This window comes from Mixophyes fleayi, chromosome 6, assembly GCF_038048845.1.
Source record: "Mixophyes fleayi isolate aMixFle1 chromosome 6, aMixFle1.hap1, whole genome shotgun sequence".
Classification (NCBI taxonomy): domain Eukaryota; kingdom Metazoa; phylum Chordata; class Amphibia; order Anura; family Limnodynastidae; genus Mixophyes; species Mixophyes fleayi.
The window spans coordinates 174,720,497-174,833,971 of record NC_134407.1 but is presented as its reverse complement, the minus strand read 5'-3'; the positions used below and the strand labels follow the sequence as shown (position 1 = coordinate 174,833,971).

The window sequence follows — 113,475 nt, the reverse complement described above, 5'->3', positions numbered from 1 at the left end:
CAGCAATGACAATTGGCAATGGAGCTCTCTTGAATGTCACTGGAGACTTTGAAGAACACTGCTACCCCTCCTTCTTTCTACCTATGACGTTGCCCAACTGTTCTAGACTGCCAAGAATAGTGCTACCCCTTCTGTGTCCCTCTGTGAAATGGCGCTGGATCGTCGCGGAGGGCGGTACTTATAGAATCCAAAACTCGCGAGATCCGACGACGTAACAATGACATTTTGCCTCGTTTTCAATTCCGAGGGCGCGTGAAAGCTCAGCTCTGTTCTCTGATCTGCTAAGTTTGGGTGTGTTCGGTTCTTGGGGAATCGAGCCTGAGCATCTCTAGCCTGGATACCCCAGTTCAGTAGTAGAAGATGGGCCAAGCGTGCATGATGGCGTAAGTCACATCATGGCCACGCCTCCGATAAGCAATGCTGCATTTCAAGTCTTTGCGCAGCAGGGGGTGCAATTTGCAGCAAATAGTCTCATCACAGCCTAGTGCCCCCCCGTTTCGCAATAAAATCTGGTGAAGTCTGGGAGGGTGTCCTACTCTTCCGAGAGAACTCCCCAAAATTCTAGAGACTCCTGGACATTCCGGGAGAGTGGACAAGTATAACAGCTGAATTCTTGTGTATGTGTAAAATATATCTCTTGCTTCAATGTTAGCAGCCCAGTATTCACTGAGTGGTGCCACTGGCTCTTAGTGAATTGACATTGGTTCAGCGCACAGAATGGCTGCCTCCACTACCTGTACTGTGCATACTGTATAGCACTGCTTCTCTAAAAAGTTTACTCTTCTTGCCTGTAGCACAGATGTTAGTGTAAGAATATATGTGTAATATACCCCCCCTGGGAATGAAGCTACTGATTAGCTCAGCCTAGCATTCTGCCTCTGTGTTTACTTTGATTGGTGGTGAGAGAGCTTCAGTCGTTGTGCCCACATAACTAGCTCCTCTGAGAGTTGTAGGCAGACTCTGGGTGTGTAGTAACACTCTAGTGAGATCTGGCAAGAGACCGACATTTCTCCTTTTGAATGAGCTGAGCTAGACAAGCAAACAGACAGGAGATCTGCTCGAGATGAGTTACATATCCACTTTGAGGATCCAGCTGGGGAAACCCCTCCTGAATGGCCGAGGTGGGGTAGACCCCAATGGTTCAGAGAGTGACTGCAGAGTGCTACAGCGCAAGGGTATGTATAGTGCACAGTTTGTCACACAGTTAGATGAGGCAGTTTTTGTTGTAGTGAACAGTCTGAGATGGAACTGAAGGTTTTATTGTTTGTTTTGTTTTCTGTAAACAACTGAAATATGCTGTGGTGTTTACAGCTAACTATATCCAACCATTCACTTAATCCTTTACCTATTGTGCACCATTCAATGCAATAATCCACCTGTAAGAGAGGGCAGGGTGTAATGCTTTTCTGTAGTGAGAGGGAGAGGCCACTGTTTGAGTGCTGCCTTATAAGTGATTGCTGATGTTTATAGTCAGTGGTGATATTTAGAGGGGGACATACAGGATTAATAACACAGTAGCAGTTTACAAAAATACTTAGGAGTGGAGAGTAATACTATATGAAGAGATCTGGATCCATTATAGTGCAGACATTTACCCTGACTTGTATCAGAATTGCCTACATTTGAAATTGTTTTCTGGAAGTGCTTCATTGTTGGATAGATGCATCTAAGCAAATCGTGATAGACCTTGTTATTATAACATATAAGGCTATAAGAAACTACTGAGAATCCTGTGACCATTTAAAAGCATGATGTCTTTATAACGAAAAGTAACATTATAATAGGTTTTAATTTGTAAGTTGCTTGTATGAAGTGATTGTCATAGATGTGTTTTTCTACTGATGGTTCTAAATTTCATCACGGAATATGAATTATGTGACCCAAGCGAATGTCACTAATTGCCAGATATGTTTATATTTTTACGGGGTGGTTTTTCACTATTTACCAAATATGAGGCTCTGTTGTGCAGCCTATTTTGCATATATTAATGTAATTTGTGTATCGTAATGTCTATGTTCTTGGTTTTTATGATTCATAAATCTCCATGTATGAGAATTGCATTCAGTGTCCAAAGTTAGTGGTACTGTACTTTATAGTCAATATTGAAAATGGGGATATTTTTGGGGACCAATTTTTAAAATCTGCCCCTATCTCTAAAAATTAGTGACAGTTGGCAACAATGTTTATAATCCATCAATGTACTTGTTCAGAGCAGAATATCTATAATATAAATGTCTAGTGGCGTGTGTTAGTCTGTCTGTGTGTGAAAAAAAAAAAAACCAAGCTGCAGCGCCACCTGCTGGGCAGAGTTATACACTGACCTATATATTTCTTGAAGGAGACGTGACAGTTGGGAGTGGTTGGTGGTTGCCGGGGGTGACAGTGGGGAGTTTTTAACACCTTAAGTAGCTTGATTTGACTAGAATGCATGAGTATCATGCACGGGTTAACTGACCTACTAAATTCTTAGTGTGTGTGGAAAAAACCCCCTCAAAAAGGGCTGAAATTTGGTATACTGACATTATTGACGAGTTGAGGGGTCAAACTCATTTTCGTGAGGTAATTTTACCTCATGAACACACATGTGTACAGTGGCGGATCCAGGGGAGTGCGATCGGGGCAATTGCCCCCCCCCCCCCCCCTAGCAGGGGTTTGCTGCCGACGGCTGCACAGTATGTGCAGGTCCGTTTGGCAGTGACAGTGTGCTGCCCGGCTGCTCTGATTGTGTTTTAAACACAATCAGAGCAGCCGGGCAGCACACTGTCCCTGCCGAGCGGACCTGCACATACTGTGCAGCGTCAGAAGTCGGAAAGGGGGCGGGGCCTGCCCTAACCTCCCCCCGGGGAACAAAAATTTTCTAGATCCGCTCCTGCATGTGTAGCGGCGTGTGTTAGTGTGTGTGTGTCTGTGGAAAAAACAATTTTCTCAGAAAGGGCTCATCCGAATGACCTGAAATTTGGTATACTAACATTATTTGACAAAAAAATGCATGAGTATCGTGCACGGGTTAATTTGTTAAACATACTTTCCTACATTGTCAACCTCCCCTCCAGGAGAGGTGACTCAGTTCCATCACCGTGACGCCTCCTCTGCTGTGCAATCGCATGATTTGCAGAATCGGGTGGCGGGGATAAGATGGTACAATTTGCGCCATCAAGCCCGCCTTCTCCCACTTCTATAGTTTAATAGGGATGCCTGCTCTCCTGGGACATTTCAGGAATGTAGGCAACTATGCTATTCGCAGGAATATGCTTACCAGGCTGCAAGTGTTGAGGGAGCAGCAATATAAGGGGAATGAATTTAAAAATGCTAATGGGGTATTGGAAGGTTTTTATACATAAAACTTGGAAATTGTACTTTATTTTTTTTGCATAAAGTGTTACTGTTTCGTTGTTTTGTAAAGGGTTGTGAGGGATGCCATTTCAGCTGTCTCGGGCAGCAAAATGACTAGTCACACCCCCTACTTATTCTATAAATACATCCGCAGTCTTATCCAATACTCCAGTAAGCTTGTGACCACAGAGGTTTTTTGTTTTTAGTTTTACATTAACTAGAATACCTGTTTAGTGAGAAATAAAGTCCTAAGCCATTGGTAGATGTCACACAGTAATGCAGAAAATGTATCCATGAGTTTATGGACGTATTTATCAAACAGTGAAAAGTCCTGTTGCCAGGTAAACAGGTGCTTTAGTCAGTGAGAGGCATTTTATCAATTTGTCCTACACATCAAGGAGGTACCACCTGCTCTCACACTGATTTCCTAAGTAGCGATAGTGTCTCCATGCCTATTTATAAGGATCAGGGTGATATATGTAACGCCAATAAAAAGAAAGGACCAAACTTCCAGCTTGCTTTCCTTCCTTCCCCACTTTATTGATGTTATTTGTGGCTTGCTGGTAGCACCTCCGATTAGTCAGATGTGGGGTAATCCGTTACCCTACAATGAAATAATAGATTGGTGAGCAAGCCGTCCTTTTATAATATATACCAGTGCAGCATCATTTCAATAGAGATAGAGATATATATATATATTTTCTATATCGCACCTATACTTGTTCTGTCATTGTCGTCTCAGGATGGAGATAAAAGACAATCATTTTAAAAAATGTTTTATAAATTGAATAAAGCATTTTTCAATGTTTTTAAAGGATTTTTTTTTTTTTTTTTTAATCTTCTGCAATATTTTTTTTTCCTTATTTGAGAATTCTTAAGCTGCCCCAGCGATATTTTATTGATCGATTGTGGCAATAAGTGTGTTTATGTTTTTTTGGGGATTTATTTTATCTTGGCGATCATAAATCATCCTTCTAGTTGCATTTTGAGAAATAGAGGCCTTAATGGGGGTTTTAGAGACCATGTTAAGTGAAATGCTTCTACTATTGCAATCTAATTTGTGTTTTATATAGAGCATATTTACCACTACAGAAAATCTGTAGTTAATGATCTACATCTTGTTTAAGAATTTGCTTTGCAGAGGTGAACAGAAAGTTCAAGGTATAACCACATTGGCGACAAAAAGGTTCATATCTATTCTGTGCCAGCTGCAGTGGCTGCATGCAATGCAACAGTTAATTAAATATACTATAGTAAATGATCTTATCCAGGGCATGGCTGATCGTGTTGTAAGGTAGGCTACATGGCTGAGTGCATTCTGTACCTGATATGTGACCGAACGCTTGTGTACAGCTAGATACAGATGTGAAAAGCCGTAAAGAATTGTTAGGTGTTCCACAGTAATGCAGTAAATGTATCAAGCACTTTATGGGCATATTTACCAAACATTGAAAAGTCCTTTTGCCAGTGAAAACCAGGTGTTTTAGTCAGCAATAGAGCTTTTTATCAATTCACCCCTCCCTCCCTCCTTTCCCCCCACATGCAGAACATCATTGAACAGGAGATACCTCCCAGCTTCCTGACCCGCAGGACAGAGCCCTCGAATCCCTACTGTCCTGCCAAAATCTCTGGGAGGTTAGCACAGGAGCTGCAGAGCATATATCATTGAATATATTTCTGAGGGGAGCGGGGAAGTTGACCCCACATCCACAATCCTCATGCATCCCCTTGGATGGAGCCTCCCTCTGTTGTGTGGTTAAGATCCCTCCAGGCCTTTGGTAGTGAGGATTTGAATTTTGTAATTTAACTAGCAGTACAACATATTCTAATCAGTATGTTTGGTCTAGGGCGACTCCAGGCACAGATAAACCCCATGCACTTCTCTATGTACTGCTGCTATCTATGTGCCACCATGATTTGTGTTCTCTAACATAATCATATATTGTAAGAGATGATCAGGAGATAACGATTTATTACCAAAAAGGTGACAACAATAAACATTAGTGCTACAATTCAAAAACTGCCAAAAAGGAGGGAACAGTTTGTGTGTCATGAATGTGAATGCTTTTAGATGTACTATCTGCACCCATTCTTTAAACTATAAAACTAACTTCAAACTAGGAACAGTTATCAGTGTAACATATAAACATCTGATCACGTCTTCCCACTCCAGAATCCAAGACTTCTCCCGAGCTGCTCCCCTCCACTGGAACGACCTCCCTCGCTCCATCCGTCTCTCACCCAGTCTGTGCTCCTTCAAACGGGCACTCAAAACTCACCTGTTCCTCAAAGCCTACCAACAATCCACTTAACCCTTACCTTGTTGCCTTCGCAAACATCCTTCTCTCGTTCTCCCCTCTCTCAACCAGCCCCGCCCTTCTCTCCCTTACTTTAATGGCTCCCTCCTGTACCTGTTTGTCCACCCTCCCTTAGGATGTGAGCTCGTATGAGCAGGGCCCCTCTCCCCTCCTGTCTCCATACCTGTTCTTCTACTCCATCTTCGCTCATATGTCTGCCCGGAGTTCTGAAGTATTGGTACTTTGTGTTTATTGCTGTGTACTATGTCACCCTGTATGGTCTCCTGTTTGTATTATGTACGGCGCTGCGGAAACCTTGTGGCGCCTGACAAATAAATGATAATAATAATAATAAAGAACTACAATAGAATTCAATTGAAACGCTCAACTCCTAGGATATATTCCTTTATATTCTCCGCTATGTATAGATGTCTTAAATGGGGAGCTCATTGATATGATTTCCAAAAGCCGGTATAGACTTATTTGTGTAAAGCTCTTGTGACATCAGGGTGTACCAGTCACTTTCCTCATGGGACTTTCCCTTGTAGTAAACCTGATCTATTCGACTTGGGGCCCACTGTTAACGGAAATGATCTGTCTGAGCTTGGATAAGCTTCTCCTACTCGTGGGTGCTGTTATATGCTGATGTGGGTGTCAAAGACAATCAGCCAGAGTGTTACACTCGGACCGGGGGTAGTACACACAGACAGGGTTGTTTTTTTATTTTACCTTTTCAGTTCATGACGGAGTATATACAGTAGGATTATAGTAATTGTAGTTTACTTTTCAGTGTAATAAAATTGTCAAATTAATTTCAGTATATTTCTCTAATAGACTAGACTTCTCGCATCATGACTACTAATCCAATCTAAAGCTCCCCCCCCCCCCCCCCACCCGGCAACATTACCGGATAACGTAATACTTGCTTTCTCTAAAGTATGGATAATGAGAGAACTAAATAATGCTAGGTATTTTTTGCTGCCCATGTAATTACTTATCACTGATCCTCCAGCCATTTAGGCTGCCCTTTTTATCTCAAGTAAGATAATGGTCTGGTCTAACCTGCGTTCCAGGGAGGAAATATCAATGCTTACATAGGCTACCATATTGTGTAATCCTTTTCACCTTCATAGTGAGCCATTTCATCCATGAGGACATTATCTACTTCTGTTTTTACCAACATATTTTCTGAAACATATTTTTTTTGTGCCTCAATCAGCGATGAGCATTTATTTGTGAGTTACACCTCGTACAAAAGAGAAATGCATGGTTTTGTTCCTTTTAATCCCCCTTGTAAATATATTTCAATATACTGTTTATCTTAATAAACAAATAAAACAAACTCAGTGAACCTTTTTATGAAGGAAGTCCTGTTGAAGTGTAAGAGCAGAACATGGACATCTTCAAAGGAATTCAAAGTATAGGATGGAAACTGTTGTCCTCGCGTAACGTGTTGTGCAAGAGCCATTGTTCCCAAAAATATGCAAAAACAAACGAACTCTGTCTTTAAAGAGCACTAAACCTGAAGTATGAGCAAATTTCTGGAATGTATGGGAAGATCTGTGCGACCAAGGGTGTAACTACTATAGATGTAGCTGCTATGGAGGGCCCACAGCTTGGGGCCCCACCATAGTACCATTGTGGGGTAAAAGATGGGGAGTGGGGGACCCTTCCAAAGTTTTGTTATAGGACCTACAAGTGAAGTGTGTGTATATGTGTGATATATCATTACATTATACCATCCATATTACTGTAAAGTTGTAATTCTAAGGGGGGGTATTTTCCAGACTTCATATCTGTATTCATATTAAGGGATACTGTTGTTGCCTCTTAGCTGATATCAGAGAACAATAGCCTGCACTTAGCTGCATATGGAAATAGAATGTTAAAGCTAAGGTATGACAACTCTTAGACCACATACCAACAGTTGTTGCAGTTACATATTTTTTTTTTTTAAATGCTAGTAAAGTTGCATTGCACACATTTGTTACTGACATTTAGGAGCTTACTGTAGGCTTCCCCAAAGCGTTTTATCCACAGTAAATGCAACAAATAGAACATCGTGCATTCCACAAACCAAATTGCTACTACCACTCTAGCTAACACTAGTAGCTGTGACCCCCAGGACGTTGGAAGTTCCAGCTTTTTTAAAAAAATAAAATAATTTTTTTGTGTGGTTGTTGAACTGACCACTGATTGTATTGGGGGGGGTACGTGTTTGTGTGTTTATACACCATTCTACAGATCATTATGTGCTGAGGCCCCAAAACCGTTTCATAACTATGTAAGTGAAAATTTATATTGCTTAACTATTGGTATTACTATTTAAGACCTTTTTAAAGCGCTGTAGAGTATTCTGGCACTACATATATAATTTACCGAATAAGAAATTAAAGGGTCTATTTTACAAGTGCTGAAGAGCCACAATGCCGGACTAAACGCTGGCAAAGTCTCTAATCACTTTTTAAAACTTATAAAAGGGTTAACGCTGGAGAAATCATGGATTAACATGGTATTAACATAATTACTGACACCGCTGTCACATAGAAGTCTATGGGAACATTAGCATTAAGTAATTTTATTAAGCTGTGAAAAGCGACCTCTCACAATGGGGTTACAGGTCATTTTCAATGGGATCCAACGGAAGCTTCTCTGGATTTGCTGGATTCCTCCCTGGGGGGAGGGGTCATTATGCATTAAGCACTTTCCCCATTTGCTGGCAGTTTTAGGCTGCCGGTGAACAGGAAAGCGTTTGGGGGGGGGCTCACAGAGCATCCCCGACATAGTAAATTGCAGCATTGCTGCCTTATGTATTGCTGCAGTGGGCATTGGTACATGTGGAGGTGTACTGCACTGGGGTAATAAATGAACCCCTTCCTTTTGACCAATATTTGTCTTTTGTTGCAATTATGTTGTCACAGCTGTAATTTGTTCATTTATAGAGAAGTCGAAGAGCAATATGGTTTTACCTGATGAATTGGACAAGAACTGGGAGTGCAGCGCCGTGAATACTCCAGAGGAACCTAAAAAAGGTAATGTGGTGTCTGAAGGAATGTGAGCCCTGTCAGGGATGTGTGGTCTTCATTGCTACCCCAACTATCCAAAGCAACCAGTACACCCAATTTATTCTGAAATCTTAGACACATTAGCCCTATTTTATTTCACCATTTGTATCTAATATAAATGAGATAAAGGAAGTTCAGGTGAGATCTATGGTGAAGGACGGTTATTATTACCAGCTGCTGACTGCTGTGACCTTTCTACAGAGACCACGTTCATCTTTCATGTCTCCACCTTCTATTGTCTCTCCTCGTCCTGGCCGTACCACACCACCGGTAGCTGCACAATGCCGGTCACCAATAGCTGATTTTATATTGGTGGTTGATGCCTCTGCCTTACAGTGGCCGCACACACTTCCCCGACACCAACAGCTACAATATTTTTTCCAGTACCTTATGCATTAATTGGTCCCCGTTACTCTTGTTGGCTCGTTTGGTCAGGACCAACTTTACCTTCTGTTTCATGTAATGCTATTTTTATTTGTATCCTGTATATATTAATGTACATCACTATGTAATATGTTGATACTTTACCAATTAAAGAATAACATATAAAAATATATTATTGTTACAGGGTTTTATGTAGCTTCTATAAACTAATAAGTCTACTTGTAGATTTACCTCTTATTAGAGTGCTCCACCTCTCATTATCCCATCTCAGAGCCTTCCTTTCAGTCTCTTTTAAAGTCTCCAACATACATTGGCCTAGTGGTAGTATATTTGTACAACAACATTGGACATAGTATGGTGTCCTGGAGGCTTGTTCGGTCCAGAATATACACAAACATGACACTAGGCAAAGGAGAGGCCATCACAAAATGACTAATTTGTCTCGGTTATACAGACATCTTGCATATATCTAAGATATGTCCCCATTTTTAGTACACCTAAATAAATAAAATAGGAGTTTAGCCTGCCATTCGCAGAAGCAAGTCCTGGCAAGAAATGAAATGTCCATTAATTCACTTTTATACTTTTTTTTTTTTTTTCCCCCCAGTTGATCTTTTGTTCTCAGTTTAGTTTACATGTAAAACAAATGTTACAAATTAATGTATAAAGCAGTTGGTGTTTGGAGTGAGTACCTGTAAGACTTACAGGGGTTTTCCACTTTTAGGACCTGAACACAAGGGCGTTGAAAATAAACACCTGTTACACAACAATACTTTGTACTTTGGTTCTCTATCAGAATGAGCAAAGTGTGTTCTCACAGCCACCATGCAGCATAGTGGGCCAGGTATCTAGCCTTACTCATCAATACTGCAGGCAAAATTGATGCAACTTGCATGTACACAGGGGTTTAAAGGGGGTTTAGCTGGCTTAGCAATACGCATTGTATCAACCTATTTTCTAAATGGGACTCACTATTTTAAAGTAGTGTAAAAGTTTTGCTGGTTCTATATTACAGGAATGTTTGTCAAAGTGAGAGAAATTTACTGAACCCCGGCCCTCTGCCTCTCCATCGTACTGTTACTTCGGTGGGGACCCCTGTCCTGACATCGCTCATTGTGCCCTTTACAACAGAACCACAGAGAGAGATGTTGACACTGCCTTGACATTTAAACAGACCCCTGACTGGATGGCGATGTAGTCACTGACACTGATGTTTGCTCTAATTTCATATGGCAAAACAAAAACTATGGCAGCCTGTAAAAGTTGATTTTTATTAAACAAAGTGTATATACTTATAAATTATATTTGCATTAAAAAGCATTATCAAATTCTGAAATATAATTCATAACAGCCACCAATTAGCCATTCATGGTATAAAATGTGAAGCACATAAGAAAACAATCCTCTGATGAAACGTAATGTGACACGCGAAACGCACATGATTGTGACTGAGAAGCCAAACAAACTGTCTGTTTTTCATGCCCCTGGCTAGCACTGTCTCAGAAGAGAGCTATGTTTGTAATTTGTGTGTGTGTATGTACACTTCTATTTTGTATTGTGTAATACATTGATGGGCATTATGTTGCATCGGTGGGCCCATGGTGCAGTAATAACTCCATACTTGCCAACTTTGGCAGTATGATCACTGGGAGGTGGCTCCGTCATGAGGGTGTCGCCAAGCGGATCGCATTGTTAGGCCTGGCCCCTGTCAATTTCCAAATGTTGGCCTATCACAGCAAGGGGAGGGGCCAGGATGATGTGCTTAGCCCTGCTTCACCCACTTCACTAACGAAGAGGCAGGATGCGGGAGGTTGCCCAAAATTCAGGAGACTCCCGTACATTCCGAGAGAGTAGGCAACTATGGTATAAATCTACTTTACTGCCTCCTGGTTTTTCCTTTGAGATTCTCTCATCCTACAAATAACTGCAGGTGGATTTCAGTAAGGATGAAACTTGCAGTGAGGTTTTGTTTCTGGGATAGAAAATCTGCACAGAAACGCACCGGTTGTATACACTTGTTGTCATTTCCTTTCTCCAGTGAACACAGAACTTTACATAAGTTAACCTCTATTGCTGATCATTAAGTTACAGGTATCAAAGGTGGCGATTTAATGGTCTGTGACGTCCACCAACTAATTGGGAAGGGGAAACCAATAAAGGGTTTTACTACTTTAACTCCTACAAGTAAAGAGTGAATATAAACCGAAATACATTGAATGGAATTAATGCACCGAGCTTTCAAATAAGCAGTGTCCGTGTCCTGCCAAGCTGTCGCCACCTACTAATGTGGTGGGAAGCAACAAGCTATATTATGTCCAAACTTGTCTTCTGGGCGTGCTTGTCCATGGAACACATTAATATGCTACTCACGATCTTTAACACCTCTGGGCCTAACATGGTTTCCTCAATTACCTTGTGCAGGTCCAATAAAGCACCAGCTTGCATGTTGCAGCAGTTCAATTTGCAAACTCCTCCAGCACTGGCTATTAATTATATGAATAATGCACAGGCTGTATGACTGTCCATACTGACATTCTGTCAGAATCTGTATGATACATTAATATATAGTGGATTACTCCTGTTCAATTACAAGTTGCATATGAACCCCATGTTATGTATTTCCCAACACCAGTCTAAATTATTTTGATTTGTGTTCTAATGCCTAAATTACTGTTACCATGATGTGAGATGGAGCGACTTCTTCCTCCTCTCTGATATCATGTAATGAATAGAATAGACCACATAACCCATAGGTGCTCAAAATCAGTCTTCAAGAGCTACCAACAGGTCATGTTTTCAGGATTTCTGTCTGCAGAAACAGGTGTGATAATCACTGATCCAGCCAAATAGATGAACTCCTCTGTGCATGGTTAAAGATATCCTGAAAACATGGACTGTAGGTAGCTCTTGAGGACTGAGTTTGGGCACCTCTGACATAACCTGAACTTCCATTCTACTTGACTTTCCTATATGGAAGATTGTTTGTAATCAAGACTTGGCGTTTGGCACTAAAGGCCTAGCTGAGAACAATGTAAAGCAATAGCTTTACAGTCTCCTTAATTACACAGCAAGTACTCTGAAAGCTTTCAAGGTTTCTGTCTGCAGCAGTGTTGGCTGTAGTAGCTCTGTATTAGTTGTCAGAATTAAAGCTGAGGGAAACCCAAATATTGTCAGCTGTTTTGAACCATACCAAGTTAATGGTCAAGTAATAATCACACCAAGTAAATATGAATAAGTTTTTAAGCATTCATATAGCAGTGGGAGGAAGGGGAGAACTTTCACCAATATGCAGTAGTGGTCTATATCTATATCCACCCTTATTAAGTAGTTCAATGTTAAAATACTTGAAAAAGGTCAGGTTTACTAATGTGAAAATGGGGAAATATATGACCATTATAAAATCCCAAATTTCCTCTTCATTTTGTATTTGTTTTTCTGAATCTATCCTGGCTTTCTCTCCATCTTTCAGGCATGGGTATAGAAATGAGTGACTACAGGAGTAGACCTACAGTTAATTAATTTGTAAAATGTGTATCTCTATTGCAATCTCAGTGTATTTTTATGCAACTAATTGCATGCAAAAGTGTCATCTCTACAGCGATAATTACTTGGTTTTGTAGCCACGTTTCTAATTTGTGGCAGGAATACATATAGGATGGGACCGTGTTACCATTAGTTTTGGATGCACAAGTGGTGATTACTAGGGGAACTGGGCGTAACTCCAACAACAGGACTGTTTTGTACAATTGTCAGTGAGACAAGACTTTTTGCGGAAAAATCGAACTACTAAAATACGTCTGGTTTTATTTCACACCGGTGCCATAAAATCACTGTCATATTCTCTTGATGGTTCATATTTAGTCTCCTTTGTGTCTTGAGGGTGACAGAATCCACAACCTTTACCTGTGTCGTTAGAGATGTTCTCTGCCTAACCTCACCTTTCTTCTTCAGTGACAGATGTGAAGATGACCTCAGGGGGGGTGACCCCTAGCCTCAGTGTGGTGAAAACCTGTGAACGATACCTGACTCTCACCTTTGAACTCTGCCCCCAGAATGAAGGCGAAATATGTGTACGCAGAGTGAAGTCCCCAGTGCCCATTGTCACTACTGTACCCTCTGGTGAGAGTAAAAATGTCTATAAATTAACGTTCTTGATTTGGGTTGCCATAAATGACAAATGGGAAACAAATAAATAAGTTTTGCAGTGGCAAAAAACAGGGCTACTCTAAGAACTTTAACTGGATCATTTCAGTTTTGCTATGTTGTTGTGCACAGGTTGTCAGACGCTCTATGAAGTGCCGATTGCTCATCACAATCATGGAGACCTGTTATTTCTGTTTCTATAATGACCGAACTGCTTATGTGACCAGTCCTCTAGTTGCATATGATGTGACTGTTTAGCACATCTCTCCCTTTCTTTATTCCCTTTCCCCAGTGAACAGTTTTCTTCCCTCAGGGCAAATATGTAAAAAAAAAAAAAATATTTCAATGCTGTAAAGAAGTTCCAGGATTTTACTTCTGCTTTCTCCTCAGCAAACAGGAGGCAAGTTAAGGCCGGTCCACTCCCTGCCCTCCTGGAATCACTTCCCCCTGACAGCGGCTCCCAAGAGACAGCTAGGACTAAGACCCAGCCGGCCAAAGGTACCTTTTATTTCTTTCTTCCTCTAGTCTGAAGCCATTTATGTTATTAAATATTTAATTACTTTTATCATTTCTTTGGCACAACAAAATAATCATCCAAGAAGTGGGTGAACTGCTGTTCAATGTGCTGCCAATGCCCCTATTTGCCACGCTGTGTTGGCTTATACGCTGTATGTGCCATAGATGCTGCTGGCATGCAGCTTGTGACTCAGTAAATGGTAACCTCACCAATTATATGACAGAGAGTGTTTTAGAAGGAGTGCCAATAACAGGTGCCAAATATATAAATTCATTGGCACAACAACTAACACAGGTATGTTTTGTATGTCTGTGCACCAGGCTAAACACTAGTGTATAAGAAATCTAGATATATATTTTTTTTAATACATTGTATGACTGGGTTATACTAGTCAATGTCTGACAGTTTATGAAGTATACAGAGTGATTTTATCTCATGCTGGCCCTAAATCATGTGGAAGTGACAGGTTTCCTATTTGTTCTGCTAGTTTGGGAGAACAGAGAGGGAAAGAGAGCATCCACCACGGCACTGGAGTCCCCTCATAAGAAGAGCAGCGTCAGTCATTCAAGGGCTGTGTCCTTCCACTCTGATTCCACCGGTAACAGTTCAGCTCAAGGTGAGACCACGCTGCACCTCCACATACAGGTAGTGGTAGGGGGAGGAAAAGTTGTATAGAGTGATGGGAGTTATAGGGAGGGAGAGGGGGCTGGGGGGGGGGGTTTATAGGGAGCAGGTACATGGGTTATAGGAGGACATAGAAGGAATGGTCGCACTGAAAGGATAATGGGAAGATTTGCTTTGTATGGTTTGAAGTTTTAGAGGTGAATTGTACAGTTTAGAAAGAGCATTTGGATTCTATGGGGTAAATGTATCAAGCTGCGGGTGGAGATGTTGCCTATAGAAACCAATCAGATTAACTGTCACTTTGTAGAATGCACTAAATCAATAACTAGAATCTGATTGGTTGCTATAGGCAACATCTCCATTTTTTTTTTTAAAACTCACAGCTTGGTACATTTACCCCAGATGTTGTATTGGACATATAAACACAATGGGGCTCTAATAGAATTGGACGCATTATCTCCCCGAACTAAAACAGGAAAAGAGGATTGGGTGAAAAATCATCTATTTATATAGCGCCACTAATTCCACAGCGCTGTACAGAGAACTAACTCGCATCAGTACCTGCCCCATTGGATAGTCTAACCCTAGTCTGTGTATGTTAGAGGATTTAATTTGATAGCGGGCAATTAACCTACTAGTATGTTTTTGGAGTGTGGGAGGAAACTGGGCGTGTATGTGCATAGCTCAGACAGAGGCTTCTCATGAGCCGTTCAGTTGTACAACACTAGTGTATACGCAAGGTGTATGTCAGGAGTAACCAGTGTGTATTCTTATGGCCCATGGTAGTGTAGGAAATCGCATAGAGATTTGGCTTCACAGTGTTGGTAGTAAATGCGAGGTTGCATACCCTATTTGTACATAATATATTACTGTAATGAAATGTCATAAGAGAGAATAGTGTCTGGACAGTGTTGTTATAAGTAAATATTAAATTAAATACAAACATCTGCATACTCTTTAAAAATAAATTGGGAATCAGTTTTTCCTTCCAGTGGTTAAGTTATGTGAACAGACTACCACATTCATATAATACAACAGCCACACTGTGTGTCTTAACCCTTTCCACTAGTACTTGATTCAATCTACCAATCCGAAGCGGCTAGCTCGTGTTCATTATCGGTATGTGTCGATGTACCCATACAACACACACCCCCCGACAGGTGTATGTGTGTTGTATGTACAAGTCTACCTCAGTCACAATTGCAAGAACACGCCCTCCCTGTGCTTGGCCTATGCTTCCAGCCCATGCCCTCCCGCGTCCTGACCCTCCAAGCGTCAGGAGTGGTCAGTGTAAGATCTGGCAACACTGCATACAGATGTCTGCATGTGCTTTCTTCTGTGCGCACACACAGTACGTGAAAACACAGATAAACTATACATGAGCCCCAATGTGTGTATTAGAACGGATTACAGGCATACAGTGTGGGAATAGCATCTCAATACCTATCAATAATAAACATTTATTCTCCCTGGGGCTGTAAGTAAATCATCCATGTGGGTTGTGTGTGTAATGTGTTTTCATTTAATTACAGAATATTTATTTTCATGGGAGGTAATTACATTTTCCAAAATGTCCCACCCCAGTAAAGAACAATAAACACTTCTCATATAGTAATCCAGCTACATAATAATAATAATCCCTGCCTTGTAGCAGTGTGAGCAGTTTATAGAGTGTACAATTTTGCAATAGAAACGCAATTGCCTGGATAGTCTCCATAATTTTACTTTTGTGGACTTTGTCAGAAACAGGGGCTGGCTGGCAGACTTTAGCCCAGGGGGCAATCACACAACACTGGCCCCTAAGTAGTGGTCCAATGATGTAACATGGTTATCATTTTAGACAAATTTTATACAATACACAGGCAATACTGTGTGCAGTACTGTTAGGTGCACGTAGTTCTGCCTTCAGGAGCAGTACAGTGTGAAGCAGGACATATCTACCAACTGTCCAAATCCTGACTAAGCGAGACAGTCACCCAAATTCGGGACTGCTTCAACAGATTCAGGACAGTTGGCAGACTTTCCTGCTCTCTCCTACCTGTTCTTGTCACTTTCACCACTTATGGCTGCTGGTGTCTTTAGATCAGTTGCTGCTTGTTTGGATCCTGGATCCTGAAATGTTGGAGGCCCTATGTGGGAAAAAAAATGGGTACAATTCCAACCAGCCCCAGTACATCAGTAGCACACAAGTTTTATAATTAGGCTTTCCTCCACCCCCCAGCATTAAAATAATAATATTCACATTTGCTAAATAAATCTATTTCCCTCCAATCAGCCCTGACAATAAATATAATAGTATTCCCATCTAATAAATAAACCTTTTTCAATCCCTCCAAACAGCCCCAGCAATAAATAAGAATAGCATTTACGTTTATTATAACCATTTCCTATAACTATCACTGGCATTAAATCATATTCACAATTTAATAAATAGCCCCCCTCCCCAAAATCAGTCCCATATTCAATTAATAGCCCCAAACCACCTCAGCATGAAATTAAAGGTTCTGCCACCCCACCTTAAATTAATAGGCCCCAATATTAAATTAAATAGCCGAACCAATAAATTAAATTGCCCCACCATCACCCCACAAATAAAATAGCACCCATTAAATAACTAGCCCCCACCTGCACTCCACCATTAGAGCCTACCTCCCACACTATATTAAGACCCTTCTTCCCTCACATATTGTATTAACATACTGCACCCCCCCCCCCCTGCACACCTACTCACTATATATGCTGCCCACAGACTCACTATATTTTATATACTGCCAACGCACGTACACACATACACAAAATCAACACCTCCATCTGCGGCAGTTCACACATTGGACGGCACCTGTCGCATGGTGCGCGTCCCATGTGACAAGCCACACTGAGGCAGGGGAGAAGGGGTCGCGACCAATAATGAAAGGTGGCTGGTCCCGGAGGAGGGGCCAGCCACCAAGTAATAGAGACTTGGGCCGGTTCATGCACCGGCCCAAAGTAGTAATTATCTATCCGGCTCGGGGGCATGTGCCCCCGGCCCAGTCCGCCCCTGGCTCAGAAATGTGATGTGTAAATTGGCTGATTTAGTGCATAGGAGCAAAACTAGTGATGTCACTAAGATAGCGGAGAGTCGGATTTTGCTTTGAATGAGACCCTGTGGGAGGAGCTCCAGTTGTCTGTAGTGTGGAGGGAAGCGTAATACGTTGTCTGTAACAGAGCTTCAGTGGAAAGTAGGGTTAATCCCGAGCAACGTCTTCCACCTTTTAGGGTCCATATTTGAAAAGAGGTTTAGATGCCCTTTAAATATGAAAATGAGCCCATATCAGACAGTTGGCTAGATATTCCTCTATTAGAGTACATCTGTCTACCTTTTTATAGTTCTTGCCGTTTCGGAAGGTCCACTATAGACCCCTCTATACCATTGGGGTTTTGTTGTAGTAAGTTGAAACTACTGATATCGGGAAGACGACACAACTGTGGAGGATGGGAACAGACAAGACTGCGTGTTCCTGGGCCCCCCCATACGATCCAGTTCAAAAAATGTATTTGGTTAGATACTGTACACTCGTGAGTGTATCTAGCCAACCGTTTGATATAGGATAGGGGTTGTATTTGCATACTTAACCCTTAAAACTCCACAAAGGTGGACTTGTTCTTTTCAAAGTAGCTGAGCTCACTGCATTTTTTTGTTTGCAATAACATGGGATTTACTACTGCAATGTTACCGTAAGTTTACTGGGCTACTAGACTGAAGGAAAATAAATGTTTAAAACAATGCTGTAGATGTTGAGTAAAACCAGGCTAAGAGGTGGTTGACAAGTTATGACTTTATATATTGGCTAGTACACATGGGTATGGAGAAGTGGGAGGCTACTCAATATCTGTGGATGGTACACAAAGATGTTTTTTTGGGTGGTTTGTGCATGTTCTATAACCAGACGCTAGTTAGAATGGAACTAGTAATAGTGACCTGATCATTGTTTAGTATGAATTCATTATTTAACTCAAATATGTGATGGTAGTCAGGTTAGTAGATGTCTGGTCTTTGTATTTTGTTTTCATGTATTAAGTCATGTTATTTCTCGTTGCTGTCTGTCTATTGTATAATGCTGTAAATGTCATCTACGTTGGTAAGTGTGGGATTCTCCCTCCTCCAGCTTATTGGGAACAGAGATACAATGTATTTTTTTCCACTGAGGCACCTCCCATACATTTTAGCTAAGTACCTTTTGGCTGTGAAATCGCATAGCAGTTGTCTTGTATTAAATGCTTAAGGTGGCAGTTGAGTCCACTTAGTGATGGTGATTTTATAGAGAAATATTAACATATATTTTACAAAACAGACAAACCACTAAACAACCTTTTATGACTGTATATTGGTGAAATTTAATTTGGACTTAACGGGTTAAAATTCTAATCTTCCTCCACCTGCTGCAAACAAAATATTTGTTCTAAATGGCATTTCCACCTTCAGATTATTTTAATTTATCATGTTGCGTAAGCCCTGCTGCAACTTTTACTAAATACATTGCTTTCTTTATTGCTTTCATTTATGTTTTTCAGCATTTTTCTTTAGATCTGCTGTGCCCTCTACATTGTATACAACTGTATGGCCATAACCATGTTCATAAAATGATTCTACATAAGCTGCTGATACCTTATCTAATACTCCCGTGTTGCCTGGTCCCTACACAGTCTCTCTTCTGACATGGAATTGTCCACTGAACGCTTGATCACTTGTCCCTCTGTCACAGGGGATTGTTGATTATTCATCAACCGACCTGTTGCTCTGTAGTTGGACTGGTTCTCAAAAGAAACAGATATGTAAATGACCGAGGTAGAAGTCAAAATCATACATCAGACACAATATTTCCAATCTACCGTCCGGATCAATGTCTAAATTCTTGCCTTTGAATTCAGCCAGTCTGCCACTATCGAGAGCAGGGTCGGACTGGCCCGCCGGGGGACCGGGCTATCCACCGGTAGGCCCCGACCCTGAATCGCTTCCCTAGTCGTTGGTGGGGGGGGGAGCGAGAGACTTTAACAGTTTGCTGATCTTGGCGAGTTGGTGGGTACCTTCTGGGAGGCAGTAATACTGCACCCTGATGTTGTCCCAGTTGATCCAGTTCTATGGCGTTTAGGTTGAGGACCTTTAAGAAAGTGGCAACGTGTTTTTGAAGCTTTGTGGAAGACTGTATGTGGGGATGTTTGGCCCCACACTCTTGGGGAAATGCAGTTGGAGCCTCTGAGTGTCACAAGGCAGCTGGTCTGGCAAACGTAGGCATTTCATTTATCCACTCCACATTCTTATCGCTTCTCTGTGAGAAGTTCCATTGCACCTTGCATGGCTGGTGTCAGCAGGATGGGGACTTTTCGCCCTAATTTTCCCCGGATTTCAATACAAGTGAACTGCCGGCAGAGCTTTCACTCAACCGCTGAAAGTGCTTGGGCCACATCAGGGTGGAGATCGGAAGTAGCTCTTGAGGAGAAAGTAGTCAGTAACATCTTGGAAACTTCCCCTAACCTTCTTCGATTGAAAAAGATCACCTGTGCCAAGGTGACTTTTGCAAGCAGTGCCCAGCGTAGGCTCTGTGGATAGACTGCTTCTCATCGAGGTACAAGTGCATCTTTTTCATATCTTCCATGAAAGACAAGAGTTGAGGCATGTTCCACTTGGACGCCTTAACGGTTTTCAAGGCAGCCGATGAGATCAATTTGTTCAATCTTGCCTAATAGATCTTTCTGAAGTTGCATGTGTTCTCAACTGCAGCAGTGCAGCCCTCCATCATGGCTCGGCACTCCACAATGCTCTTTTGCAAGCTGTGCCCAACCTTGAGTGCCAGCGAGGGTGTCTTAAATGTACCTGTCTCCTTGTCATAGCCAGCTACCAGCTTCACAGTTTCTCGTACATGCAGAAAGTATGATGGGATAGTAAAGTCTTCCATCCTCTCAAAAAGAGTAGCTCTTCTGGCCTGTAGCAGTAGCCTGCCCATTTTTCTAAGCTTCTGACAAATGTATTCGTGCCTGCCAATATCTGAACTGACCCAGTTGAAGGAATGCTGCCCCATCTGCATGATGCATCAGTCATTTTTGACTGCGAGTAAGATTTCATACAGGGTCATGTTGCCCAAGAGCTTCCAAATGCTACCACTAATGTCAGGTGGAACATGCTGAGCAAAGGCACACAGTGACTGTACGAGTGCTCGGGGCTTTTCATGGCCCGGGCTACTTCAGTGTCGTTGTGGTGAACATGCTGCATATGCAGGGCTATATTTGAGAGGGATACAGTACAGACAGTACTGCTTTTTGTTATACACACTGGAGCCATCACTGTTTCTGGATATCATTTGGACAGACACAACGCCATCTTTTTGGCCTTCTTTGTTTAAAACACAGCTGCCAGCAGGTTGAGAATGGTCGTGCATACAACATATCTCTGGGTGTCTGCACTTTGCTCCACTGCCACCTCCGACGTGTCAGGGGCATATTCATCTTTACTGCTCTCCAGGCTGTAGTCGGAGCAGCCAGTGGGCTCTGTCATGCTCCACTGACCCCACTTCACTTTCAGCAGCAGACGAATGCAACCATGTCTTATCCCAGTTGGGTGTAAAAAGGCCAGGAAAGCTTCAGTCTCCTTCTCTTCCTGCTCGTAGTGGGACATATGTATGGATGGTCAACTGACTTTTAGCATTCGCGTGCACACACACTCTCCCCTCTACACCAGGCACATGCACACTTTAGCCCCGACAGGAGTGACTCTTGGGGATATGCCAACTTTTTATGCCAAGCATATCGGCAAGGTTCTCCTGCATTGATTAGCCTTGGTAGGCTGTGTGGGGACCTCATTTTTTGTCCCCACTACGACAAAGGTCTCCACAGTGTTGGAGTGTTAACAGGTCAGTGTACACCTACACACACCTACACACACCTACACACACCTACACCTTGGCAACTCCACCCTCAACATCTTCAACCTATTCTCTCCTCACACTCACTCCACTGGATGGCACCTCGACTCCTCACTGATAATCACATTCCCCCATAGGAGGCCCCTACTTATGGAATACCATTCCATGCTCAATTCCTCCCTCCGCCAGCATCCAAAGTTTTCTACTCACACCAGTCTCCCACCTAATTCCACTCTTTGGCACAGCCTTCCTCTGCCCACATACTCTCTCCGTGTTGCGCCCCTCTACATTTGGTTGTATTCTGTTACGAGAGCCCTCTCTCCCCCTGCATTCTTATCTCACCCCACCTGTGTCCTTGTATGATGCCTCTTGCATGTTCTGCATGGCACTGCAGAATTTTGTGGCACAACAATAATAAAACGACCTTTGATATTCTAGTTGTTGCTGAATCACAACTGAGGACTTTGTATCCTTTTGATTTTATAGTGTAGTAGCAGAGATATGTATTAATTGACCAGTGTTCACGCTGCCTGAAGGGAACATAAGTCTCCTGCTCCCTACGCTGTATGTAGTACTGACCCCTCCAAAGAGGAGGTGAGTTATGTCATTTATCTGTGGTTGGCCTAACTAGAGAACATGAAAGCTATTTGGTTTCTATGGTGACATTGAAATTGTGTACTTAAATGGAATGTTAGTGAAGTAGGTGTTCTTCTCAATATGCTGCTGTTAATGTTAGGTTGGTAATGATTTGAATGGAGTATCTACCGTGAAATACAAAATAAACAGGGTAGTGACTGACTCCGTTTTTTCAGGTTTGTCTCAAAAAGGGGAAAACATGAAGTTGGATTTTACACTCATTTGTTTTTTGTTTACTGAAATATGTAAGTACGAGATTTACAGACATAACTTATTCCAATACAATGACCTAGATGTATATGTATATTCTCTCGGTGAACGTGCTTCCCATGGTGTTGGAATAATTTATAACTGGACTTTGACTACAAGGGAAATGTAACCCACTGCTGATTTGCATTTGTCTGACTACTCCCATACAACTTATATGGGCTTGAACAAACCAATATGTATAGACTCCAGTGCAGCGAGTGACCAAGTAAAGCATTAGTGAACATTTGAAATAATCTCTGACATGACCGTTCTACAAGATGCATTCCGTAAGAGCACAAGGTAGGCCAAAGTGATCAGCTATCTTAAGCTAATTTAAAACCTTGAAACGATATATAGCTTCAATTAGCCTGAGCTATATATTTGGAAAGAGTGTGGCTTCATCTGTGTATTTAAAATAAGCCATGGTTCAGTATAATGTTTTGATGGCACCTGGGGCGCTGAATTAGGGGTGAGGAAGCACAATAATATCCATTATATGATGATCCCAATTGTAAAGCGCTAAATAAATGTTGATGATATAATACACACGTAACAATAAATAGGGTAATGTACCGCCTACTATAAATGATAGGGATATTAGAAGTCACCATATAAAAGGAGGAGACTGTAGTCAAACTGCTTTTATACAGGTCACTATTCTCTGAAGAGGCTTCAGATATCTGTAATACTTTAATGTGATGGGTGTATTGTTCAATATAATACGCACATTTTTTCCTAACATACGCTGAAGTAATGCCATCAGGACTAAATTTATAATCAACACTTACATTTTATATACATTATTTAGAGTAGTGTATACATTATATTAGCATTTGTTGTGTGATAAATACAAGTTTCATTAGGAACACTTGCGTATTATAAGAAATAATGACCCCCTACAGTAAGTTACAGCTATTACAAGTCACCTCCTGATTTCTGTGAGCTGTATAAATATTATATGGTCACATAACTATTTACTGACCTCTAATATCACTGTAATATACAATAGGGAGTGCATTATCTCATATATACAGATATCATTTGAGAGTATATTACCTGTAGTTTTATTTCACGGTTTATTCTAGAACCAGTTTCACCGAAGAGGAAACCTCACAGATCTGGTAAGTTGTTGCTTTCTATTGTCATAATTTTAGAACCTAATTGATCAATTTGGAGAACTTTATTGAAGGGAAGAGGAAAACATTGCCCAGTACAGGGTCAACCTCTGTCAATGTTCTCTTAGGCTTGTTTGAATGAAAATGGGTTTAAAATGACTAACATTTCCCCTTATCTAATCTGAGTTGATCTAAAAGTTACTATGGATTAGCCAGTGACATTTAGCAGCAGACTTTGTCAGCCTGGCAGTAATATGTACCTGCTTCTACTTTGCAATCACTTTGGCCCGAACAGCTAGATTAATTTGGTCCAATGATCTGTCCACTTTAAACCGTTTATGTAATTATATGATCTGGCAAAATGATTGGATCATCACACAGTGGTTTTAAGGCATACGTGCCAACTTTTTTAAGTTGGTGTCCGGGAGCTCTCTGTAGCAGGTGGGCGTGCGGGGAGCGGTGCGCCGAAATCGCGTCATTTTGGCCCCGGGAATCGCGCGTTTGTGATCTAATTCTGCCCGCTTCACTAGGAAGTGGGGCACTTCCTAGTGAAGTGGGCAGAATTCGGGAGATTGCCACACTCGCCCGGGAGACTCTCGCAAAATGCGGGAGTCTCCCGGACATTCCGGGAGAGTTGGCAAGTATGTTTTAAGGAATCAAGCACAGTAGGTTTCAAAGTTTCTGAGCTCCGAAAGTCTAATGCAGGTTCCCACTACAGATCAGTTGGGCTAAATTTCTTCTGATTTTAATTTTGTTCTCATCTCTTTATACTAGAGCTCCTGGATAATGTTAGTATTATCCAGTGTAGCATTGGGGAAAAAATGAACTGGAAAATTAAGTGGAATATACAATTGTATTGAATATTTATATCTTTGTGTTTAAAAAAAAAAAAAAAGTTTGCCCATCTTTTATGAAGGGGACAGTCTGAGAATCCTGGATGGAGCGTCTAATGTGGAAGTGAAGAGAGGGGAGCAGGCAGAGCTACGCTGTGCAATCCAGGGGAAGCCGCCACTGGCTGCATCATGGGTGCGGAACAAGAAACCGGTAACCAAGCTGGATATGTGTCCGAATGTATATTTCATGTTTAGAATACCCTCAACTGTCCAATTATTGTTGAGTCAATTCTATTTTTTTAAGCATGCGCGGGTGGTCTATGATTGAGGCACTTTAGTCAAATATTCAGGTCCCTACATAATGTGTGCCCCCCCCCCCCCACTCCTGTATACAGGGGACAGGGGTGCTTTATTGTTCGGGCTAACGCCCCTTTTGCCTATGTTTTAACGTATAGCTGGCTATCTACTAAAGTGTGTGTTTCTATTTTAGTCCACTGTACACATTGGTGAAAAGTGTTACAAGGGAAATGACACCGGGCGGGTTGTTTAATCTGCTTTCCTCCATCATATACACACAGGACATTGGTTGTAGTTAGATTAGGACATAAGTTTCTACTTCTCTTATAACACTGTATGTTGCATTTGAGGTTGTTGAAGGCCCTCGAGTATCTGTACGGACCTCAGATACTGAGAGCTGCTTGCTGGTGCGACAAGTGTGTGAGGAAGACGGCGGCAGTTACACTCTGTGTGTGCACAACCAGGACGGGAGCGTACAGCATCACACCAGACTGGCTGTTGTGGGTAAGTCAGCTTGGTAGAGGGTGACTTGTGGGACAGTCTACCAACATTTGAGGTCTTTTATAAAAATTGTTCTATGGGTAAATGTAGATAAAGAAAAACAAAAATAGGTGTTGTTGCTCAATATAATATATCGGACAGTTTTTTGTTTTATTTTCTTATTTTCACGGCCTACAAATCTATCCAGAGAGCATCTTGGTGACGTAGCCGATAGCAGCAAGTACAAAACGACTGTCTTAGATTATAAATACGTGTCTTTAAAGCACAGAAGAAAACCAGAGAAGAGATAATGTGTTTAGCAATCTTTGCAGGAAGGGGAGAACAAACCAGTTAACCAAGGTTATCTGATGGAGGAAACTTTGCTTTTTGTAATTTGCTCTATTCTTGACTTGCCTCAGGCCTAGGAGAACATGGTTGCAAAGAAATTGCTTTTTGTTGTTGTTGTTTACCTTGCAGAGCTTTAAGTTTCCATTCCTAGTTAAATTCCTTGTCCACCAACCTTTTATTGTGCAATATATGGTTACATGATCAAACACCTCTAGGAAAATACAGCCTGCGGGAGAGAGTGGATGTGTGATTTACAATCTGTCTGTGACAGCTGACAGTGCAAAGCAACTGTTTTTCAATGGCTGCATTGTATTGACATCTAAGTATCTGGCTATGATAAGTTGCTTTGATGCGTGTCAGATTGATCGTATATCACCTCCTCCACAAATGCCTTCAGGCTGTTTATGCTTTATTACATCACTATTGTAGAATGGATAGCGCATATATTTATATGCGTAAATCTACTGTTAAACGTTTGTGAAGTCTACCTGTGGCCTACTTACAAAGGAGGGAGCCATTTGAAATCAGTATTAAGCTATTAAATGGCCAGTGACTGTCTGTCATGCCATTTGTACATGGTGGATCTATCTACTAGTCCAGTGATGACTAACCTGTGACACTCCAGGTGTTGTGAAACTACAAGCCCCAGCATGCTTTGCCAGCTATCAGCTAGTTATCTACTGGCAAAGCATGCTGGGGCTTGTAGTTTCACAACACCTGGAGTGTCACAGGTTAGCCATCACTGTACTAATCTCATGAATTAAAATATATATATATATATATATATATATATATATATATATATATATATATATATATATATACAGCTCGCTAGCTCTGCCTGTATGTGTATAAAATATATATAATTGTGCATGGTTTTCTGTTCTTTCTTTTGGATTGAGTGTAAAAAACACATCTCTTTATTGCCATGCAGACCACCCGTCTCCACCCTCAGGAAAGCCGCTTATCTCGGCCTTGCAGCCATCTTCCCTCACACTCTCTTGGTCGGGGCCCTGTTATGATGGTGGCAGTGCTGTTCTGAGTTACAGGGTAGAAGCCAAGCAGGTCGGACAAGACAGTTGGAGACTGCTGACCAATACATGTGTTAACACCTCGTATCACGTGAGTGAAGGACTGTTGCCAGCACAACGTTACCAATTCCGTGTACGAGCCTGTAATGCTTATGGAATGAGCGAGGCTGGAGAGGAGTCTGACGTTGTTGCCATGTCTTCTGGAGGTGAGCTATCCTTTATTGGCGCACTACACTGTCAGCACCTGTTGTATTTAACCTCAGGGATGCCTATGTGTAAACAGCTTTGACGTAGACGGGGCCAGAAGCCACCAGTCAGAGTTTTGGAATGTTCAGACATCTGGTCAGTAACACATTTTATTAAATAGTCAATAAGATTATTTACAAAGGTTTGCTAAAATATTTGACAGGAAGATGTTACCTGAAGACAACATATACTTGACAGAGTTTGGGTGCTAATCCTACTGAAGGAGCTATACGTACTGCCAGTAACCTGGTTATTGTTAGTGCTAATTTTTCACAAATAATTGTTTATGGGCCCTGCCTCGGATTTGACACTATCAGTTGTCGATTGAAACTGGTGGATACAGTCCTGACTGCCAACATGGCCAGGTATATGGGGAAGAGGTTTTTTGGGGGGGAAAGATTTCACTTCTTATCCTGTGTGGGTGATCTAGAAATTCCAAAAGTTGTTTCAGGATCATTGAAATTTGAAGGCTTTTGGCCAATTTAAACTGTACTGATTTGTTTTGCTCCTTTATTTTCTTTTTATTGAGGGTTGTTAGGAGGGAGTGCATAGAAAGTAAGGGGAAGCGGCACATGGTATGAATATAATGTTACATACATAGAAATATTTGGTAATATATGCTGGAGACATCCTGTTGACCTGGAGACGAGTAGAGCCTTCTGATGGCAGCATTTTATTTAGAGAAAAGTCTTAGTTTTGGTCTTTGAGAGTACCACTAACTACTAGAGGAGGACATAAGTCAGGGTCTGAGCATATCTACTATATAAATGCCTAGTGGCGTGTGTAAAAAAACAAAACCAAAACAAGCTGCAGCGCCACCTGCTGGGCAGAGTTATACACTGACCTATATATTTCTTGAAGGAGAAGTGACAGTTGGGAGTGGTTGGTGGTTGCCGGGGGTGACAGTGGGGAGTTTTTAACACCTTAAGTAGTTTGATGAAGGATGTGGCGATAAAGATGAAGGATGAGGTGATGGAGAAAAATGATGAGGTGGTGACATGTGGACAAAACCACGTTAAAAAAGGGCACTTGCGTCGGGAAGTAACGCTCTTCCCCTGAAGAGGCCTGGGCTAGACCCAAATGCATGACAAGAACCTTTTTAACACCTTAAGTAGCTTGATTTGACCAGAATGCATGAGTATCATGCACGGGTTAACTTGTTTTAAATATATAGGGTAAGTGGGTCCCAGTGGATTTTCAAAGTCATGCAAGTAGTGTTCTAGTTTTTCATCTGGATGCAGCCTACAATTGATTTGGAACCTTGAAGCCAATGTTTGGGGATGTTATGGAACAAGCAATTGAAGGACCCAGAGGAATGTTAGTTCCCATAAATTTTGATAGTGTAAATACAAATTGCCACATAGGCTGTGCCGCTGGGTAGGTCCAGAAAATATAATGTAAGTCTGCCCCAACCCCCCCCCCCCCCCCCCCCATTGTTTCCAGCACAAGGGGGAGGCCTGTGGGAAAATATTATGCAGTCCAACTGGTTTCAGAAGGAGTAGTTTAGATAAGCCCTCAATTTGGTTCATACAAGGAGATATGTTATAAAATCCAGTGCTTTTTTGAGAGATCTAAATGAAACAACCATTGAAAAATTGCCTAAAAAGTGTTTGCAGGGGTCATGTCGAATGACAGAGAAAGTTTGTCACCTACAGTAAATATACCAGATGAAACCACCCTTTTAATAAAGACATTTAATATTAAGTTTTTGGGAGATCATAGTAAATGTTTTAGTTTAAATCCCCGAAGAGTTTCTTATTTCATCTGTATGCAGCATGTAGGCACCTGGTGTTGCAAAGTGTATAAAATGCATAGTCCTTCCCTGGGGCAGCCAGTTGCCATGTTGCAGCACTAATAATCTGACAAATTGGTTTATTTAATTGTTTAGCGATGCCAGGTATGGGGCAAATCCACCTGATTTGAAATGAGCCAACTCGCAAGCAATACCTCCAAAGAACAGAATGTTATAAACTCCACACAGATAGGGCCCTGGTTGGAATCCAACCCATGACCCCTGTGCTGTGCGGTATCCATGCTAACTACTGCTGCCCATAGAGAATAGAAGGATGGAGAAAGAGTAACTCCTGAAAGGGACCATGTCCCACCTGACATACTGTAGGCTACTTATTTTATCCTAGCACATTGATATTTTCTTTGGATTCTGTCTGATTGGTGAAGCCATCATCAGTTGAGAGATTCCCATCTGAAGACTTCTTGAGAGTAGAGATGCTCAGGCTTGGTTTTCTGAAAACCGAGCCCATCCGAACTTAGGGGATCTGAGTAGGCTTGCGAGCCGGCTCTGCACTTTCTTGTGTCCTCGGATGTGAATCGAGGCAAAACGTCATTGTTGCATTGTCGGATCTCGCAAGTTTTGGATTCCATAAGTACCTCCATCCCCAGGAGATCCAGTGCCAGTGCTCACACAGAAACAGGGGTAGCAATGTTCTTGTCACTTAACAAAAATTTATTAGAAATGACTGGAAATTAATGTTGTTGAGGTTAATAATGATGTAGGAACACAAGAGTCAAATTATGTGATTTTAGCAAAAAAAAATAGGAAACCGAAACACGCGAGGGCGGTTTTGCCATAACCAAAACACGAAGTTAATCCAGACCCAAAACACGGGGGTCAGTGAACATCTCTAGTTGAGAGTAACTGAATGGAGTACTGACAGAGGTGTGATATTGATAGCAGTGTGTTTCCATTTTATAGTTATAATACATGTGCAGTCACTGCTCTATACACCGGAAGTAAATCTAAATAGGAATAGTTAAGGGAACCAAAAATTCCATGTGCAGTTGAATGTAACTTTTTTCTTACTGACCATTGAAATATAGAATATGCATGTGTCATAGGTAAGTGATTCTACTTACCCCAATGTAACAGTTTACAATTTAATGTAGTCATTTTGCTAATTCACATTGTTCAATATTGTTGTGAATTCAAACTTAGTGTTTTAAATGAAACAACGGAGTGTAAACTAAATTATCAACTTATCTTTTAGGAAGTACAGTCATTGTACTAAGCTTTTCTTGTTCCTGTTCTGCAAGAACATTTTCAGTGAAGTGGTTCCGTTCAACACTGAACTTGAATGAATTTAACCCTCTAGTGTCTGCTAAATGAGGACCAATATCAATGATTTCAGCTATTGTAGCGGCTGCTCTAAGTTACTGCGCTACTACCCATCTAGACTAGCTGCGAATATAAGAGCAGTTGTTTCTTGCCTATATTCACCATTAGGGCATTACTAGATGGTTTATGCCCATATAATTGTGTTATGTGATGCAAACTTTTATCTGATGAGATGATCTTGTGGGAGGCAGTGACCTGTCCATAATTAGGGCTGCATGTGACAGGAGTCTTGTCTTGGTGTGAAGCAGGAAGACAGAGTAGTGATATTGGGCCCCTGTCACTGATACAGGAATATTGTGGCATCAAATGCTCCTCTGTATGAAATGAGTTGTGTACATCCAACTTGCTGCAGGATAGTATCCGCATAAAGTGTAGCAAGTCTGGAAATTGAAAGGAGAGGACAGGCTGCCCTTTGTTTCAACACACTTACCACACACTTTTCTGTCACCATAAAATTGTAGTTCTTGATAGAAGTGTTGGTGAACGTTGCAGTCCAGTAGGGAGCAGATGAGCTGCTAAAGAGGTAGAAAAAGTATACACCCGGGCCAAGCTCAGACATTTAAAATGCTGTAAGATTCTGACCTAAAAAGCTTACAATCTAATGGCTGACACTTGTGGTGATTGTCTCCTGGCTTTCTTTCACCCACAGATGTCGAGTCTGAATATGAAGAGCCCATTGAATACACAAAGGTCTCAATTAACAGCACTGACTCCGTGGACGACCTGTACGTTAAGCTGGAGAAGCTCGGAATGTAAGGTTTGATGGGGGATGGAAATGCGGGGACTGATCTTCACTTTGTTATCCATCTCTGATACCCTGTGTCCATAATGAAAAGAGGGGAAGCTAATTATCCTGGAACACTGCTGCCAGGCTTCCTGACATGCAAAATTTAGACTAGTCTTTGCAAGTGACATTGTTTGGTTATTACCTGTATAATGGAATTAATATTGGTATTTTACTAACAAGTAAAATATCTTAAAGAGAACAAGGTCTATTTTTAAATAGAATCCTTTATTAAAAACGCAAGAAAGTGTGTTTGAGCTATTACATTGGATACATTGTCTTACATTGGTGTGACAAACTTCACATGTGTTGCTGCTGTTTCCTTATAGCGCATAAATAGGGATGATGATGATACTGGTGACTAAATAGCTGTGGCTCAAATCAGTTGTGCAGCACCATCTAGTGGCCAGAAGTCAAATGGTAAAATACTACCATTATCAAGCCGAACATTACTACAGCTAGTTTTAGTCTTCTCTTCCCTGTATCCTGTTTCAGAAATATCAGAGTTAAAGAGAACACTTACAATGCACTATCCTCGTCAGCTAACCAGTCATTTTTATACACTACTTTCTGTGAATTTATGGAGTCGCAACTTGCAAAGGTGTGTGTGTGTGTGTATATATGTGTGTGTGTGTGCGGATCCGACGGGATCCGAGCACTGTTCGGGTATTTCCGGCGGCGAAATGAATCCAAAACGAGGCTATGACATCCAAGTCTCGCGTCGGATCTCGCAAGACTCGGATGTCATAAATTCCCCGCTTGCGGCCGCCATCTTCATTCTGGCTGAGATCAGGGAAAAGGGAGGTTGTAGTGTAGTGGTGCTCCTGTGTCCCGTGTCCTGCTTAATCCAGTGGTTAGTTAGTTTCTCCTGTGCTCTGTCCTGTTGATCAGTCCAGTGGTGCTTTTGTCCTGTGCTCTGTGCTGCTGAGCAGGGCCGTCTTTCCCATAGGGCACAATGGGCAGGTGCCCGGGGGCCCTGCAGCCCAGGGGGGCCCGTCGGAGGAAGCCAAAAAAAAAAAACCTTCCACCCACGGGCCCATATATATATAATCATTTTTATTTTTTTTTATATATAGGGGCCCCGGTGCACTGCTGTGCCCGGGGGCCCAAGATGGTCTTAAGAGGGCCCTGCTGCTGAGTCCAGTGGTGCTTTAGCCAGTGCTCTGTCCTGCTGAGTCCAGTGGTGCTTTGTTCTGCGAAGTCCATAGTTATTTTAAAATTAATAAAAAATCATAAAAAAAAATAAAAAAAAATTATAGAAAACTAATTAAAAAAAGAAAAAAAAAATTATACAAAAAAATATAAAAAAATTATTTAAAAAGTATAAAAAAAATCTAGTGCAATATATTCTTGCAGTCCAGAAATATTAGTACTGCAATACCTACGTTCACTGTTCTTGCAGTCCATAAATATTAGTACCAGAGATTTAACTATAATGGAGTACAAAAATTTGGAGGATAAAGTAGGGATAGATCAAGACCCACTTTCTCCTAATGCTGAAGCTGCTGCCACTAGTCATGACATAGACGATGAAATGCCATCAACGTCGTCTCCCAAGGCCGATGCCCAATCTCCTAGTAGAGGGCATGTAAAATCCAAAAAGCCAAAGTTCACTAAAATTAGCAAAAAAAGAAAATTCAAATAATCTGAGGAGAAACGTAAACTTGCCAATATGCCATTTACGACACTGAGTGGCAAGGAACGGCTTAGGCCCTGGCCCGTGTTCCTGACTAGTGGTTCAGCTTCACCCAAGGATCTAAGCCCTCCTCCCCCCCCCCCCCCCTCAAAAAAAAATTGAATCATGCCGTCAGCAACAACACAGCAAACAACTCTGCCTTCTAAAGAGATGTGATCACAAATCCCCAAGGCGAGTCCAAGGGTGTTGGTGTTGCGAAGCCTGACCTTCCCATCACTGTACAGGAAGAGATGGCTCCTTCCACCTTTTGCAGCACGCCCTCTGCATATGCTGGAAGGATCACCCACAGTCCAGTTACAGATTTGGCTAATGAAGGTGTGAATGTTGTACACTGGGAGGAGGATATTGATGTAGCTGGCGCTGAGGAGGAACTTGACGAGGAGGATGCTGATGTGGTTATCTTAAATGAGGCACCAGGGGGGGAAACAGTTGTTGTCCATGGAATGAAAAAGCCCATCGTCATGCCTGGGCAGAAGACCAAAAAATCCACTCCTTCAGTCTGGAGTTATTTCTATCCCAATCCGGACAACAAATGTATGGCCATATGTACCTTATGTAAAGCTCAAATAAGCAGGGGTAAGGATCTTGGCCACCTAGGGACATCCTCCCTTATACGTCACCTGAAGAACCTTCATAATTCGGTGTTTAGTTCAGGACCTGTGGCTAGGACCGTCAGCAGTCCAGGGACACCTAAATCCCTTGGTCCTGTTGTATACACACCAGCAACACCCTCCTCGTCAACTTCCTCCACGATCTCCATCAGAGATAGTCATGCCGGTGACATGGCCTGCAGGACTGAGTCCTCTTTAATCTGGGATTCTTCCGGAGGATCCTGCAGCGGTACGCCTACTACAACCGCTGCTGGTAAATCGGTCATCTTCCCAGAGGGGAAGTCGTAAGAACGCTACGTCTTTCACCAAACAGTCCAACAGTTGTTTGCCATGAGCACGAAGTATGACAGTAGTCATCCTATGGCAAAGCGGATAACTATGGCCGTAACAGCTATGTTGGTGTTAGATGTGCGTCCGGTGTCCGCCATCAGTGGAGTGGGATTTAGACAGTTGATGGAGGTATTGTGTCCCCGGTACCAAATCCCGTCGAGATTCCACTTCACTAGGCAGTCCAGAAATATTAGTACCAGAGATTAAACTACGTTCACTGTTCCTGATTTGGTTTGTTAAAGTGCGAATGTCCTATTTCAACAACATCAGGGTGGGTGGGAGGGCCCAAGGACAATTCCATCTTGCACCTCTAGCAAACTGCCATCCTGTCTGCCACTGCAGTGCCACTCCTAGATGGGCCACGTGTTTGTGCCGCCCACTTGTGTCGCTTAACTTAGACATCCAGCTACCTCGGTGCAACCTTTTGGACTAAAAACAATATTGTGAGGTGTTCAGAATAGACTGGAAATTAGTGGAAATAATTGTTATTGAGGTTAATAATAGTGTAGCAGTGAAAAAAAAATAAAAAAAAATATGTATTTTAGCACTTTTTATGCTTTTTTTTTTTTAAAAAAAAAAAAATCAGAACCCAAAATCAGAACCAAAACCTTTCGTGGGGTGTTTTGGTGTTTAGGGTTTTGGGTTCTTATATATATATATTATATATTAGTACCCCAATGCATGATGAATTTAAACTAAAAATTTCCTTACTTTAAATGTATCAATACACCATTTATCAACAATCATGCTGGTGAAATCTCCATTTCCTTCTTTGTTAGGAACCTGTGTTTGTAAATCCCATACATTCTAGAATTCTATTTATTCTGAAATACTATATTGCCTGTTGTGTCCTTTGCTAAGAAAATAAACCGTATAGGCATTGGTCATAGTTGAAAGTTGCGATATGGAAAATAGATGTGAATGCAATTCAATACATTTATAATCAAAGCAATAGGCGAAATAGCGGTATGACATACCACTGTAGACCAGCGCAATTCCACCACTGTATATAGGAACATTGTCTTTTGAGGTATGTTGCCTTAAATAAAGAATGCAAAGCACTGACCCCTTTAAAAAAATAAATAAAAAAAGTCTGCCTGAAAATGGCCAGTAATCCTAAAATTACAAACCAACAGTGTCAATGATTAAAAGACCGTGCTACCTTGTACCTGTTAGTAAAGTAAATGTCCGGTGGAGGGTAGAGGGATAAAAAATACATTTCTGGCCAAAGAAAAACTTCTGTAATACTTTTAATTCTTTTTCATATGTGACGGATCCTTCTTCCGTCCCTCTGCAGAAACTCGCCCGCCATTTTATTCTTATAGCATTTCCTCTTCAGGACTGTGTAGTTATATCTTGCTCCTGTGTCTGTTTCAGGGGGAAGTTTGGCCAAGTGTACAAGCTGCAGGAGAAGGCCAGTGGAAAGATCCTGGCTGGGAAGTTCTCTAAGGTGCGGAAACAGATGGATGTGGCAAATGCTCGAGCAGAGGTGGAGTTGATGAACAAACTCCATCATCCCCGGCTTGTGCACTGTGTGGCTGCTTTCCAGGAACCTGGTTGGGTGATTCTAATTCTGGAGTAGTGAGTTGTTTCTCCTATACACTCAATCTATATCCACATGGACTCCTCCACATCAGTCTTCCTTCATCTTCGTGGATTTTTCATCTCCTTCATTTCCTCTAACTCTGATCCAGTCTCCTCTATCCCAACTGTTATTTATTTTAACCCGGTTCCCTTCTAAGTATTGCAGGTGGAGAGCTGTTTGAACGGATTGTGGCAGATGATTTTGAGCACACAGAGATTACGAGTGTCCAATACATTTCCCAAATTCTTTCTGGGGTGGGATATATGCACCAACAGAGCATTGTTCACCTGGACCTCAAACCTGAAAATATTGTCTGCATCAATAAAGTCAGCACGAAGGTCAAAATCATTGACTTTGGTCTGGCCAGGAAACTGGGTGAGCTGTGGATATTTAGGGACATATTTTGGCATATATGGAAACGATAGAGGAATATTTTCTGTATCCATTGAATATCTTCACATAAGAGAGTTGTTGGTAGTTCTGTAGTGTATGCACTAAAGAGTTTAGTTTAGACAGCGTTAGAGGTAATTGTAAACTGATGTTCATGAACAGGAGTAGGCAGATAATTCTGGGAACTGGTTCATCAGCAGCCATGGTAGGATTAGAGTGAGTCTAGAAATAATACACACAAACTAGAAAAAGCGTGATGGATCTAATGGTAATCCCTGTCCTTTTTGTCTTCTGTTTTGCTTTTAGAACCCGGTGTGCCGGTGAAGGTGTTACATGGCACGGCTGAGTTTGTCGCTCCTGAGGTCATTGCGTTTGAACCAGTTGGGTTCACCACCGACATGTGGAGTTTAGGAGTTATTTGCTACATTCTGTATGTTAATTTAGTTATCCTAAAATACATCTGTTACCTGTGTTCTCAACTCTCCTCCCAGTCCCTGTGTCTTATCTTTAATCACTGCACACTTTCATTTCATTTTGCCTAACTTCCTTCACTTTTTCTTTTTCTATTATTAATATTCCCCAAGCTCATTCATATGCATTCCAGAATGTTACCCAATTAAAATGTATGTGAAATGCTCAACTTAGAGGAACATATGATGAGGTAGAAAAGCAATATAAGCTATATGTTATTGGTGATGGCTAGGCAAGTGTAAGTGATGAGCCGATCAAGATGAGTGTGTATAAAAACTGAATGAAAGTTACCCACAAGCTGTGGTGCACCATTAACATTGACCCTTAGAGTAATGTCACGTGGGTATTTAAAACACCGGCTTTACGCACAAATTTAAATAGTCAATGCAGTCTCCTAGTGATGGAGACTATGAAGCAGCAATCTGAGTGTATAAAGGGTAGAACCAGAGTCCTTAATTACTATATGTCGGTGTTTTAGCAATTACTGCGCCTTGTGTTTTATTCTTGTTTTTTTGTTTTTTGGTGGATGTAGTGGTTTTTGTGTGTGCTTTTGGGGTTTCCTTTTTTTTTTTTTTCCTTTGTTTACCACTTCACTGAGTGCCTGAAAGCAGAGCTGGATTAAAACTAGGGCTAAAGGGGCTACAGCCCAGGGGCCTCGGGCAGCTGGGGGGCCCGCTGGCATTCATCAGATCGGGGGCGTCCCTGCTCTGTGCTCCGACTGTCACCTGTTCAAGGAGAATGGCAGGCAGTTAACAGCAAATGTTATGCTGTTAGCTGCCTGCTGTCACTGTAGTACTTACGTGGCACGCAGTAATCTCCTTACTGAGGAGATCTCGTGAGTGTGAGACTGAGTCATAGCCTCACTCTCACGAGATCTCCTCTATAAGGAGATTACAGTGCACCGCGGAAGCACTAAAGGGAGTGGAACGGAAGGAGGTAAGCTCACAAGGGGGGGGGGGGCTCACGGGAGGGGGGCTAAACGGGGGGCCCTCACAGTACTCTTAGCCCGAGGGCCTCCCTTCCCTTAATCTGGCCCTGCCTGAAAGTCATCTAATAACCCCCCAAATACTTCCTAGTGTTATCTTTGCTGCTTCACTATACTGTTTAGAATTCCTTTTATTTGTATCTGCTCTTTTTTTTTTTTTCTCCCTCTCACCACCAACTTTCTCTGCAGGTTAAGTGGAGATTCCCCCTTCCAAGGTGACAATGACACGGAGACCCTGCAGAATATCACCTCTGCATGCTGGGAGTTTGATGAGGAGACAGACGCTGTCCTGTCGGACTCTGCCAAGGACTTCATAAGACGGCTGCTGCAGAAGAACATGAGGTAGGGAACTTGGTCCTACGATGAGGAAAGCCCGACCTAATAATGGTTAAAGAATACAGAGTAAAATTCCCTGGTGCTCCACCACAGTATGAATAATATATCTGGAGATGTAATAGCAATTTTATATAGTTTTATATTGCAAAATAAAAATAAAAACACTTATTTTTATTTTGCATTATAAAACTATATAAAATTGCTATTACATCTCTAGATATATTATTTATACTGTGGTGGAGCGCCAGGGAATTTTACTCTGTATTCTTTATCTTTGAATGGTAGAGAAACCATTTAGATCCCTCCAGGCAGCACCCCATCTACACAGTACTAATCACAATTTCAGATAGACAGCGCTTGGTATTTGTCCAATAATAATGGTTAAAGGAACACTATGCTTGAGATCAGCCAATAATTTAGGAACCACTAATTTACACGTTAAAAATCCCAAGAAAACCTCCTACACTATAGCAGCAACAGCAGCTGCTAAGGTGTATCGGCCAACCTTGGTATGGGTAATAGTAATCAACCAAAAAGAAGAATGATGCTGATATGTTTACTGTAGCTCTAAAAAGTAATTGGTATAACTCAGGACCTTTAAAAGTTTGTGGAGAACCTAATCATAATTAAATGTAAAATATATATTTAATTATTACAAAATCTGGATAAACTCTTTGAAATATATTAATCTATTAAATACAGAGAGGAGCATATAAATTATATTTTATTTTTCAACTATCTGAAGACCTAGCTGCATATATCAATATAGTAATGAATACAATGTTCATTCATAGCAGTTCATGAAGACCGTCTGGCTGTAATATAGGTATGGAAATACTTTGGTATATTTGGCAAATAAAGATCACCCAAGATGTTAAAATATGTAATGAAAATGGTGATCTCTCAAATGGCCGCTTGCGTGTCACCAGTTGGGAACACACAGTTCCCAAATAACAAATAGTGACAAAATGTCTCAATGATTCCTCCAATCTGTTGTCAAATTTATAATTTGACATTCATTTTGCTGCTCCCAAACCCTGCTACTTGAACTGGCTATTCCCTTTGCCTCCTTTTAGCCCCCCCTTTAACCAGAATGGTAAATATTGGATTTAGCCAGGCTAATTTAAAGGGACAAAGGAGGTTATTGGAATTAAATATGTCGAGCAGGAGGACTACACTTGAATTAAATTCATTACAAGCTACGCACAATATTCACAATGGGGCATTTCTCCCTTTCTCTAGGTCTCGTCTTACTGCTGGCCAGGCTCTAGATCACCTCTGGATCAAGGACAAAGGCATTTCCAGCAAAAAGACCTTGTCTAAGGAACGCATGAAAAAGTTCCTGGCAAGGCAGAAGTGGCAGGTGTGAATTTCTCCTCATTGCTAACCTAAATAGCACAAGTAATGCTATGATACAGCACGGTGGCTAAGTGATTAGCACTTCTGCCTTAATTGGTTGCTATCAAATTGACCCTAGTCTGTGTGTGTGAATGTTAGGGAATTTAGACTGTAAGCTCCAATGGGGCAGGGACTGATGTGAGTGAGTTCTCTGTACAGCGCTGCGGAATCAGTGGCGCTATATAAATAAATGGTGATTATGATATGATAGGAACAGTCATAACAAAAAGGATTTCCATTGCATTAGTACACAGATTCCCAGCATGGGACTAGTGTTCTTATATATTTAATTTAATTGGCTAAACTTTATTCACATCCCTATTCCATTATTCTTGGTTGTGTGTACACTGACTATAAGTGATGTTAGCCCCCACTTGGACTAAAAATACACTTTTATTTCTAAACCACTATTATACCACTTATGTTCTCATGGAAACTTGTTATTAGTTTCATTAGCCTATCCTTTTTACAGATGATTAACAATTCTCTGGCTAATTAAACATAGGGTTTCCAAATCTACCTAATAAGCGTTTAACTTGCTAATAGCTTTATCAACATTATGAGCACATAGTGTGCTAAAGTATTTCTTTTGCCACACCTTGAAGTACAACAGGGACCAATAGGATGACACGATAACGAGTGATGTGCGCGATGACTCCGCACCTGCACAAGCTACCTCCAATCACAAACTGTGAGCTTGTCATTAAGGGCCGCCTCCAGTAATGGTGCAAGTGTTTATTGCTGCATCGACACAGATTACCCCTACAAGGTGGAGGGGGAAAGGCGGCTCTTGCCATTAATGGCATCTCCTGCTTGGGGATAAACAGATGATCTCCCTCACCGCCTTTTGCCTGCTGTAAATTCAGGACTGTCCAGTACCTATCGGGACTGTTGGAGGTTATGCCACGTGTAGGGGCACAGCAGAAACTGGGTAATGAGCGCAGACGCAAGGGTCACATTGCCACGTTATTAAAAGTAAACATAATTAAGGTATATTGGATCTACACTGTGGAGGGAGAGTCTGTATAGTCACATGAAGTCTGGAACTACTGCCGTTATAGGGCCTCTAAACCATAAAATATAAGTATACCTTGAGCGAACTTGAATGATGTAGCATTGTATGCATGTTTGTTCTGCAGCTAATTGTAAGCTATTACTCTGCATATTTAAGCTAAAATGGCTGATAACGATCTCCTTTATTGGTATTGGATAGTACTCTGCATTTACTGGAACTCAAAAAAGCTTTAATAAGTGTATTAAAAATCTATATTGTGGAGCCTTTTTTATTGCTTTAAATCTAAATATGAGGGAAGGTACCATGACTATTGATGAGACGATCAGTGGATTACTGCTGAAAGTGGAGCCACGCCCCACAAGTGGATTTACCACCCCATGATCCTTTCTTTATCATTCAAAAACCTGAATCACTATGTATTAAGTTCAGTGATGCCGCTGTGTTTTTACTGGGCTCCAAGCAGTGGCATAAATATTTCTCTAAGTCTGTAGAATACATGTAAGGAAGGGCGTGTCTACTAACACTGATCTCTCCTACAGAAAACGGGTAAAGCAGTCCTGGCACTGAAGAGGATGGCAATGCTCAGTAACAAGTCTGATACCAACTCTGCATCATCAACCACAGAGGGTGCGATATTAATCATGTGCAAGAACGTTTTCTGGCATCATATCTAGAACAGAAGGATGAACTGAGTCATCTGCTATATTGTACTCTCGAGCCTCATTCTGCCTAACGGTCATAACCATGGCACGCTACGCATAACACAATTTAGAGCTCCAACACATATGTCTGTTCATTTCCATATCCTAGCTTTCTACTTCTCCATGTAGTCTATAATCTTCTGCTTTGTTTTCGTCTCACTTCTTCTGATTTTATATAGTGTGTGTTCTAGCACTATATATTACTTTTGTCCCTTTCACTATTTCTTCTTTTTTTTTTTTTTTAAACCTTGTTCTCATTTTTAGCTGAATATGATTAGGTTTGTGATTATTATTCAACTATTGCATGTTTTGTGTGTAACCAGTTTTGAAGTGAGTTTGTAATAACCTGTAGTTAATCAGAGCATTATAACTGTAGCAGACGCAGAGTATTTCAGCTTTTGATATAGCACACAGATTTTGTATCTCTGGTGTGTTGCCAGGTTATTAAAAGTACTGAACCCACCAGCAAGCTTACCACATTTGCAACTGCTACTATCATGCAAATGGTTTATTAAGGATGGTAACGCCTCATCCGCATTAGTGTTTGCTGCTGTAGGTCGGATACTCGGCAGGAGCTGGTCATACCTCATCGAGAAGAGGGTTTCCTAGGGCAACATGCAAGACAGTCATGTGACACTGCCAAGTCCCTGGCCACTTGCAATAAATACTACACTGCAGCCAGAAGAAGTGTGTTTCTGTTTTGGGCATACTTGTTGGGAGTTGCTCAACAGTCTAAGTAGATCAAATAACTATAATCCATTAAAAAAATATGATAAACCTTAATGAAAGACCCAAGTCGCTGGGCTTGAGATTTGGGATCTGTGCACCTTGTGACAGGGCCTTGCCATGTCACTATGTGCCTCAGCTATTTGCTTGCTATATCTTGAAAATAGTGTTCTGTGGTTGATCGTGTAAAACTCTGTTAAAGTTAAATACGTCAAGATAAGGGCACCATTTTCTAAAAAGAAAACTACTTTGACATTACGTTTTCAAGCCGCTAGACACAGGCTACTTTGCTTCTCAATTGCTGTTACTGTCCTTTTTTTTCAGAGGGCTGTGAAAGTAAAGAAGTGTTTAGCTTCCTGCAGGAGCAGCTTCAGAGACCTCCTACCTTTTCTTCCACTCTACAGGACCAGACGGAAGTCGTAGGCAGCTCTGCTCGGTTCCATTGCCACATTGAAGGTCAGGAGCTACTTGTGACTTCCGTAAACATCTTAAAGGTGGCTGAATGCCTAACAATGTTTCCAGGGAATAAAGAGGGACATTTAGGATTAGTATAAACTGTCCTTCCTCTACCCTCTGTGTTAACCCATAGGCTCAGACCTTCTCACTACTGTTATATATAAATTAAAGGTGTAGTCCACTTACCTGGGAACAGGCTCCTAGGACATCTACTTGTTGCTCGAGAATCTGTGCCGGGATGTGCAATTTCTAAGGGAGATTTTAGCTCTGGATCATTTTATGAGATAGAATCAAACTACTGTGGATGGTGTGGAACATGATTGGAAGGCTGTGGTATCTGTCCAGTCTAACAAGTCATTTGTGACTGCATTCTGGCCATAGAAGCTTAAATCCTGGGATGCCACGGGTTTCCAACTCTGAGGTCACTCCTCTCCTGCCTACAGAATAGTATGGGGGAAAAGGTGATCTCCCATAACTAGAATAATCTTGGGGTGTTTGCCCTTAGGATCCGCTCCTTTCATGGTCAGGCACCAACTCATCCTTTCAGGCTCCCTGGCTCTACTGACTGCAATTCTCCAGGAGCTGCCTGGAGAATAGAGCAAATGGGATATTGCCACAATATATATTCTATGATTTGTAGGGAAGAAGTTAGGCCACTGGGTGGGTGGAAAGATTTATTTTGTGCATGTGTTGTTTTTTTTAAAGGCTAAGTGACTTTATCTGGTGGTTTAAATTTCTCTGTTTCGTTCTCCGTCCTGCAGTCCACTAGCAAAGCATTTTACATAATGGACATATTTTCAAGTACAAAAAAGTACACAAAAGGCTAAAGATAGTTGACAACTATGAGACTGGAAAATTAAAGCAGAGATAAGATCAGAAAATAAACACTTAGATGTGTCGCTTTTTCCAAAAATCACCTATCTACATCAGTTTCCAAAGCAAGTAGTAGATGATTAACCATAGTATCCATACGGAACACAATAATAATTTCCTACTTTTCCCTTTTCTGTTTTTCATCTATACAAAATCTCTCACTGACCACTTTGCCTTTCCTCTCCATTTGTCGCTAATCAACCCCATCTCTCACTACCTGCCTGGACACATCTCCCTCCTTAATCTCTTTGTAATTTTCTTTCCATCAGGTTTCCCAGATCCTGAAGTCCTATGGTTTTACTCTGGTTCCCCGATCCAAGAGTCCAAGCGATTCCAGATTGAGTATGAGGATTCGGGCAGCTGCACCCTTGTTATATCTGATGTTTCTCTTAATGATGCTGGTGTGTACACATGCCAGGCCCTGAATGCTCATGGAGAAGAAGAAAGTGCAGCCAAATTAACTGTCCACTCCCTACACGCAGAGCGACAAACAAGAGCAGGAAATGGGAAGTCTGCCTGACGTGATGGGCTGATCTCACAATCTAGATCAAATATTCTATTCATGTGTGTATCAAGCACTCTTAGAAACTGGAGAATTTAACTGAGTGTAAAGGCAAAGGTGTGCACGGATAGAATGCATTTATTGGTACACAGCAAATTAAACTCCGGGCATTACATTTAATGTGCAATGCACGCAAATGTTACCTATTGTGCAACACTATATGTATAAGCTGCTCACCTAGAAGTATAGAAGTGGATTCAATCTGTCTTTATTCTCTTCAGACTGTCTTACTTATTGTACAGATAACTTTTCACTTCCATGAGAATCTTGGTGAACTAAAGTTCTTATGGAAGTGTGATTTGTATTTGCTCCAAATGGAACAGCCACAATGAACAGAGAAGGTTCCAAGCAATCAATTACAAATATTTCACAAAACTACAATTTTAAGTATATTGATCTTAAGTTCAACAAACTACTTCATAATGTGTTTCATTTAATATGACCTAAACATATTGTTTGTTCTACTATGACTACATTGTAGCAACAATGTGCCAAATATCCTTGTTATATAATAGCATATGAACTGACTGATCAAACTTTCAGTTCATGTGCTCTGGTTTACATTATCTCAACCTATGGCAGTACCAAAAGACATGTTTTATATACATTAATTTTGCTTTATCCATTTAATTCTTGGTAACGGCAAAAGTTGTCCTCTTAAACGTCCGTCAAATGATAGTCTAAATAGGCAAAAGAAAAGATGTTACTATTTGCAGGAAGATGTCACAAATGATAATCTTGTCTTCAAGTATTGTGCCGTGCGGTGGACATCATCAGAATGCATTGGCTACACTGTCTGTCGACGTTACCATTAGGGGGGCAGACTTTCTAGAAATAGGTGCTGCCCAGCATATTTAATTTCAGCATGATTATACTTAAGAAAAATGTAGTTAAGGAATAATGGTCTGTTTTGTAGTATCCATTTTGCATTCCATATTCTTCATACTTCTGGTATAAATATATTGTACTTACTGTGCTCTGGTAGCAGGGGATTAATACTTTTTGTACTACTGAGTTTTTATAGCATTTAAATGTTTTTCTATCATTTAAGCTTTATAAAAGTGATAAACTATGGACAATAAAATAAACAGTTATAAAATGGTAACACTTTTTTGTTTTCTGTATCCTTTGAGCAATTTAAATGGTAAATGTGGAAAGTTAGACCACATCTTAAATATGAGGAACGGATTAGTGTAAGAACCACCTAAGAGAACTCACAATATTTTGGAGGCAGGCAAATTCATTCATAAAAGAAATGGAGTAATTACACTGTACAGAGAGAGAGGAGAACTAGGTTTATTTTGACTTTGGGAGGGAAAAGGTGCCTTAGAGGTGGCTTAATTAATTTGTGTAAATATATTTAAGGGAAAGGCAAAGATTTGTCAAACTCTCCATATCAAGGATCATACAGGGGACAAAAGATCAATCAGTTGTAAGTGGAAGGAAGGTTTCACTATCTGCATAGGATGGGGTATGTTGTAAGGGTGGTTAAGCTCTGGAAGGCAAATTAACTGATAGAATTTTAAAAACGGACTGGATGCCTTACTTAAAAAAAAAACAAAAAAAAAAACAAACAAACATGTATATTTCATTAATAAAGTAGAATCTGGTGTGATCAATGGAATTGATCAGATTGCCTTACTGGGCTTAGGAAACACCTGTGGACCTTACAAACTATGTAACCTCATGAGTTCCGTTATGATAAGACTCGAAGGTCACATGCAGCCAGTGTTGGAGTGCGGCATGATTGGCTCGCCAGATAATTGGTTCCTGTGCTGATTGAAAAAAATTTGCGGGGAAGCCTATTTAACAAGGATTGTGGCTTTACAAGTACCACCACAATTCTCTCTGTTCTCTCAGGATTGTTTGGTTTAGGGAAAACAGCGCTGCTCTGGAATGCATAAATGTATAGATAAAGTTTCCAATATGGGAATGCAGGGGATGAATTCCAGAAATTTCCCCAAAGAAACACAGATTTAACAAAATAATCCCATGACACACATATGTAACTAACATAATATGTAAATGAATGAATCCTAAATGAATATGCAAGTTCAACCAGGTCTACTGAGTTCTTTAATAACGTATTGGATTGCAATGGAAACTCCCAGTCTCCAGCTGGCTAATAAAAACATTGAAATGGGTATTTAAATAAAATATCTTGCATGAAATACACAAAAAAAAATTCAAATAATCTTTGTAGAGATTTATATAGTTCTCAAGGCAATTTGGTTGCAAGAAATCTCCCTTCTGCTTCCTCGCTTAAAAGAAATGGATAGGGAAAGTCAGTGGTGCATGCAGGGGGGTTTCTGGGTCTCCAGAAACCCCTCCCCTACGCTAAAGAAGTGCCGCTGTACTATCCAGTAGCCGCGGCTCTGTCAAAGAAGCGTCCGTGGCGGTGCTGTAGCGCCGCGGCTGCTGGATAGTACAGAGCTGCCGAAACTGAGAGCAGCTTTTGCCTTTTTTTTTTCAGGGGCGCTGCGTGCGCCCCTGAAAGCCTATATTAAGGTCCAACAAATTGCATGCAAACAAAAAATGTTGAAGTACTCACGCTGTAAACAACTTCTCAATACTCGTTTTGCAGTGCCGGGTCGTTTGCAAGTATTGGAGATATGACTGTACGACAAACATACTGATACCTGTAAACGCCCTGACATCCGTGCAAGATGCGTTCCAAAAGTCAAGCTTCCGGTTTCGGCCTGGAACGCACACAGTCTCTTCTGTTCTCTAACAGTTCAATGAGAACGAGATGATACTGCTCCTCGTAACTGGATGTATTATGTCCAATAGGTGGTAATGGCCCGCGTAGCTGAGTGTTATTAAGATCCAATACATATATACATGTGGTGTAGCCTCCTTTTCAACAAATTTCACTCACCCCACATCTAGGGCTTTGTCAGGATAGGAAGCTAGTATGGTGTGTATCTCGGGATTGTGACAGCAGAAGGAAATCAATGAAGGGAAAAAAAAGTGTGTATTGGCTGCAGGCCCGGCGCTCCCATTAGGCAACCTTAGGCAGTTGCCTAGGGCGCCGGGACCTGCAGGGCGCTGCTGACTAGATTTTCTAATCTAGTCAGCGGTTCAGCGGCTCAGGAACGTAGTGCAGCGGCGGCGGGGTGCCGCCGCTGTTTTTCAATGTCCGCGGCGCATCTCACACATGATCACTGACTGACGTCAGTGATCATGTGATAGTCTGTCCGGCGGCGCCTCTGAAGTATCACTGACAGACAGTGTGAATAAAGTTGTTCCCGACGTCCCCCTCCCCTCCCCTCTCAGCATGCATCGCGAGGAGCAGCTAGAGGAAGAAAAGGTAAGCAAAAATCAAATTATTTTTTTATTTAGGGTGTTCGGGGGGCGGGGGCGCCGCGAACCCTAGCACCGGCCCTGATTGGCTGCATAGTTAGTATGTTTAATTCAAAATGTTTTTAGTTACAAGCGTTTTATGATTTAGATAACATAGTTTGGAGTTATACTAGAGTTAAACAAGAGGGAAAAAAAGAACAAACTACCAGATACCACTGCCACAGGAGGTCAACATTCACTGGAACCCACATATTTCACTCATGATGTTTTCATCTCTCGCTGGCTGCATGCTTGAAACCACAAGAAACAGAGATGCTCGGGCTCGGTTCTCTGAGAACTGGATTCCATATGTACCACACAGATACAGGGGTAGCAGTGTTCTTGTCACTCTCCAGTCTCTGTCATGATGATACTAATCCCTCTACGTCATGTGCTAAAGCCTATGTTCAAGTGCATAGTGGTTTTAAGTCAGGGAAACAAAAATATATATATATAAAAAAAAAAAAAAAAAGCTTGTTCCTTTCTAAAGTTAAAAAACACCTCTCTAATAAAGGTGAAAGATTACTGTAGAAAAACATAATTGTCAAAAATGCCATTCTACCCAAAATATTACCAAGCATATCAGCATCAGCTAGCTCCCTTCTCTCAGCTAGATCCCAGCACCTGCAATCTACACTGTCATCATCCTCACCCTCATCAGTGTGTACATCTTCCTCACACAATACTAATTCATCCCCACTGGAATCCACCATTACAGAAGTCTCTGTACTTTGATGTAAATTCCGGTAATGGCTTTCTCAGTAGAATTTGTAGTTCATTTTGATGAACATCATCTTTTCCACATTTTTGAGGAAGTAGCCTCCTACGCCAACCACTGGATATTGGACGCAGATCTAATACGAGCATAGTCGCCATGACGTCTGTTATCCGCTTTGCGACTAGGTGACAGCTTTAATACTTGCTTCCTCTTGCAAAGGATTGTTTAACAGTCAATTATTGTAAACTACTAGTAGTCTGCTTCTGGGATGAAGATCCACCCCTAGCGGGAGCAGGGGGACTAATGCTCAAGAATTCTTCTGAGGAATCCTGGATAGGGGAGGAGTCATTTAGCCTTAGCAACTTGGATGCAGGACTAACTCCGATCGCTACTGAGGATATTGATGAGGAAGGTGTTGTGGGTGTAGATTGCAGGTGCTGGTATCTAGCTGAGAGAGGGGACTTAGCTGATACTGGACTGCTTATTGTCAATTTTTTTTTAGCATAAATTTCAGATTTTCCCAACAGCTTGCCATGAACTTTCTTCAAATGGCGTAACATGGATGAGGTTCCTACCTCTACTGACTGTGGCTTTACAAACGCTACAAATGGCTAGACAACTGTAGTCAGGATTTGGGTAAAAATACTTCCACAAATATTCCCCTCATCCTGTTGCAATTCCAAAGTGGCATCCTCAATTTGTGTATCACCGGCCACACTTGGGCTGCTCACCCACACAAATGCAGAAATGCTGAAAGGAGGCTTCTTAATGAGTACAGTATCAGAAAGGTAAACCTTACACACAGCACTCGTGTATAGACTACTCAGGGATTTGTGTTTTTTCCGAATCTGAACATAGTTTCTTCTAATGCCTAACTGTTTTCTTCCAGCTCGGCTCTTACACGTAAAATGATTTGGGCACCACTTTTTCCATCAGAATGACAAGGTCTTGCATCGTCATGACTGACCTTACAAGAAGATGCCTCACTGACCGTTGTAGAACTAGCACTCATAGAGTGAGGCAAAAGCCTCATTCTTTCCTTGCCGCTGTGTGTGTAGAATGGCATGTTGGCAATTTTATTTTTTTCTGCAGATAACTTTGCCTTCATTACAGGTGTTTTTTCTTTACTAAGGTAAACGGTGTTTTTTTACATTTTTTCTTACCTGACTTAAAAACACTAAGCACTTTAACATAGGCTTTAGTAGATGATGTAGACGGATTACTATCATTATGACTGATGCCAGCAGCTGCTTGGTGCTCCTGGTCTTCTGTGGACTGATGTGAATCCATTTTGATGACACAGTAGAATGTGACTGTAGACGTTTAAGAACACTGCCAGCCCTATCGTTTTAATTTCTGTTTCAGCACTGAACACTACCACCTCTACTGTTTGTGGGTGAGCTATGGCACAGTAGAATGTGACTGGAGACTTTGAAGAACACAGCCAGCACTCCTCTTTCTGTTCTAGCTATGACGCTGCCCAACTGTCCTGGAGACGGCCAACAACCCTTCTACCTCTTCTGTGTCTCTCTGTGAAATGGCATTGATCCTCTGTGGAGTGCGGTACTTATAGAATACAAAACTCGAGAGATTCGATGATGCAACCATGATGTTTTGCCTAGTTTTTAGTTCTTAAGATGGGCAAAAATACTGGATCGGCTATGTTTGGGTGGGCTCGGTTTTCAGAGATCTGAGCCCAAGCATCTCTACTGGTACTTCAGGTACCTAAACCTCCTTCCTGCATCTTCCAGTGCATATATTAAACTGTCTCACTTCATTCCTCCTCTGCCCAACCATCTAATTTCTCTTTACCCCAGGGTAGTTGGCTGTGCCTTCTGCATCTGGGCTACTAGCTGCCCAATGGATGAAGGAATGTACCACTAACCAAACTTTAGGGGAGACTTCCTGAACACACCTGTAAACAAAATTCCAAATGTATAACTCTTAAGCTCTGTACATAATTTCTATAACTGCCAACTAAACAAAGCCGGCCTAACGCTGTTAAACAGGAAGGGGTGAAGGTAAAAACCCTCCTTGGATCAATTTGGTCCTTGAAGGGGGAAAATTAGGTAATTCCCTTCATGCCTCCACAAACAACGGTGGAGGCAGTTTGCACCATGGTTCAGCTCTCGCTGGAAGCGTAAAATGTTTTAACCCTTTCTATTGCAACCCATAAACTACTGCAAAGATTCCTCCACCAATTCCTCTGTGCCAGCCTGATAATCTGCAGATTAGGGGCCTGATTCATTAAGGAACTTAAATTAAGAAGTTTCTTATTTCAGTCTCCTGGACAAAACCATGTTACAATGCAAGGGGTGAAAATTAGTTTTCTGTTTTGCACATAAGTTAATACTGACTGTTTTTTCATGTAGCACACAAATACTTGATAGCTTATTTGTACACTGAAATTTAAAGTTGATATTTGTGTTACATGAAAAAACAGTCAGTATTTAACTTATGCGCAAAACAGAAAACTAATTTTCACCCCTTGCATTGTAACATGGTTTTGTCCAGGAGACTGAAATAAGAAACTTCTTGATTTAAGTTCCTTAATGAATCAGGCCCTTGGATGTATATTTTAACCAACTGCATGCCTCTCAGGCACCGCTTCCTTAAGTGACTTCCAATTAAGTCTTTAAACTGCATCAACAAATCTGTTGTCTGCCTGGTACATGTTTAGCTTTAAATTGCATGTTATGGTTTAGGATTTCACATTGCTGGTGTTAGACGCACATTGTTTATTCCTGCCACATGCCCAAAAACACAGTTTCCCTGCTCCTTAACTCTTTTCCCCGCAATTCTATTGGAAATAACTAACATCAGCAAATTATTTTTGAACCCTTCCTTTACCCAGTCTTGAGGTCATGGGCTGCACACCATTTGCCTTGCAAATAAGCACCAAAACCCTTTGACCTTGCTGTATCATGAAAAACTATAAATTCCCTGCTAGCTGCTAGTGGAATCAGCCAAATCCTTGTACCATTAAATTGTTTTGCCAAATTACTCCATCTCTTTATGTCCTCTTTACACAACCTTATATAATGTTTTGGTCTCTTAAATCCCAATGTAGCATTTTCTAATTTTATACAAAAAATTCTGTCCACTGGAATCACTGTACCAGCAAAATTCTACAGTCCTTACAATGATTGCAACTGTTTCAAAGTTACCTTGTCCGCCTCCCCACCTATTGGTCCCCTCCTAAAGCCTCTCCCTCTTTCCTCTGGTAATCATAGTTGCGAATTCTGCTTATAACAAGCAGAATTGGGCTTGTTTTTTTGGGGGGGGTTTTTGTTCAATGAGAACAATAACTCCTGACACTTCAAGCAGGTTCCACTCTCAAGAAATCATCCAAATAGTGTGCCACTGATTTACCAATACGAATATACCAATGTATACATGTACTGAAACAGAACAACCCATAGGCAAATCATACTTACCAACTTTCTAGAGTTGGTGATCGGGAGCCTCCCTGGGGCAGGTGGGCGTGTGGGGGGCGGGGCTCCAAAACTGCGTCATTTTGGACCCGCCCCCGTGACGTAATGATGCAAAACGCGTCATTTTACAGCAGGGGGCGGGGCCAAATGCTGTGATTCCCGGAGAATTGCTGCATTTTGGCCCTAATTCTGCCCAATTCTGCCCACTTCCTAGTGAAGTGGGCAGAATTAGGGCCAAAATGCAGCAATTCTGTGGGAGATTGCCACACTCTCCCGGGAGTCCGTGAGACTTACCCGAAATGCGGGAGTCTCCCGGACATTCCGGGAGAGTTGGCAAGTATGAGTTTAATGGTACTTAGACATATTTACAGACCACATGGTCCTTCTATAATATCTTATCACTGAAGACTGTGTATAGTCAGGAATAATAGCACTTGAAATTCTTTAGGATGTAATAAGACACCTTACAGTACTATGACCTTGTCCCCATGTGCTTGTATGGCCATAGAGCTCCCAGATGAATAAACAAACATATAACAAGAAGGGATTTAGCTTGTATATCATGCTTATAGGTGTGATGTGACCACCTCCCAACTAAGTCTGTACTAGCCAACCTATTCAAAACCAGTACACTACAAAGTACACACACACACACATATATATATATATATATATATATATATATGTATAGATATGCATTATTATTAATGATGATAATGACAGCTTCATGATATAATGTAAAGGAGTCTACCCACATAATACAATTACCCCTGCAGTATAGATATATTCTTCATTCACCGTCAGGCGCGGGCTGGGAGAGGGAAGCCCGGGGGGCACACTGTGCGCTAACGCGGCCGCATCCCGTGTCAATTACGGTTTTGTATGTATGTATGTGTATATGTGTGTGTGTGTGTGTGTGTGTATATATATATATATATATATATATATATATATATATATATATATATTACATACCATATATAACTGTGCTGCAGTCACAGTAGGTTATTATAAAGTTCTAGTGAAGAGGGTTCTACTTTCCTCCCCCAAGGAGTCCTCCATTAATCCGCTGAGGTCCTAGCAGTAAGCTGTCCAGCCGTTGCAATCAGCAATGCAGGGTAGATCTGTGCAATTGTCCTGCACTGTTGGTGGGTGCGTGTGAGCAATGTGCTTGCCAATGGGGGAAGATCTCTGCAATGTACCTGCCAATATAAGTCCAAGCAATGAGCATGTGTAATAAGCTGTCTCACCTGCCAATGAAGGGGTTTGCACAATCAGCCTGCAAATGGATAGATGGGTTTCTGTGCAACCACCCCAACTACTGATGGGGGAGGGGTTCCCATGCATTAGGCCTATCAATAAAGGGATCTGTGCAATCCGCCTGGGAAATGGAGCTAGGGGATTTCTGTGCAATTGTCTTGACTGCCAGTGGGGGTATGTACAATGCTCCTTGCATATACAACGCTAAGCAATGATCTGATAGTGGGTGCTGGTACAAATTGCCTTTGCAGTAAACTAACTAGCTTGCCAATGGGGGGTGGGGACCAGTGCAATAAGCCTGCAAATGGAGGGAGGGGTGTCTGTGAAATTGGTCTGCATTATTAATGGTGGTTTGTGCAGTGACCTTGCCTATGGAGCGGTTGTGTAATGTATCTGCCAATATGAATCTAAACATTGATACAGTCTGACAAGAACACTGCAATTATTGGGTGACTTTTGTTAGTTATCATTAAAACTCCTTTTGTTATATAAATTGGTCTTGAAAAGCAACTTCGGTTTTCGTATGATTGCCAAAGGATCCTTATTGTGAACTTTTACTTAATACATTGTGGACTACATCAGTGCTTTAAAACTGATATAAAGTGACTAATGCGGTCATGTGAATATCTGTAATATTTTACTTTAGTTATCTTTTTCGTTGTTGCGGTTCAGTTACTCTGTTTTCCTGTTTGGAAATGGATGTTTCCTGTCTGCATCACATTGGCTGGAATGACCACAAACTTCAAATTGTCTTGATGCAAGCTGAGGCCCTTTGCAATTGGTCAGTGCTTGCTGGACTACTACTCCCAGCACACCCTTCATGTTGAGAGTTGTAGTTAAAAAGGAGCATGAACAGCTACCAGCCACCTCATTCTCTCTAGCAGCGCGGGTTAACAGATCCTGCGTAGTCAAGTCCCAGGGATCCTATAACCTGTTGTGGTATCTAGTTACAGTACATGCACCTTACCGTTCTATCATCCTACACTCTACGCTCTGTCCCTTCACCTCTTCCTCCCCTCCTAGTTGCCACATACAATCGACATGTCACCCATCAACATGCTCTGCATAGGGACATTGCTTTACACAGTGTGGAAACAGCATGCATTGCACACAGCACCATGAACAGTTTCCTCACACCATGCACCCCCTCCTCCACTCACCATTTACTATATGATTTTGAAACGCAACTTCCTTCTGCTTGTGGTCTGTATCTTACATCTTCACGGTAAACATTCAATCTACCAAACACCTCTGTAGCTATTGGAGAAGTGAATCCGGGAACTGTAGAGTGAGATATCGCGAAGAAACCTTCAATGTGAAGGAGAAGAGTCTTTGGGAAGTTAACTCTGTCTCTAACTCAGTAAATCCCTTATTTCAGATGCACAAGTATTAAATTGCCACACCTCTTTCTTGGTGTAACCCGTTGGTTTTGTGACAAATGTCTGATGTAAAGATCACCGAAAGATAATCGGAAGTTGGGTGTGTCACCATCAGACTACTGATACTGTTAGAACTCTGTAGACTATCTGTCTGTGTCTGCTTTATCTGGTGTCCTCCCTTGAGTATCAAGTCTGGATTTAGGAGTCTGAATACGCGGAGCAACTTGGATTATGGGGAATGCAGCTGGGACCCTGGATATGTTTCAAGCCAGAGATTCAAAGGCGCAGCCATCGCCTGGGACTCCCCCACAAAAACGGAGAGAAGGGACCACTTCTAAACTTCCAAGGCCAAATTCAGGGGAACTGGAGGAGAGATTTAGTGTGGTGCTGGTGAGTATACCGTAGAAGAATTATTACTTCTTTCTGAAATCTAACATTGAACATATTTACACTTTGACGTATCTCTTGTAATTAGATCAAAATTGCTGGGTGCATGGGAGATCCATAACAAAATGACAATTCTAACCTGACAATTTGGCACTGATGTAACTATTGGCATGTTTCCTATGTGTCTGATATATATAATAACTCTGAGATAACTGCTGCAACACTTAGCATTTCATCTGTGGCTCTGTAATTTGTTATGATGTGTGGTTCAGATTACTGTTATTTATACACAATCAACAAGATTTTAGTATATAGAACAGCAGTATGGTACAATACTACTCCTGACGACCCTCATTGTCTATCTGTCTCCCAAAATCCAAATAATAACAGGCAGGCCATATTAGTGTGAGTTCCAGTGTTGCATGGGATTTGTAGCTGTGATTTGTAAACTAGGTGTTCTTATAATTTGCATCAGAAAGTCTCCTTTATGAACACAATTGAAAATGTTTTGTATGCACACTAGTGGTAAAGCTTACAGGTCAGTTGCACACAGTGAAGGCAGATGTATTGTGGTCTGAGACATTATTCAACCTAAGTTCAAAACTGGTTCATCCCAGGGCAACATTTTTTTGGGGGGATGGAGAGTGACGATGCCTATGTACTCCTCCCCGTAGGCACCCACTCTTAGCATTCAGTGGAACTGAAAGCACAAGTGGAGCTCCGCTATACATGACCCATAGACTGCCATGGTAGTAGTTATGCCCCTGATTCAGCCACTTACCTCCACTGTGTAGATGCAGACTTTTAGTCCTCCTTTGCCAATTTGAAATGTTTCATTTAAGAAAGATTCACATTCCAGTAAATGTCTTATTACTATTGCCAGTATTTTATGAATGTAGGTACATTTTAATTTTCATTCAAATATATATGAGGGGTTAAATCCCAGGCACTAGATAGCAAATTATCTTAGCCACCAGTCAATTTTTAACTCTAGAAAGTCCCTCTTTATTCAATGGACACAGGACAGCACAGTGGCTTAGTGGTTAGCACTTCTGTCTCATAGTGCTGGGGTCATGAGTTCAATTCCTGACCATGGCCTTATCTGTGAGGAGTTTGTATGTTCTCCCTGTGTTTGCGTGTGTTTCCTCCGCCTGCTCCGGTTTCCTCCCACACTCCAAAAACATACTAGTAGGTTAATTGGCTGCTATCAAAAATTGACCCTAGTCTCTCCCTGTCTGTCTGTGTGTATGTTATGGAATTTAGACTGTAAGCTCCAATGGGGCAGGGACTGATGTGAATGAGTTCTTTGCACAGCGCTGCGGAATCAGTGGCGCTATATAAATAAATGGTGATGATGATGATGGACACATATTTGTTGGCTCCTTTAAAAGATCCTGCTGGTTCTTGGAATTGCCTGACTGGCTTTGAATCCCACATTACTTTGTCTATCCCTCTATTATTACCATCTGTAACTACACAGACACAATGCAGTTCTGCATTATCTGGTACAGAGGTCATTCAGTATTGTGTACATGAGAAACATCTGCATAGTTCCTAGTAATTGAATACAATTTTGGTTACATACTCACTGGTGTTTTCACTTGCCTGTGTTAAAAAATGCATTCAAATACATATGTTTAGTAGAGATGTTCGCTGACCCCCGTGGTTTTGTTTTGGATCTGGATTAACTTCTTGTTTTGGGTTTGGATCCCTATTTTTTTTTCTAAAATCCCTATTTTTTTCTGGTAAAATCACATAATTTGGCTCTTTTTTTTGTTCCTAAATTATTACTAACCTAAAAAAAATCAATTTCCAGTCATTTTTTGTCAAGTGACAAGAACACTGCTACCCTTCTTGTTTCTGTGTGAGCAATGGCACTGAGCAATGGCACTGGAGAGTGACAAGAACACTGCTACCCCTGTTTCTGTGTGAGCAATGACGCTGGATCTCCTGGGGATGGAGGTACTTATGGAATCCAAAACCCATGAGATCCGACAACGCAACAATGACGTTTTGCCTCGATTCAGATCCGAGGACGTGCGAAAGTACCGAGCCGGCTTGTGAGCCTACTCGGATCCCCTAAGTTTGGGTGTGTTCGGTTTTCAGAAAACCGAGCCCAGGCATCTCTAACGTTTAGAAATTTTTGTAAAGTTTTCCACTTTCTGACAAACATAAAACACACTGAAATGAAGCAAGTCAAACACATGCAAAAATGCAAATAAACAAATGGCAAAATTCCAGAGCCCTTTTCCCAAACTAGAAATAAATAACTCACAATGCTTACTTTAGCACAATTCAAACTTCTATGCAGGAAATAGTAGATGAGTGGGGTACCTGTTTTTGGCTTCCAAATGGAAGTTTTGGGTGGATTTTATTTCCAGAGCACACTTCTGGTCACATGGGTGTCCGATTTTTTTTTATTTCAAAAAATTAGGAACCAATCTTCTATTTATGTATGGGGAACACTGTTTAACGATTTGTAGGGGGCATCAAAAGGGCAAGTGCTGGGGTATCACCGTGTATCTTTTCCCTGATGTCCGGGAAAACTCTCCAAGTGTCTTCTGGACATTCAGGGAGAGTAGGCAAGTATGCTCACTACAGATAAAGATCACCTAACATGACATGAACACTAACCATGATCATAATGCAGTGATTGTATAATTCTATTCCACTCTATACAGATCTATATCCATACTTGCCAACTCTCCCAGAATGTCCGGGAGACTCTCAAAATCCAAGTCAGACTCCCGGGAGAGCAGGCAATTCTCCCGATTCCCAGCCGGCTCTGCAAATTAAACGGAGGGGGCAGGGCTTAGTGGTGTCGTGTTCGTGTCATGGTGGCCCCACCCCCTATTTCTATTGGTCAAAAATGTTGCCAACTTTGTGTGCGGGGCTAATGACGCGGTTACTCGAGCCCCGCCCCTACCCACCCACCTGCCTCCTGGGACACAAGTTGCCAATGTTGGCAACTATAAATATATCACTACACTTCACCAACATGGCAGGATCGTAATACAATTCTGTTACACTCTATACAGACATAGAACATCAAACATTCCCAACACAACCTGAACATTAAACATAATACAATCTTATTGAATTAAATAAAATCTATATTATAACTTATACAAGATACTGAGGTCATCATCCAACAATCAGATCAGGTTAAATATTATGAAGTTGAAAAGTGAGAAACACAAACCTTGTCAAGCATAAACATTTCTAGGGATACAGTTTCAGTACATGGCACTGCCCCCTGGAAATAATGCTGTTAATTCATTGTGTAGGTCGAGTAATGTGGTTTACTGTGGAAGTTTGGCCTATGAGCTGACACTAGATATGGAGGTTAGTATTAGGTCACACACAAATGGTTCATATATAATTAAAGTGGTCATATAATTCAACCGCTGGGAGGAGGGGTTGTGATGTGTGTGTGCTTTATTAAAGTCCACCATTTGTTTTAATGGAATACTCATTACTTTGACAGACTTGTTGCATTCACAAATAAAGAGGCAAAGGTATCAGAAACTGCCTAGAAGTAAAATTATCTTAAATAACAGAAATATGGTGTAGCTATCACACTTCTTATACCAACCTATTAAGGAGCACAAGGGCACATAAAATATGATCCTAGTAATATATATAAACCCACATAGAAAAATATTCTTTTTATATTTTTGGTATATTCTAGCTTTTCATCTTAGACATGTTCAATGTAATTAAAAAGATAAGAAGAGCACCTCTTTCACAATGTATATTAATGAGATTTGTTAAGCACATCAACTCTTTAATTAAAATCATTAAGTGTTCCTTCTTTAGCATTTCCAATGCTATTAATATTTTCTTGTAATTTAAAAAAAAGAGCAGCTAAGATCCCTCTTATAATCTGTAAAATATATGACATGATTTCATATTTTAAACCAGAGAGCATCATACACATTGTTTTATGTTCACTGAATGTCAAATGTATTCCACGTTACTCCCTAGGACAGTTTTGGCTAACCTGTGACACTCCAGGTGTTGTGAAACTACAAATCCCAGCATGCTTTGCCAATATATAGCAGATTATTGCTGGAAGGGTATGCTGGGACTTGTAGTTTCACAACACCTGGAGTGTCACAGGTTAGCCAACATACTGCCCTAGGATGTATAAATATTTGCCAAGAAACTCCTCTACGTATGAAGCATAATTCGTCATAAGTGGGGGAAAAAAAGACACTATATATCGGGTAGTGAAAATAATTTACCTATAAGTCCAATGACTTATAGGTAAGAGCAGTAGAATTAATTCTAAGTCAGATCACGTATGGTTTAAGAGTACTTGGAATGCTGCATCTTAGATTTGAGATGTCACCTCTCCTTTTCAAGTATGTCCTGATACATTGTATTCAGTTGTGACCTAATTAGACAAAAGGCGCTCTTAAGCATGTTTGTAATGGTTATGCAGAGTCGTTTTGAAAGACAGATTACACACACATTCAGAGACGTCAGAAATCTGTACGAGAGGTCACAAGACCTGTAGAAGGAAACAGTAATATGAGGATACCAGCTAATTGGGCAACAGTTTCTTCCTCAGTTCCTTCCTCAGAGTGATGTATTGCGCCAGCGTCACTCTGAGACATTTTATATATATATATATATATATATATATATATATATATATATATATTACAGTGGTTGAAGTGGGCAGGAATGCTGCCTTCATTGTAAAACTATCAGATTCCATTCACTTATATTTGCCTCACACTTTTCTAAATTTCCATACCGCCTATTCTACATGCTCACTGTGCATGTGTATATATACTTATACTATATGCACAAAAGTATTTGACCACATCTGTTAATTATTGAATTGAGGTATTTCACTCAGACCCGTTGGCAGAGGTGTATAAAATCAAGCACCCAGTGATGCAGTCTCCATTTGCAAACATTTGTGATACAAAATCGGTTGTTCTGAAGAGCTCAGTGAATTCCAGCGTGGTACTGTGATAGGATGTCACCTTTGCAATAAGACGGTTAGTGAAATCTCATGCCTGCTGGATAGTCCATGGTCAACTGTAAATGATATTATTAGAAAGTGGAAGCGTTTAGGAACAACAGCAAATCAGCTACGAAGTGAAAGACAACATATAATCAAAGAGTGGGGTAAACGACTGCTAAATTGCATGGTACGTAAAAGTCGCCAACACTCTGCTGATTCCATAGCTGAAGAGTTCCGAACTTCATCATCATCATCACCATTTATTTATATAGCTTCACTAATTCCGCAGCGCTGTACAGAGAACTCACTCACATCAGCCCCTGCCCCATTGGGGCTTACAGTCTAAATTCCCTAACACACACACAGACAGACAAACTAGGGTCAATTTGTAAGCAGCCAATTAACCTACTAGTATGTTTTTGGAGTGTGGGAGGAAACCCACGCAAACACGGGGAGAACATACAAACTCTTCACAGATAAGGCCATGGTCGGGAATTGAACTCATGACCCCAGTGCTGTAAGGCAGAGGTGCTAACCACTATGCCACCGTGCGTTAATGTAAGCACAAAACTATGCGACTGGAGCTTAATGGAATAGGTTTCCATGGCAGAGCAGCTGCATGCAAGCCTCACATCACCAAGTCCAATGCCAAGCGTCGGATGGAGTGGTGTGAAGCACACCGACACTGGACTCTAGAAACGTGTTCTGTGGAGTGACGAATCACGCTTCTCTGTTTGGCAGTCAGATGGGCGATTCTGGGTTTGGCGGATGCTGGGAGAACATTACTTGCCTGACTGCATTATGTTAAGTGTGAATTTGGTAGAGGTGGGATAAAAGTATGGGGCCTTTTTTCAGGGTTTGGGCCCTTATCTCCAGTGAAGGGCAATCTTAATGCTTCAACATACCAAGTCACTTTGGACAATGCTATGCTTCCAACTGTGGCAACAGTTTGGGGAAGGCCCTTTTCTATTCCAACATGACTGTGCCCCAGTGCACAAAGCAAGGACTGCAAACACAAGGACCCATCAAACACCTTTGGGATGTACTGGAACTGAGGTTGTGAGCCAGGCCTTCTCGTCCAACAGCAGTGTCTGACCTCATAAATGTTCTACAGAATTAATGTGCATAAATTCCCACTAAACACTCCCAACATCTTGTGGAAAGCGTTCCAAGAAGAGTGGAAGCTGTTATCACTGCAAAAGGGGGACCAATTACATATAAAAGTACATGTATTTGAATACAATGTCATTACAGTCCCTGTTGGTGTAATGGTCAAGCGTCCAAATACTTTTGTCCATATAGTGTATATATGGATATCTGTGTGTCTGTACCATGGTTTCTTAACTTGAATCTCAATTACCCCAATAGTTTAGGGGATTAAATAGATTTATTCACCTGCTCATCTTCAAAAATGACCAGTTATGGTGTCTCAAATGCCAAAAGCACTCCTATTTATAACTCTATATTCTCTCCTTTGAAGGCATATGTATGGATTACATGGATAAACTCCCATATTCTTAAGAACGTCGTGGATGCATTTTTTTTACCGTCACTACGGTAAAAAGTAACGCTGAGTTTTGCTCGCACTTCTATGGGTTGCGAGTAAAAATCAAATTTACTTCTACCAAAAAATATCCGCGCGAGGTGCCTCCCGGCTGTTCTGGAGGCACCTTGCGCAGATATTTAGGGAATTGAATCTGCACTATAGTGTTGCAAATGTTTTTATATGCAAAATACTTCACCATTTTGTAAACTTGATAGTTATTTTAATTTGCTATATCCTGGTGGATGTTTGCAGTAGCTGCACCCTTTTAGCGCTGCGCTCACAGCTATACAGCTTACACCCTCTTAGAAAGCTAAACCTACTAGGTTTAGCTTTCTAGGAGGGTAGAACTTGTATTTAATGAGAACATAACCTAGTAGTTTTAGCTTTGGGTTATGTTCTCATCTAATACAAGTTCTACCCTGCTAGAAAGCTAAGCCTCAGTCCTTTATCTTTTTTTTCTTGGCTGCTGGCTGGTTCTATACTTGTATGCTGAGTTGTTATTATTAATTTTTATTTATAGGGCGCCACAAGGTATCCGCAGCGCCGTACAGAGTTACGCTAGGTCAGTCATCAGGACTTCTTGATTATAGTACTAGCACTGTGAAAATAAACTACCCCTGGCAATAATGCACTGCATTTTCCTAACAAGATTTTATGGATTTACAGTTTTGCACATTGAGCTCTCTGGATCCACAGCAGAGATTGTGGTATTCTGTAGGTACCATGACATGGTTGTTTGTCATAGCACCAAAATTAGCTCAGTATAAGGTGTGCACCTCTCTTCCTTTGCTTCCGCTCTATTAAAAGGACTGGTATGAGGGGGCATGGTTACTGCAAGAACGAGAGACAAAACTGACCCCATGTGAGTGAAACATGTGCTTATTGAAGTTAACGTATATGAACATTAAAGTATTTGAAATAAAGTATAGATACACAATAACACCCTCTAGCCATCCCACACCCCAAAGGGTCCAGTATGTAATTTACACCAACCACACATACTATACTGACACTCACGCTCCACACATTAGTACAGGCAGGCAATCTGATGTTCTCCAACTCTAGTGGAACAAGTCCAATTATGATCATTCCAGCTGGGGGGGTTACATGTTGTCAAAGTCGGGTACACTGTGTTTCAAATCGAGGCCACCTTATACCTCATTCTACGGTACTTTTCCTATACCTACGAATTGCCCCTCTGTTATAAAATCCCCCATCCCTCATTTCTTCCACAATTGGCTTTGATGTAAATGTAAGGATTACCTACTGCACTCGATCCCAAAATCTGTTTAATATTTGTATTATTTATGTATTTGTTTATATTATTGTGTTATGTATGTTATTAAGTATGTATCTATACTTGTTTATAGTAACCTGTATTTTATAGTATAGTATTTTGTGTCTGACAACCTGCCTAGATGTGTCTTGGAACATACTGTAGATTGTAATAATTTCCCTTACCATGTGCAATGATGGAAGGTATTTCATGTAATCTTGTACACAACTTATAGTATCACACATTAGATTTTATTTTTATGTGTTACAATATGAAAACCATATGCCTTCACTAAATATTGCTTTAACTTAATATACAAACACAACGTACTCGTGCCAGTGTTACAGTCCCCACCCCCGTATGCTGGGTGTACTGGTTAGCACAGTTGTATTTAACGAGGTTTGAAGCACTATTGTAATGCCGTTATGGTTATGGTACAGTTGTATCACATTTTTCTAATGTAGTATAGATTTGTTTTTAGATGAATGTATACTGTAAATACTGTACATTACCAAAGGGCAAATAATTCACTGTCTATGAAAAACAAAGATTACACTGGGACTGACCACTTGACACTGTCAGTGATATTCAGATTATTCATTATAGTTGTTCTCTGAAGCAGGTGTCTGTTTGTTTCTCCTCCCTGTGGGTTTCCGGCTTCAGAGTCTGGTAGTTTCATCTTCCTGTAGCTTTGTTATGTGAGAAGTGGTGGTAGGGGGAGGGGAAACAGAATACGCTGGGAGAGGTGGTCAATCTGCCAGGGCCAGATCTGTCAGATGCAGCCACTCATGGTCATACATATGGCAGTATTAGCCTGGTTGGTGGAGGACCACATTTTATTATGTGATGCTTTGTACAGCACTTCATATTATGTTGGTGTGATAAGATGGACTTGCTCTGCCACCCTGTCTGGGGAAGGGGTTTTTACAGATTTCTCTCAGGGTGTCGTTTAACGTCATTATCCTGCCATTAATAAGCAATCTTATTGGTGATACTTGGCACCTTCCCTGGCATCTAGAACCACTTACTTTTGGCAGGTGTGCAGCAGCTGGATCACTTCCTTTAGATCAAGATTGCAAGGTAGCTGTCAGAGCATTAACTCAGAACACTGGGTTCAACACATAATAGCTGGGGGGACAGTATAGAGTGGTAACTATTATCTGTAGGTCACAGGAATTCAGCAGGATTGATAAGAAGAGAAGTGTTTATTGCTCAATAGTTTATCTGAAAAGAGCCGTTACACACTACTAAATGTAGTAGCAATTAGCACACAGACAGGTCGAATAAAAAATGGAATGCACTTTACATGGTGTTTTGTTGCCTGTTTTTACACATAGGTTGGCAGAGGTTAGTCATCACCATTGGTAATTTGTAAGGCGCCTCAAATACTGCAGCGCTGGACAGACAGAGTACAATGTACAATGTCAGCATAAAAACAGAGGAAGTACAAACTAGTACATTAAAATCATACAAATTCAGCTTGAACATAAATGAGGTAGACAAAGAAGGTGGAGACATGAGATAGAAGGGAAAGAGGCCACTATTCACAAGAGCTTACAGTGTAAAGAGAGGGGTGAAGACAATAAGAGCTAGAAGGACAGTAGTGGAAGTGGGAGACGCAGAGGATGTAGTCTCAGGTGTGGCTAGGATAGGCCAGAGTGAAGAAGTGTGTTTTGAGAGAGCACTTTAAAGAATAAAGGTTGGGTATTAGCCTAATAAGGCCGGGAAGAGCGTTCCGTAAGTAGAGAACAGTGTTGGGGAAATCTTGGAGGTGGGAGTGAGAGGTGGTTATTAGAGGATAGGTGTAGATCATAGGCATCGGTTTAGCAGGAATGCATCTTGTAATGAGGTCAGAGATGTATGAAGCAGAGTCACAGGTGAGGATGAACAGCTTGAAATCTATTCTGGAGAAATGGGGAGTCAGAGTTTTGCAGAGTAGGTGCTGCAGGCAAGGAAAGGAATATTCGTTTTGTTGCAGCATTTAGGATGGATTAAAGAGGGGAGAGAGGGATGAGGGTAAGGCCAGATAGTAGGAGTTTGCATTAGTCAAGGCAGGAGATGAGATAGTGATAACCAGAGGTAGAGTCTATGAGGACACCAAGGCAGTGTGCACTGGGAACAGGAGAGTCTGTTTATCATTCTTTTGGGATCCTAGCTAGTATAGATTTGTACCTCTGAAATATTAGACTATTAAATCTTCTATGCTGGGCATTTTCATATTTATAAGCTGTATATGTTATATATAATTGTAGAGTAATTAAACATATGTGTTTGTAAAGTGGACCTGTCGGGTCAAGAACTTCAAAAAACTAGGTAGAAAATTCCTAGCTATGGTGATGGATTAGGCACAAGGTGCAACAGATGGTGTAGGGAGAAGATATACCTGAACTTTACAGATACAATAACATGGTGCAATAAGAAAAGAGTAGCCTGGTCAACCTAGTAGAATGATCTCTACACTTAAGTTACTGACTTTCCAGCACTTATTCACACTGGGTTTTTTTGCATTTATGTGGACAATAGTTACTTATGGTGTACTTTCTGGTATTGAAATAAAATTGTTATCCATAATGACTGGCTCATGTCTGAGATTTTCTGTTGGTTTTACAGAGTCTCTGGTCAGCTCTTGTTACTGGTCACATATCCCCATAATAATTATGTTATTCTCCTATTTAAACACCAGTGGTGGGGCTGTGATCCAGTCACACAGCAATGCCGGTTTGGGTTCAGAGGGCTGTTTGAGTATGAAAGGAGAATTAATGTGAGTTTGAGTGAACTGTGTAGAACTGTGGTGTGACCAGATGGGCTTACTTCACCACCCGGTTGGTAGGGGTAAGGAGGAACGGAGGGATGTCCTTCCTGCACAGTTTATCTGGGTTTCCTTCTCACCGTCAGTAACTGACTGTTACTGACCACTCCTACTGGTGTCACCTTGCTACCAGACACTTGACGACTGCGAATGCCATCTGCTCAATAGTTGTAGGAGAATTCGGGTGCCACCACCGGGCTCATTTGCAGCACCCATAACTGTGTACTTCTGGGGTAGCTGGTACAGCTGCTGCAATGCCTCTTTGCTGTGGTCTGACTGGTACCTCCGGACCGCTTACTATGGATAAGGACTGCTGGGTTGCCAGCAGAATGTTGACACAGAGACACTGGGTTCAACACAGGACAGTTGGGGAATGGATTAGAGTGTAAGCTCTTATCTATTGGTCACACAATTCAGCAGGTCAAGGTCCCAGGCAGAATCTTCAAGCAGTGATGGTTTATTGCTGAAGAGTCCTGACAAGAATTTTTACACACCAGTTTGTGGTACTGGTGGTCATCCAGAAGTTCAGATGGAAAATGATACATGACATGGTCAAACAGTCCTCTTTTTATACACATGTTGTCAGGGGGTAGCCCAGCCTCCTGATCCGACCAGGCACCGAACCCTCTGATATCACATTAGATAATTTAACATCAGGATATAATCTAATCATGCATCTAGCCAATTTAAGTTTCACATCAACCTGATTTCCTCAAATTTGCTGTCTACTTTGTTAGGAGGTTTCCTGCCTCTCTAACAAGACATGCTAACAGGTAACAACCTACTGCCGGGCATTCAGGCCAAAGCAGGTGTTTCTCACTTCTGAGATGAAAAGACTTAATTAACTTAATTTAGGCTTTCCTTTCCTCCTTTATTACTAGGGGTGTGCACCGGCCACTTTTAGTGTTTTGTGTTTTGGGTTCTGATTAGCTTGAGGTTTTGGGTTCTGATTTGTTTTGCCAAAACACCCGACAAAAGGTTTTGGTTCTGATTTATGGTTTTGGGTTATGATTTATTTTTAAAAAAGCATAAAAAGTGCTAAAATCCCGTTTTTTGTTTTTTTTTCACTCCTACGCTTTTATTAACCTCAATAACATTCAATAAGAATCATTTCCACTAATTTCCAGTCTATTCTGAACACCTCACAGCTATCTGGACTGCGTAGTGGAGTGGCCCCGATACCCAATTTGGTACCGGGGCCACAATACCTCCTCCAACTGGTCTGAATTCCACTGCACAGATGGCCGCTCCTACATCCTCTGCAGCATATAGAGGGTGTAGTTCGAGCGCGTCACTACCTCTTGTTTTCGACGATGACAGGTCATTTTCATTAATTTTTGATTTGGCAGCAACAGTCAACGTATTTTAATATCTGATACGCATCTATCTGGACTGCGTAATGGAGTGGCCCCGGTACCCAATTTGGTACCGGGGCCACAATACCTCCTCCAACTGGTCTGAATTCCACTGCACAGATGGCGGACACCGGATGCACGTCTAACACCAACATAGCTGTTAAGGCCGCAGTTATTTTTGGGTACAGCAGCAACAGTGAACGTAGTTTGACTTTTAAATAGCAGTACCTAGTATTTTTGGGTACAGCAGCAACAGAGAACCTAGTTTGACTTTTAAATAGCAGTACCTATTATTTTTTGGTACAGCAGCAACAGTGAACGTAGTTTGACTTTGAAATATCAGTACCTAGTATTTTTTAACTAATTTTTTTATATTTTTTTTCAATTATTTTTGTATCATTTTTTTTATAATTTGTTTAGATTTTTTTTTTAATTATTTTTGTATAGGTTTTTTATAAAAAAAATTCACATTTTTTATAACTTTTGAATAATTTTGAAATAACAATGCCCTTAGCAGAACAGAGCACAGGACACAGCACCACTTGATTCAGCAGGACAGAGCACAGGACAAAAGCACCACTGGACTCAGCAGGACAGAGCACTGGACAAAGCACCACTTGACTCAGCAGGACAGAGCACTGGACAAAGCACAAAGAACCACTAAACTGATCAGGAGCTCCCTAACTACAACCTCCCTCACGAGCAGTGTCGGACTGGGACATGAAGGGCCCACCGGGGGAAATGCAGCGGTAGGGGCCCACTACAATGGGGTGTGGCCAACTGTAAGAGGGGTTGTGGTCAGTCATTAAAGGGGATGGGGTCATCCCATGGAGGACAACGTATAGCACCATAGTATGGTCCATAAATAAAAAGAGGACATTTGCAGTGAGGAGCCGCGAAGGAAAGGCAGAAGAGAAGAAAGAAGTCAATAGGAAGGTAAGTGAAGGGGAGCAAATGCAGCATGGAAGGCACTGTGTGAGACAGGGGAAGGGGAGGGATGAATTGAATACAATCAATCGTCATCAGCTATTTGTGTGCTGTCCATTCTTTGTGGTTAGTGTTCTCTCCCCTCATAGTGTACACAGAAAACAAATGCTATAATACAGTACTAGAGATCAACCATTCATCATATGAAAACCACAATATAAGGGTATAGACTAAAAATTAATATATCCATGAAGCACTATGGAGACCACAAAATTATTAGCATAAAAATATATGCACATTTAAAATATTACATAAATCTAATTACACTCTAGACACTGGCAAATAAAAACAGGACTCTAAAAAATGATCTACCCACAAAATGTACACTCAATAATAATCCAATGCCACTACAAAAGACAAAAGCAAAACATTAATATTAAAGCATATAGCAGATGCAATCCTATAAGGACCTAACTGTCTCAATGTGTTTTATTCTGATTAAGATATGCTTCTATAGGGAATAAAGTCCCAAAATTGATTGAAAACAAATAAACATGGAACATGATATAAACAGTGAATTTGGTTACTAGTTTATTAGGAATCCATTCATTGGTCAGCTGCAATAGGATCCTTTTATAGAGGCACTGAAGACGTATATTGCCATGAAGCCATTCTAATTTATCTCCCTCCCTCCGAGGTCACACAGTGGAGAGCTCTAGAGAAGTTTGCACGATTTATTACACTTACTGATTACACGGACTCACACTGCAGTTAGGACGGCAACTTTATGACTACAGGACGCCTGCAACTACAGCAGAAGGAGTAATCTGAGATCTGTGTCACTGTGAAGCATTTCTGCCTCTCTCTGTCTCAGGAGCAGGAAGTGTTCTCACGTGCTGGCTGTAGGCAGGGATTTATTAGTTTAACAGTCTCCGTTTCATATGTAGACTGACCGCAGCTCAGTAATTCTCTGCTCCGCCCCACCAACAAAGAGGGCGGGGTTATCAGGCAACAGGGCCTCCCGGGGAATACCCCGACTCCCCGGCAGGCCAGTCCGACACTGCTCACGAGTGATCACAGCCAGAATGAAGATGGCGCCCGCAAGGTGAGTATTTATGACATCCGAGTCTCGCGAGATCCGACGCAAGACTTGGATGTCATAGCCTTGGTTTGGCGCCCGGAAATTCCCAAACAGTGCTCGCATCCCGTCGGGTGGGCTCGGATTTGCGGAATCCGAGCCCGCTCATCCTTATTTATTACACAAATACATTTTCTCCACCATGGTTACTGCATCAGAAATTAGTACATTTCTAATACACAAACATAACACAGTATCAAAAGCAGTACATTTGCAATGATATAGATTGGCGCACTGCGCTAATAATTTAAATATATTTATACAAAAATTTATTTATAAGTGATCCAGCCACATATGGTAGTCTGATAGCATAGCCTAGAGCAGCGATGGCTAACCTGTGACACTCCAGGTGTTGTAAAACTACAAGCCCCAGCATGCTTTGCCAGCTATCAGCTGGTTATCTACTGGCAAAGCATGCTGGGGCTTGTAGTTTCACAACACCTGGGGGTAAATGTATGAACCTCCGGATTTTTTAACTCCAGCGAGTTCAGCGTCTTCAGCACTTAAATTTAAAGAGGTGCTGCCTTGTAAAGGGAGACTTCCCTTTACAAGGCAGCGCCGCTTTAAATTTAAGCGCTGAAGACACTGAACTCGCCGGAGTTGAAGAATCCGGAGGTTCATACATTTACCCCCTGGAGTGTCACAGGTTAGCCATCACTGGCCTAGAGGGTATTTTGAGCACTTTACAAAAATTGCCTGAAAAAGTGATTTTTCAGGGACTGCTTGAATGTTTGGCGACCAGAGGAAAGATTGTTGTACAAGGGAGGAATTCCACAGAGGTGAATTAAGTAAAAAGTCCTGTAACTTGGAATGGGAGTGGGCAATGAGTGTGGATGGAAGACGTAGATCTCGGGCAGAGTGGATAGGTCGATTTGGGAGATATTTTGGGCTCAGTAAAGAGATGTAGGTTGGTGCAATGTATGTTAGAAGTATTTATTAATGAACTCTGGATTTGGAAAATCCAGAAATAAATTTAGAAACAATGGAAACTATATTTGAAGAGCTTTGAAATAGGTTAGATTTTAATTTCATTCTAACTTCACTGTGCATCCTTAGAAATTGACATGTTTTGTTTTTTTTACTTTTTTTAGAAAACAATGTTTTGCAAGGAAAATTAGTCTAGCTGCTTCAATCAAAATAGATTGTAGTAGTGAAACTCTGATTATGGGAAGACCAGTAAAAAGTGAACTGCAATAGTCAATGTGGTAGATAATTAGTTCAATAATTAAAGTTTTTGCAACACCTTGTATGAAAAATGTGTATTGTGGAAATGTTTTAGATGTTTGTTACAGAATTTGGGTACAGATTGGATGTGGGGAACAAAGGACAGTTCTGAGTCAAGGATAGTGTGATGTCAGGCGCTGGATTCCCAGAATAAACCTCTAGAACATGGCTATTTGTGGTTTTCACCTATAGAAATCCCTATCCCTTAGAACTGAACGTCACTGGTACTCTGTTACCCTCAGGTCTTGTGCACATAGTAATACAGGCTTAATCTGAGATGGGTGCTGCACCAGAGATATTGGACACACAATAAATTAAATCCCACACTACACACAGGACTTTACAACAGGAGCAGGTACTCACACATGCCAGAAAATAGATGGGAAAAGGTCTTGTGTACAAGTAGATATCAGGGCAGCTGACAATCCAGAAAATGGTCAAGGTCCCAGGAAATGATCAGAACCAGAACTAGGCACTGAAAATGTGCAAGCCTAAGCAGCTGGATTTTCTGCAGTGAGATCACATGATTGCACTGCAACTTCCCGCCCAGCTGCTTAGGCATCCATAGCAACTGAGCAGCTGCTGGAATATGAGAGATTTTGTGGTGGAACGCGTCTGCGCTGACAGATTATTGGAATTTTATTTGCTCACGTTTTGAAAGACTGAATTCGAGATGGTGAAAGAACATCAAAATTAAATAACAGAACAATATTTATTAATGTTGATACAGATGGCAAAAGATATGGACAGGATATATAAATTTGGGAATCCTCGACATAGAGAACATCAATTGGGATGTTGAATTCAACCAATATAATGGTGGGGATGTCAGAGGATAAGAAATGAGGTACCCAAGCGGAAAAATGTTCAAGGAACTGTTGGGCGATGCTTAATCACAGCAACATCCAGAGAGAAAGGGTTGAAAATCTGGATATGTACTACAAGAGAAGGGAACATGAATGAATGAACAGTTTGTAGTACTGTAAATACCTCCAGGTCTGAAATCAGACCTGGAGGTGTGGTTGAATTGGAAACCACTGTGCGCTATGATTGCAGGTGAGGTAGTATCTGATTGTGAGAACCATGTTTCTGTTATTGTTAAAGGCTGAGGTTGTCTGAGAGGAAGAAGTCAAGGATAGAGTGTAACAGATTCTGGATACTATATTACTAATCTTGATTAGCGCTGGCTTACCTGAGGTGCGGAGTCTAACGATCTCCCCGGTGTTCACCAAGAACCGCCGCAAGGCGGGGTGGGCTTCGCTGCCAGGAGTCGCAGGTCGCGGTCCCCAGGTTCGCCTCAAGATGTAGTACAGCGGAGTGAAGCGGTGGTAGCGGAGTCAACGAGCCGGTTCGGTACACAGGAATGGAGTCAGGCAGAATCAGAAGGCAACTCGGAGTCAACAAGCCAGGTTCGGTACACGGGTCACAAGAATAGGAGAATGGTCAGCAAGCCGGGTCGGTACACAGGGAATAGAGAGCCAGGGAAGTCAAACAGGCAGAGATCAGCACACAGGAGACACAGGAACAGGAAGACACTGCAATCCACGAAGAGCAGGAGCCAGGAACAGGTAAGTGTTGCTCTGACACTCAGCGAGTGTCAGAGTGAGGTTTTTATACAGAAGGGGATTCAAAATCCCCGCCTCTAGGTTGTGGTCATGTGACCGCCTCCGGGTGCGGTCACATGGTCCTGAATGCGGAAGTGCGGCTGGACGGAGCGGCGGGGATAAGGTAAGTCCGTAACAGTACCCCCTGCCATAAAGGTGGACTCCGAACACCTAATAGGGTTTCAAAGGAAATTTTTTATGGAAGGATTTAAGTAGACGGGGAGTCTTGGAGTCATTCTTCTCCTTTTATCGTAGAATTTTTTGGAACGAGTAGTTGCTTGTTTTAAGTTTGTCTTGGTTTGTTCCCAAATATCAGAGAAGTTACGAACCAGAGAGTCCACTGCTGGAACTTCAGAAGATGAGACTTGAGAGAAGGTGGGTAGTCTAGGATGGCAGCCATACAGAACAAAAAAGGGGGAGTTAGAGATGGCCTCATGAAAATGGTTGTTATGGGCGAACTCGGCCCAAGGGAGAAGGTCCACCCAGTTGTCTTGGTTACTAGAGATAAATATTCTGAGAAACTTCTCTAATTCTTGGTTGGTTCTCTCAGTAGCCCCATTGGACTGGGGATGATATGCGGAAGAGAAGTCAAGCTTGATCCCGGATTTATTGCAAAAAGACCGCCAAAATTTTGATATGAATTGTGATCCCCTATCGGAGACAATATGTTGAGGACAGCCATGGAGGCGAAATATTTCTTTAATAAAAATATCGGCTAAGGAGGAGGAAGAAGGAAGGCCTTTGAGAGCAATAAAGTGGGCTGTTTTAGAGAAGCGATCCATGACCACAAGCACTACAGTACAGGATTTGGAAGGGGGAAGGTCCGTGATAAAATCCATGGAGATCTGTGACCAAGGGTAATCAGGAATGGGTAATGGGAGCAAGCATCCATAAGGCTTCTTCCTAGAGGTCTTGTGTTGAGCACATTTGGAACAAGCAGCAACAAATCTCTTCACATCCTCCAGCAAGGAAGGCCACCAGTAGCTTCGGGACAATAAGTCCCAGGTCTTGCGAATGCCAGCATGCCCAGAGAAGAGTGAGTGATGAGCCCAGTGAAGGAGCCGGGTGCGTAGATGTGGCAAGATGAATGTTTTGCCTGGAGGACAACCCTTTTTCAGGTGTGTAGCTGCCAATACTTGACATGGATTTACAATGAATTTCTTATCTTCCGAGGATTCCATGTCAGCTGGATCAAAAGAGCGAGATAAGGCGTCTGCCTTCGTGTTCTTAGATCCTGAGTGAAAGGTGATGTTGAAATCAAAGCGTGAGAAGAATAAGGACCACCTTGCTTGACGAGGATTTAGACATCGGGCAGTGCGTAAGTAAAGCAAATTCTTATGGTCGGTATATATGGTGATAGGGAATTGCGCTCCTTCTAGTAAATGTCTCCATTCGGAGAGAGCCAATTTGATGGCCAGGAGCTCTTTGTCGCCAATCCCATAATTCCTCTCAGCAGGTAAAAAGCGACGGGAAAAGAACCCGCAGGGATGAAGTTTTCCAGAAGGACCTCGCTGTGATAGTACGGCTCCTGTGCCAACAGAAGAGGCGTCTACCTCCAGGACAAAGGGACGAGAACAATCTGGCTGTTGAAGAATGGGTGCGGATGAAAAGAGAGACTTTAATAATATAAAGGCTTGGATAGCCTCAGAGGACCAAATACCAGCATCAGCAGATTTGCGGGTCAATGCTGTGATGGGAGCCACGAGAGAGGAGTACCCCTTGATAAATTGACGATAATAGTTGGAGAATCCTAGGAAGCGTTGAGTGGCTTTAAGGCCTGAAGGTTGGGGCCAGTCAAGTATGGCTTTCAATTTTGTGGGATCCATCTGTAGACCGGTGCCCGAAATAATATATCCCAGGAAGGGAATTTGTCTCTGCTCGAAGGTGCATTTCTCCAATTTGCAAAATAACTGATTTCTTCGGATACGAGAGAGGACCTCCAATACATGAGTACGATGAGATGCTAGATCTTGAGAAAAGATGAGAATGTCGTCCAAGTAGATGACTACAGATTGGTACAAGAGGTCTTGAAACAGCTCATTCATAAAGCTCTGAAATATGGCTGGGGCATTGCATAGCCCGAAAGGCATGACCAGATATTCAAAGTGGCCGTCTCGGGTGTTAAACGCCGTCTTCCATTCATCCCCCTCCTTAATGCGTATAAGGTTATACGCTCCTCTGAGGTCAAGTTTAGAAAAGATGGTGGCACCCTTGATCCGGTCGAATAGTTCAGAAATCAGTGGCAGTGGATACCGATTTTTAACGGTAATGGCATTCAGGCCTCTGTAATCAATGCAAGGGCGGAGGCCCCCATCTTTCTTTTTTACGAAGAAGAAGCCAGCCCCAGCTGGGGAGGCAGACTTGCGGATGAAGCCCCTGTTTAGATTTTCTTGGATGTACTCCTCCATAGCCTTAGATTCCGGGAGGGAAAGGGGGTAAACACGGCCCCTGGGAATGGGTTTACCAGGTATCAGATCAATGCCACAGTCCCAGATTCTGTGAGGGGGAAGTCTAGTGGCCTCTTGTTGACAGAAAACATCAGAGAAGGTTTGGTATGGCTCAGGCAGGAGAGTCACAGGAAATTCTTGGGTACGTCTGGGACTATTCGGGGGAACCACTCTCTGTAGGCAGCGAGAGAAGCAGGACTGTCCCCAGGACAATATGTGACCAGATCTCCAGTCCAAGGTGGGAGAGTGGGCACGAAACCAAGGAAGTCCTAGGATGACTGGGTTGGTAGATCTTTGTATTACTAAAAAAGAAATCTTCTCCCGATGAAGTGCTCCTATCTGAAGTAGAAGAGGAATAGTGCGTACCAGGATGGACCCCTCAGGGATTCTTCCCCCATCAATGGCCATCAGAGAGATGGGTTGTTCCAAGGCTTGTGTGGGAATAGCGAATTGTTTAACTACTGTGGCGGAAATGAAATTTCCTGCGGCTCCGGAATCTAGAAGAGCCGACTGCGGGAAGGTCTTTTGTCCTAACTGAAGGGAAATGGGAATAGACAGGCAATCATTACTATTGGGAACTGACTGACACTGAGAAAAGAGGCCCAACGACACAGCTCCAGAACTCGTTAGGCCCTGTCGTTTCCCGAGCGTTTGGGACAAGAACTCAGAAGATGGCCACTCTCTCCACAATATAAACACAGCTTGTTCCGAAATCTCCTCTCCCTCTCTTCGGCTGATAAGCGGGTCCTCCCAAGTTGCATGGGCTCTTCAGGGGGAAGAACAGGGGTTTGGAAGTTGGGGGCCAAGCGAATCATGCTTCGCCGCGACTGTTCCTTCTCAGAATTACGTTCCTTGAAACGCAAATCAACTTTGACACAGAGGGAGATAATGTCGTCCAAAGACGTAGGGAGTTCCTGGGATACCAACTCGTCTTTGATTCGGTCTGAAAGGCCCTGCCAGAATGTAGCTACTAGAGCCTCATCGTTCCAGCGAAGTTCAGAGGCCATGGTTCTGAAGAGGACCGCATACTGCCCCACAGACTGGTTTCCCTGGCGGAGACGTAGTAAGCCGGAAGCGGCATTGGACACCCTTCCTGGCTCATCAAATATTTTCTTAAAGGTGGACAAGAAGAGGTTGAAGTTATGTAGAATGGGGTCGTCCCTCTCCCACAAGGGGGAAGCCCATGCTAAAGCTTGACCGGACAATAACGAAATCACATAGGCCACTTTCGTTTTTCCGGAGGGGAAGTTCCCAGGTAGAAGCTCGAATTGTATGGAGCATTGATTTAAAAAACCTCTGCAATTTTTAGGGTCTCCATCGAACTTAGGTGGGTTAGGCAACCGTAGCTGCGAGGAAGAAGCTGCTGCTGCGGCCTGAGGTACAGGGGCCACTGCCGGCCCAGGTGATCCACCAGCCACTAGGGTGTTCTGGACAACATCCAAGCGAGTGGATAGACTATTGAGGAATTTTAAAAGTTGCTCTTGGTTAGCTTCTTGTTTATCCATCCTTCCTACTAAATGCTCCAACAGATCTTTAGCTGTGGTATCCATGGTCAGAGCAAACTGTAACAGATTCTGGATACTATATTACTAATCTTGATTAGCGCTGGCTTACCTGAGGTGCGGAGTCTAACGATCTCCCCGGTGTTCACCAAGAACCGCCGCAAGGCGGGGTGGGCTTCGCTGCCAGGAGTCGCAGGTCGCGGTCCCCAGGTTCGCCTCAAGATGTAGTACAGCGGAGTGAAGCGGTGGTAGCGGAGTCAACGAGCCGGTTCGGTACACAGGAATGGAGTCAGGCAGAATCAGAAGGCAACTCGGAGTCAACAAGCCAGGTTCGGTACACGGGTCACAAGAATAGGAGAATGGTCAGCAAGCCGGGTCGGTACACAGGGAATAGAGAGCCAGGGAAGTCAAACAGGCAGAGATCAGCACACAGGAGACACAGGAACAGGAAGACACTGCAATCCACGAAGAGCAGGAGCCAGGAACAGGTAAGTGTTGCTCTGACACTCAGCGAGTGTCAGAGTGAGGTTTTTATACAGAAGGGGATTCAAAATCCCCGCCTCTAGGTTGTGGTCATGTGACCGCCTCCGGGTGCGGTCACATGGTCCTGAATGCGGAAGTGCGGCTGGACGGAGCGGCGGGGATAAGGTAAGTCCGTAACATAGAGGTTAGTTTATTACAAACAGAGTGTGCACTTAAATGACTTTGGGAAATGTGATATATTTGCTGGATTTCTATAGTGTATAGAATCAGAAAGGCAGGTATGGGAGATGTGGGACAGACCAGAATTTGGTGACATATGGCCAGCTACTGGAAACTAGAAAAGGAGGGCGAATTAGAAAACACGATAAAGGGCTCACTGTGTATGTCCCCATAAACCTCACATCACCCTTTAAAATTCTAAACATTTGCATGCAAATAAACACACGGAGACTTGGATAAGTTATTAAAAATTGCCAGAACTTTTATTATGAGTTTGAATTAACTAAACCTATGGTGGTGGAGAAAGGGCACTGCGAAACAGCTCTCAAGCTGGTAACACTATATCACAAGTGGACTGGCGCAAACCGCCGTACGTCCACAACCACAGGGGAACAAATCCCATCAAAAATTTGCGCTGAGTTGGCGTCAGAGTGACTGCCCCTTTAAAACTCACTCTGCCCTCCCTCACCGAGCCGGACAGGGACCCTCCTCACCGAAGGACCAAAAAGGAGTTACTGGTGCCTCCTAGGGAACAGTGACCTATGACCAACTACCTGTGCGCCCACAAATCAGCCGCTGAACTCAGTGCCTTCCTACCGCAACATTAGCCCAAATGTAGACCTCGTGGAGTGGGTGGGTGGGATCTCGTGCTGAGGAATGAGGCATTCCATGAAGTGCAGCCAACTATATCCATCAAGGTCCCTCCCCCTGGAGCTACCATTGGTCGGGCCCAACCCAAAGTTAACTCCTTCAGGTTAGTGTTCAGCTTATTACATACCCTGTCGCCCTTTAAGTGCGTTCGTCCCATGAAGCCTCACTTGTCATTGTAAGCTTTAAAAAGTCTTATTTTGTAGTGACTGGTTAAGGATATTACGGTTAAGGAATGCAGATAGCAAAGTAGTTCATAAGTGTGAATTAGAGTGTCTTAGTAAGGGGCCAATATAGGGGTGTGATGGGGGAATGGATAAAGGATATTATAGGTAATGTCATGGAAGGAAAGTAAGAAAAACAAATTGTTCACTGGAAATAGAAAAAAATGGCAAGTTACCTTGTCCAGGCAATGAGAAGCGTGCGGATTATTGATGTAGCTGAAGCAGATTATTGTTTGTTTTCCTCAGCTGCTGTTCAGTATTTGCTCCACAGTGTTGTTTAACTTTCCATCACAGGTTCAGATATAGGATAATTTACTATTGGTTGTAGTTTGTTTACATACATTGAAAAATACATAAATTACAGTCAGATACGGTTCAGATATAGGAGAATGTCTGCCTTCATTGTAAAAACTATCACATTATATTACATTACAATACATAAAAAACTATACCTGGGATCAATCTGGTAACATTTAGGGGGTCATGTAGAGTTGAATGCAAGTATCTGTTTTGAGGGTTTTTTTTGCAATGAGCATGCTCAGAAAACAGGCACACAATAGTAATTGATGCAAAGTTGTGTGGGTCTCGTATCTCTCAACCCCTGTGACAGAATGGGTGGAACGGGGAGTGAATGGGTGTTTCAGCGTTCCCTAATGTACAGTAAGGGCAAGTTGATGCTATTATGAATTATGATCAGATGCAGACCATGCAAACAGTCATAAATGCACCTGACACAGGCGTTTCTTTTGCGCCTACTCGACCCTGGTGCAAATACTAGTGGTGATGATAGGAAAGCTGACACTCACACAAAGAATAGTGAAGTCAACCAGTAGTTGCATGATTGTGGAATTGCTTAGACAATAATAAAAAGTGTAATGTAGAGGATAAAATTAGCTACAAATGCTAGCATGTGGTAGTACTTGCGATCGAGGCCTAAGGGCCAGTGCAACTGGTCCACTGGAATATTAGTGATATTCTTGGTGTGTCCCACTGCCTGAGAGCCCCTACCCAATGTTCAGGGCCACCAAAAATAATGTCGGCCCTGGTACGGCAACCTCTGGGGGGGCCTTCCATTGCCACCGAAGGAGTCGTCACCACACCAGGTTAGTGGCTTCTCCATGGTGTAATGTAGGGGGAGAAGTGGCTATAGGACAATCTCGCTAAGGACTTACTAAACCCCCTCTGGTGATGTGCTGTTATGTGGACCCCTTCTTCCTCTTATGGGTCCTTCAAGAACCAGTCTGTCACTGCTTAGGACTTGTGAACACTGACGTTACTTAATTTTGTCTCTTAATGTATTTCATAATTTTAAATAAGTCTATCTCGCCTATATTCCATTTTTGAAGAATTAACATAGGCAAAATGGAAGTTCATATAGTGATTGCTGCTCTCTATGAAGACACCCGAGCAGTAAGCACCACCATCTTTCCAAATTGGGTAATGGAACAGGAACGGAGGAAATAGAACATGCTTGATTGTGTACATTGGCACACTGGCATCTGTCTTTAGAGACCTAGAATCTCTATGTAAAATTCCATCTCTCCTCAGGTTGACAAGACAGCGAACTCCTTCAATTTCTCTGCAGCATTAAGGAGCTGTTTTGCAGAGCAATTTAAAAGCCATCCTGGAGAAGGGAGGAGGGATATGAGAGCTTAGGATACTATCATGTTAAACTGTACCAAATTGGATGCCAGCTAAAATATTTAGCTCACAAGAAGATAGGTTATAAACAACTTTAATATGTGCACACCAATTCCATCACAGAAAGGTTAATAACTTGCAAATGGGGATCACATTTAACATCAAAGTGTGAAACACCCTTTTTACAGGAAATATATAAACTCTATTTAAATGTTTTAAATCGGAATAAACTAAACCACATATAGAGCACATATAATGCATACCTAATATTTCATGGGGTTACAATACATAAATGAAACAATAGTCCATAGCAAACTCAGATGGTGAAATGAATGGTGACAGTGAATATGTTGGCACAAAACAGAATTCGTGACATAGGTGTGATACAGCCAAACTCGGATAATAAGACTATACAGTTACCTTTTTATTAATAAACATTTGGTTCATTCTGGAATTAGAATGTGTTGTGTTGTGAAATTAGAATGTGTTGTGGAATTAGAATGTGTTGTGGAATTAGAATGTGTTGACAAGAAGAGGGAAAGCCAGTCAAACACGAGCTTATCTTCATAGTTTATTTTTAGGACTTTGCAATGCCAGACAGTGGGTAGAACGAATCATACATACAGACAGAACAAGTACATATGAGGTTGACGAGGAAGGTGCAAACATGAGAATAAGGGCCCTGCTAATGAGAGCTTAAAGTCCAGAGGCATAGGGACAACATGAGCTATCCGGATTCAGTGTAGAAATTGGGACTATATCTGGTAGTACAACCAGAGTGAGTAGTATTACTAGGTTGGGATTGGATAGGCTATAGTAAGGAGGGGTGTTATGAGTGAGTACTTTAATGATTGAAGGTTGGGGGAAAATTTGGTCTGGCAGGAGAGTCCCAAAAGTGTACAAGTGAAGTATTGAAAGCAGGAGTGAAAAGAGGTCATAAATGTATGAGGGGGAGTTGTTAGGAGTGCTTTGTAGGTAAGGAAAAGCAGTTTTAATTGGTTTCTAGAGTGTATGGGGAACCAATGTAGGGATTTGCAGAGTGGTGCAGCAGATATAAAGTAGTGGGTGAGGAAGATCAGATTAGAGGAGGATGCCGTAGTGAAGGCAGTAGATGATGAGACAATGGATAAGGAGGGGAGGGCAATGTTTTGAAGGTGGAAGTAATATGACAGCACAAGGGACTGTATGTGTATAGTAAAGTTGGGGACACATTCAAGCACGATAACAAGACAAAAGGCATGTAGGACTGGGGAGAGATTGATGTCAACTGTGAGGGAGATTAGAAGCGAGTAGTGACACGGTGAGAAGATGATGAAATCAAATCAGTTTTGGACATGTTGCGCTTTGTAGGTAGATTTGGTACATTAATGTAGAGATGGTGGAGTGGCTGTTGGACACACTGAATAAAATGGGAGAGAGATTAGTGCAGAAGAGTTAAATTTGGGTAAACCCAGCATTGAAGCGGTACTGTAGGCCAAATAAGCGTAAACATTTACAGATGACAAGAGGTATAAAGAGAGACAAGCAGAGTGCTGAGAATAACGCCTTAAGGTACTCTCACAGATTGTGTAAGGGAGGATGTGCCAGTATTAGAAAAACTGAATCAGTGTTGAGAAAGGTAGGAAGAGTTCCAGTAGAGAACTGTGTCGCAAAGGCCAAGGGAGTGAAGGTTGTGCAGGAGAAGAGAAGAGTAGTTCATTCTATTTAAAGCAGCAGGGAGGTCAAGAAGGATAAGTAAGGAGAAATTACCCTTTGACTTAACTGTGAGCAGATAGTTGACCAGTTTAGTAAGAGCACTTGGTGGTGTGCTCGTACTCTTGATGGAGTGTAGAGGATGCATGCCAGATTGCAGAGGGTTTAGGAGGGACTGAGTGGAGAGAAAGTAGGTAGGAAGGAGAGAGATGGAGCGGTAGTTTGAAATTCGGGAGCATCCCGGAAATTCCGGTAGAGAAGGCAAGTATGCATTAAAGCCCTTTTCATACACAGGCCACTTTTGTATAGCAATGAATTAATATACTTATATAGTAATATCAAATTACTATATGTGGGTATTTTTCTTGTGGGCATTTTAATGTGAGTTTTTTTCCATGTGGTTATTTTTCCATGTGAGCATTTTTTTTTTGGGCATTTATGTCACTGGGGTTTTATCCATGAGCGATTTTCCTTTGGGTTTTTTCATATGAGCTTTTTTCTGGTTACATTTGGAAGAAAGGTAGGGTCAAGAGATGGTTTCCTGACAATATGCAAAATGAGTGCATGTTTGGAGACAGAATGGAAAGTACCAGTGGAGAGGGACATGTGGAAATTGACCTAGTTGCAAATTAGCTTTGTGTGAAGGGAGTTGATGAACAAGTTAATGTGATCAAAGAGACCATTTTATTGATCAAGAGGAAAAGAGGAGTGTGAAGACCATGTCATTCACAATGGGCGAGAGAGAACCGAGGGTGAGTTAAGCTGTGCAGGAGAAGCTGGATGTGGTTTGCTGGATCTCCATAGATGGTATTTATTTTGCCTTTAAAGTATATGACAAAGTCATGAGCAGAAAAAGGTGGGAGTGGCCAGAGACGCAAGTTGAAGGTAACAGGGTTTGGTTGACTTGGTGGATATTTGGGATAGAAAATAGTTTTTGCCTGTCATGAGAATGGGCAGTGTAGTAAGAAGACAGGATAAATTGTAGTGGTCAAAGTCTGCACTGGAACAACATTTTCTCAATTGGGGCTCAGTAGTACAGGAGCACTTTCCTCCGGGTGCTCCGGTTTCTTCCCACATTCCAAAAACATACTAGTAGGTTAATTGGCTGCTATTAAATTGACCTTAACCTCTCTTGGTATGTGTGTCGATGTTAGGGATTTCGAATGTAAGCTCCAATGGGGCAGGGAATGATGTAAGTTCTCTGTACAGCGCTACAGAATTAGTGGTGCTATATAAATAGCTGCTGCTGATGATGATGGTACATGTGAAACAGAAGAAGATCGTATCAAGAGAGTTTATGTGCACATTTGGATGCAGGGGAAGGTTGCAGGAGGCAAAGTGAGGCAGAAGGAAAGGAGATTGTGGTTGGAGAAGCTGGACATGGAGCAGTGATGGGAGAACACTAGGTCCATGCAGTGTCCATTGTGAGGACTGGGCAATGATATCCACGGAGAGCTGAAAGGAGGAAGTAAGTGTGAGGAGTTTAGTGATGGATGCATTTGATACTGTTGACCACTCTCTTCAATGCTACAATCCCTCGGTCTTCAGGACACTGTCCTATCCTGGTTTTCATTCTACATATCTAATCGCTCTTTCAGTGTTAGTTTCTCAGTTTCTCCTCTCTGCTTCCTTTATTTGTCGAGATACACAAAGGCTCAGTCTTAGGTCCTCTGTTCTTCTCTATGTATACCACTTTTCTTGAAAAACTAATAAGCTCCATTGGATTTCAGTATTATCTCTATGCGGATGAAACCCACATTTATCTATCCTCACCTGATCTCTCACAATCTGTGTTGGAGTATGTTACTGTCTTTCTTTCTGCCATTTCATCTTGGATGTCCTCTCACCAACTCAAACTCAATGTTTAAAAAACAGAGCTAATATTTTTACCCCCCAGAAAAAAGAAGTTGCCTACCTGACATTTCTGTTGACAATAAATCCTACGCCACAAGCTCGCTGCCTAGGTGTGATCCTTGATCAGATCTATCCTTTGTTCCCCACATGCAATCTATATCTAAATCCTGTTAAATATATCTAAGAAACATTTCAAGAATATGCACACAAGATATTGCAAAAACCTCTTCAGGCAAGCTTATAAAATTCCTCAACCATCATCTTAACCCCTCTAGGGTACCCAATTAACACAGTTCACACAAGACAGCATCCCTCTGACCCCCTATGTGACTGGATCATATATCTCACTAGGCACTTTTTACCTTTGCAATCTGTCTGGATCAATATGCAATATAAAGCACTTAACCTCCTGTATCAAACTCCCATTGTCCTACAGATTGTAAGCTTGCGAGCAGGGCCCGTTTACTTCTCTGTCTGTATTACTCAGTATTGTTTTATTATTGTGTTTGTTCCCAATTGTAAAGCGCCATGAAATATGTTGGTTCTACATAAATAAATGATGATAATATGCCAGTAGGAGATGTTGTGAAGACCAAGAATGAGAAAAGGTAGGTCAGTGAATAGAAGTGCCAGAGACAGGGAAGTAGACAGTAACAGGAACATGCAGCTGTTCTATTCTGTACTCTTGTAGCAGTGCTCCCAAGTAGAATGTTTACCTCTTGTTTAACTCCTATATACTACACTACCTGTACTATAATTACAGGACATTTGTAACAAGCACAAAAGATAGATCTGCATCCTACGCAAACTGAACTTGTAAGGGTTGCAGAGATGTGTTCAGTAACTGGGCTAATCCCCCCCAATAGCTTAAAAGTACAAAGACCTGCATTAAAATTATTTTTTATTTTTAATTAACTGTTTATTGAAGGCATCAAATAAACGGTCTAATCACAGAAAGTATCTTGTGCAGATTATTTATATTGGAGAAATTGAACCAAGACAATTGTTAAAATACAATAAAGGACATGTAAAAGCCACATCAATGAATCATTTTATATTAAGGAGGGGGGAGAAGGGGATGATGGAGGTTCCTCTTCAACAAGTCCACACATCAATGAAATCGAGGTGGAGAGAAACCACATCAATGTAAATGAAACAACAGCATAACTACAGATGCAAAGATAGGGAATAATTCCTCTATATACTTGTCAAAAGCTCTATTTTGTCAATGTTTCAAACTCCTTTCCTAAGGACAGAAAGAGTTGGGGAGTTCTGATCCATCCACAAAGCACCTACCAGATATGTAGCTGCATTAAGCACATGCATAATAAATGTATTTAAATGTTTGGGAAGCTCAGGATTAGGGAGTGACAGAAGAATATACTTGGGGTTGAAAGGAATGTGAATAGCCATGATATTAGCAAGTAGGTTCAACTTCAGTTTAAAATGATTGAATTGCAAGGCAGATCCCACTATATTGTGAATGAAGGAACCTGGTTCCTGACAAACCACGCCAACATAGCAGGGAAAAGTTTGGGAATATTTTAGTTAACCTATCTAGGGATTAATTATCCTAGCCCTGATATCTGATCACTAACATCTCACCAAAGCCTTCTTCACAGTTAGACTCTGGAATCTGATGTTAACTTAAAGCCAACAGGAAAGTAGAGATTTTGCCAGAGTGGTATAAGAAGAGGCAAGAAGGGGCCAGAGAATAATGCTAATTACAAAGGACACACCTTGAAAGGCATAAATTGATCACTGGGTCGGTGTGAGCCACAGATGGTCTCTGGGCTTGAGGTTGCCACAAGACAGCAAAGACAGATGGTAACAAAAGCACCACCGATTCAATATCCATCCAGACCTGCAGACCAGGGGGAGACTGTTACTGACAACATTGCGCCATTTGTGCAGCAAAAGAATACTTTTTAGAGTTACTCATCTTGGACTTCTTCTCAGACTATATAAACATAGATACCACCCGCTGAAGGGCAACCAATTGCCTTGGAGGGGATATTAATGTGGTGTGCCTGGAAAAGGTAGAGGAGTCTTAGAAGGATGTTTATTTTGGCCAAAGTGATATAGCCAATCCAGGCAAAGTACAATTTGTTCCAAGACAATAGATTTAATAGTGTCCAGGTGGGGAACATAGTTAGCCTTAAAAAAGAACTCCAAGTTCTTAGTAATGTAAATTCCTATTTTGTATTTACTTGTACACCACTTAAACTAGATTTAAATTTTAAGTAGCTATTTGAGGCTGAACTTTTTATGGAGGGTATCTAGAGGTTTGCAGACTGACAAAAGAATATACAGCGCTTTATTGTGTTCAAGTGAGCTTGCCCTATAACCAATCTGATGGCTATTGGCTCCATTATTGGAGCAGATTAGTGACAAGAGAATGCAATCTTGACGTCTGCCATTCATAATTTTAAAGCGGGCAGAGAGGAAACCATTTACTAGAGCAGAAGCTGTTGGACTACAGTAATAGCAGCAATCCACTCTCCATCCGGACCAAAAAACCCAAGGACTCTCACAAGGGACAATCAATGTGATCAAAGGAGTTTTCAGTGTCTAATGACATTAGTTAGGCAGGTACCTTGGAGGTGTTTATATGGTGAACTAAATCAATTGCTAGCCTGATGGGCAGTGCCGTTGACCAAACACAATTTCCACCTGATCTGTGTGTACTAATTTAGGGAACCATGCATTGTGCCTGTTGGCTAGGACTTTAACAAAGGTTTTTAGATGAGAACTTTGATGACAGCACCCACACAATGTGGGATCCTGACCCTCTGTGTGAATAACTGAAGTTGTTGCAACTGTAGTGGCTGAACCAAAAGATTAGGGGTGTAACACAAGACCACATGGAGAATACTAGAGAGCCCACTACAATGACAAATCTCTTTCTCTTGTGGGACATGGACACAAAGAAGGGTACTTTATTATGTACCAGGATTGCTATCCCTTTACACTTGGCCCAGACATTGTTATCTCATGGCACTTTGGAGAAAACCTGAGCAATGGGGATGACTGAGGGGGAAAAAGCAAAAAAAAACATTATACAACATAACAGACTCCATAAGAAGTCAAGGAGTATGCAGGATGTGTATACTTTCAGTAGACGGAGCGCTAGTGGTGGGCCGGGAGACAGGGATGGGGGAAAGGTCAAAGATTTTGAGATGGTGGAAGTGCAGGGCAGACTGGGATGTAGCCTCTAACCTATAAGATGATGTAACAGCAGGGGTGACCAAATTTAAAACATTCCTAACTCTTAACATTTAAAACTTATGGTGAGAAATGGGTGGTAAATAACTAGGGTTGCGTTGAGCCTGTACAAAAGTATATGAGAGTGGGGATTGCAATAACATTTCTAAACAATGCATAGAGATGAGCACTGAGCAAACCACAGAATTAATAGAAACTGCACAACTGAATGCTGGTTAAGTAACTGGTATGTGATGGTATATGCAGATAATTACTTCAGACTTAATAGAAATTTGTTATCTGAATGTAGGCTCAGTAACTGGTGCAGAGATGTTGTAAACAGATAATTTGTGAATGAAAGAGATGATGAAACAATTAGTCCATATATCTCCTACCCACTTGCCTGGTGCAGAGATAATGCTTAGACCCGCACTCTACACAAATTGGTCCAATACATTCAAAGAAAACAAACTAAGAGGGGGAAATCACATTGAATATCGGGCAAATAACTTTTTCTTTTCATTTTTAATTCACCTTCCCCAAATATGTATTTTCCTTGTCATATTATACTCAGGGCATGTTAAGAAATGTAAGAGCTTTATTTGCATATCCTAGACATGGCAATCTGTCTCTAAGACCATTTTTTTTCTCAGAACGCCATGAACCTTCCACCAGACAAGATAAGTGTTCTCCGGCAGTATGACCAAGACAAGAAATGGGAGCTGGTGTGTGACCAGGTAAATGACCTTTTTTGTGCAAAGTGTAAAAATGTTAAGTTGGACCTGTTTTATAAGTACAGTGGAGGCAGCCATTTGTGGACTTTAAACAGTACTCTAGTTCCTTGTGAATTAGTAGCCTGTATTCTAACAAATATTGGTTCAGCCATCAAAATTGCGGTATCCACTGTGTGTAGGTAATCTGGGCAGGAGAAGACACAAGTAACAGACTTGTCTATCATAGGTCATTTGAACACATGGACAGGTATGGTCTGAACAGTGTTTTGGGTTAGGTTGGCTTGTAAGGATAACAAGGCATACAGTGTATGTGTGTAATCACTATTAGCCTTCTAGAATTGTCAGCATGGGAAGACCGGCAAGGGGAAGTACGCTGCTGTACTATGGTTCACATACACTGCAAGCCCCACAGGCCAGATGTTGCCAGGCATTATCATCTAGAATGATAGACACTTGTAGAAACCTGTTATATGTAAAGTGTCAGCTCATAAGAAACCTCAAAATTCTAGAATGGCAAGTAGTAGGAGACATCAGGCATGTAGAGTGTCAGCAATTGGGGATATTGGGCATGTAGAGCTGGGGTTTTAAACATGTCTACTCTTAGTTGTAGCTATAACAAATTCAAGGGGTACCGATAACAAATTCAAGGGGTACTGCAGCATCTTAAATTAGACTCAAAATAGCAGATTGATGTAAAAAAATATAATAATAATTTAGGTTGGTACTTGGGATACAATGAGACACAATATATATAGAATGTAGTAAACATTTTCTGTTATTGAGGTTTATCTGAAAAAAAGGCTGAGAAACTTTGATGTTGAAGGTCTGGTAGTTGGAGACATCCAACTGGTATACTCCAGGGCAGCAGAGATGAAGATTTTAAGGTAGTAGAAGGCATCAGGAATATAGTGCCCGGTTAGAGGAGACATCACCCTTGTAGAGTGTGGGGGATGTAGAGTGTGGGGGATGTAGAGTGTGGGGGATGTAGAGTGTGGGTTGGAAGAGATATCAGGCATGTAGAGTTTCAGAACATAGAGAACATTAATCATTTATAATGTAGTTGTTCATTGTGTGGCTAATTTTTCAGGTTTGGGGAATGATGCTGCCATAATATTTAATTATACAGTATTGGGGTGTTGCCTCTATCGAATATACAAAACCGTTTCATAATGGGCAATGACGGATTAGGTCTGCATTGGATCTTATTGGGTCCTCTGTCAATAGCTACCCCTGAATCACTTACACCTTGTTTTTAATATGTTCTATGTCACATCCATATTCCCCATTGTAGAATCCTACAGAATTATAATTTTATGTGCTCATTAGGGTGCACAGGACGTTCATTACTATACACATACACTCTCTCCGAGTTCAATAAAATGCAATGTAATCACCTCTTCTGTACACTTTAATCATTGGGGATGGAAGGAGAAGTTCTGGGCCCCATACACCTCATATTCCTGGGAAGTAACCCTACTATAATACAGCACTGGAGTCTATGGACTGTTTTCATCATATATTATCACAGAGGGGGATGGGCAGAACTGGACTTATTCCCCATGAGGCCCTAGGCAACATACTTGGGCCCCTTACACCCTCTAATTGTCAAAAAATGCAACGCATAAACATGGATTAGGGTAAACTGGCCCTCCCTCGGTGTCTACTGGTCCCTAGGCAAGAGCATAGGTTGCCTAATAGATGATTCGGCAATGAGACTGGGATATCTAGTAGCCACTAGACATGGTTCTGACCTGTCATTCATACTGATACTTTTCCACTATCAGGAGAGATTCCAGGTAAAGAACCCACCAGCTGCCTACATACAGAAACTGAGAAGCTACGTGGACACAGGAGGAATCAGCCGGAAGGTAAGATATGGAGCATGTCTGGAACATCAGTCTATTGCAACTTACAGTCTCTCCCACCCAATTACACTAATATAGTACTAATTTCAGTACTGAAGCTTCTCAAGATGCATGATTTCAGAGGTGAAAGAAGTAAAATCACATGTTTAGATTGGTTAAATAAATATATTTCAGATATATATATATAATTGAAGTTTCAGAATCACATACAGATATGTTGAGCTCATTTGTCCCCTATTTGCAGAACAGTTTAATTGTGACACATACCTTATGGGGAACGCTGTAAGTTAACACATTTTGTGAAAATATATTAATTTTAGTTCAAGAGGAGGGTCCAGGAGTCCACCCAGGTTCTGAGAGAACTGGAAATTTCCCTAAGGACCAATCACATTGGGTAAGTGACATATGTTCTAATGTATAAGTGATATTACTTGACAACTGCACTGACCATGTTTATTTCTGAAACAAACTTCTCACCTTCAACTAATGAACCACAGGATCCAAAACTTGGGACCAGACCACTTTAGCTCAAGAGTAACATTCGCTTGTTCTCCCATGTTGCATAAGGACTCACAACCTGACGTTTCAATGTAAAATCCTGCAGGTGTTAATTGATGACACAGCTAACTGGTTGGGGTGGGGGTATAGCAGAAGTAAAATATTAAGTTCGAGTCCAGCTGTAATGTTTAAAATCTTGTAAACAACAGCTGTATAACTGGTGATTGCTGATTTCATCACGTTATGTTTAAAGTGTTACAAACTTACCACTCTAAATTATAAGGATATTATGAGTCACATGAGAGTTCCGTGATCAGTAAGAAAGCATCTGACACCAAACTCCTTAGTGACATTGAGGGCTCTATCTAACAAACTGAGAGAGCCCAAAAACAGGATGGTGTTAAATTTCTGTTTATGCCAGGTCAGACCACTATGCGCATGTGCGGAATTTAGCTGTGCATGCGCATATCGCTTTCTCATTCGCTGGCAGTGTTAAACTGCCGGTGAGCAGTAAAAATACTTTGTGGTGGATGGGGGTCTTCGCAGGGGCTCCCAGAGCATCCCTGGCATGGTAAATAGCAGCAGTACTTCATTATGTAGATTACTACCATTTTTTTTTTTACATTAAGCGCCTTATTTTGTATTTTTTTACGTGTATTGCCATTTTAAATCTAGTGCTTTATGTAACCATATCGACAACCAAATTTACAATCCTGTAGACATTCTACATGTCGACATTTTAACTGTGTAGACCTTATAACTCTGTAGACCTTATGACAGTAGACATTTTGGTGTAGACATTTTCATTGTCCACATTGAAACTACATCCCAACATAGCAGGGAAGGTGGAAAGTACAGTATATTATACTTTTCTCTGAAATAAGTTGTCCATTCCAAGTGAATAGTCCACAACCACGTGTACGAGCTGCATGTAACCGCAAACAATACATGTGTCACTCCATGAACTTTGTCAGATAGTTATGTACAAGTGATAAGCATCCAGAAATGATGACCATACCTTGCAAGGATGGAACCATAGATTTCCAGGCCAGATTATAAACAATGAGATGTAATATAAGCAAAAAAGACAGATATGCATGTTAAGACATTGACTATGAGAAGCATGTCATTGCATACAAAATAAAGTCAAAGTAAAGATAGAACTTAACAAATGTAATATACTCTGCAAAACCAGATAAAAGTATTGTCTTTCTCTGGCAAAACAAAAAGTAATATGTAGCTAATACTCAGACAATCACAGAGATCACATGCAGATGCAGACAGGCAATTACAGAAAGCAGAAATATTGATATATTTCACTAAGGTCACTTTTCTCTGACACTCTTTTTCCCATCCTCTGTTCCCTCATCTACCTTGGAAAGACGACTTTGGAAAGAGATTTAATCACTTTGAAATTTAAAGAGGTTTTATGTGATCTCAAATGATTACTCAACCAAAGGACAAAAAACCTTCCTGTTTTATATATTTCTTTTTTCCTACTTTTTATTTTGAAATGACAAATGACGACACGTACGAACAATACAAATGAACAACCAGGAGTATTCAGTAATAAAGAAAAACAATTATCTACAATAAATGAATATCAAACAGAAAGAAAAAAAACTTTTGAGTCGGAATGAAGGGATGGAAAGGAAGAAGAAATGGAGAGAAATAGAAGGAAGGGGGAGAGATGGGAGGTAGAGCCGTATTCAAATATTAACAAAGAGAAAATGTAGTTATATTTTAAACGCAGCAGTCTATAATATAGAGATGAAGTATAAGTTATTGAAGTTAATAGCAATGTCAAAGGTCTATATATTACAATAAAATTCTCAATTATGTGTTCTCTATTTCAAATCCGTTTTTCCTGCCCAGAATCCTCTAAAATCTCTAAATCTGATTAAACTTTATGGAGGATATTGATCACCTGAATTTCACGCAGAGTGAAGGAGATTATCACACTACACCGCGGTTACAAATTACTTGTGTGGCGGAGCATATAAGAGATATGTGACGATCTCTATATATAGCGGTATTGTAAGACTGTCCTTTGTTCCTGATCACAGGTGGGTGGAAGAATTTCTCAGTCCGGAGGTTGGTGGCCTAGATGCTCTTGTGGATTACCTGTCCTTCGCTCAGTGCTCCTTCCCGTAAGTTAGCACCACTTTATATATACTATACCCATGACCAGATATTTCTACTAAGTATTTAAATATATTCCCCACACACAATGAGTTGCCCACCGTCACCCTGACATCTACCATGGTAAGTCAAGTTAAGCTGGCTTTGGACTAAGATTGGCCCTGGTGTGTTTGTGTGCTCCTGGTAGGAAAATGAGATTATAAACACTGCTGGTACAGAAAGTGGTGTGTCTGAGTAATATTCTCTAAATGTGGGTCTCAGCGGAGTATGTTGGTGCTATATAAATAAAGAATAATAATAACACTTTTCTTAACTAAACCTTTCTCCAATATAGAGACCAATTTATATGGTTTCTCTTACCATCCACCAGACACTTTTCTCTTGTGCCCATCTATCAATGGTGCTTTGTTTACTTTGAAGCTCCATTTTTTTTTTACAGGTTAGATATGGACAGCTCAGATAATGGCACAGCTGAGAAACCAAAGTCTTTACAGAGATCCTTGGAGGATATTAACATAAGCAGCTCATCCTCTTCCCCTACAAACACCCCTTCAAGAACACGAAACCTGACTGCAAGGTAATCCTTTTCTGCATAATGAGCATAACACCAGGTAATCCTTTTATATGAATTGGTGGAATCTACCTTATTGGTAGATCTAATGAGTCAAAAACATCACAATATTTGTCTTTTAATTGTGTACGCAACTTGTATACAAATGGTTAAAGCAGTTAGTATAAGGGATGGGAAGGACCCCATTTCAGTTTCTGCCACAAGCAGTAGGATGACTATGCAATTATCTTCCTCATAACATCCCTCTGTATTCCCGAGGATACCATTGAGTCATATATGTTGTTGTAATGGTATCAAGCATGCGTTAGAGGCTAGTTAATCTGTGTCTCAACAGATATCTCTACAACCGGGCCACAATGAGAAACTCTCGACACGTGAACATGAAGGATGATGTACATGTGTGTATCATGTGTTTGCGGGCAATCATGAACTACCAGGTATGCACCACAAACTTGATATGTAATTTGCATATCTGAAGCACACACCTAGGCTGTATCTAGACACAAACACACCTACAGTATGTCCTAGAGGATATTTGATGCATCGTGTTAACAGCTGCCATCTTCTCCCCTTGCAGTCAGGATTCAGTATGGTGATGTCTCACCCGTCCTGTGTCAATCAGATTACCGTCAGCCTCACCAACAAGAACCCCCGGTGAGTAATGACAATGAGATCACAAATTAAGAGTGGTTGGGACAAAGTGTCATTTAATGCCAATGCTTCATTTTCCCACTTATTTTTGTATAATTCTTTTACTGTTTTATCTAATCCAATGTTACAAGTTTTTTGTGTGTTTTTTTTGCAATCTTTTTCTACCACACAACCTATCTAATATCACATTTATTCCCATTTTTAGGGATTTTCCCCAAATTTAAGAAACTATTGTTGTACTTACCTAATCTGACTGTATGTTCATATGTACTCAAAACAAACATATTGGTCAAAAACATCAGAAAGTTGGAAGTATGAACTTCTGTGCTGTTGGGAGACACTGCTCCTTCCACAATCTAACTCTCAGTCTGTGGTCTCCCACTTGCCTCCATTCTCCCTTTTCACATCATTATGCTGCTCCTGTCACATGCAGCCATCTATTCTGATCACGGGAGTGGACAGTTCAGTGCCTCACATAAGATCAGCTCACTCATTTCCTGAAATACTCTGAGCGTTCTGATAATCTGATTGGCTATAGGTTGCTCTATTGGACCAACCTCAAAACTGGGAATACCCGGGTGAACAGTAGTTAAATATTGCATATAAAAAGTTGATGAGACACAAGCCAAACACACATAGATATCAGGAGCAGATTGTATAAAAAAACATTCTCCACTATCATGCCTCCTTTCACTTACTAATTCATTTTTCTTTGTCCCAGCACTAAGGCCCTGGTTCTAGAGCTACTAGCTGCCGTGTGTCTGGTCCGTGGAGGACATGAGTTAATTCTCTCAGCTTTCAATTATTTCATGGAGGTATGATGTAGTCTATCTGCTAAGCTTATATCTGCATCCAAAACTCTCCTGTATACTCACTGTGGTGTTTGTGCAGGTATGCGGTGAAAGCTCCAGGTTTGAAAAGCTCATGGAATATTTTCGGACAGAAGACTCCAACATTGATTTTATGGTGAGCGTCTATATATGTTCCTGAAGAAAATGCAGGGATAGCTTGAAACATCATCCATATCATTGTGAACAGTCCTTATTTTCAGTGTCCAAAATAGGCATAATTTGTCAGAAAAGGGTTGTGGTCTCCCCTAACATTGGTGGATCTGGGTGTAGGCTGCAGAAATCCAGGGGTAGGATGCTTTATTTTGTTCAAATTTCCAAGCAGGAATGTTGTCAGGTATGCAGTATCTAGAAACCCGTGCCCTACATGCTGACAATAACTCCACCTACTACGTTACAAATAGCTTTTATGGATAGTCCTACTTATTTTTTTCAAGGTGGGAGAGAAGTGGTACCTGGTACCTACACACAATAGAGAGAGAGTTGTTCTGTTGGCTGAACAAATAGTGATGCAACTGAGATATGTGTCAGAAAATAATGTCATTGGTCCCTAGTTCATTGATATGCTACATTCTTATAATATAAATACATAGCTCTCAACACTGGGAGAAAATAAGGCCCACCCATTACGTGTCCAAATCACTGCCCGATCCGACCAAACAAGCCAACATTCCCACAAAGCCATGTCCACTCTCTGATAGACCATACTCCTTTTGTGGTCTGAGAATTTAGACAAAATCAAAACTAATTGAAGATATTTAAATATTGGTGAGGCTCATAGAATGCCATGGCATAGTGTTTGCTTTGTATAATCTTTTGAGAGCCAAATTGCACTTAGTGACATTTTAAAGATGCAGTATTGGTGTATTGCTATACAGACAAATCTCCATTTTACATTTCCTTATTGTAACTTAAAAAAGCCACATAGGCCGTGCCCATATCTCCAAACTTTTGGCTTTCTAATCAGATCAATCACAAGAAGGGGGTGTGGTCATGCTACATAAGTCATGGTATGACTCCACTTCAATCATAACTATCCTGGAATTAGAAGTTAAGTCCTGACCAGTGAGACATTCTCCTCAAATCAGGACTGCCCTGCCTAAACTGGTATAGTTGGGAGCTATGCATTAGCTGGCCCATTGCCCTTTGTTTCTAGATCTTAACACATGTTTTCCTTACATATGTCATGCCTGTGTTATATCTCCAGCATGCAAAAAGAATGGTTGTAATTATTATTCATGGTAATGCCTCGTAACAGTCTGAACTGGAAAATCAGGATAAATTAGGCCATTCCCCTGATCTCCCAACACTACATCCTGATCAGTCTGTTGATCCTGTTTGCTCCCTTAATGGCTGGACTGTCCTGACAATAGTATGGTAATTACTTGTTTTATACAGGTGCCACTAGGTTGGAGCTATGTAGATCTGTGTTGATGCGAAGTGTTAGCAGCAGAAGCAGGAAGGGAAACAAAGAAAATTTGGGCCTAGTTTTAGTAGGAGGGAAAAGGTACAAAATATTGTACATTAAGCATAAGGCTTCTGTGACAAGCTAACATTTTGCTTTACTGTCGAGATCAGTCCACCATCTGTAGTTATGTTACAAATTGACTGGTTAATTGGTAATTGCAGTGAAAATTATAAATGAACCAATACAGTCAAACGCAAGTTGCCTTGAGGTGTTCTTTTAAATCTGTGTTTTGTTTTTTTTGTTTTTCCTTTTTGGTGTTTTTTATTTTACGCCAATTTCCTCCCATTCGCTGGACAAAACATACAATGGGGGTTTGGTTGAATAATGTCATGTTTGTATATATCTCCAGGTGGCTTGTATGCAGTTTATTAATATCGTGGTCCACTCTGTAAAAAACATGAATTTCCGGGTCTACCTGCAGTACGAATTTTCCCTGTTAGGACTGGATGAGTATCTTGAGGTAGGTTTTTACTGATAAACAAAACAAAGTATATAAATCCAATATACAATGCTCCCTCTTTATATCACATAATGAGACACCCAGTCACTCTTGGGTATACGCTGAAAAGGACATTAGAAGGTATCAATTCCACTATAGGCCACCATCGCTATACTAGGTTAAGTCCGGTGACATGAAGATGAAGCATTGTAACATCAATTGCAGTGGTTTAAGTAGAATAAAGTAAATGTACACTAAAAATAATGATATTAACTGGTGCATTTTTATCCCCATCATAGCTATAAAGATTTTTACCAGGTGTAACTTTTTTTAGCCTGCCAATGTTGTTTTCTTTGGTAGTGTATAGAAATAAATATGTTTTTATCATAACGCCAGGCAAAATAGGAAAAGGAGATCACATTTTCTCTTAGATGGTGAATTGCAACTAAACACAGTCAAGGCTGAAGTAGAAGGGGATAGATTTGGGGGTGCAGTATTTTTGGGGGGTGGTAGGATCTGGAACAACCTGCATTTTTATTTACTTTTGCAACTGGGTGTGGGGTGCAGTGTGGGCGAGTGGCAGATTGGAGTAGGGGAAACTTTTCCCCCTGTACCTTGAGAACATGATAACTTGTAATAACTGACTGGACTTTAACTAGCCATGGGCTAGACCAGTGGATCCCAAACTTTCACAGATCGAGGCACCCTTAGGGTCTTCATAATTTTTTCAAGGCATCCCTAATCCAATATATATATATAATATATTATAAATATATATTAATAATAATAATAATAATAATAAGCCAAAATAATTACCAAGTAGTCCCCTGCCATGCTTACCACTGGCCCTGGACACGGCACCCCTTTAGGATCGCTGCGGCACCCCAGGGAGCCGTGGCGCACAGTTTGGGAACCATTGGGCTAGACAATAAAATGTCATCTGATTGTCTGGTATCTGTCACCATTTGCCAGGTGCTGAAACACACGGAGAGTGAGCGGCTCCAGGTACAAATACAGGCCTATCTTGATAATATATTTGATGTGAACAATCTCCTGGAAGATACAGAGAACAAACACGAGATGCTGGAGCATGTAGAGGACCTACAGGGTCACTTGGCTCATGTAAGTGATTTTTTATATATCAGTGTATGTTAGATTCTGGATAATGACATTCAGGATGCTAGAAATAACTGTTGAGCGCACTACATGAATACTTAGTTATCTCTTATCGCCCCTAGCTCGCAGAAAAGCTACAGCAAACCGAGAACGAGTACATGAGGAAAGTGGCTGAGCTAGAGAAGCAGCTGGACCAAGCTCGTAAGGAGATGAGTGCAGGAAAGGTCAGCATTTATTTGTATTGGAATATGTTCTGTATGTGTGCAATCAGCTAGGGCAATGTGCTAAACAAATGTCTGATAAGAAAGTACAGTACATCTCTCAGCTGGATAAGAGTGGTGCAGATGGAAGAGCGGCTGTGAATTTTTATCACACTTATGACAATGGTGGCGTTTTCAATGAACTTTTAACTCTGTTTTAAGCAAGCACTGTCACACGGTTGTAAGACTGCTAGAAGGAATAGAATAATCCTTACTGAAGATAAAAGGTATATCATAATCTTTTCCAGGAGAAACATGTTTCACATCTCCCACTGGTCACCCATCCAAACGTAACTGGTGTAAAGTCAAGTGTCCAAGGAGTACTTTGGGTAGAACCTGCTGGGGACACTTGTACAGAAGATTCTTCTTCTTTAAGTGATAGCACGGATTCCCCAACTACCACCATGACAGTACCCCCAGCCTCACCATCAGCCATCAGGGTGACCATAGTATCAACACCTACGCCAGGTAATACAGATTGGATAAATGACCGCATTTCATCACTTTCCACAATGAAGTTTGGAAATCTCTGGATTGAAAATTATTCATGGGGAAAAATGTAAGTTTTGTCTTTTGTTTCTAGGTACCTCTGCTCTTGAATTGGAAGAATCATCTGACACCCATACTTCATCCTTGCCTCTATTGTCAGGATTGGAGTCAGAGGTCCAAATTGTTCCACCTGCTCCACCACTTTCGGGGCTAGAGTCTAATTCCATCACAGTCACTGCTACTCCTTCTTTACCAGGAACCAAGAATCATGACGAGTGTCCTACATCTCCTCTGCCAACACCCATTCCTTGTGCACTCACTGGTCAACCTTGTTCGCTACCATCTACTACTGAATCTGGTGGTCCCCCTCCACCCCCACCACCTCCTGGTACTTTTAATGTACCCCCTCCACCTCCACCCCCACCTCTTCCCTTTTCTGCTGTTAATGGCCCACCGGCTCCACCACCGCTCCCCAGTGGCCCACCTGCTCCACCACCACCTCCCGGTGGCCCACCTGCTCCACCACCACCTCCCGGTGGCCCGCCTGCTCCACCACCACCACCGCCACCCCCTGGTGGCCCTTCACATTCTGCTGGCTCTGTCCCAGTACCTCCACCCTCAAAAGGTGCCTTCAATACAGGTAAGAATGAGAAGTGGCTGTTTTGACACAATACAATCTTTTAATGTCAGATGAAAGGCTGTTAATTGTTGAATCGGATATCTATATGTTGTCATACTACAATATTGGTTCATTAGATATGTCAACATGCAGGTTTTTGGGCTTAAGCTATATGAGTATTGTAACGTAATTTAAAATAGCAGACAAAGCCAAAAGTTACGGAACATGGGTTGATAGAATTTTCTCAAACACCTAATGTAACTATCCTCTTTACCTAGGCATGAGTATTAAGAAACCAGTCCAGACAAAACAAAGAATGCAAGTCCTCAACTGGGTGGCTTTGCAGCCCACACAGATCAATGGAACTGTCTTTACACAGTTAAATGATGACAAGGTGCTTCAGGTAATTAAAAAGATAACACAAAGATTGATATAAAAAATTATACTGAGATCACTGCAGTCACTTGGTGTACTATATTTCCCTCATCACCAGGAACTTGACATGAGTGACTTTGAAGACCAATTTAAGACGAAGGCCCAGGGACCAGGCCAAACCACATTCTCAAAGAGAGTGAAGGCTGCACAAAACCAACCAAGCAAGGTTTCTCTAATTGAGACAAATCGAGCCAAGAACCTCGCAATAACTCTGAGAAAAGGAGGTTTGACTCCTGAAGCCATCACTACTGCCATCCAGACGTAAGTATGTCAGTGCTCATAAGTCAGTGCGTGCTCGTCAACATCTGAGATGCTACAGGAAAGTAGTAACCCAGCCAAGTCCGGAAAATGTTTAAACAAACCCTTATTTTTCTCTCTGTCTAATGTAAATATTAAGGGATTAATATACAATATTATGCTTATGATAGGACTTATAATGCAATATGTTAATGACATTTTAAGGGTGGTGGGAATATAGTTGGGGGCAAGGCATGACATTGTATGGATTATGGTTAGAATGATCATCTCCTTGTAGTAAGCACAATTGAGCAAAAATGTAAGTTTATAGTACCTTTTAAAATTCTAGGGTATATTTTCAGCAAGACCACACAAAAAGCGTATTGTTCTTAATTGTCCTTTATTGCAGGTATGATATGCAGGCGCTGAATGTGGACTTCCTAGAGCTCCTATCAAGGTTCCTACCTACAGACTGGGAGCGGCAGCAAATCTCTCGGTACCTGCGGGAAGAGAAGCCTCTTGACCAGCTCGGGGCAGAAGACCGATTCATGGTCCATCTCTGCTCCATACCCAGGCTGTCTGAGCGAGTTAACACCATGATCTTTATTTCCAGCTTCCCTGAAACTGCTGCCCGCCTTACACCGGTTAGAGAATATAGATGTAGAAATGTGTATGAAATATGGATACTAAGCACTTTCCTTTTGCATTTGGTATTGATCATTGGCCAAGGTCCCAGTAGACCAGATGCACGGCTGCATTTTCCCATTACCCTCAGTGTTAGCAGCAAACCCCTAAACCCGTTTTAGTAATATACATTTTAATCTGCCTCCATTGTCATCAATTGGCCTAGTTTTGTGGACAGGCCACATAGGCCAAGGACTAGAGAGTTGGATTTGCTGGGGGAGGCAGCTTATAAACCACTACTTAATACTTATTATGTATGTCTCTTTCTGAAAGTGAAGGAGCAGATGTTGGGGCACACACTCCAGCTAATGTAAACTATTCATGATCATTTTTAATTGCTATTTAAATACTTCTATTTCATACATTTCGGACATTTTATTGATGATGTGGCCATGAAACTAATGGCGAATGAGTGGTGGCAGCAAAAGAAGGGGCATAAATGTCAGCCCAAACCTGTCTATAGAACGCCTGGAGCATCCTGTACAAAGATTTTAGGAGGCACGGTCAGCAGGCATTGTAAAATAGTAGCCTGCAAACTGCAATTACAAAAGTTCAATTTCTTTTGCAGCAACTGAATGCCCTGATTGCTGCATCCATGTCAATCAAATCCTCAGAGAAGTTAAAAGGGATCCTGGAGGTAAGCTGCTGCTGCTGATTGAAAACAAACAAAGTATATTTGCCCAGTTTTCCATCTCCTATTCTCTAGTTTTTCCCTTTACATGATTTCCTGAACGTTCATTGTTTTTCTACTTTTGCTGCAAATATCTTTTCTTTCCCCTGTCTTCAGCTGATCCTGGCATTTGGGAATTACATGAATAGCAGTAAGAGAGGAACCGCATATGGATTCCGGCTGCAGTCACTTGATGTGGTGAGCGCTTGTGCTGGGAATCAGCGTTGTTTTAGAGAAAACAAAAGATTCCGTTTTATTAGACAGGAGTATTTATCTGTAAACAAATGGAACTTAGGCAAAACTGATACAGAATGAAACAAATATACCACTGTAAATATAGTAAATACACCATCTATAGTCATTGCTATACCAACCTGTGGCTAAGAACTCTCTTTTGGATTTTGGAACAAACAAAACAAAAACAGGACACATGCGGGTTATTTTGTTCTGCAAAATTCTGTACGTTTCTTTAATTATTTTCCAGTATGAGATCTGTTTTATTTAAACAGATAATTTGAAGTGTGTACATTACTGTGTATTTCTTCAATTGTATACAATATTTACTACTTTCTCTTTGGGTAGCTTATGGAGACCAAGTCCACAGACCGAAAGCAGACGCTGTTGCATTATTTGGTACGAGTGGTCAAAGAGAAATACCCACAGTTGGCCAGTTTTCAGTCTGAACTACACTTTCTGGATAAAGCTGCTACAGGTACCACTGGCAAATCATCTACCTAAAACCACATAGCTACAAAACATTGACCATTCCACAAGTAGCTTTGGCGCTGTAGCGCAAGGACATATATACGGTCACCGACCATGGCACTAACCGAACATAAATGCACAAGCTAATTTTAAACCAGGCAACTTCCAAGTGTACTTTGCACAATGTATTTTGCTTTGAAACCCAAGTCAACGATTCAACCTCCTGAAAAATGTTGTGTTCTTTTTTTAAATAGTGTCTCTGGACGCTGTGTTGTCCAATGTCCGCTCTATTCAGGCCGGGATGGAACAGACTCAGAAGGAATTTACAAAGCAGGATGACAGCCTCCATCTCAAGGAGTTCCTGAAAGCGAACATGGATATCTTGGGGAGGCTCACAACCGACTCAAAGACTGCACAGGTGGGAGGCATGCAAAACGTGCTCCTGATCTTTGAACTAGACAACTAATGTTGTACATGATGGCTGAAATGGAAGAGAATTCAAATAAGATAGATCAATGAACTAATAGAAGTGCAGTTGACGCCATAATCTTCCCACACGTTTGATAGAAGTGGGAGCGGAACAATGCAGAGGAATACGTCAAATTTACTTAGACATGGACTTGCAGGAGGTAGTTGCATTGGAATACTCCGTACAGGTGTTGTTAACATTCTAATACTCTGATAGGCTAGACAAGCCACAATGACCATTCATCTGTGTCCCGTTTTGAAGAATGAATGCAGTAGATGCCCTTACCCTAGATAAATGAATGTAAATAAACTACAAGACAATTATAAGTACTGTCAGAGAATAGTAAAGTCAGAAATACATGAATAATTTATATGTACCTTATATCTTTTAGTAATTTCAAAATTGCTGAATATTTGATATACACTTACTAAATTGTAAAACTCTTTAGATCTAATAGATATCTATCAACATTACAGACATCTATAAAAGGGGCACTTTATAACACATCTTACACAGTTACAAACAACTAAAACATGTATTAGTACACATGGCAAATGTTATTAAAGGGGATTATCCACTGATGTGTATTCCGCAAACCAATGTACTATTAATCTATGTGGATAAATTACTTCATTAGCTCCCAAATATGTCTGATTGGCTGAGTCATTAAAGGGATTGCTTACGTTTGGACCCCATCCATTACCTGATTTCATCTGCCAATCACAGTAGTAGGAGCAAGGAGTTTTTAGTGAGGTGGACATACCCTGCCCTAATGATCCAGTCTGCTAGGACATGAGGTCTACAGTAATGCAACACCTGATTTGATTGCCCAAAACTGCTGTCCAATTTGGTGCCACATTCACTGCACGCCCTTCCTTGCCTGGGCTGGTTTAAACCACATAAGATTTACTGCAGCTTTCAAAAATCCCTCTTGTACCAGCATTGATAATCAGCCCAGGTAATAATGGAGCTCCCTGGGAGAGGAGCATCAAACTACCAATAAGAGAGATGTCCTTGTGGGAGTTAATGCAGCATTTATCCATACAGAGTCATATTACACACCCAGATGGCGGCTTTGAGTCTTAAATAAATATAAACTGTCCCTTCAAATGGAGGCCAATCGGTCAAGAATATATCATCTTATTTTGCTATTAATAAATACCTGCTCATTTTCTTTTTAGGAAGCCTATGAAGCCGCTGTTGGGTATTTTGGTGAGAACAGCAAGACTACTGCGCCATCATCTTTCTTCCCCATATTCATTCGCTTTGGGAAAGCCTATAAGGTGAGATTATTTCCTACCTCCCAATATTTAATGTACAAAAAAGTGACAAAAACTATCAACCAGGCAGATTTTTAATTCGCCTAATAAAATGAACTTTGAATTTCAATTCAAATTAGAATTCTGTTATAAAGGTTTATTAAAATATACATTTAAATGGACACATAAGCACAGCACATGGCTATTTTGAGAAGCGCTTTTTTTAATCCTTTATTTTGATTGGTCAAGAGTACAAGTATAAGCAAGTAAGTATGCAAAGTATAGCAAGGTCAGACCTGAAAAGGCATAACATAAGCATCAGCAGAGAACTGGATGTGAGGACGTATGACCAGATTTTTAGAGTTAAGAATTTTTTTTAGAAGTGGAGTGGTTATTGTTATATGACGATAAAACTACAGAGTGGTGGTTTTACTTCTTGTGCAACCCATGTTTAGATAATCAGTGCTATAGAGCTGCTTATTCCATGGTGTGCTTTTTACTACACAATATCTGTATACTGACCAAGTGACTCTCTTTTTCTCCTCTAATGTCCTCAGCAAGCCGAGAAGGATCTGGAGATGTGGAAGAAGCAGGAAGAGGCAGCCAGCGAGGATAAGAAACAATCTCCGGAGAAACCAACACAGGTGGGTAATTAGACAGGGTCGAGATCTGTCACCATTCCCTGTCTTTAAATTACAATAAAACAACTTCTTTTTCTGATTCCAGTCTCCATCAGCCAAATCCCCAAGACCACAGGTCAACCTGATGGCAGAGCTTAACAAGAAGTTGCAGACAAAAGAGCCGCGTGTGTACGAGGAGAACTGGGCAATAGAAGATATAATAACAGGTGAAGATACTTTTGGGGTCAATTAGTGAACAGTGGATGGGCGTACGCTGTTGATGAAAAATAGGGATACAGTGGCAGAACTGTACTTTGCTATGAGTAAATGGATTATGCTCATCAGTAACAGAACACAGGAAACAAAATGTACAATTACACGTACACTGTCCACCCAGTCAGACAGACCAGTGTAATACTCACAATGGAAGCGGTGGTTTTTACATGATTTTCTTCCTTAGGTGTGTAAATATATGCCACAGTCACTATGCAAAAGGAACGTACATGTAATTTGACATGGTCTACAGACTGTTCACTTGTTATGTTATGTTTATAAGTGCTCTCTCTCTCCATCAGACCTGAGAAACCAGCCATACAGAAGGACGGAAGTTGGACGGAGAAGTGGAAAGAAGCAGAACAATGGACAGACAGTGAGCACTGCTGATACACCTGTCTGAATTCACCTACAGGAACAAGACTATCTGGAGTGACTGTAACAGCTTCCCTTTGAGAAAGCAAAAGGGAACCAAATCTGCAAATTACTGTGGGTGTATAACAGTGTTCCCCAAGTCTATCCTCAGGTACCCCCTGAGCTCCAGATCTCCTCCCAGTAGCACAAAGGACAGTATCACATTACTTATTCGGGGATACCATCTGGAGTAAATGCACTGTTTACGGTACCTAAGTACATATTTCAGATTCAGAATCGTAGATGTAAAAATAACGGGCATCACAAAAGAAATATTTCACCGCTAGAAAGATTTAAAATTTTGACAGGTTTCAAACTTCAAATATAAGTAAAGTGGGACTGGCCAAGAAAAATGTAATAGTTGTGTTACAAATTGCAGACTAGGACTCCCAGTAAGTCACAGATGGGCAAATGATTCTCTGAAAACATTACCATTTACACCATGTTCTTATTTTTAAAATTTTATATTGAACCTTAGTGTAAATAAAAATACTATTTCATATCGTACTTAAATTAACTGAAAATCAGTATTGTACTTGATGTTGTATATACAATGGTAAGTCATATTACATAGACTGCATTCTAATGCAGATACCACCTGCACTGCCCACGTCCCCTACACAACTCTCTACTCTAATTTTCTGAATTTACGGTGGACGTGTCACCTATATCCTAAACAGACATACTAGAAACATAGAATTTGACGGCAGATAAGAACCGCTTGGCCCATGTAATCTGCCCATTTTTTAACCTATGGTAACTCCAAACCCTATTTGATCCTTTATACTTTTTACGGATATCCTTATATCTATCCCAAGCATGTTTACATTGCTCTAATGTATTAGCCCCTACCACCTCTGATCGGAGGCTATTCCACTTATCCAAGTAGTTTTTCCTCAAATTTCCTCTGAACCTCCAGTGTCAGTGCATGTCCTAATGTTCTAATATTTATCTTCCTTTAAAAGAATGTTTCCTTTCTGTACCTAGTTAAAACTGTTGATATATTTGAAAGTTTCTATCATGTGCCCCCTTTCCCTTCTCTGCTCCAAACTATACAAATGAAGATTTTTTTAGTCTTTCCGGATATGTTTTGTGCTGTAGGCCATGCACCATTTTAGTTGCCCTTCTTTGTACAGTCTCTAATGTATTTATATCCTTATGGAGATATGGACTTCAGAATTGAACACAGTATTCAAGATGAGGCCGTACCAATGACCTATACAGTGGTATTATTACTTCTTTCTTTCTGCTATTGATTCGTCTCCCAGGCATCTGACTTTCCTTCCTCATTGCTTTGTTGCATTACTAACCTCACCTGAAAAGTAACTCTTAGATCCCTTTCCTCCTCAGTAGTTTCCATTAGTGCCATTAATACTATATTTAGCCTTTGGGTTTTTGAGATCCAAGTGCATGATTTTACATTTTTTGGCATTAAACTGTAGTTGCCACTCTCTTAACCATTCCTATAGTCTACCCAGATCATCAATCATTTTTTATACCCCTCCTTATCATCATTATCATCACCATTTATTTATATAGCTCCACTGATTCCGCAGCGCTGTACAGAGAACTCATTCACATCAGTCCCTGCCCCATTGGGGCTTACAGTCTAAATCCCCTAACATACACAGACAGAGAGAGGGAGAGAGAGACTATGGTCAATTTGATAGAAGCCAATTAACCTATTAGTATGTTTTTTGGAGTGTGGGAGGAAACTGGACACCCAGAGGAAACCCACACAAACACAGGGAGAACATACAAACTCCAATGTGTCTACCTTGTTGCATGTCTTTGTGTCAGTTGCAAAAAGGCATACTTTCCCTTCAATACAAATTGCAATGTCACCAATAAAAATATTAAGAGCACTGGTCCAAGTACAGATCCTTGGGGTAACGCCACTGGTAACCTTTCCCTCCTGTGAATGTACTCTTTTTCAATTCTCTGGAATTACTCCTGTAGCTAGTGACTGGTTGAATAATTCTGTTAATGGTGTCACCAGCACCCCTTTAAGCTTTTTTAGAATCTGGCCCCATTGATTTATTTACGTTCATCATCATCATCATCATCATTTATTTATATAGCACCAGCAAATTCCGTAGCGCTTTACAGTTTTGAGAGTTCTATTAGAACCTTTTACTCTGTAAAAGTACTTGTATCTTCCTTATTTGAACTACATTTCAAATGGCTAGAAAGTACTTAACGGTAGTATGCACTCAAGCAATTTTGTTTCTATTCGTAGACCTACACATAGGGGCATAATAGACATTTGTGGGCCCTATTGCAAAATTGTTAAAGGGGCACGTGGTGCTTTAACAGGAAAGGTGGGTCCCCCTCAACTCTGTGCCCCATAGCAACTGCACCCCCTGCTGGTATGGTAGTTACTCCATTGCATGCACACACCCCAACTGACATAAAGCACAGCTTACTATGAATTGCCCAAATCACCTGAAAGTACAGATAAAAATCTTGCACAAAGCATACGCACTATTATTTTGTTATTATAAATGACAAGTACACTCTCTTGTGAACTGATTAGGGCGGTTTACTAGATTTTCAAATAAGCCACCTAACCCAGGCACACTAAGAGGAAAGCAGTACACTCCACTTGTGGATTCAAGAGAGGAAACATAGAGAATTATTATTATTGTTTCGCTCATATTCAGTTATTTACCTACCAGAGTAAAAAGTCAGTGATTGAAGCCATTGTCGTCCCCCCATTCCTCTAGTTTGCGGAGTATGCCAATAGTAAGTAATCCATTTTATTCCTAGGGTAGTGTTCTTCCTAATAATACTCAGAGGAACTATATAAAGAAGATAGTGCTCTAGTCAAGCTTATTATACCACATCAGGCTAAGTAAATCCTGCTAGCGCAAGCTCAGCTCTGTTTGTGGTCACATTATGTTTCATAAGCAGTCCTGCCTCAAGGAACTAGTCTTTACAACGGCATGTATACATCAGTAACACGTGAAGTCTAAATAGCACAAATAATGACCATAGTAATGATTCAGCATGGGTCAGCGTAGAAAAGACAATACAGTCAGAAAGTTATTTTTATTTATAATTATAAAAGGTTACTGGTACAAAAGCACTGATTCGCTATATGAACGTAGCAGGCAGCATTTATATAGGCTATCAGAACGAATGTTTACACTGCATGCAGACAGCATTGTACAGGTTACCAGCACTAATGTTTACTTTATGCAGGCAGCATTGTACAGGTTACCAGCACTAATGTTTACACTGCATGCATGCAGCATTGTACAGGTTACCAGCACTAATGTTTACACTGCATGCAGGCAGCATTGTACAGGTTACCAGCACTAATGTTTACACTGCATGCAGGCAGCATTGTACAGGTTACCAGCACTAATGTTTACTTTATGCAGGCAGCATTGTACAGGTTACCAGCACTAATGTTTACACTGCATGCAGGCAGCATTGTACAGGTTACCAGCACTAATGTTTACACTGCATGCATGCAGCATTGTACAGGTTACCAGCACTAATGTTTACACTGCATGCAGGTAGCATTGTACAGGTTACCAGCACTAATGTTTACTTTATGCAGGCAGCATTGTACAGGTTACCAGCACTAATGTTTACACTGCATGCATGCAGCATTGTACAGGTTACCAGCACTAATGTTTACACTGCATGCAGGCAGCATTGTACAGGTTACCAGCACTAATGTTTACACTGCATGCAGGCAGCATTGTACAGGTTACCAGCACTAATGTTTACTTTATGCAGGCAGCATTGTACAGGTTACCAGCACTAATGTTTACACTGCATGCATGCAGCATTGTACAGGTTACCAGCACTAATGTTTACACTGCATGCAGGCAGCATTGTACAGGTTACCAGCACTAATGTTTACACTGCATGCAGGCAGCATTGTACAGGTTACCAGCACTAATGTTTACTTTATGCAGGCAGCATTGTACAGGTTACCAGCACTAATGTTTACACTGCATGCAGGCAGCATTGTACAGGTTACCAGCACTAATGTTTACACTGCATGCATACAGCATTGTACAGGTTACCAGCACTAATGTTTACACTGCATGCAGGTAGCATTGTACAGGTTACCAGCACTAATGTTTACACTGCATGCAGGCAGCATTGTACAGGTTACCAGCACTAATGTTTACACTGCATGCAGGCAGCATTGTACAGGTTACCAGCACTAATGTTTACACTGCATGCATGCAAATGAAGCTTATAAAGATGTTCATACACAGTCCACAAAGCCACCAGCTATACTCATGAAGTAGGTCCATTAAGTTGGGTCAACAACTGATTTTTAAATTGTTCTCCGATTAAATACGTAACATTTATTGAAAGCAAAACACCTAGTTAAAGGGACTTCCAGCTTCAGAAGACTATCTCACTGGTTTATAACTGGCCTTCTGCAACTTTTACTAAAAACAATGCATTTTCCTTTTGGATTACTTCTGTGTATTTTACCAAAGTCGTTATATCATCTAAGCAGAGTTATGTGCCTTGGATTTGATACAAAATGGCTCCATATACACAGATGTATCCAGGGGGCTCTGCTGAATTGTGTTGTATCAAGAGCAATAACCATAGTAAGCTAATATATAAAGACTTTCCTTTATATTTATGGTTTCCTTCAGTAAATGTCATGAATATGTTTAGTAAAATGTAAAGGAAGGCATTTGTAATCCAATAAACAAACATTTATCGTCCCACAGTTGGTCATCAGCATAATAACAAATTACATGTAAGAAATTCCACCCATGTCTGACGAGTGTTGTTTGCATGACAGGTCCACTATATGTGCAGTAAGACCACCCACCACACATCCTTTCCTTCTCCGAAACGGGGCATTACCTGCTGTATGTGTACAATTTATATTACAACTAGGCAACATGTGGCTATTCAGCTGTTGCAGAACTACACATTCCAGCATTCCCTGCAGTTCTACACCAGCTGGAGAGCCACAGACTGCCCAAGTCTGGTATAGATTGTAAGCTCTCATGTGTAATGTGTGGTTCTATCAGTGAATTGTGTGACTAAGTTCAGTTTATTATTTTACAAACAAGAGTTAACTAAGCTTGGGCTCAGAAAACTTGACTTTAACGTTTTTAGATGTATATTGGCAGTGTGGGCTATAAAATATTTTCTATTTTTTTAACAAACTTGTATCTTAATGCATATTCAGTAATAAAAAGACGCAGCTCAAGAAAAAGTTGGCCTATGTCTACATCTCTATACGTCTATGTGTCTAGTTTTCTACTGGGCTAGAAAACCAACATATCAAACTGTTATAGAAATCTTTTTTTTTTTTTTTTAAATCGAGACATTTAAGGGTTTATTTCAGTTCCAACAATTTTTTTTTGTACCCTCATTAAGTACATCAGCCGCGATTTCTCTTCCAGCAACTAATACAGTATACGTGCCGAAGAAGAGGAGGGAACCAATACGTAGGCAATACAGATGCCTGGCTTCTGATTTGCCCGCCACAATCTCGCAAACAGCAGGGTTCCCAGCTCTACTAAGATAAGGAGAAAGATATGCAATTTCATCCATCATGGAACAGGTGAATGGTGGAAAATCCTATTCATTTAGAGTTGCTTGATGGGTATTTTTTTATGGGGATTATTTGGAGAGGTGGGGATTTCTCATTTGCACTATAATGAATCCTTCAAAAATGTAAAATTATATTTATTAAGTGGTGAATGAGTATTTTGGGGAGTCCTTTATTTAACAAAAGTTTATTTGAAAATGTTGTGTGTGTGTGTGTGTGTGTGTGTGTGTGTGTGTGTATGTATGTATGTATGTATGTATGTATGTATGTATGTATGTATGTATATATATATATATATATATATATATATATATATATATATATAAAATTCTCTTAGCTTAATGGGCCAGCATCTTTGGTGAGAACCATGTCCATTATACTGGGACCATTGGACTGCAAAGATACCACTCCAATGGACCAAACCTTGTCAGTCCTGGAAGGAAGGGAATTTGGGAGGATACATACAGTTTGTTTTGTATTTTATGTCTGGTCTGACTTATTCAGGGACCACAACAGGACTGATTATGGCAGTACCAGGAGGCGCAGGAGGCAGTGCCATCACAATTGGGATAAGAGAGAACAAAACAGCCGTAAGTTATTTTAAAAATTGTGGCCCAAAAAGTAGAATTAAATTTTATTGCTGGGAAACCAAACACATTCATCTTTGTATTTAATTGCCAGAGAAGGACATTTAGAAGGATGAACAGATATATGGCACAGATTCAGAATATCCATTTAGGGATATTGAGAGATTAATGTGAACAGATCACCTTCACGCAGTGGAGCCAGTCATTTGGTGCACTGAACTCATAACTTTGAAAATGCAGCCTATCAACTAACTAGGAACTAGGTAATTAATGACCTTAGAGGATGAGACTACTGCAACGTGAAACCACTTTGATTTCAAACCTGGCAGCAACTGACCTTAATAGAAAATTGATTCCACTGTGCTTTTATAATTACTACGTTAAGTATGATACAGAGTGGTCTATTTATTATTGGTGGTCTGCAGTAGGTTACATATTGTTGTACTGCAGGTATTGATGCTGCGATCCATTGTGAAAATCCCCCTCCTCTGTGATAGAAGATGGGAGTATGCAGTGCTCCTTAAGGTACTGCTGAAGCTCTGATTTCTCCTGCATTAACCCCTTAATATATTCTACAAATACATGAGATGACATTCTCCAGAGAAAGCAGCCTCTGGTTTATGGCTGATCGCATTTTGTAAATACACCCCAGAGTCTTCAGCACTGCGACACCAGTGGTAGTTTAGTTTGCTCACTGTATCAATTAAAAATGAATGATGCAAGTAACAGTACTACTATTACAGCCGCACACTTGGGGGGGGTCCAGTTGCCCAGCTGACAGAAGAGTCTACAAAGCTGGATGGTAGAAGGTAAATGTGGGGTTAGGAGGGGAGGGAGAGAAGACTCATACTGTAATGGGGGTAGCGGCTGGGTATTACTTTCATTTTGAGGTGGGGTCTGTTTAATTTAATAGTGGGGGTCATGGTAATGACTATTAATTTAAGGTTGTGTGATGGCATTATTTAACTAATGCTAGGGTGGTTTGGGATTATGAATTGAAAGTGGGGGTGAATTTTGGGAGAAAGCGGGCTATTTAGTCGTGAATACCAATTTGGGAAGGGGGGTAGGTTTAATTATTAAGTGTGGTCGGTGGCCACCCATCTAAGGGGGTTACTGTGAGTACCAGCCGTCTTAGACCTCACTGGTCTGCCTCAAACACTCAGCAGGTCACTGACTGCTGGCATTACCAATTAGAATCCTTAACAGAGGGCTCAGCCTCAGACTAGAGATAACATGACACCTCTCTCAGGTGTTACCAGTAACCTCCAGTGCTGAGGACACATGCAGGGAATCACCAATCAACCAGCTACTATAAGAACCTGCTCTGTGCACTCCTCAGTGCCTGAGTATCACTTGTGTCCAATATTACTACGCCTGCTCCAGGACTATACTAGGAACTATAACATCTATTTGTGTTTCTTCAACGCCTGTGTCCAGTCTCCCTGATACCTGTCGTTCCATCTGCGGTGCTTTCGCACAAGCTAAGTACTCTAAGTACTAAGTGCTTTCACTAAGGAACCAACTACACTGGACTGCGATCTGGTGAAGTCTGGTGGTGGTCTTAGACTTTGTGCCTGTGTATTTGATTGTGCCAATCCCACCTGCTAGTTATTTGTGTGTGTGTGTGTACTCCGCTACACTTTATGTCTAACTCTGGTCTACAAGGTCACCGTGATGCACTCCGTTGTATCCATATGTTTACTGCCTTAACTTTGAAAACACATCCGTGTACCTCATTACACGCTACAGCCAGGGCTGGATTAACCCTAGGGATAACTGGGCTACAGCCCAGGGGCCTCGGGCATGCAGGGGGCCTTTGAAAGTGCTCAGCAGCAGTAGTGATCGGTGGGGGGAGGTGGCGCCCCCGGCGTGATCAATGCTGCTGAGCACTTTCACTGCGGTCCTTCCCCGGTGCGCTGTAGTCTCCTTTCTGAGGAGATCTCGTGAGTCTCACTCTCACGAGATCTCCTCAGTAAAGAGCGCACAGCGCGCTGGGGAAGGACTGCAATGCCAGGAGAAGGAGGTAAGTGCCTTTGGGGGCGACGCGGCTTGGATCACTGGGAGGGGGGGGCGGCTCGGATCACGGGGGGGGGGGGGGGGGCCCATTCCCTTAATCTGGCCCTTGCTACAGCCTGTTCAACCAGTGCCAGCGTCACTGTGTACCTTAGCACACGCTACGTGCTCCCCAAGCAGCGTCTACAAGCTCTGTGTTCTCCGTTGCATGCTACCAACCCCCCACACTTCATGTACTCAGCTGTTCCCTCAGCATTTTGCCTACAGTGTCAAACACCTCAGTGTATTCCAGTGGCACAACCTCTCTTTGTATCACATCCAAACATCTTCCAGTGTTTCCCCCTGTAGATACAAAATCCCAAGTTCTCACATCCTCAATATATATATTAAGATTTATGCCAAATGAATTGCTAACTGCTTATCCCACAATTAATCCATCCAGATCAGGTAGGATTTGTGCCAAAATCAATTATGGCCCTCTGTTAAAGTCCCTCATCTAATGATTATTTGCAGATGACGTTTTTTATTTGTGACCAGCCCGGAGATCTCGCTGTCAGCTTTGCACGACACCCTAGATCAATATAGTAACGCTTCCCTTTATAAATTGAACATCAATAAATCTGACTCCTTCCCATCAGTATTCCACAGGCTAAATTGGTTAAGTTACAAGGGAAGTATAACTATACATGGACACAGGACTCCCCATCTTATCTTAGAATACAAATCAGTGGTGCTTTCAATCTAATTTTCTACTCCACAAACACATCACAACCAATTTAGACATAAGCTAAATTTCCCCACCAGTATGCCTGGACAGAAGTAAAACCCATGCAAACATAGGGAGAACATATAGAAATACACACAGATAGCACCTTGGGAATGTCAGCAAAACTATCACTATTCTGAGCAGTAGCAATGTTGCATTGGATCATATATTAGTCACTGCACAGAATGCAGGTCACTAATGCAGTGCAAAACAGCCGATTTGAAAATCAACTTTGGTCCTACCACCTTGCACCGCAAACATGCCCTTAGTGTACTCGCCCTACGCTAGAACACCCCTTTCCTCCCCCATCATGCCTCTTCTTCAGGCACAAGTGTGCATGAGTGCAATTCTGCATAGCAAAGATACTTTCAGGGCTTTTTGTTGGGTGTGTGCAGAACGATATCACAAAATTTATGCTAAGCAATTTGGCGGAACTCATCAGCCCCAAATAGAGTCATTTTTAGTATAATTACCTCAGCATAGGTTGTGAACAGAAGTGCATTTAAAATAAATATGTATGATTATAGATAACTATTTACATACAACACAGGTCATGGTGCCCCCTAAAAAAGAGAGATGATGTGGATTCGAGAAAGCTGGTAGGAAATTACTGAAGTGTAAGAACAAAAATAAAATCGAGTGTCACACTACATCGCCCAATAATTGTGCTCATAAGTAAAAGGTTTATTGCAGTTATGCCTTTCACACACTAGATGGTGCTACAGGATAATCAGTGCTAGTCAACGTAATTTAACGTAGGTGAGCCATGTTTTTGTCTAATAATAGATCAGAGCATGGACATAACTACTCGGCAACTAAGTGGGGTTATCAGGGCTCTTCCGCTATCAAACATCATGTAGCTGCCACCCATTCTGTTGCCATTTAGTGTTAGCAGGGAGCTTGTGTGTGACCACTGATTCTGCAAGGTATTTGAAGTCCCAGATCCCAGCATGGTGTGCACACAAAGCAGCATTCGAGGGCTGCAAAGTTAAATTTTAATCATAGGTGAAGAGAGCTCTGTACTTCTCCAAGCAAATCAATAAGTGAGGCAGGCAGCTGGCCTGGTAAGGTATGTTTAGGGCGTCCCTTCCTAGAAATCTTGGCGGCCCCTTCAAAATATTTCTAAGTGACTCACAAATTTCTGGCCCACATCAACAGAAATAGGGGCATATTTATGAAAGCACGGTAGTGCACTTACCGTGAAATTAAGCTCCCTGGGTGTCCTCCGGATATTTATGAAAGGTGCATCGCAGCAGATAACGTGGATATCTGCTGCTTTGCACTCCTCTCCGTCTTTGGGAGCAGTCACCATTCTACAGTATGATGACTGCTCCCAGCTCAAATCTAACAAGTTCCGAAAAAAACATTTTTTTCAGAAACTTGTCTTAATAATGTACACCAGCTGAAGCTTGGAACTGCACATGCGCAATTGAAGAATGAAAAGAGGAGAAGATCTGGAGACAGCGCGTTCCGAAGAGGGGGGTAAGTATGTTTTTTTATCACAGAAACAGCAGTTTTTCGGAACTGCTGTTTCTGTGATCTGTTGTTCATAAATTTGAGAAATAGTTCAATCCTTATCCATGCGATAATAATTGATAAATATTTCTCATTTTTGGCGAACATTGATAAATGTGCCCCCTAGTTTCTCATTGAGACTGCAAAAGCTCTCTTTCTACTAGTAATGAAACACCTTGTTGCAGTGAGGGATTCAGCTAGGTTACTTAGCTTCACTTTGTTACTGCAGTCCAGTGTGAGGTGCAGAAGACTGCCTGGTAGTCTGACAGCCGAAAAGCCCTGTTCTCCATAATCAAGACCTCCTCTCCCTCGGAGCTAGTCCTTCTGGCATACCCTTCCTTTTACCCCTTTGTGGTCTAGCCACACTGCACCCCTCCTCCAAACGTCCTACCATGCTCATATTAAAAGTTGGTCAGTTAAAACAAGTTAATTAAAACTTATAACTTACAAGCAAGTTTGAACATGAACATTTACTGACACATTATGTATGCAATTCTAAAACAGAGGGACCATAACCACATTTAGACCCTTAGTCATTAATGTGGTGGTCTAGTAGTGTAGGAGGGGCCTATCTTGATCGGTCCACCTGCAGAATAGCAATAACCTTTACAGCAACCACTGTCACGGTATGGCCTAGGGAGGAGACATGAGTTGTTATTCGGAAGTGGTAGCAGAAGGAAGGGGAAGGGGGGATGTCTGAGGTGTTTGACTGGACTAGGGTAACTGTACCACACTTCGGATGCCATCACCTCGCGCATGTTCTGGTCTGGGAACAGGTCGTGTACTGGTCCAACGTTCTATGTGACCGGTATGCTTGCAAAACAAACTTCTAGCACTAGGTGTAATGTAATAACCTATCTAAAGCCTAACAGTGATACACACAGTACAGTAAAGCCACAGACAGGAAATACACAGTAATCACACTAGAACCTTACCTTTACCGGGGTCTGACTAATGGGTCCTATAAAATAAGGGCACACCAAAATTCTACCTTTTTTAGGGAGGGCTCCTAAACCAATACTGTACAATAAAAAGACAAGAAAAGTATCTCCAGGGCAAGGTTCTAAGTTTACGGACCAAATAGACTACAATTTAGTCACCCCGGGGGCTGGTGGAGGAGGAGAGGAAGAGGGGCACTAGCCTGAGAGACGGGGAAGAGGAAGAACCTCCTAATGCACTGCAGGCCTAATGCCGGAATTGAGGACACAGGTCTAGTGCCTAACTACTTATGCCACAAGCCTAAGGCCTGAATTAAATTTGCGTCCTCGGGAAATTGGCCTGCACTAATTGTGCCCACAGGCTCTTGGCCTGAATTATCTGGTGCTCATGAACCTTGTGTCCTAGGGCCTATGATTGAACCAAACTAAATCTTCATAGATTTGCTTAGTCCAAGAACAGAAGGTGTCTCGTCAGCTGGAAACTAACCTGTTCGCCATTGATCAGGTAAATGATCATCTTCTTCCTCTTCAAAGTAGTTTTAACTATCTTACTGACGACAACCATGATATTAATGCATAATTAATAGTCCTCAACACAAAAGTACATTTTAGGTAACTTTCAGATTCCACTAATGTAAACGCCCCACCAAGTATACTCCCACTAGCTCATCAAAAACAACAACTATCTCAGCTGCTCCGGAAATTGCATTAATAGATACGAACTATTGGCTGCAGAGTGAAGCATCTCCCCCTTTTGGTGGTTAGCACTTTTGCCTTACAGCACTGGGGTCATGAGTTC

At 41.4% G+C, this 113,475-nt stretch overlaps 2 protein-coding genes and 1 long non-coding RNA gene across 3 annotated transcripts; all 3 read left to right on the top strand.

The window, feature by feature from the left end:
• The first annotated feature begins 945 nt into the window (after positions 1–945).
• LOC142094812 (myosin light chain kinase, smooth muscle-like) lies at positions 946–42,949 on the top strand. Its single transcript, XM_075177350.1, has 18 exons — positions 946–1,175; positions 8,573–8,662; positions 13,031–13,198; positions 13,613–13,720; positions 14,227–14,355; positions 23,230–23,265; positions 24,176–24,303; positions 24,740–24,893; positions 26,152–26,454; positions 30,277–30,379; positions 34,426–34,629; positions 34,791–35,008; positions 35,330–35,453; positions 36,669–36,821; positions 38,058–38,178; positions 39,768–39,855; positions 40,980–41,111; positions 42,254–42,949. Exons 1-18 carry the CDS (start codon positions 1,064–1,066, stop codon positions 42,502–42,504), a joined length of 2,622 nt encoding a protein of 873 aa, XP_075033451.1. The 5' UTR covers positions 946–1,063; the 3' UTR covers positions 42,505–42,949.
• Positions 42,950–52,522: 9,573 nt separating this feature from the next.
• On the top strand, positions 52,523–101,813 carry FMNL1 (formin like 1). Its single transcript, XM_075177349.1, has 26 exons — positions 52,523–53,069; positions 84,494–84,577; positions 86,359–86,442; positions 86,760–86,833; positions 89,004–89,087; positions 89,519–89,656; positions 89,985–90,087; positions 90,228–90,304; positions 91,023–91,116; positions 91,193–91,267; positions 92,967–93,077; positions 94,029–94,178; positions 94,295–94,396; positions 94,681–94,900; positions 95,016–95,561; positions 95,819–95,943; positions 96,034–96,236; positions 96,622–96,856; positions 97,465–97,533; positions 97,684–97,764; positions 98,149–98,278; positions 98,526–98,689; positions 99,922–100,023; positions 100,557–100,643; positions 100,726–100,846; positions 101,195–101,813. Exons 1-26 carry the CDS (start codon positions 52,911–52,913, stop codon positions 101,293–101,295), a joined length of 3,519 nt encoding a protein of 1,172 aa, XP_075033450.1. The 5' UTR covers positions 52,523–52,910; the 3' UTR covers positions 101,296–101,813.
• Positions 101,814–103,332: 1,519 nt separating this feature from the next.
• On the top strand, positions 103,333–106,518 carry LOC142094811 (uncharacterized). Its single transcript, XR_012677712.1, has 2 exons — positions 103,333–104,830; positions 104,875–106,518. It is a non-coding gene; the product is annotated as an uncharacterized LOC142094811 (long non-coding RNA).
• The last annotated feature ends 6,957 nt before the right edge of the window (positions 106,519–113,475 follow it).

Coding starts and splice junctions, on each gene's coding strand:
- LOC142094812 (XM_075177350.1), top strand. CDS start 1,064: ATGAGTTACATATCCACTTTGAGGATCCAGCTGGGGAAACCCCTCCTG. Junction 34,630..34,790: donor GTGATTCTAATTCTGGAGTA/GTGAGTTGTTTC, acceptor TTCCCTTCTAAG/TATTGCAGGTGGAGAGCTGT. Junction 41,112..42,253: donor GTTCCATTGCCACATTGAAG/GTCAGGAGCTAC, acceptor TCTTTCCATCAG/GTTTCCCAGATCCTGAAGTC.
- FMNL1 (XM_075177349.1), top strand. CDS start 52,911: ATGGGGAATGCAGCTGGGACCCTGGATATGTTTCAAGCCAGAGATTCA. Junction 84,578..86,358: donor GGGAGCTGGTGTGTGACCAG/GTAAATGACCTT, acceptor TTCCACTATCAG/GAGAGATTCCAGGTAAAGAA. Junction 95,562..95,818: donor AAAAGGTGCCTTCAATACAG/GTAAGAATGAGA, acceptor CTCTTTACCTAG/GCATGAGTATTAAGAAACCA.